The sequence below is a fragment of the Ziziphus jujuba genome, chromosome 3, assembly GCF_031755915.1.
Source record: "Ziziphus jujuba cultivar Dongzao chromosome 3, ASM3175591v1".
In the NCBI taxonomy this organism is placed as follows: Eukaryota; Viridiplantae; Streptophyta; class Magnoliopsida; order Rosales; family Rhamnaceae; genus Ziziphus; species Ziziphus jujuba.
In genome coordinates, this window is record NC_083381.1 from 16168582 (window position 1) to 16290477 (window position 121896).

Consider the following 121896-nt stretch of genomic DNA (forward strand, 5'->3'; position numbering starts at 1 on the left):
AACCGTTTTCTATTCTTGATTACTTATAAAGTCTAGGCAAGTGAAAAACAAATAAAAACAAAAGTAAATTAAAGACAGAGCCTAAATAATTGGGGTGGTTGAGTAGATTCAATTTTGTATGTGTATTTATATATATATATATATATATATATATATGGGGTTCTAAACAGATCTACTTTACTTGAATAAAGTAATATTCATTTTTAATAATTATTGAATTTTTATTTAAAAGATAAAATTTAAACCTTACTTTTGCCTCATTATATATATGGGTCTTCTTTTTTGTGAAAGCATTATAATGGGTTCATTTAGTGTGCAGGATCGTATTAACCTGTATTGTACTAGCTTGTACTATACTAGTCTGCATTATATTAGTTTGTGTTATAATAATGTTGTATAATGTTTAGGGCTGAATATACTGTACTATAATTTTCTGTAAAAAAAAATTATTTTAACCAAAAAAAATGGTAAATTGATTTTTTTTTTATTATTTTTTTAAGAAATAACTACCTTGTTTAAAATAGATTAAACTGATATTTTTTTATAATTGTTCAAATAATTATATTAATTACACTACCCATAATATAATTTTGATTATTAATTATGATAATAGTTACATTATCCAAAATTATATAATATTTAAAGAAGTTATACAAAATCAAAAAGTTTAACCTTATCTAAAGTATTAATTATCAATAATATATTAAATTGAGCTTTGATTATTTTTTACGATAACATTACATTATTAAAATAATATAATATTACAAAAATTAAGAAAAAATATTGGAAAATAAAAATTAGTCTCTACTTTCCAACTCACCATCGCAAAGAAAGAGGGGAAAAAAAAAGTATTAGTGGAAAAAAAAAAAAAAAAGGGCATTAGTAATAAAGTTTCAAATATAAGATGGCAAAGTAAAAAATAAAAAAAGAAGATGTTCTATTTATATAAATATAATATGCAATTTTCATTATTGGTAAATAAAAAAAGAAGCAGCTTTTTAGACCCAAAAAAAAAAAAAAAAATTGCATTAAGATGTTCAAATGTACAAAAAGGGCCCTTTGGGTTATACAGTGCAAGTTAAACCCAACTCTTTCTTGGGTTTATAGGCGTGGCATAAGATGTATAAATAGGTGGGGTCCACAAAGTAAACAACAATAAATGTCATTAAATTTTGTTGGTGCATTCATGCTATAAGTAGTTGTGTTCATGCAGATAGTATTTATTATTGTTTTTGCATAAAAGAGGAGGGAGACCTAGAACTAAGTAGAAAAAGAAAAGAAAAAAAAAATGGCTATAGATCATGAGATGAAGGTTGAAATTATTCACAGAGCAACAATAAAACCATCTTCTCCAACCCCCTTTCACCTCAGAGATTTTGATCTGTCCATTATTGATCAGATTGCTCCAGTTATGTACATCCCACTGATTCTTTTCTATCCCAATACTGCCAATGGTAATGTCAACATTATTACTGCTGAAAGATCAAAGCATCTGAGAAAATCTTTGTCAGAAACCCTCACTCATTTCTACCCATTGGCTGGAAGAATCATGAGAATCAATAATCCTTACATCGAGTGTAACGACGAGGGAGCACAATTGGTCGAAGCTAGAATCAACTGTTCATTATCAGAGTTCTTGGCAAAACCAGATCCTCAGATGCTGAGGAAGTTCCTTCCAACTGCTGTTGAATGCAAAGAAATATCGAAAATTAAGTGGTTGCTTCTTGTACAAGAAACCTTCTTTCAGTGTGGTGGAATGGCGATTGGGTTGTGCCTTTCCCATAAGTTTGCTGATGCATCCACCTTAGCCACATTCATCAACACCTGGGCTGGAATTTCCCGCGGCTCTGTCAACAGTTTTGTGCTTCCTGAATTTGGAGCTTCATCACTTTTACCACCTCTAGATTGCTCAGAAGCACAGCAGCTTGATCTTCCGGTCATTCAATTAGTGCCAGAAAAATCATGTGAAACAAGAAGGTAAAGTTATAATCCTAGGTTTTGATATACCAAATTTTGTTATTGTTAGCTTAAAGAATTTGTACTACACATCTTAGTTGTGATGAAAAGCATTTTCCATTCAAGTTTTCTGTTCACCTGCTATATTGATTCATCTCTATTAATTAATTTATTTATTTGTTATAACATAAGACGTCTAATTCACACTTCAATTTCTCAACAGATATGTGTTTGATGCCGCTAATATTGCAGCTCTACGGTCTAGAGCGGCCAGTCTAGCCGTGGAGAAACCTACAAGGGTTGAAGCAGTGTCTGCACTAATTTGGAAATGTACAATGGAGGCAACAAGATCAAACAATACCAGTGACTTTTCTTCTCCGCGGCGTTCTTCATGGTGCCACAACGTCAACATGCGCCACAGGGTTGAGCCGCGCTTGCCTGATAACCTTGTTGGGAATCTGGTGGGTTACTTTGTTGAAAAAGCAGAAGAAAGCGAAGTTGTTGATCTGCAAAACTTGGTTGCTAAGATGAGGAAAGCAATAGAAAAAGTTAACAAGAGTTATGGTGAAGGAATTGATCTTGAAGAGGCATTAGATGTAGTCCGAGAGTATGCAAATCTGCTCAAAAGTGACGAAATAGATAATTACAACTGCACCAGTTGGTGTAGATTCCCATATTATGATGCAGATTTTGGATGGGGAAAGCCTGTATGGGTGAGTATTTCTGGTGTGACATTCAGAAATATGGTTTTCTTAATGGATTCAAGAGATGGAGATGGAATAGAAGCATGGTTGACGTTAAAAGAAAAAGAAATGGCCTTAGTTGGATCCAACAAGGAGCTTCTTGCTTTTGCTTCTCCCAACCCAAGTATCATTTATAATTAGTTATTGGAATTTCAATTGTATAACTTATATATATATTCTACCTTCGGCAGAGTATATATATTAGTTTGTTTGTTTTATTTGAATTTCAGCTGAGTTTATTGAATACCTATAAGCATATATTTGATTTATGTAATAAATTTAGAAATAAAATACCTAGATCATATATTTAGTTTTTCTTATGTTTAGTAAATTTTTAATTTGTAATTGCTATTATATAGAAATAGATATATCTTTATCTGAAAAAATAATAATTACTTTTTAAAGCCCTAAAATTTTTATTCTTATACCATATTTAGATTTATACTTATTATCAAATATTAAAAATATATAAATAAATATAGAATAGTAACGAAACTTTGGGTGGTTTGATTATAAAACCTTAACTCCAAAACCAAAATGATTCGAATTTATGAGTAAATTAGAAGGGAAAAAAAAGGAAATCAATATGGACCAAATTTTGGATTTTCAATTTTAATGGGTTTGTGTGTTCAATGTCAATCCCATATAAATCCATGAACGTTCAATCCTGTTAGGTGGATTTTTAAGGTGAGAATATTATTATTATTATTTTTCATTATTACAATTAGGAGGAAGGGATTTTTCATCTAGATCAAGAATTGAATTTTGAACTTGAAAATGTTTTTAATAAAATTATTTTTTTGTTTTTAGAATTTAAAAATTAAATTAAAAAATTCAAAATAATAAACAAAGCATTTTAGTATTATAACATTTATTTAATTGCAAAAATATCAATTTTAAAGCGTTTAACAAATTTAGCATGGTTCACACGCTAAAATTAATTAATTTATTAGATTTTATTAAATTACTACATATTAAATATGATATATCAACCATCTCTAGATTATCATCTTCATATCATATGCAATTTTGTCAAATCTAATATTTATTAGTCATGCACGGATTGTACCATGTCTGGTCTATTTTGGTTTCTTCCCATTATTTCTTATACAGTGATGCAGGTGCATAGCCAAGTTTCTTCTTTTATTATTATTTTTGAAAAAGAAAATATAATTTATAATTAATTAATTATTTATTTATTTTTATTTTTATTAAAAAAATCAGTCTGAAAAAATATGGACGTTTATAATCTCGTGAGCAAATTTTTAAAGAAAATATATTTCTTCATACCCCTATTAATACTACTAATACAATTTATAATGGAAATACAAGAACAAAATAAATTAATGTACTTTTTGGGAAATATTTAACTTTTTTTTTATATTTAGGAAAAAATTCATTTACATCTTTTAGATTTTTCCATAACGTTACTTAAATTTTATGTTTTTGAAAAATTATTATTTATTTCTTTTTTCTTTTCTAAAAATGTCAAAAGGGACTTATCTGTCAATTTTATTAATATGTATTAGTTAATTTTAAAAATTAAAGACCAAAAGCTATTAAAAATTAATATTTTATAATTGAATAACATTACAAAAATACAATTTTTAGCATTTAACTTTGAATTTAATTGGTAACAGAACTGGAGCGATATATATACACACGCAAATAAGATCAATTATTATGCATCTTTCTATTTGTTTTTTTGGTGGTGAATTATTTAGTTTTCTATTTGATATATGTAGATAGCGTCATTCATTATTGTTCAGGCCTCCAGCAGCCAGTACAATGAAAAGAATAGAACTGGAGCGGTAGCTTTTGAGAGATATAAATGCAAATTAATAAGATCAATTATTATTTTGGCTTTGAAGTTTAAAATATGTAGAAGGCTGCATTAATTGTTGTACTGGTCTCCACCAGCTAGTACAATGAAAACAATAAAACTGGAGCGGTTGCTTCGGAGAGATATAAATGCAAATAAAATCAATTACCATTTAGCTTTGAAGTTTGGTACATGTATGATAGCCAGGGCTGTAGCCAGGCGAAGCGGCTAATAGTAAAAAAATAAAAAAATAAAAAAATAAAAATGAAATTAAATTGTATGTATTTGGAAGAAGTATGGTTGTTAAAATTAGGGTAAAAGGTTATAAAGTTACAAACTATTTAAAATAATGTTTTAAAATTACGAAATTAATTGAAATATCTATAAGGAATATTAATAAAAGTTTATTAAAATAAATAATATTATGTTAAAAAAGTTTCAAAATGGGCATAAAATAGGGACTGAAAAAAAAAAATATTTTAAGACAACCATCTGAGATTATAAAAGCTAAATAGATGAAAGACAAAACAACAAATATATAACAAATAATTATTTTTCCCAAGGCAGGGAGGCCATAGACCCAAGGCCAATGTGGATCCGCCTTGTAGATAGCTACATTAACTATTGTATTGATCGCCGGCAGCCACCGGCCTAGCAAAATGAAAACAATAGAACTGGATCGGTAGCTTTAGCGATATATATATATATATATATATACAGTCCGTCTATGATGCGGACGGTTCTCACGCGGACTACACAGTATTGGTGACGGTTTTTCATAGTATTGGTAACGATTTTCTAAGAAATCGTCATTAATACTATGAAAAACCATCACTAATACTGCGATCCTTATACAGACCGTCCTCACCATAGAATTTCCATATATATATATATATAGACAGCTTTAAAGTTTGGTATATTAGACAGCCACGTTAATCACATATATATATATATATATATATATATATATATGAATTCTTATTTCAAAACCTTACCCACAGATAACCATTAAAACCTTTTAGCTTTTTGAATATTTTAATAATTGAGATTTAAAAATTTATTTAAAATTAATTAATTTGTTATCTATTATTATTTTAATATTTTTGAACAGCAAAAAAAAAATTTTTAATATTTTACTAGATTAGTCTAATTTATTAATATATTATTAAATCTCACCCTTTAAACTACTAGAAAATGACCTAATAAGAAGATGTTGTCTAGAAAAATAATTATATAATATATATATATATATATAATTCATTCCCACCACTGTAATAATATTTACACTTAAAAAAATAATAAACTTTATAATAAATTATTTTTGAAACAGTATAATAGTAAAGTCATCATTTTTTGAAACTTATTCCAAATTTGAATTTTCCTCTATACATTTAATATCAAAAAATAATAACACCAACATTTCTTATAATATAATACAGATAGTATATAAATAACAATAATTAAAATAAATAATAAAGACATTTCTTATAATATAATCAGCAGATATGTGTTTGATGCTGCTAACATTGCAGCTCTACGGTCTAGAGTAGCCAGTCTAGCCGTGGAGAAACCTACAGGGGTTGAAGTGCACTAATTTGGAAATGTACAATAGAGGCAACGAGATCAAACAATACCAGCGCCTTTTCTTCTTCGAGGCGTCCTTCGTGGTGTCAAAACATCAACATGTGCCAAAGGGTTGAGCCGCGCTTGCCTGACGAGAAAAATATAAATCAAATGAAAGTTTATTTTTTATTAGTTTAAATTTTTAAATCAATGATAATTCAACATGATATTAGAATCAGAAATCCAAAAAATTATGAGTTCAAAATTCCGCAACTCCATTCAAAATAAATAAATTAATTAAAAACATTTGTAAGGATATAAAAAGAAACTCAAAAGAGATGGACCTATATTTGAGAGGGAATGTTAAAGAAAAATATAAATTAAATGAAAATCTATTTTTCATTAACTTAAACTTTTGGAATAAATAGTAATTTGACATCGATAACTTTGTTGAGAATCTGATGGGTTACTTTGTTGAAAAAGCAGAAGAAACCGAAGTTGTTTGAAATGCAAAACTTGGTTGCTAAGATGAGGAAAGCACCTAAAAAAGTTGACAAGAGTTATGGTGAAGGAATTGATCTTGAAGAGGCATCAATGAATGAAGTCCAACAGTATGCAAATCTGCTCAAAAATGATGAAATAGATAATTACAACTGCACCAGTTGGTGTAGATTCCCATTTTATGATGCACATTTTGGATGGGGAACGCCTGTATGGGTGAGTGTTTCTGGTGTGACATTCAGAAATATGGTTTTCTTGATGGATTCAAGAGATGAGGATGGAATAGAAGCATGGTTGATATTAAAAGAAAAAGATATGGCCTTAGTTGGATCCAACAAGGAGCTTCTTGCTTTTGCTTCTCCCAATCCAAGTATCATTTATAATTAGTTATTTTGGAATTTTAATTGTATAACTTTTATGTATATATATATAGTACATATATTAGTTTATTTGTTTTATTTGCATTTCAGCTGATTTTATTGAATAGATCCTCCAAGCACATATTTGGTTTCTGTAATAAATTTAGAAATAAAATACATATTTTGATATATTTAGTTTTTCTTATGTTTAATAATTTTTAAATTTGATAATAGATATTCTATAAAAATAAAAATAGATATACCTTTATTTAAAAAAATAATAATTCATTTTTAAAATTTCAGAATTCTTATTCTTATCATATTTAAATTTATGTTTATTATCACATACTAAAAATATATAAATAAATATAAATTTTGACTGTTAATTAATTTTTACTAAATTTAAACATTTTTTGATAAAAATATTTATAAAGACTAAATTTTGATTTTAAATCAATATTTTTACTAAATGTATTAAAAGAAATTATTTTTTGTTTTGCATTTTTAATTCCTATAAATAGCTATTCTTGGTTTAAAAAAATGGTTATTCTATATATCAAACATAAGCTTTGGTATTCTAGAGAATGGTGACAAAATTTAGGTGGTTTGATTATAAAAAGTTAACTCCAAAACCAAAATGATTCAAATTTCATGAGTAAATTAGAAGGGCAAAAATAGGAAATCAATATGGACGAAATTTTGGATTTTCAGTTTTAAGGGGTTTGCGTGTTCAATGTCAAAACCCATATAAATCCATGAACGGTCAATCCTATTAGGTGGGCTTTTAAGGTGAAGAATATTATTATTATTATTTTTCATTCCTACAATTAGGAGGGAGGGATTTTTTATCTAGATCAAGAATTGAATTTAAAATATTTTAATATTACAAAATTTTACATGTTTAATAAATTTATCGTATTTCACATGTTATAATTAATTAGCTTATTAAATTTTATTGGATGGTATTAATATATATTCAATATGATATTACTTATGTATATTATCATGCTCATATCATATGAAATTTTTTCAGATCTAATATTTATTAGTCATGCACGGATTGTACCATATCTGCTCTATTTTGGTTTCTTTCCATAAACTCTTATACAGTGATGCAGGTGCATAGCCAAGTTTCTTCTTTTAGTATTATTTTTGAAAAAGAAAATATAATTATATTTAATTAATTAATAAATTTTAATTTTATTAAAAAAATCAGTCTACATGGAACTATGTAAGTTTATAATCTGGTAAGCAAATTTTTAAAGTAAATATAATTTTTTCATACCCCTATTAATACTATTAATACAATTTATAATGGAAATACAAGAACAAAATAAATTAATGTACTTCTTGGCACATATTTAATTATTTTGTTTTTATTTAGGAAAATTTTCATTTACATCTTTTAGATTTTACCATAATATTATTTAAATCCTATGTTTTTGAAAAATCATTATTTATTTTTTTTTTCTTTTAAAAAAATATCAAAAGTGACTTATCTGTCAATTTTTTAAAATTTTTATTAGTTAATTTAAAAAATTTATTAAAAATCAATATTTTATAATTGAATAACATTACAAAAATACAATTTTAACATTTAACTTTTAATTAATTAATAAAAATCGACAAAAATTAATAGAAAAACCACCATTAATATTTTTTAAAAACAAAAAAGAAAAAAGATAATTAATTTTTTTTAAAAGAAATATGAGATTTAAGTGACATTCTAGCAAAATTGAAAAGGTATACTTTTTTATTTATTAACAATTATTTCTCATAACTATTATATATTTTTTTTCCTTATACAGAACTATAATAATAATGTGTTTTAATTTTATTACGTACTAATAATCACTTTTGAAATTATTAAATTACTTTAAAATGCCATATCGAGACGCCAACTTAATCGTTACATTTTGAATTGGATCAAATTTGTCAGTAGACAAACATTCCCACTTTAATTTAATAATATTTCCAAAAACAATATTTTATTAAATTAATAAGATAAAGATTTATGTATGAATGTGTCAAAGTGGAATGTTTTCCTTCTCCGTATTAAAATGTTGGTCTTCAGCAGCCAGTACAATGGAAAGTCGAAAACAACAGAACTGAAGCTATATATATACACACGCAAATAAGATCAATTATTATGTAGCTTTCTATTTTTTTTTTTGGTGGTGAATTATTTAGCTTTCTACTTGACATATGTAGATAGCGTCATTCATTATTGTTCAGGCCTCCAGCAGCCAGTACAATGAAAATAATAGAACTGGAGCGGTAGCTTTTGAGAGATATAAATGCAAATAAGATCAATTATTATTTTGTTCAAGCAAAAAATCAAAAAGCAAAAAGATCAATTCTTATTTTGGCTTTTGAATTTTAAAACATGTAGATGGATACATTAATTATTGTACTGGTCTCCGTACAATTAAAAACAATAAAACTGGAGCGGTAGCTGTGGAGACATATAAATGCAAATAAGAATAATTACCATTTAGCTTTAAAGTTTGGTACATGTATGATAGCCAGTGGTGGAGCCAGGTGAAGGGGACAATAGTAAAAAATAAATAAATAAAAATGAAGATTGTATGTACTTGGAAGAAGTATGGTTGTTAAAATTATGGTAAAAGGTTATAAAAGTTACAAACTATTTAAAAGAATGTTTTAAAATTAAGAAATTAACTGAAATATCTATGAGGAATATTAATAAAAATTTATTAAAATAAATAATATTGTATTAAAAAAAAGTTTCAAAATGTGCATAAAATAGGGACTTAAAAAATAAATTATTTTAAGATAACCATACAAGATTATAAAAGGTAAATAGATGAAAAACAAAATAACAAATATATAACAAATAAATTTTCTTTTTTTTTTTTTTTTTCCCCAAAGGCAGGGAGGCCATAGCCCCAAGGCCAATGTGGATCCGCCCCTGTAGATAGCCACATTAACTATTGTATTGGTCGTCGGCAGCCACTGGCCCAGCAAAATGAAAACAATAGAACTGGAACAGTAGCTTTAGCTATATATATATATATATATATTTATATATTATTTAGCTTTGAATTTTGGCATACATAGACATCTACGTTAATAATATATATATATATATATATATATATATATATGAATTCTTATTTCAAAACATTACTACTGGATAACCATTAAAACCTTCTTTATTAGTTTTTTGAATATATTAATAATTGAGATTTAAAAATATATTTAAAAATAAATAAATTTGTTATTTTTTATAATTTTAATATTTTACTAGATCCATTCAATTTATTAATATATTAATAAATCTCACCTCTTAAACTATTAGAAAACGTCCTAATAACAAGATGTCCTCTAGAAAAATAATTATCATATTTATATATATATATATATATATATATATATATATATATATATATATATATATGTGTGTGTATATAATTCATTCCCACCATGCTAATATATTTGCACTTAAAAATATAATAAACTCTATAACAAATTATTTTCGAAACAATATAATAGCAAAGTCATTATTTTTTGGAATGATTTCAAATTCAAATTTTCATCTATACATTTAATATTAAAAAATAATAATAACAACATTTCTTGTAATATAATATAGATAGCATATAAATAATAATAATTAAAACAAATAATAAAGACATTTCTGATAATATAATAATATATAGTGGTTACAAATAAATATGTAATTAGGCCTAATAAAATTTTATATAGCGGAATAACACGACACAAACGGCATAATAATTTATGAACTCTAATTAACGATTTGGGTCTAAATTAGTAACATCCAATAAACACTCCTAAAATTAGAAAAAGAAAATGTAGAAAATTTTGATTTCGATTTTAATGGGCTTGTATGTTAAATTCAGCAGCCCACATTAAGCCCATGAATGTTCAACCCATATAAGGTGGTTCTTTATTGTGAGAATATGATTTTATCCAAAATTGCTAATAAACAACTTGAAAATTATATTTTATATGTTATTTCTAAAAATTTGAAATATTAATTTTTGTCATCTTCACAAAATTTAAATTACTATATTATATATATTAACAGACAAATTGATCAAGATTTTTTTATTTTGGGTAAATAAAAAGTTGACCTAGATTGGTTAATCAATGCTTGGCTCTATATGTACGTATTTTTTCTCTTGTTTGGTTTGTTTTTGTTAAAAATTTGGAACGAATAAAAAATTATTTATGAAAAATTATGACTGTTGATGAAACTTATAATGACGGTTCTCTCTTAACAACTGTTTTGTTTCCATATATCTATGTATTTTCTCCCAATTAGCATATATTTTCAAACCATCATGTCCTTTTCAATCGTTGTATCTCTTTATCATATTTTCTCTTCTGAATTTTTATGTCTCTTAGCGTTGTCTTTTTGAGTTCTATAAATAAATTCTAGGATTGTTGTTCATGGTACTCAGAAAAACCGATTAAGAAAGTGTGTGTATAAAGAGAGAATTCAAACATTGTTTCTGGTTTGTTGTTCTTTGGATTTTCAATTCTATTATTCAAAAAATGATCGTTATATCCTAAAAGGCAATAGCTGTAAAACTATGAGCACAATGACAAAGTGAATATTATTTTTTAAAAAAAAATTAAACTCTTGCTTGGATCAAATTATAAAGATTAACCTTCTTAGAATCTTAATTCTAATACAATACTCTTCTTCTTTTATTTCATAATAATTGTTCAATTTGTTTGATATATTAATATACATATATATATTCATATTTATATTATTATTTGTATACATATATATATATATATAATTTTTTTTCTTATCAAGAATCATAGACAGATTTTCATTCAGATAACACCTATATTAAAAGGTTTGTATTGAACAAATATTTTTCAGAGATTCCGTGATAAAGAGACTCTCTATATACATATGTATATTTATCATATGAAAAAGTGACATATATTATATTAGCACCAGGAACGTGATCACATGGATCTGACACAGCCATTTGGCTTTATATGTTTGTTCTTTTGCACATCACTTTCTGAGAGTGGTTGATGACTTGGTATGAGTGGTCCGGGGCTTTTACCTTATAAAGCTACTTTGGGCTTTTATTGAGAGATTTATTTTGATTTCCCAATAATTTGTTTATTTTTGCAGAGTAGAAGATCTATACAGAGATTTCTAAGCAACAATGGCTGCAGAAACATTGAAGGTTGAAATCATTCACAAAGAAACTATCAAACCCTCTTCTTCAACTCCTCACCAACTTAGAACTCACAAGCTATGTCTTATTGATCAGTTTACTCCTGTTATGTATGTCCCACTGCTTCTCTTCTATCCCAATAATGATCTTGGCGACAATGGTGTTCCTGATGATCATTCAGAAAAAACCCAGAAACTTAAAAAAACTTTATCAGAAACTCTCACTCATTTTTATCCATTAGCTGGAAGAATCAGAAATTCCGATTCCATAGAGTGTAATGATAATGGGGTTGAATTTGTGGAGGCCAAAATCAATTTTCCATTGACAAAGATCTTGGAAAAACCAGATGCCCAATTTCTGAGACAATTTCTTGCAGTTGTGCCAGAGAGCAAAGAAGAAGCAAGCAGAGGCCCTTTGCTTGTGGTCCAAGCAACCTTCTTCCAATGTGGTGCTACTGCCATTGGTATAAGCTTTTTACACAAGGTCATGGACATAGCCTCATTGACCATATTCATCAGAAGCTGGTCTGCAATAACTCTTGGTTTGGATCAGATTGTGGTTCCTGAATTCAGTGCTGCCTCGCTTCTCCCGCCTGCAGATTTCTCGAACTGTTTGGAGCCTCCGGTGGTGGAAATGGTTCAAGGAAAGTGTAGAACAAGGAGGCTAGTGTTTGATGCATCAAAGATTTCTGCTTTACAATGTAAAGCTGCAAGTGAGAGTGTGAAAAATCCAACAAGAGTTGAAGCTGTTTCTGCATTCCTTTGGAAATCTGCAATGGAAGCTTCATCATCTCCATCATCATCATCAAAGGGTAATTATCCAAGCAGGCATTCTTTGTTTTATCAGACGGTTAACATTCGTCCGAGGACTAATCCTCCATTGCCAGAGAACCTTGTTGGGAATCTCTTGGAGATCTTTCCAGCAAAGACAGATAATAGAAGTGGATCTGATCTGAAAGACTTGGTTGCAAAGCTGAGGAAAGGAATGGAAGAAGTTAAAGAAAATTATGCCAAAGGAATTGATGTGGAAGAGATTAAGAAAGCACTTGAAGGTTTTGGAAGCCAATTGGTAGAAAACAATTATGAAACTGATGAATATAGTTTCAGCAGTTGGTGTAGGTTTCCATTTTATGAGATTGATTTTGGATGGGGAAAACCAATATGGGTGAGTAGTTGCAGTATGGGATTCAAGAATTTCATTGTTCTAATGGACAGCAGAGATGGTGATGGAATAGAAGCTTGGTTGATTCTTGAAGAAAAAGACATGGAATTTGTTGAAAGAAACCAGGAATTGCTTGCTTTTGCTGCCTTGGATCCAAGTGTTATTTAGTCACATGTATTTCAGTAATATTCGTTTTTTTTTTTTTTTTTTCTTCCTGTAATTTGTTTCTGATTATGAGGAAAAGTTGAACAACAAATATGCAAATAAAAAGAAAAATATTATGCATCTAGTTTTGTCTGTGTCTAAAATAATTTTTGGTGTCCTAGAGAATGGTAACAAAACCGTGGGGTGTATTGATGATAAAATGTAAACTCCTAGGCCAAAATGACAATTTTCTGGAGTGACTTCGAAGGGCAAAAATAGGAAATCAATATTGGATTTTCAGTTTTAATGGGTTTGTATGCTAAACGTCCAAGCCCAAATGAAGCCCATGAATGTCCAACCCTATAAGGTGGGTTTTTAAGTTGTAAACATAATCTAATGCCAAATTGCCAATAAAATTATTAGAAGTGGATATTTAATGTGTACAGTGTCCGCAAATCATTTTGGCATCGAAGCCATAGATCAGCCAGTTGCTTAAAACTTTTTGAAAACAGTGCTAATTTAACACTGAATTCTACTACTTAAAAAAAAAAAAAAAATTGAAATCTACCGTGAAAATTTGATTTTTTATTTTTTCGCTAAGAAAATAAAAAATGAAATTAAGAACAAAAGAAATTACAAGATGCATCTTTAAAACTTCTAGATGCAAATTCTCCTTCAATGGATACCAATTTAATTAAATTGATTGAAGCCTTCTAATTCCTCCAAATATTATAGAAAACAAAATAAGATGAGATTACACTCATATGGATAGAGCGATTTGGTTTTTTCGATCAGTCTTTTACATTTTTGTTTTTTCCTTATACCATACCGAACTAATGGGCGAAACATAACCAAATCAAACCGACCATCATTGATTAAGTTCGATTTGGTCGTTTTGGAAATTGACCTCATGCTATATTATTTTATTATTTTTAATAATTTTTAAAAATATATTTTTTTAATAAATTTGAAGTTATTGTCATTAATCTTAAATTAAATAATTTAAAAACATAAAAATATATTAAAAATATAATTAATAATAATAATAGTATTAAAAAATTATGTATATGGCTGGGTTTGCTTTAGGTTGAAAATTGTCAAAATCAAACTAAAAAAGTTATAGGTTAAAAACTAAACTGAACTAAACCAATTTAATTAGGTTGGTTTGGTTTTGGTTTGATTGGTCCATTTCGCTTTCTCCAACCCTTGGTAGCCTTCCACGTACCCGATCCTACGAAAATATATATAAATTTGATAAACCTGCAATACTTATTGAGTAAATGCTACGGTCACTAATTTTGTCTATAACGCCGGTGATAACTCTTACATTTGGGTTCAAAATCTAATGCTAACATCCCTCTCTAAATTACTAATACATACATATATATATATATATATATATATATATATATATATATATATATATATATCTGATAGATTTGATTAATTAAATTAGTACCAGTTTTATTGGACTGATATTTAACTTTCAAATTGTTCACAAACACTCATAAGGTTTAGGTTTTTTTGATGTATGTGTTAAAATAAAAATATAAATAAAATGAAAGTTTATAATTTAAATTTTTGGGATTAGTAGTTAAACAATTTGATATCAAGACCAGATCTTCAAAAGGTTCTAAATTTAAAACTCTACAACTCTATCTAAATAATTAAAAACATATCTAAGGATCAAGAAAAAAACCACCTAAAGCATTGAAAACATATCTAAGGATCCAGAAAAAAACTCGGATCTACATGTGAGAAGGAATGTTAAATTGAAAAAAAAAAAAAAAAACAAAAAAAGGTTAAGATTGTTCAATTGTAGAGGTCGGAGTTAGGTGACGATTTTATCATCAAATTGACAATTTTGTCCCAAAAAAAAAAAATTAATACTACAACTCTTCTCTACTGTCGAATAATAATATCATAACATCTCGTCCCAATGTACGTCGAAAATATTTGCACGTAGACTGAGGTTGATCGTTGACCGATAGGATCAAAATTTTGACTTTTTGTTCTAGATGGAATTTTGCGTTGACCGAGACATCATTTCAAAGTACGTATCGTTCCAAGTTCATAGACTAGTAGCACGTCGAAATTAAAGCTGCCGTTTGAAAGTTATGAGCAAGGCAAGTTGTGGTCCAAGATGTCCAATGGTGCCAAGTTTGACTTTTTATTTATGTAGAATTTCAATTTGACTCTTATATGGTTGTAAAGTACTCATCGATACGAGTCTATAGACTAGTGGCACGCCTAATTTGAACACCCGGTTAAAAAGTTATGGACTCGTAAAGTTGTTCTGATGTAGTATTATTATTATTTTTAATTAAATGGTGTTATTGTGAAAAATGTACGCCATGTGTCAAGCCCTCAGCCTTTTCCATGAGTGCACAATAGCTCCCAAAGGATGGGCTCTTATTAGCTCAAACCCGTGTGTGAGCCATGCGACCGGAGAGAGAGAGAGAGAGAGAAAGAGAGAGAGAGAGAGAGAGAGGAGAGACCACCACCGGCCATCACTGATTTGCCATTTTCCTGCCACCCTTTCCGTACATGTGCCACCTCACCTTGAAGTCCATTTGAAAATCGGCTGGTCAGCCAGAAATCACGGCCAACCGACTGCCGATGCGCTCGGATCTGAGGTTTTTACGACGGCGGCACCGATAGCTTCAAACCCATATTTCCCCTCGATCTGGCCTCCGTTTGCCACACCATCGGTCCCATCCGTTCGCTCATCCTCCAATCTATATCTCCTTCAAAAATCACAACCAGTGGCCACCGGACGCGCCGCCGGTGGTGACGGGTTCCGATGACCACGGCGGCTCGTCGGGAAATCGACTTTCCGACGAGTTTCCAGTTGCACCGTCCATCCTTTCCCCACTAGTTTCGACCCCCTGAATCCATATCTGAGATCGGTTTCCTCCAACTCGCGGGGGTTTGTGAGATCCAACGATCCAAAATAGGACACCTTTCCGACAAGATTTCGGCCACCTCGGGACCGATTTTTGGAAAGTGAGACCAGATTCGTAATCCTCATTTTACAAGCTTCGATTGGGTATATTACTCGTAAATTTTGGTTGTCGTTTGTATTCGCTCCCCGGGTACCCATTTGGGAGTTACCCGATTAAAATATTAAAATAATTAGTTTTGTGTATTGTAGATATTTTAGGTGCACGTGTGGATAGTGGAGTTGATCCTGCAGAGGATCTCGATTGATACACGTGCTTGAGGTGAGTGACCCACCTTTAAAACTATTTTGGGGTGATTAATTATATTTCATTTGTGTTAATTTAATATTTAGAAAATATCCTCATGTGGTGGAATTTATTTATAACTGTGATAGATTGTATTATCAATTTCAGTGATTTCTTTTATATATATATATATATATATATATATATATGCTTATTGATGCTAAATGAAAGTTTGGTTTATTAAGAAATTCTTGATTATTATTATTATTGTGATTTAATTGAATTTATTACGCATGACCAAGGTGTTTTCATTTAATTAGTTGTATTTGGATTTGAATATTATTTCTGGGCATGATTCGATTTTAAATATTTCAAGAAAAATATTGATTTAAGTTTGGTGCTTTTAAATTATATAATTATGCTCTTGAAATATTATTTGATTGATTTTATGATTTGGAAAAAGTTATTTGTATAGTATTATTGGTGGATTTATGCTGGAGATATTAAAAAAAAAAATATAGGATTGTGAATTTGAAAAACTGTATGATTCCCACGGTGAGTTTTGGAAAAATTGTTATTTTTAAAATAATATGGTTATTTGTTTTAGATGTACTCAAAGAGTACTGGTGTTCTGTACTGTGTATGTGGATGAGCGCGCAAGTTATAATGTCTCTCGTGAGTTGCCATCGGACTGAGGGCATGCAAGTTTGATATTGGCCATAAGCCACCCCCCTCCATGGCTGGGATGACGGTTTAAGCAGCAGCGCTGTCGGGACGCCGAAGCGACCGTATGCAAGTTTCTCTCTTTAACCTTCCGCCAGACGGTGCTTGAGACGCTGGGTATCGTAGGGCATCACTAGTATATAGTGTGATGCGTTAAGTATTATTTTTCTTATATAAATTTCAAATCTTAAAGTTTTAAAATCGTATTTAAATTAAATGTATTTAATTTATTTTATCACCTATTTCCAATTAGTATTTTCTAAAATATAATTATTCATATGTTATGTCATTTATTTTAAATTAATATTTTTAAAATGCATCTTGTCATAATTTTATTATATAGATTGATTGAATATTTCAAAATGAATTTTATAATATTTTTTACCACTTATTTTACGTGATTATTTATAATTATTTAAATTATATTTTTGACACTGTTTATTTTAATTTATTAAATCAAATTTTATGAATTATATATTGAATTTTACTTTTATGTTATATTTTTTTAATGCAAGTATTTTAAATTATTTTATTATATTTTATTCGTATTTGGATTATTTAAATTTTTATTAAATTAATTATTCCTTGATTTTTGGGGCATAAAATATTGGGTTTTGCGAAAATGCTTTAAAAGAGAAACCTTTCCAACGAAGTGAATGGTGAGGGTTTTGAGAGAAAATATTATTTTTAATTAATTATTAGTTATTTACTTATTTATTCTTAATTATTCAAGTGTACTATGATTATCGTTATATAGGGTCACTCATTAAAATGATTAGCATCTCATATTTTTAAATATGTTCCCCTAGGTATAAGGATTGGTAGTCGTTCGTCCGGAGCAAGCTTGACCTTCGTTGTTGTCGTATTTCGAGGAGTTCTCTTTCTTTTCATTTATTTCTATTGTAATATTTTTTTCCATCCTTTGTTGTATAACTTTCATACTTAATTGTACCCTATGATGCTCTATATACTGTATTGGATATATTTTATTAAATACTGTATTAGTTCCTTGTTTAATTTATGGAAGTGCTGATTATTGTGGAATTAAATTGTAGTAAAGCGAAGGAATAAGACGGTATATATATAGAAGTATGTTTTCAATACAGGAAATTTGTAGTAAGTCCAACCCTTAGGAAAGATTCTGCCGGATTTTTCATTGGAAAGTCCGGTAGGATTGTCCTAAAATTAGGACTTATCTAGGGTTCCGGTGGGAATCTTGGACGAATTCTAACAGATATCATCTATAAATTATTACACCTCTGTATTTTTGGCACCAAAGAATCATAACCTTCACTTACATAAAAAGAATATCCGAAATTATTTAACATTTTATTAATCCATCTGATTATATACCCCAAAATTTACTAAAAAAATTTACTTACTCCAATAAAAAAAATTAAAAAAAAAACTATGGAGTTTAGATCACAAAAGAATTTTCCATTTTAAAGGTCCACGTTAGAATTTCAAAGCGAACCCTTAAAAAAAAAATATCCAGCAACACAACAATGGTACTCTCACAAAAAGTCCCTCTCTCTCTCTCTTGCCTTAGCCCTTCTTTTATCTCCAATTTTTTTTTTTTTTTTTGGGGGGTAGTCTCGCTGAACAACTTACAATCAGAGGCTATTTCACTTTTCTCTCTTCTCTTCCCCACCTCAACTTCATCCACAACTTCTTTATTTTCCTTGACTTCATCCACATAAACTTCTTATTTTCCTTCACAATTTTTTTTTTTTTATAGTCTAAAATTACAAAGGTTAGAATTTCTTTTTTTTTTAATTATTTTTTTATTTTTATTTTTTCTGTGGATCTGAATTGCAAAGGTTAGAAGCTGTGCTTGGGGGAATGAGAAGGAGTGAAAAACAAAAACAAAAACAAAAAAAAAAAGAAAAAAAAACGAAGTGACATAACGTGTATTTGGAAAAAAGAAACGCCCGTTAATGGTCTAGATTAAATTAATACAAGTATCAATTATTGAATGGAAGGAGTCAGCTGTGAGAACTCTCAGGAAGAATTAGAAATTTTTTCTCAAATGAGACCTATATATAAATTCAACCCCGTGCATTAAAGGCAAGAGTATGTGTGGGTGGGTGGGGGATACATTTACGAAATCTGACAAATTCAACCCGTGATTCATATTCCTATTGTGTCATGCTGGTGTAAAATTATTCAAGGCCTAGTATCTATTAGCCATATACCTGGCAATTCGTGTTCGTGGGTCGTGTTCATGTCAACCCGTTTAATAATCGTGTCAAAAATGCCTAACCCGAAGATGACCCATTTATTAATCGTGTCAGGTACCTAAAACACTAACCCGACCTGTTTATAAACAAGTCAACACGACACGACCTGTTAACACGATTATTTTAACGGGTCGTGTTGACCTATTAACCCGTTAACCTGAAATTGATCTATTAACCCGAAAACTAACATATTAACCCATTAACCCGAAAATTAACATATTAACCCAAAAAAAAATTTTATTTTTTTTTATTTTTATGTTTTTGTTTTATTAAAGATGTATTTTTTGTTTTTAAAAAATTAGTAATAGAAAATTATTTTTATAAAATTTTTAATTTATAATATTTTTTAGTTATTAAATATTATATTAGTGATAAAATATTAATTTAAAATTAAATTTAAATGGGTTGTAATAGGTGTATAATCGTGTCGGGTTGAAACTGACACGTTTAATAAATGGATCGTAACGGGTCAATTTCGAGTTAAACAGGTTAACCCGAAAATGACACGATTAATAATCGTGTTAAACGGGTTGACCCGATTATGACCCGAACCCATTTATAATAAATCCAAACCCATTTATTCCGTGTCGTTTTCAAGTCGTGTCGCCGTGTCATGATCCAAATTGCCAGGTCTAATTAGCCATGCACTGATTGAACCATGTCTACTCTATTTTTGTTTCTTTCTATCAATTCTTATGCAGTGATGGCAGGTGCATTGCCAAGTTTCTTCTTTTATTACTATTTTTGAAAAAGAAATACATATAAATATATATATATATTAATTAATTAATGAATTTTATTTTTAATTTTTATTACAAATATTAGTCTATATAGAGTTATGTAAGTTTATAAACTCCAAAGCAAAATTTTTAAAGAAAATATATTTCTTCATACCCTTTTAATACTACTAATACAATTTATAATGGAAATACAAATAACAAGATATAATAATGAACGAACGAGTTATACTTCTTAGCACATAATTGAACTATTTTGTTTTTATTTATTAGGTGTTTCTAACTATAACTATTATATATATATTTTTCTTATATAGAACTCTAATCATGTATTTTAATTTTACCACATACTAAATAATCACTTTTGAATTGTTTAAATTACTTTAATAAATACCATATTGAGATACAATTGAATCCTTAGATTCTGAGTTGGAACAAATTTATCGGCAGATATCTTCCCTCAAATTAATAAAGCTGCAGATATTTATTTGTCGACTTGGAATGCTTTCCTTTTCCATATTAAATGTTAAATGTTGACCTCCAGCAGCTAGTTTGTACAATGAAAACAATAGAAACCAAATCGGTAGCTTTAGAGACATATATGCAAATACAATGGGTCGCCATTAAGGATGCCCTAAGTAACACAAGCTAAGGATTGATGGGCAGAGTTAAAGACAGCCCTTGGATTGGAGATGATATGGATGGCTCAGATTTTTTTGACCTTTTTTAATTTTCTTCTATATATCATAAATCGGTTTTGGATTTTCAAGAAAAATTTTAACCAAAAAATTAATAAATCTATTAAAACTCAGACAAAATAAAAACCCATCCACAAAACACGATCAGAAAATGGAGTTCAATCTTTTCATGAACTTTGAGGCACTAGTAGTTTCTTTCATCTATCAGCTACTGTCCAAGAATTCAGCCACCATCTGGATTACATATTGGGACTTAGGTTTTCATAATTTGTCCTAGGCCCCTCTTAGAAGCCTCAACTGGTATCATGTGGTTATCATTTTTTTTGGTACAAAAGGCAAAATTTTTGTATAAGACCATCCTATCTTAGCTCTTTTATTTATTTATTTATTTTGGTTCTCTGTATCTCTCTCTATTGCTCTAGAGTAAATGAGGTTTACAAACAGATGTAGGATGAGGAAGCAGCCAGTCTAATAAAGGAAGAGGAAGAGCAGAAGAAACTAAGAGTATCTCCGATGGTTCTTTCTATTGGAGATTATATGGTATTGATTATGAAAAGTGTTTATGTTTATATGGCATTCTCTCTATTTAATAGATGATGTTTTAGATAATTTCTCTGCAATGGGTTCTATTTAAAATGTAATGTTAATTTGTAATTTTTTATTTTAAAATTATATCTAATTAAAAAAACTAAAAGCCTATGCAGGGGTTATTTTTCTTTTAACAAAAGTCAATAAAAAAAATAAAATGCTGACTCAACCTGTCTAACAGAGCTTCCAAGAGTAGACAGTGTCCTTCACAGCTTCTATTTCTTTTGTTGCCACATCAGTTTGATAAAACGAATGCACAGAACCATTGGAGAAGATTTTTTTAAAACTTTATCTATTTATCTGATGTGGCAAAAGATTTTTAAATAGATAGAGATCCATTGGAGATACTTTAAGTACTGAACTTGGAGATTTCCCGCCGTTTTCACCGCCCATCAGGGTTAGGATGGCTCCCTACAGGGGCTGGGGTTCTGGGTTATTGGTTCTTCCAAATCATTGTTTTGGGGATGGGTTTTTGATTTGTTAGAGTTTTTAATTGATTTTTTTGTTTTTTTTTTTCTAAAAAAAACTTTTTTGAAAATCAAAAACCCATATTTGATACAAAAGAAAATTAAGAAAGGCCAAAAAAAATTTGAGCCATTTATGTCATCTTAATCTGTTTTAAGGGCCCTCGTCAACGATGTCCACTAATCCTTAACTTTTATCCTTTTTGATAAGTCACTAATCCTTAACTTGTGTAACTTAGGGGCATTCTTAATGGAGACCTACTGTATGCAAACAAGATCAATTGTCCTTTAGCTGTGAAGTTGAAGTTGGTATATATAGACAGCTACATTACATTTATATACGTGAAGTCTCACATCAGTTGGAAAGAGGAACGAAGCATGACTTATAAGCGTGTTGATACATTTCCCTTGTAAACGCATTTTAAACCCGTGAGGGCTGGGTTGTAAGAGAATTTTCCAGGTCCAAAACGAACAATATCTACATGTGGATGGTCTGGGCTATCACAGATGGTATCAGAGTCGGACTCGGATCGGTGTGCCAGCGAGGACGCTAGGCCCCAAAGGGGGAAGATTGTGAAGTCCCACATCGGTTGGAAAGGGGAACGAAGCATGGCTTATAAGCGTGTGGATACCTTTCCCTTGTAGACGCATTTTAAACCCATGAGGATTGGGTTGTAAGAGGATTCCTTAGACCCAAAACAAACAATATCTACATGTGGATGGTCTAGGCTGTCACAATATATATATATATATATATATATATATATATATATATATATATATATATATAGTTTTAATATAGCAAGAGATTTACAGAAAAAAAAGGTTAAAAAAATAATATTTATGATCGTTAAATTTGTATGATCTGAATAATATGACGATCATGAATAATTGTTCTTCACAATCCCTCTTTATAAATTTTTTACTATATCAAACTAATATATATATATATATATATATATATATAATAATAATTCTTTATTTAAGAAAAGCTATTAAAACCTCCTTTATCGATCTTTAAAATACTTTAACAAATAAAATTTAAAAATGTATTTAAGATTAAATGAGTTCGTACTTTTCTATAATTTTAATATTTTAATAGACCTATTTAATTCACTAGCATATTATTAAATATCACCTTTTAATCTAATAAAAATGTGTTAATGGCAAGATGTCCTCTAGAATAATAATTATAAAATAATATATAAACAATCAAATTCATCTAAGATTCGCCTTATATATTTATGCTCACAATGGCTATATAGATAAGCAATAATATTGCCCTTAAAAAGATAGCAATAATGCTAGGTTTATCAAAATATTCATAAAATTTATTTACTAAATGATGTGATAAGTAATGCAGCAACTTTGAATTAATTTATTTTTTAATTCACTTATCAAGTTAAGGGTTTAATTTTTTATATTTAAATTATACGAATATACCAATTAATAATATTTTAATATGTGTTGTTTAGTAAATAAATTTTGTTAATATTTTGACACCTATAACATTATTGAAAAAATAAGAAAATATTTTTGGAACAACCAATAGCAAAGGCATATTTTTTTGTAACTTATTTTGAATTCATATTTTCATATACACATTCAAATATCAAATAATAATAATAAAAACATTTCTTACAATATAAAACAGATAATAATAACATTTCTTATAATAATAAATAATAATTATTAAAAAATAATAATAGCAATATTTCTTCTAATATAATTAAATATGTATAGTTTGGTACATAAGGATACAAATCAAATCAATATACAATGCGTGTTTTGTGCACAAGGAGAAGCACAACCAAGCAAGACTAGGAGTGAGGGAAAGAAAATGGCTATTACTATCATGAAGCTGGAAATCATTAACAGAGAAACAACAAAGCCATCTTCTCCAACTCCAAACCACCTTCTTTATTTCCTCCTCTACCAATATCTTAAGTCCCAAGTAGCTAGACATGGTGTAATTTTCTTTTAAATGTCTTCTAAGGAGAAAAAATTGACTCCAGTCAGTGATACTGACACCCCTTTAGATTTATGTGATTGCAAAATTCAGAGACTCAAATTTCCCTTTCATGGATTTTTTTTTTTTCTTTTTTCATGCTCTGGTCTTTTCTTTCTCCTTAAATTATTAGATATGATCTTTAGCGGTGTATATGAGAATTCTATCCATATTAGATATAGATCAATTAAAATTGGTAATTGAAATATATCCTCCTTGAAAAGTGTGTAATTTCATTAACTAATTGATTCGTTTTTTATAACAATGTATGATTGGATTTTACAGTACCTTTTCCTGCAAGAGAAAAGCAATTTTTTTTTTTTTCCATACACTTGTCAGCATTTCAAGCTTTTTTATTTTATTTTTTATGATCAAACCTGAAACAAGGTCAAGATGGATGCGAAATCAATAATCAACCGGAAAACAATTCACAAAAGTGAAGCAGGGAAAAATAGTTCAATACCCGGACAAAACTAGAAAAACATTCGGATAGTAAAACATAGAGCTATATCAAACCAATAATAATATATCGGAAAGCAAAACAGAGAGCTATAAGGGAATAAGAAAACCCAGAAAATCAACCACCAACAGAGATTAAATCCCACAGAAATCAGGGTGTAAAAGAACAGTGCCATCAAACTTCATCAGCAAAATGATTAAACGATCAATATTTTAAAGAAGAAAACAGATAAAGTAAAAGAATCAAGAAGTATACCCGAATGAAATGTTACAAAATTATAGAACTATACATTAAGAATTAGCAAATAATCATGTTTATAAATATATATACAGATTTGTACACATGAATATACATAAACAAATAACAAATATTAAAATACAGATTAAATATATAAATAAAAAATATGTACAAAAATTATATTAGAATTTCTAGAACCTGTATGTATGAGATTGAATGATTGATCTGAGATCTGTGTGATATCAAAATCTTTTTAAGAAGAATTTCGCTCCACCAGCGTAGATGGTTATATGACATTCGTCTTCTAGTATACAATAGATTGACTTAGATTTTGGACATGGCATCATCAAAATCTTCCACTGCAAACTATATGTACTTAAGTTTTACCTCACTTACAGTATGCACATCGTGCAAACTAACAGCAAAGCTGTCAGGACCCATCCAAAATTTCTCACCGGAACCCTAGACAAGCCCTGATCCCAGGAAAACCCTATCGGATCCTCCAATGGAAAATCCGGCAGAACCTCCCCTAAGGGTTGGACTTACCACAAATTTCCTGTACTGAAAATACACTTCTATAAACACCACCTTATTCCTCCCATCTTATTATAATTTGTTTCCACAAATTTACAGCACTCCAAAATAATAACAGGGAATCAGTAAGCAATTAAACAATATCTGTCCAATCCGTATACAGAGCATCATACAAATAATTATGAAATTAATACAATGACAAATGAAGCAATACAAGATGAAAAGGAAAAAGGGAGGAAATGCTTCTTGGACTTTCGGCAATGAACTGAGACGTCGGGCTCACCCCAGACGATCAACGTCTCCCAATCTTTGTATCTAGGAGAACGGAATTTAGAAATATGATATGCTAATCATCTCAATGAGTGACCCTATTTACTATACAATTATAATAGTAATAATAATTATAGTACACTTGATTAATTAAGAATAAATAAATAAATAATAATTAATTGGATATAATATTTTTTCTCAAAACCCTCACCATTCACTCCGTTAGAAAAGTTCCCCTTTTAAAACATTTTCGCAAAACCCAATATTTTATACCCCAAAAATCAAGGAATAATTAATTTAATAAAAATTTAAATAATCCAAATTTATAATGAAATAAATTGAAATAAAATAACTTATAACAATTATTAAATAATTAATGCATGTCATAACAATTAATACCGAAATATTAATAAAACTCACATTAAAACAATTCATGAAATAATTAAATAATTAAAATAAATCAATTTATTGAATAATTAAGCAAAGAAAAAAATTAAATCAAATTAAAACCTCCATTTGAAATAATTAATAAAAAAAATAACATTAAATATATTCTTAATTTAAATACAATCTCAAAATATTTATTTTGAAATCCATATTCTGAAAACTATTTTATGCACCCACTATATACCAGTGGCGCCAACGGTACCTAGCGTCCCGAGCACCTCCAAACAGGAGGTTAAAGAGAGAAACCGGCATACGGTCGCGTGGCATCCCACTGCGCCGCTGCAAATAAGCGTCCCAGCCATGGAGGGGCGGCCTACCCTCATCTGATGGCAACCATAGGACAACCTCATAAATCACCTGCGCGCTACTCACACCCACCTGCACGCTACTCACACCCACCTGCGGGTTAATCATATCCATGTGCGCACTAATCACATCCATATACACAAAACACCGGTACATGTATGGTGCATCTAAAAACTCGTAAATCATAAATCAATATTTTTTAAAATTTCAAAATTTCATAAATATCATCGGGTTTATTCCACCCAATTAAACTCGTAATTTCTACATTCTCTTTTAAATCATCATTATAAATCCATCAAGTTCAAATCCATCAATTTGAATATACAAATTTTTCAATGGCATAAGGTCAAGCCATTAATATTTCAATGCATAAATATTTTTTGAAACATAATAATTTAAATCCATATTTTTCTCAAATTCTCAAAAATTAATTTAAATCAATAATATGAAAACCATATAAATTCCATATATAATTAATTCATATAATTGTGCACAATAATTGAATAATAACCATAGCAATAATTAAAATAAATCAAAACTACAATTTTTTTAAATTCCCAAATATATTCTTTTGGCACCAAAACATATATTAAAAATATTATAAATTGGCAATACAATTCTAGATAGAAATTCTCATAATATTGAACACATAAACATATTTTTGAAATATTCAATTATGAAATATTCCAACAAATTAATTTAATAATTAATAATTTCAATTTCAATTCCATAAAATTCTTTAGATCAAAATATTTTTTAATATATAAATATTTTGATTTACTGAATTGAGCATCAAATTTCCAAATATAAATCTACTAAATATTTATCACATAGAATATCAATTTCAAATATTCAATTAATACAAATTATTCAAAAATTTTATTCCCGAAATTAGTTTGAAGGTGGGTCACTCACCTCGAGCACGTAATTAACCCAAGATCTTCCATGGGATAAATTCCACGATGCACATGTGATCCTAGAACAACAATATTACACAACTCAAATAAATTAATATTTTATTCGGATAAATAATACCCGGTACCCGGGGGGGCTAACACAAACGACAACCAAAATTTACAAGTAATATACCGAATCGAAGCTTGTGAAACGAGGATTACGAATCTGATCTTACTTCCCGGAGATCGGACCCGAGGTGACAGGAATCTCTCCGGAAAGCTCTCGGATTTTAGGCCTTCGATTCTCACAATCCGTTAAGAATTGAGGAAAGTGGACACCGGATTTGGGTTCAAAGGGTTGGAATTAGTGGGAATGGATAGGCGGTACAACTGGAAACTCGACGGAAAGTCGATTTCCCGATTAGCCGCCGTGGTCACCGGAATCCGCCACCGCCGGCGGCGCGTCCGGTGGCCACTGGCCATGATTTTTGGTAGGAAGGTAGATTGGGGAATGGGTGACTCAATGGGATAGGCGGTGAGGCAAACGGAGGTTGGAATAGAGAGAAATCTGGGTTTGAAAAAATCGGCACCGCCGCCGAAAAAGTCTCAATCCGGGCACGTCGGCGGTCGGTTAGCCGTGATTTTTGGTTGGCCGGCGGGTTTTCAGGTGGGTGTCAAGGTGGGATGGTGCATGTACTGTTCTGGTGGCTGAAAATGGGTGAATGGCCGTTGGCCGGTTGGGTTTCTCTCTCTAGCTCTCTCTCTCTCTCTCTCCTCCCTTCTTTCTCTCTCCTTCGCCGGCTCACGTGTTTTGCCAAAATAAAAGCCATCCATGGGTGACACTGTTTACTCACGGGATTGGCTGAAAATATACTACGTGGCACATACTGTTCACTCAAGTCAAAATATATTAAAATATTACGATATTCGGAAAATTTTGCATGTCCATAACTTTTTAATTAGATGTCCAATTTAAGCGTGCCACTAGTCTATGAACTCGTATCGACGAGTACTTCACAACCGTGCATGAGTCAGTCAACTTTGCATGAACAAAAAGTCAACTCTGGCACCTGTTGGACAGTTTGGACCTCAACTTGTTTTGCTCATAACTTTCAAACCGTAGCTCCGTTTTCGATGTGATACTAGTATATGAACTCTTGCTAACGTGTACTTTTTAACGGTATCTCGATCAATGTGAAATTCCATCAGGAGCAAAAAGTCAACATTTGACCCATTCTCGGTCAACGACGGTCAAACCCGGTCAACCTTGGTCAAATTGAGAAATTCTGATATAATTCGGGACGGGGTGTTACAAGAGCACCTCAAGCACTATTCTTTATCTCAATTCTTCTTTGTATGCCAAATGAGAGCTCCAAAAAGCTATATATCCCCTCCTAATACCACCTCCTAAAAACCTAAACGAAAGGAAAATTAAAAGTCATTACAATCCAATTAAAACTTACAAAGCACTCATCAATGTCAAAACATGCCATCAATTCCCCATCAGTGCAAATGTTAAATCATTCAAAACAAAAAAAAAGTCAAAACGTCACATAAAACAATCATGATGAAAAAAAAACTCACTGGAATCAAACTTGGAGCTTCAACGATTGTTCCCAAATCTGAATGGCAGACAAATCTAGCTTCCTTAGCTAAAGGGAGCTACCAATTCAGTGTGAAGAAGAAGAAAATGAAAGATTAAACTAGATGTGTACTGGTTACACGAAAGAAATCGTGCGAAATGAAACCCATGCCGATTAAGCCGTTGGAAATGGACTTCAGATGGAATTGCCCTTCCTCAAATCCATGTGTGAGATTTTTATGAAGAGGTAATTACTGATTATTTAAAAGAACAAGCTTAGGCTATCCAAAATATATGTAGGTGATTAAATATTAAATTATTATTGATTTCAAAAACTTAAACTGATAGAATATGAATTTATTATGTATATTAAACTTAAATAAGAAATGAATATGTTTGAAGGTGCTGTATGAGTGTGGGACTAGGACAACTGGTGAAATGGGGAAAACACTTTGAATATCTTTCTATTGGGCAAAAAATGAGTTTTAGGCATGGGCATCAAGTGCAATGCAGCGTTTTGGGTATAAAGTAGTTTAGTGGCTATTTTAATTTTTGTAGCTGATCGATTTTGACTAGTCAAATTGAAAATTTGAGTGACAATTATCAAATTTCATCACAATTTCAGTGTAAAAATTGGAGGAAAATAATGGCGCCTATTTCTTTTGGATTTTATGTGATAAAAACATGTGATAAACCATTTTTTGTCACTTATTAGAATAGTCAATCAAAAAAGGTCACACCAGCTACTTTTATCACTTATGATGTAGGTTAACTAACAAATTAAAATTTGTTTGTGGAAACTTTGTAGCAATTATCCAAATTTTTTATGGTACACCTCAATGATTCTCTTCTATCACCATGTTAATAGTGTTAACAACTTTTCTAAATGTCAGCCACTAATTTTGATATTAAAAATCTAATTTAAATTGGATTGATTATATATATATATATATATATATATATATATATATATGAATTTTTTCATTAAATTTGGGAAGAAATTTTAGTAGCAGGCTTGGAACCTATAAATTGATGGTTGTTATTTATTACTACCAAATAGTAATTACCAAACTGAATCATCCCAAAGGATTTTTTAATATAATATTACCATCTAGATATGATAATAAATTGACTACTATAACATGCCATAAAAATGGGGTCCAATAATAATTAACAAATAATAGTATCTCCAAGGAGTTCTGTATTTATTCCATAATCTTTATTTTGAAAAGCTGATTTTTAGAAAATGGCTCCTGTGAACTTTTCTTATTAACTTTTTGATATGAAAAAATAGGTTTGATTTTTTACATTTGGAGAACCAAACTCATTATTTATTTCAATATTGTATAATTTTAATTTATTGCATTACAAACTTCTACACCACTATTATAATATTTAAAAAGTAATTTAGATTTAAAAAAAAAAAAAGAAGAAGAAATATAAAGATAGTAATAAATGAATAAATATTTGTTGATTAAAAAAATGAATAGTATAAATAAAAAGCTTATTAAATAATTTTTTTTTAAAATTTCACTTTTATATATATTTTAAAAGCTACTCGTTACTATATTATACTCTTATTTTAAAAAATTATTTGGGATGCAATAAAGAAAAATTATTCAGTAAACAATGTGTATGGACCATGGAATCTGAGATGGTATACATAAGCAACCCACTAATGCCATGTGTCTTACTAATAAAAATCTTTTTTAAAAAACTGCTTTACACATTATCGCCGTTCTTAATGTCAACGTCGTTTTTAATATCACTGAGGTCGAGAGTTGCCATATCATGGACTTCAATGTGGAGAAGCTCTTTACTAAATCATAAATCAAAGTCAATATAGTCTCTTAAGCCGGCTTTGGGTTTCGAGTTTCTTGGATTGAGAACCAAAAAAAAATAATAGAAAAAAAAATCTATTTTCATGAGTTCTTAATAAAAAAAAGAAGTCCATCAAAACCTTAAATTTAGGTTGAGTGACATGCAGAACTCCATTTTACTTAATATTTTTCCTAATTCAAGAAATGAAATTAAATGAAAAACCAACTACAAAACCAAAACTTGGTTGCTGTTCATCAAGATTTCTTTTCTATTTTTCCCGTTACAATTTACTTGACTTTGTGTCGTTATTCCCTTGAATATCTCTTAGAATTGGTATATATACATACATATATATATATATATATATATATATATATATATATATGTATATATCTCAGTGAAATCTAGGATTTTTTTTTTTTTTCTAAGATGGTTGAAATGACAAAACAACAATGGTCTGGACAACTACAAAACAAACTCTAGGGCGAAAAAAATTATATATATATATATATATATATGAAAAGAAGTCAGAGACCAGACGACTAAGAGGAAAAATAAAAAATAAATAAAAATATAAAGAAGGGAACAGAGATGAAGAGAAGATGGATTGTGGGCATGACAGAGAAAAAAACCAAAGTTCTTCCACTGCCGGCAACCAATCCATTCTATTTCTTTGATGGATTTGTTAAGAATCATGAAAGCAAAATAACGGGCATTTTGCATATTCATCACCCAAAAAAAAAAATTGTAACGGTTTTAAACTTGCTGATATGTACACAATCTGACGGGTTAAAAATAGGATACATGTTACCACTTGATTAGTCATGTGTACCACCTCAGATTTCATGTCAATGTGTACACATTGAATAATTTCTCTGCACTAAAAGAAGCTAGAATGTTTTTATCTTCTTTTTCTTTTTATTTTCTTTTTTTTTCTTTTTAATTTGTTGATGGGAATCGGAATCTAGAACTTTCACTCCATGATTATAAATATATGGTTTGGTCGTTATGAAAGAGCAATAGCAAAGCTAAAAGCGCGATAACAAAAGAGCTAAAGAGTGAGCTTATAAGAAAAGAGAGAAAAAGCCAAAAGAGAGAGAAAAATAAAAATAAAAAAAATGGCTACTACAACCATGAAAGTTGAAATCATTCACAAAGAAACATTAAAACCATCTTCTTCAACTCCATACAACCTTAAAAATTTCAAACTCTGTCTCATCGATCAGCTTGCTCCAACTATGTACATCCCACTGATTCTCTTCTATCCCCATGTTAATAATGGAGTCGATGAAGTAGAGAAAAAAACCCAGCTTCTCAAAACAACACTCTCAGAAACCCTAACTCTCTTCTACCCTCTAGCAGGAAGAATCAAAACCCACGACTCCATCGTCTGCAACAACGAGGGAGTCGAGTTCTTCAAGGCTCAAGCAAACTTTCCACTGTCGAAAATCCTTGAAAAACCAAATACATATTTCCTCAGAAAATTCCTCCCTGCCGAGCCAGAATCTATACAGGCAAGAACAGGTACTCTTCTCCTTGTCCAAGTGACCTTTTTCCAGTGCGGTGGGATGGCAATCGGTATAAGCTCTTCGCATAAGATCGTCGACGCGTGGACGCTGAGTGCATTCCTCAAGAGCTGGACATCAATGGCGGTTTTTGGATCCGAACACGCTTTGGTTCCGGAATTCAATGCTGCAGAACTTCTTCCACATCTGATGACATTCAACCGCTGGAAAAGATTCCAGGAAAGTGCAGGACGAGCAGGTTCGTTTTCTATCCCAAAAGGATTGCTTCTCTTAAAGAGAACTCGTCTAGTGAAGCTGTTAAAAACCCTTCTCGAATCGAAGCCGTTTCATCGATCATTTGGAAATCTGTTGCAAAAGCATCGAGATCGAACAAGGGTTTTATGAAAACCTCTGTGTTCGCTCAGACAGTCAACATAAGAGCAAGAACTTCGCCTCCATTGTCGGAAAACTTAGCCGGGAATTTCTTCGGAATCAGCCCGGAAAAGTTGGATGAGAATGAAAATGGTGATGATCTTAAAGTCTTGGTTGCTAAGCTGAGGAAAGCGTTAGAAGAAGTGAAAGAGTTTTTTGGTAAAAAAGGACTTGATGTTGAAGGGGTGAAGCAAGCAATGCTTAAGGGTGGATAGATGATAAGGAATGAAGAGATGGTGGACAATTATAATTGCAGCAGTTGGTTTAGGTTTTCTTTTTATGAGGTGGATTTTGGATGGGGAAAGCCACTATGGGTGAGTATGTGTGATATGACATTCAAGAATTTCATATTTCTCTTGCCTACGAGAGATGGAAATGGAATTGAAGCTTGGTTGAGTCTTACCGATGAAGATATGGTCTTGGTTGAAACCGATCAGGAGCTGCTCGATTTTGCTTGCTTAGAACCAAGTTTGGTTTAATTGGTAATTATTATGTGTTTATAAATGTTACGCATAAATTATATAGTATTTTTAAATTGCGTGAAAATTGAGATATAAAAATGCATTAGCCTAATAAATAAAGTCTTTAATAACAAAATGATCAAATTGATCAACTATATATATATATATGAAGCGGTTCCTTGTAGAAAAATAAATTTATGTTTCAGTTTGCTACCTTCATATCTTTTCGGAATCTTTTTTTTTTTTTTCAATATCTTTTATGAAAGCCTATTGTAAAATAGTTTTTTTATTAATTTTGTAAAGTAGCTAATTTTATATATGTATTGCTTTTTGTGTCTCCGAATACATCTCATTTTTTCTTTGCTTCTTGGTTCACTGAAATTCTAATTTCTGGAGTGAGAGTTAAAAAATAAAAAAAGCGATAAACTTTTCAATTGAAAAAAATTAACTTGCATTTATATTCAACTCATATGCAAGTCTAGTGGCATTCATAAATTTGGGTAGAAATGATTAGGAATACCCGTTCAGACATCTCGAACCCTCTCAAAAGTTAAGCTGGTACAGCGAGTCCAATTACAACAGGTAACATGTCCTGTCGTGTTCAGAAAGGACAAGTGAGAACTTGCCATCTAGATCAAATTGTATAATATAGAAATATATATTGTGTGTGTATGTGTACGAAAATAACAAAGGATTTTTCTTCAAAAAAAAAAAAAAAAAAAAAAACAACAACAACAACAAAAGTTATTTCCAACCATAAAATAGATGGACATGCTACAATAATAATAATGGGAACCGAGGCTTGCTAATAGATTAGCTGATAGGATAGTCAAGTATTCTCTAGCTTTTAATTGTAACCTCACTTTTGATATGTCCTCTATGCACTCTATTCTTTCAAAATTCTTAAAATTAGCAGACATCGATGTAACGGAGCGTATATTCACGAATAAATAAATAATAATGGAGTTTACGACCAACTCCATAATATGAGGATGGTCTCAAGCTGAACCAGAGTTTGTCAATCCTCACGGTTGATGCTAGAATTTTTTTTATTGAGGAGAATAAATTTATATTCTTATGAATAAAAATAATTTATTTTTTATTTTCAAAATTGTGAAACTGCATATTTCCATATGATCAGTTTATAGCAGCTCTAATTCATATGTTTGGAGAAAGCTTTTTTTTTTTTTTTTTTTTTGGGGGTCAATATTTTTGTGAAAGGCTGTAAAATAGTTTATATATATATATATATAATTATCTCGTATATTGGTTGACTATACATGTGTTGCTTTTTGTCCCTCTGAATGCATCTCTCTCTTTTCTTTGGTTTTTGGGTCATCGAAATTCAAATTTATGGAGAAATATAAATAAATAAATAAACTTTTTAATCGGAAAAAGATTAATATGCATATGTGTTGACGTCCACATCCAAATCCAGAGGTAAAAGCACAGTAATCATAGATTTGGTTCAATGATTGTCATTAGAATCTTCAACCCCCGATCAAAAATTCAAACTGCTACAAGGTGAGTGTAACTACACTTTTAGATAAGAGGAAAAATGTCCTGCTGTGTCCAGAACCCACGTGCCTATATCCAATTATATATGTGTAGAGAAATTTTTCTATGCACATTGTGTACCAGCTGACTTGGTACACTAGCCACTCATATAGTTCCACATGTAATAATAATAATAGGTCAGATTGAAAGACTAACACGGTTAAGTTGAAATTTTGCTTTTGTTTTTCCTTTTTACTTATATCCCTCGACTATTGTGCACACTGCACAGCATCCATCTATCCACTATCCTATCCGCTCCAGCAAATTCTTCTCAATTATGTGTTTTTTCTATATTTATGCTGGTTTAATTATGCAATAGAAAAAAAAATAATCAAGTTAATTTAGTTGAGAGAGGAAAATTTATATTTCTGTTTATATTCTAAAAGATTTGTTTATATTCTAAAGGATAAGTTAAAAAGAAAAGAGTCCAAAGGAAGAAATAGAAAATAAAATAAAATGAGTGTCATACAAGCATCCATAGTATAAGATAGCAGTGTAAATATAGATAATTTTCATCAAATTTATGTATGAATAAATAGATATAAATCCAAATGGATAGAGAAGATGAACAAATAGGTATTATCCAAATTATTCTATCTTACCTATCTAAATGGATATATTGAAATTGAGATATATGATGCAGGCCATAATAAGAAGGGAAAAAATAAATAAATAAATAAATAAAGGATCTAGACGGAAAAAAATAAATAAATAAAAAAAACAAGAAGAAGAGAAAGATGAAAGGCGTTAAAAGGGTAAAACTGTGTTTTTGATGATTTGACAGTTTTTGTTATAATATGTAATTAATAATACATATGGCATTCTATAACTAGTTATGTGCATTTGAAAATTTTCTCATATGTGTACCAAACCAACGATTTTTTTTTTTTTTTCCCTAGATAAACCCACAAAAGTTATTACCAACAATAAATACATATAATTCAAGCCAAAAAAAAAAATTAATACATATATTTACATACAAAAATAAAATAAAGCTTATCTCAACTTATTTAAATTAAAAAAAAATTATATTTTAACTTTAAAAAAAAATTTAAAAATAAAATAAAATTTTGATAAAAAAATCATCAACTTATTCTGATTAGAAAGTTCATATATATGCAATCATATATCAGGGTCCGCGCGTCGCGAAACTGGCTTACAAACTATTCCTAAACCGTACTCAAGCCTGATAGAAATGTTAATTTCATGATATATAGAAGAAGAAAGTGACAATGTGACCCGTCACGACCCTAGGGAAAAAAATAAAAAAATAGTATAATACAATCTATATTTATATAACCCGTGTATATATATATATATATATATATATGATAAGAAATATTCTTAATTCCTTCACAGGAAATTCCATAAAATAAAAAAATAAAAAAATCCTTCCTAGGAAAATTAATGGAGCGTACGACTGATTAAATAAATATGATGATGGTCCCAAGCTGCCTCTCTGGTTTGAATAATCAGTCTTTGTCATCAGAATTGGTGCTAGAAATTTTGTTATTGAGGAGAATAAATTTATAGTCATATGAATAAAAATAATAACCTTTTTTTTTTTTTTTCAAAATTGTAAAAATGCATATTTCCATATAATCAGTTAAACTTTAATCTCCAACACCTTCCAAAACCATTAAATTATAAAAGATAAAAAAAAATAATGCAAATAGAAAAAGACCATAGAGAAATATAATTATTTTAGATATATATATTTCTATAGGGACAAAGCATCTTCGTGTCTTTAATTTTCACAGTTTGCCCTTTAGGTCTTGCACTATAAAAAATTGGAATTTAAGTCCTTGATTTACAATGTGTTATGATTTGAACGAGGTGTGACTTTTGACTAATGGGGATGTTAACAGGCATGTCATGTGAATTGCACATTCTATATCAAAATGTAATTTATTTAAAAACTAGAGTACTATAATACATTTTAATATCTTCTGGTATTAAAATTTTATACTTTATTATCATTAATTTAAAATTTGATGCAATTTAATATCAATTGTATAATCTGCACATGAAACAATTGTTAAACTTTGTTAATTAAAAGTCAAATAAGATTCAAATTGTAATAAATTATAAATTTTGAAAATTGAAATTCTTAATTAGAAAACTGCAAAAGTCAAAAGTATCGAAATGCAATAAATCTTATTTCTATGTGTACACAAAAAATTTTGAATTACATGTTTTCTTATGTGAGCTATGTATATATTAAATTTGCAAGTGATGCTACACATAAAATGCAATTAGGGAAAATTAAAAGTACATAATCATGTAGGGGGCATGGGCTGGAATACCCAAAAACCCAATTCCCCCCGAGCTTAAAGAAATGGGCCCCAAGATAGAGGCCCAGATTAGGGTAGAGTTATTGGGCCAAGAGATTGAGCAGGACATAATAGAATCGAGAGTAAGAGGTTGAGAGTGCCTTCAGCACCCAGATTATGTCTCCGAGGACACAATCAGGTCCCGAACAAGCACATGAACCTCTCAGCTCAGGTGGTGCAACATAAAATATATGGAAGGGGCAATACAAGAGTTAGGGTTCCCATATGAAACCTTGACATGTTTCGAGCTCTCATCTGAGGAAAAGGATAGTATATAATCAATGCAACTGTGCAAAACAGATATATGAACAGTTTCTTAACTAAAACCTTTAAATAATGACCAACAAATTGATTTGAGCGTCCAGGTATTTTTGGCATGGCACCACATCAGTGCCCTAACATCGATCACATCTTCTTTCTTCATCTTGCAAGGACCTTGGGATTGTTCCAATACGGACGATGGAGCGATTCCCAACCCATAAAATACGTCCAAACTAAAATTCTTAAAAGAAAAATCGAACCAAAACAATACAGTAGAAAAACAAATCAATATATAAATATGTTTCTATTCCAAACATTTAAATAGAGATGACTATCAATATTTTTTTCTTGCCCTCAGACAAACCATCTAAAGTTTGAGGAATCCATTCAAAAAGGAGATATATTTATTATATTATTAAAATTACAAATGATGATTGCTATATAGACTGTCATTTTAACGACACCGTTTTCAACCACACATTTTTTTCAAAATGGAGACATAAATGTTCAAAAACCATATATATATATAAATATATATATATTTATGGAAAAAAAAAACCAAATATATATAACATTTCTATGTTCACCTGACTGAAAAACAATAAAAACAAAACAAAAACTATATACCATTAAAATTACACAGTTATGCAGGTTATATTCTGTTTCTCTGTCCTTTTTCTTTTATCTTTGTGGCCAAGAACTTGTATCTTGGTAATTTTCGCTCCAAAAAGTACAAACGCAAAATTTATAAGTTGGACGTATATTCAAGGATTTTATTATCAGCCACTAGTTAAGACACATCATCCAAGGCATAAATAGAAGAAAGAAAATGAAGAAAAAAAAGTAAAACAGGAGTAAATAAAAAGAATTTGAATATGAAACAAGCAAATTTTGATTAGAATATGATTGTGTGATTGTAATCCGTACAAAAAATAAATGAAAATTTTGAATTATTAGTATAGAATTTCAAGAATGCTTTTTAAAGAGAACATTACACTCAAATAAGGATAAAATAAACAAATAAAGTCAAGAAAATTTTGAATTTGAAAAAAAAAAATAAAAAGAAAATCAAAAGGCAGTCAAAAGAGTTTCAAAGTGTAGAAGTAGCTTAGAGTGTTTCTCCAACCTAAGAAAGTGAAGAAAATGTTTGCATTTTACATTCCTGTTTAAACCCAAACTGCCAAAACCCTTTTCACCAATTTCTACGACATTTTCGTTTTCTTTTTCTCTTTCGCTCTGTCACTCTCTCTCTCTTGTAAGGAAAAAGGTGTTAGCTTTGTTGGGTTGAAGAGAAAAGTGGGAGAAAATGACAGGGAAAACAAAAAGAGGAAAGTCATTGATGAAACACCAACTGTCAGCCTCAAAGTAAAAAGTCAGGTATTCTTGGTCGTCTATTCTATCAATCTTCTTTTCTTTTTCTTTTTTTTTTTAATATTTAGTATTCTTATTATTTTACTTTAAGCTTTGGATCTTAAAAACTTGTTTTCTTTAACTGTTTGAATACTTGTCATTTGTGTTCTTATTCTCTGTTATTTGGTTTTTGGGCTGAAAGAAAAAAAGTTAGAAACACTTGCATTTTGGTTTTTAAGAATTTGTTTCAAACTTACCTGTATCTTTAATGTAAATCACAAATTTACCACTACAACCGAGTAAACTATCTTCTGATTTGGATAACATTCTATTTTTTCAAACCAGGAACCATTTATTGAAAAAAAAAATTAAAAAATTACATCATGTTGGATATGAACAGAACACATATGGTCCAAAGGCTTAATACTTATTATTAATCTGTGGCAACTATTTATACAGAAGACATTGAAGTGGGTATGGAAATAAATCAACAGCTATGGTAAGTACAATATGAGAGTATATTACAATTTACATATGAGTACTTGTTTCCCTTATAAACTTAACGATGTATTTAAGGCAAACAGATCTATGCTGCTTATAGAATATGAAGGTATAGAATGTAGTAGTGGGAAAAATAAAAATAAAAACAAAAATCCCAATATTTTGTACTTCCAGGAGCGTAATCCCAATATTTTGTTTCACCAACATGATAAGAATCTGTTATACAACAAGCTCTTATTGAATCAAATTTATACATAGCATATTTTCACCTTTTTATCCTTTTCTTCTTAGCATGACTTGTGATAAATTCAGTAAATGATTTGAAAACGTTGATAAATTTTTGGATGTAAATTTTCTCAAAAAGTTACGTTTATAGTCTGCCAAAAACATTCATATTGCTTTGTCTTACGGTTGTCGACCTAGACTTACCATCAGAGTTTTTGGGACAGCGTAAATGGTAGTGAATGGGATATTAAGGTAGACAAAGCAGTAAACGGAGTAGAAATCAATTTTCATTTGAAGAACAATATGAGAATACAGAACATGGTGTTGTCGTTGCTGAAAACTGTAAAACAGAGAAGTATAATTTTCCGGATGTCTTTATTATCCTCAAGTTGTATGTCGTTCTTGGAAAAATACATTGTTACTTGTCAGTATTTCTTAGAAAAAAGTTGAACAAAGTGCTTAGAATTATGATTGTGGAAGTTTTTTGAGGCTTTGGAATGATTTAATTTTAGATTTGTTCAGCTACTAAACATGCAGCATTCTTGCAATATGGCATATTGTAATAGAATTAAAATATATCATCATATTCTTTACATTTTCATCCACATAATATATTTCTACTTTGGTTTTGGTCTCACTCTTTTTGATTCTTGATTTCAACATAGGATAATGATGAGCGTTACTTCAGGATCAGACGTGACTCCCCATTACTCAGGCCATGAGAGCTTACTGTGAGAAGAAACAATTTGAGTTTAGGTACATTAGATTCTTTTATGACCGCCAATATATTCGTCCAAACCAAACACCGGACTCGGTAAGAATTCCTGTTCTTGAGGTTTCATTTGAAGTTCTTTTTTTTTTCCTACTTGGTTAGGTGTTTCTAAGTCTTCCAAAAAGTAAATTCAGAATATATGGAAACATCTAAGTATACATACTTTTAGTTCTAAAGCTATGCGCCATTGTATTTCCTATAGAAGATCTCTATTGCTTTACATTTAATTCACGATCTGAAAAAGGTGTTTTACATTTGGTTCTAAATTTTGATATGAAATCAGTTTTCATTTGATTCACTGATATACAAAAACAAGATCATATAGTTGTAAATATATACAATCCAGAAAGGAGTTTGATATAAAATTTTGAACTTGTTGATCTTGTTTATAGCTTATACTCCCATTTTATACCAAACTTTAACTCTTGCCATATTTGAAGCCTTGCTTTGTATAATTATCGGATAGCACTGCATGAGTCTGAAATTTTCGGTTGAGAAATTTGTTAGTTTGAAGATGCTCTCTGCTAAATCCTAAATCAAAGCCAATATTGTCTCTTAAGGGGCTTTTGGTTTTGAGTTCTTGGAGTGAGAACAAGAAAAAAAAACCCATTCTATTTTTGTGTCCTTACTTAATAAAAAAGGAAGTCCATCAAAATCTCATATATAGGTTGAGTGACATACACAACTCCATTTTGACTTAATATTTTTTCTAATTCAAGAAATGAATTTAAATGAAAAACCAACTACAAAATCAAAACCATGGTTGCTGTTCATCAAAATTTATTTTCTATTTTTCCTATTACAATTTGCTTGACTTAGTGTTGTTATTCCCCTAAATATCTCTCGGAATCGGCATATATATCTCATTGAAATCTAGGAATTTTTTTTTTTTTTTTAAGATGGTTGAAATGGCAAAACAACAATGATGTGGACAACCACAAAACAAACTCTAGGGCAAAAAAATTATATATCTAAAACAAAAACAAAAAAAAAAAGAAAAAAAAAAAAAAGAAGAAGAAGAAGAAGACAGAGATCAGGTGATTAAGAGGCCCAAAAAAAAAAAAAAAAAAGCACAGAGATGAAGAGAAGATTAAGATGGATTGTGGGCATGACAGAGAAAAAAACCAAAGGCGTTCTTTCAGTGCCGGCAACCAATCCATTCTATTTCTTCGATGGATTTATGAAGAATGATGAAAGCAAAGTAACGGGCATTTTGCATATTCATCAAAAATAAAATAAAAGTAAAGTATACGTTTGGTTTATGCATGGGATAGAATAAGAATTCTTAAAATTTTAATATTTTTTATTTAATTGAATGTTTAAAATTTATTTTATTTATTTCTATAGAATTCTGATTTTTTAAAATAAAAAATTACTATTTTTTTAAAAAAATTCAAAATCTGTATTTCCAATACAAAATATGCCACTTTACGTGTGGTTTTTTTTTTTATATTAATTTTTTTTTATCTTTTTTCTACCAAACTAAATAATAAAAATAAATATTTTATACTAATTTTTTTATTCTTAGGAAAAACTAATTTTTAATTTTTAGAAATAATCGTTCTTCTGACCAAACTTAACTTAAGGGCGTTAAACTTGCTGTTTGGCCAGAATCTGATGTGTTAAAACTAGGATACACATGTTACCACTTCATTAGTCATATGTACTACCTCAAATTCTTTGTCAATGTCTACACATTGAATAATTTCTCTGCACTAACTAAAAGAGCTAGAATATTTTTATTTTCTTTTTCTTTTTTTTAATTTGTTGACGGGAATCGGAATCTAGAACTTTCTCTCCACGATTATAAATATATGGTTTTGTCTTTATGAAAGAGCAATAGCAAAGCTAAAAGAGCGATAACAAAAGAGCTAAAGAGTGAGCTTATAAGAAAAGAGAGAAAAAGCCAAAAGAGACAGAAAATAAAAAATGGCTACCACAACCATGAAAGTTGAAATCATTCACAAAGAAACATTAAAACCATCTTCTCCAACTCCATACAACCTTAAAAATTTTCAAACTCTGTCTCATCGATCAGCTTGCTCCAACTATGTACGTCCCACTGATTCTCTTCTATCCCCATGTTAATAATGGAGTCGAAGAAGTAGAGAAAAAAACCCAGCTCCTCAAAAAAACACTCTCAGAGACCCTAACTCTCTTCTACCCTCTAGCAGGAAGAATCAAAACCCACGACTGCATCTTTTGCAACGACGAGGGAGTCAAGTTCTTCAAGGCTCAAGCAAACTTTTCACTGTCGAAAATTCTTGAAAAACCAAACACATATTTCCTCAGAAAATTTCTCGCTGCCGAACCAGAATCTATACAGGCAAGAACAGGTGCTCTTCTCCTGGTCAAAGTGACCTTTTTCCAGTGCGGTGGGATGGCAATCGGTATAAGCTCTTCGCATAAGATCGTCGACGCGTCGACGCTGAGTGCATTCCTTAAGAGCTGGACATCAATGGCGGTTTTTGGATCCGAACACGCTTTGGTTCCGGAATTCAATGCTGCAGAGCTTCTTCCACCTTCTGATGACTTCCAACCGCTGGAAAAGATTCCAGGAAAGTGCAGAACGAGCAGGTTCGTTTTTTATCCCAAAAAGCTTGCTTCTCTTAAATACAACTCCTCTAGTGAAGCTGTGAAAAACCCTTCTAAAATCGAAGCCGTTTCATTGATCATTTGGAAATCTGTTGCACGAGCATCGCGATCGAACAAGGGTTTTATGAAAACCTCTGTGTTCGGTCAGATATTTAACATAAGAGCGAGAACTTCGCCACCATTGTCGGACAACGTAGCCGGGAATTTCATCGGAATCATCCCGGAAAAGTTGGATGAGAATGAAAATGGTGATGATCTTAAAGTCTTGGTTGCTAAGCTGAGGAAAGGGATTGAAGAAGTGAAAGAGTTTTATGGTAAAAGAGGACTTGATGTTGAAGGGGTGCAAGCAATGCTTAAGTGTGGAGAGATGATAAGGAATGAAGAGATGCAGGACAATTATTATTGCAGCAGTTGGTTTGGGTTTCCTTTTTATGAGGTGGATTTTGGATGGGGAAAGCCAATATGGGTGAGTATGTGTGGTATGACATTCAAGAATGTCATATTTCTCTTGCCTACGAGAGATGGAAATGGAATTGAAGCTTGGTTGAGTCTTACCGATGAAGATATGGACTTGGTTGAAACCGATCAGGAGCTGCTTGATTTTGCTTGCTTAGAACCAAGTGTGGCTTAATTGGTAATTATTGTGTGTTTATAAATATTACATAGAAACTATCTAGTATTTTTAAATTGCTTGAAGGATTGAAATATGAAAATGATTACTTGGCGTATAAAGTCTTTAATAATAACATTATCAAATCGACCAAATAAATATGGTTGATTATATATCTAGATGTATCTAAATACATCTATATATATATATATATATATGTATACACACAAAGCTGTTCCCTGTGGTAAAATAAATTTATTTTTCAGTTCTCTGGCTACCTTTATATCTTTTGGGAATTTCCTTTTCTTTTTCCTTTTTTTTTTTTTTCCAACGTCTTTCATGAAAGCCTATTGTAAAATAGTTTTTTTTTTTTTTTTTGGTATTAATATTGTAAATTAGTTGATTTTATATATGTATTGCTTTTTGTCTCCCTGAATACATTACTCTTTTTCTGTGTCCTTGGTTCACTGAAATTCCAATTTCTGGAGTGAGAGTAAAAAAATAAAAATAAAAAACAAAAAAAACAAAAAAGCAATAAACTTTTCAATTGAAAAAGATTAACGTGCATATACGTTCAACTCATATGCAAATCCGGTAGCATTTACAAATCCGGTAGCATTTATAAATTTCATTCAAACTAGAAATGATTAAGAATACGCGGTATACATTGGGTACAATTACAACAGGTAACATGTCCTGTCGTGTTCAGAAAGCACAAGTGAGACCTTGCCAGTCTAGATCAAATTATAATAAATAAATATATATATATATATATATATATATATATATATATATATATATATATATATATATATATATATATTTGTGTGTGTGTGTGTGTGTACGTACGAAAATAACAAAGGTTTTTTCTTTTTTCCCTTTATTTTGAAAAAACCAACCAAAGTTATTTCCAACCGTATAATACATGGATATGGATGCAATCAATATATCATGGTCCTTGCGTCGTGAAACTCGTTTACGTACTTTTCCTAACCTGTCTCGTCGATTTCATGCTGTTTTATGCAAGTAAGCAGCATTTTTTTTTTTTTTTTTATAATTTGATTCACTTTGTGGAAACATGTTGTCTAGGATTGAGTTGAGGAAGAAAGCTTTTGATTAGGGATGAACATGGATTAAATTAGTTCGGTTTTAAATCAAAATACAATCATTACGCGAAAAATAAGCTCTAGCGACACATTATTAGCGACGCTACGAGATAAATATGTCTAAAAAAATAAAACCGCAACTCTGAGATTAATACGTCAGTAAAAATTCGACCAATCGACGATGCATAAAAAAAAAGTTGTCGTCGAGAAGTCGCGAGAAACAAACACACACAACGCATAAGATTTAGAGTCGCTGAATAAACACAGTTATGCGTCGCCTATTAGTGTAACATTTTTTTTATTTTTGTTTTGCGTTTTTTTAAGTATGTAACAGTTGATTTTCTTTCAAATTTAAATAACAAATGAAAATGTTTAAATATTTAGGAAAATATTTTATTGATATAAGACGACGTATACACTATTATGGGTCGCCCATTAGGGAATAAATTTATATTTTTGGGTGTTTTTTCTAAGTATTAAACAGTTGATATTCTTTCAACTTTAAATAACAAGTGAAAATGTTTAAACAGCATGACATTTTTTTAAAAAAAAAAAAATATTTTAAAAGATTTATTAATTATATCAGGCGACAAGAAGAATTGTGCGTCGCCTATTAGTCTATTATCATATATTTTTTTTGAAATTTTTAGTAAGTATTAAACAGTTGATTTCTTTCAACTTTAAATAACAAGTGAAAATGTTATAGCTGCTTCACAGTGCTTTTTTTTTTTGTTTATTCAAATAAATTTTTAGAAAATATGTTATTAATATATGGCGACGCATAAATACCATTATGCGTCGCCTATTATTGTGAAATTGTTTTTTTTTTGTATTAAACAGTTGATTTCTTTCAACTTTAAATAACAAGTGAAAATGTTATAGCTGCTTCACAGTGCTTTTTTTTTTGTTTTTTCAAATAAATTTTTAGCAAATATGTTATTGATATATGGCGATGCATAAATACCATTATGCGTCGCCTATTATTGTGAAATTTTTTTTTTTTTGTGTTTTTCTGATTTCTTTCAACTTTAAATAACAAGTGAAAATGTTATAGCTGCTTCACAGTGCTTTTTTTTGTTTTTTCAAATAAATTTTTAGCAAATATGTTATTGATATATGGCGACGCATAAATACCATTATGCATCGCCTATTATTGTGAAATTTTTTTTTTTTTTTGTGTTTTTCTGATTTCTTTCAACTTTAAATAACAAGTGAAAATGTTATAGCTGCTTCACAGTGTTTTTTTTTTGTTTTTTAAAATAAATTTTTAGCAAATACATTATTGATATATGGCGACGCATAAATACCATTATGCGTCGCCTATTATTGTGAAAAAATTTTTTTTTGTGTTTTCTGATTTCTTTCAACTTTAAATAACAAGTGAAAATGTTATAGCTGCTTCACAGTGCTTTTTTTTTGTTTTTTCAAATAAATTTTTAGCAAATATGTTATTGATATATGGCGACGCATAAATACCATTATGCGTCGCCTATTATTGTGAAACTTTTTATTTTTTGTGTTTTTCTTATTTCTTTCAACTTTAAATAACAAGTGAAAATATTATAGCTGCTTCACAGTGCTTTTTTTTGTTTTTTCAAATAAATTTTTAGCAAATATGTTATTGATATATGGTGACGCATAAATACCATTATGCGTCGCCTATTATTGTGAAATTATTTTTTTTTGTGTTTTTCTGATTTCTTTCAACTTTAAATAACAAGTGAAAATGTTATAGCTGCTTCACAGTGCTTTTTTTTTTGTTTTTTCAAATAAATTTTTAGCAAATATGTTATTGATATATGGCGACGCATAAATACCATTATGCGTCGCCTATTATTGTGAAAATTTTTTTTTTTGTGTTTTCTGATTTCTTTCAACTTTAAATAACAAGTGAAAATGTTATAGCTGCTTCACAGTGCTTTTTTTTTTTTGTTTTTTCAAATAAATTTTTAGCAAATATGTTATTGATATATGGCGACTCATAAATACCATTATGCGTCGCCTATTATTGTGAAATTTTTTTTTTTTTTTGTGTTTTTCTGATTTCTTTCAACTTTAAATAACAAGTGAAAATGTTATAGCTGCTTCACAGTGCTTTTTTTTTTGTTTTTTCAAATAAATTTTTAGCAAATATGTTATTGATATAGGGCGATGCATAAATACCATTATGCGTTGCCTATTATTGTGAAATTTTTTTTTTTTGTGTTTTTCTAAGTATTAAACAGTTGATTTCTTTCAACTTTAAATAACAAGTGAAAATGTTATAGCTGCTTCACAGTGCTGTTTTTTTTTTGTTTTTTCAAATAAATTTTTAGAAAATATATTATTGATTTATGGCGACGCATAAATACAATTATGTGTCGCCTAGTATTGTGAAATATTTTTTTTTTTGTATTAAACAGTTGATTTCTTTAAACTTTAAATAACAAGTGAAATTGTTATAGCTGCTTCACAGTCCTTTTTTTTTTTTCAAATAAATTTTTAGAAAATATGTTATTGATATATGACGACGCATAAATACTATTATGCGTCGCCTATTATTGTGAAATTGTTTTTTTTGTTTTTTTCAAAGTATTAAACAGTTGATTTCTTTCAACTTTAAATAACAAGTGAAAATGTTTAAGCAGCATCAGAGAGCTTTTTTTTGTTTTTTTTTTTTCTTATTTCTCTCAGGCGACCCTCAAGCTTTTTGTGCATCGCCTATTGACTTTTTATTTAAATATTTTTTTCCTTTGGTTTTGTGAAAATATTTATCAATCTCTTTTACTTTTGGCATCAAATAATCTGTTAAAATATTGAAGCACATAACTGTGATGGTTTTTTTTTTTTTGCATTATTTGTATCAGGCGACTCTGAAGCATATTGTGCGTCGCCTGTTCATCGTTTATTTTAATTACTTTTAATATTGTTTGAAATTTTGTAAAATTGGTATGTTTGAAACCAAAGTTCATGCAAAACAAATACTACCTTATGAGCGATTTTCACAAATTTGTCTACGATATTTTATATGTACAAACAAAAGCTATTAACAAAATCTAGCTATTTCACTACCATGCATATATATATATATATTCATTGGTTTGAGATACTTGTGATCATCGCTGTTGCCCATTCATCTCTAAATTCGTTGACATTTTCAGCTTGTAACCAAGTGACACCTTCTTATTGAACATGAGAAACTTATGTTAATACATATAAAAATAATCATAAATATTAATTATTACATAATAGAAATATGATGAAATCATTAAATTAATAATAATTTACCATTCCTCTTAAGTCCCGGGGAGGAACTTTGCGCCTAATGATATCTCGCATTATCATCATCATATAGTAACCGCATTCCGTATTCCCGGGCTGCATCGGTGTCTAAATTTGCAAACAGTAAATTATGTGTAATATTAGATACGAATATATACAAGTATTTAAATTAACTAACAACTAATAATGCTAAGTTTTTATATATAATAATTACCTTAGTATTTTGCCACCGAAGTTTCTTTTCAAATGTCTTTCCTTGGTTCCATGCAACGAAGGAACTATATAGAAATATAAATATTGTATAAGATTATACAATAGCTTCAAAAGTACAAATCCAATATATATAAGAACAATTAAGTAAAAATATTAGAGTTATTAATTAACTTACTCGTCGATCAAAGATTTTAGATCCTTATCAATTATATTCTTATGAGTCTTCAAAGAATCAAAAAACCATGCTACTGCTTTGTATAAATCAACAACACATAGCATCCAATGATTCCTAAAAACACCAATAAATATTTTAGTTAATATGATGTTTCTCGAAATGAATATTTTCATAACATAATTCAATAAAACTAACACAATATTACCTTGCACAGTAGGGAAATAACCATAGTTGATTATTTCTTGCATCTTGCCATCTACTCAATATATTTGATATCTGTTCATGAGGGTTTTGATGACCAACCGAAGCAATAATATCCGGATGAACAAAGCAATATTTCCCTTCGAAGGAGCCCGTCAATCCCTCACATAAATGCCTACATAATCCGATTACAAATAATTATAGTGTTTAATTAATTAAATTAAAGAATTAGTTATAAAGATATCCAAATTTAGTTTACCTTATGTAGAATGAGATGCATTCGGAAGATAATTCTTGCATGTAACAAAAATCGTTTATATCGCTACTCGCTATGGCCAACTGTTGTTCTTCCCCAAATATCTCTTTTTTCATATTAAAAAACCATAAATGATCGCTATCGACGTCCTTGATCCGACGTAGCAACTCTCGGATCGTTGGGGTAACGATTAAGGGATCAACATTATCATCTTCATCATTCTCAACATTTGACCTGTTCGAGCTTCCCTACAAAATATCAACAAATAACATTTAAAATAGAACAAAAATGAAATTATTTTAAACTTCATTAATATATATAGCTGCATCGAACAATACCTCCTCAGATGGCAAGATAACAAGATCTCTTGGCCATGCAACAAATGCACCTTCAGCATCACCGACACGTATGATGTCAAATGACGGAATAGGCAAAGGTGCAAATCCATCAATAACGTCATCAACAGTTACCTTATAATTTGCTGCACCTAGCTTCACACCATGGCACATATCCGTTGGCAGCGAAGGTACCAAAGTGCCACGTGCTATGGGCAATATTGCCTTGTGCAAGATTGCATTTTACACCCTGCAAAGTTTAAAAAAAAAAAAAAAAGATTAATATATGTTCACATGACAATATTCCTTCAACTTAAAGACTCGATCCCATGACCTCATGGCGGTAGGTAAGACCCTTCAACCATGGGAGCTATATAGATAGTAATAACCCACTTAAACATACATACATACATATATATAAATAAATAAATAAATAAATAAATAAATGATCACCTCAGGATAGATCCGAGGAGCATCAATCCAAGATGTAGATTGGGTCCCATGAGCAGCAACATCATCGAATTGGGTGCCCAGAGCATCAACATCATCGGCTGGGGGGGTCCCATGAGCAGCAACATCATCGACTTGGGTCCCACGAGCATTAACATCATCGGCTGGAGGGGTCCCTAGACCAGCAACATCATCGACTTGGGTCCCAGGAGCAGCAACAGTATCGGCTAGATGAGCGAGTGACGGAATCTGAATACCACATGCCAATATGAGCGCATCAACTTGGGCAGCGCTGCTGCTGCTTGAATTTCCGACGATCGCCATCAGACCTTTGAGCAGCGTCTCATAGATTGAATTGTTTCCACTTCCCTCCGACTTGGTCTTTTTTTGTGAACTCGACTTAGGAGTATGGAAAAAGTTATTCACCGTGTATCCTTTGCCTCGACCCCGAAGCCTACCTCCATACTCCTCTTTTCCCAAAGCTTGTGTTAGGATATCCACAGGAGGTGAAGGCCGAATTTCTCCTTCTGTTGCCTTCTTCTTTAAGTCATTCTACAATATATTGTTTAAATGATTGAATATATCAGTTTATATAATAATGAACTAAATAATAATATATGCAACAAATATTCATATAAAATACAATACTCACAATTTTTTCCGCTACATGTTCAGTTTCTTCATTTGCATATTTTCCATCCTTCCCCATACGTGCCCGTATCCACAAGTCATCTCGGTCTACATAATCTTCAGTGCCTCTTTCAAGTTGCTTCAAAATTACAAATAAATTAATTTTAATAATGCATGCAACTGATCAAGTAACAATGACAAAATTATTATGGTTAAATGTAAATAAAAATAAATTGCATACAATGGCTCTTTCTAATCTCGCGTAGCCCATTGCACCCATCCTATGCGGATACTTGTTTAATTGCCGTTTTTCCGAATATTTTTGACTTAATGCCTACAAAAGTTATAAACAAACATATTAGAAAACCCAAATAACATAAGTCACCATAACAAATTTTAATTTTTATATAAATAATGCCAGCGCAATTTAATACAACAGTACCGTGAGTTAAATAAAACTATACCTGGAATTTATCCGACAACCTTTGTTGTACAAAATCATCCCACACCTCTTGGCTTATGAATTCATAAATTGAGGGTCGATGCTTCAACTTTTCGGGTGTGTCAATATATGGTCGAACAAAAGATCTATACAAGTAATTCTTGAATTTTCTCCATTTGTCACAACAATCTTTTAAAGTTGCCTTCCTAAAACTATCATCCTTACCCGTATATTGCTGCAAAATTAAAATATATATATATATATATATATATATATATATATATTTAGTAACATTGATTGACAAGTAAATGCGGTAAGTTAGAAATGCAAGTAAAATGCATATATACAAGCTGCAAATGCAAAAAAAGAATTATAAAATCTCCATCAATTAAATATTATTTATAATAAACAATATCTAACAATAATGCAATCCGTACCTTTATTGATGCCCATAGGTTATCTTTTAACCTATCGGACACATCTCTCCAATTAGGTATATTAATTGGTATTGTGCTCCTAGCCAACGAGCCCTCCAAATTGTTTAGTCGAACGGCCTCAGAGTTAATAGCAACTCCAACCTCATTATATTGAGGTTCCAAGCTTTTGTTTCCCGCCAAATGCTTCCTAAGGCCTTTCATTGTTGTGGCCCCTCGTTTTCTACGCCTTGGGGATGATGTATTCGGCATTTCCATATCACTGGATGGTGATCCAGCGCCATCCCCATCCGAGAGGACATGTTCATTAAAAGAATCCATAATTCTACATACAAAAAACATAAACACAAATTAATATTACTAACAATATAGGGTGTAGTATAATGAATAAACCATTAATAACAATAATAAATGATAAATTCATGTAATTTATTTACCAAGTGATGCAGTAATAGTATCTTCTCTTAACATCTATCCTCTTTAACAGTCATTAACATTTTCAAACTTTGCATCCGGCGACTAAATCACTATGGATTTTGAGTCGCACAAACGACGTCGTTTTAAGACCCAAAACAGAGCACCTCTGACATTTCCCACGCAAATTTAACCATATAAACACATAATACAAATAATAGCATATAATTTTGCTTTACATACAATCGAACCCCACTTAATAAATATAGCTATTTTTCCAAACAAAATTTAGCTAACCCATTGTCGACAACAAGCCATGATTTTGACAACATAAAACCCCACCAAAATTACAGTAACGAACAAATATTTAAAAAAAAAACAAAAACACCAGCAAACAGAATTTTTTTTCCAGCAAACACATACACCACCGAACCCCAAAAGGGATGAAAAACAGCACACAAAAACAGCACACATACACCACCGAACCCCAAAAGGGATGAAAAACAGCACACAAAAACAGCACACCTTTACAAATCCAGCAATCAAGAGGAACTTCAAGCCACCACAGCAGCGACGGCGCCGGCACGGCAGCAACCCAGCAACCAAATCCCGGGGACGAGACGGTAAAAACCCCAACCACCCAGTGCGACGGCGACGGCGACGGAGAGAAGGTGAAGTTCTTGCAACCCAACCACCGGCAAGAAGGAAGAAGTAGAGGAAGAAGGAACTTTGGGTATTTAGGAAAGAAACCCACAAAATCCTTCAAACCCTTGAAAGAAACAAGAATGCATAATGAGAGTGATCCTTCAAAATCTTCTCATACCCCCTAGATTGCTTCCAACTCTCTAGTTTCCGTACTAATGGTTAATGGTTGAAAAGAAAGCCCATAGATTAACGTGCCATTTTATTTATAATATTTCATGAATATTGGGGAATAAAAAAATGTTATTAAAAACATTTTAGGGGCAAATAAAATATTTAAAGACACTTACAAACGAAAAAATGGAAATACAAAAAAAAAAATAAACATAAATCAGAAAAAGCGACGTATAAAGAATAAAATACGTCGCCTATAAAAATTAAAAAGCATATAAATTTTAAGAGTTTTGAAATGTTAAATAAAAAATAAATATACTTGAAAGAAAATCAGACTGATTAAAAAATATAAAAAAAACTCATTCACGCTGTTAAAATATTTTAACTAGTTATTTGATGCTGAGATAAAATCAGATTGATTAAAAAAATAAAAAAACAAAACTCATTTATATTGTTTAAATATTTTCACTGCTTATTTGATGCTGGAAGAAAATCAAATTGTTAAAAAGCATGGTTTTTTTGAAAGAAAAAAAAATTTTGGTATTAGGCGACGCATAATACTGCTTATACGTCGCCTATTACTATAATTGAAAAAAAAAAAACTCTCTTTATATTGTTTAAATATTTTCACTGGTTATTTGATGCTCAACTAAAATCCAATTGTTAAAAATGAAGGTTTAAAAAAATATATATAGGGTATTAGGCGACGCATAAGCATGATTATGCATCGCCTATTACTAAAATTAAAAAAAAAAAAAAACTCTCTTTATCTTGTTTAAATATCTTCACTGCTTATTTGATGCTCCAACAAAATCAAATTGTTAAAAAGGAAGGTTTTAAAAAAATATATGAAAAAAAAATGGGTATTAGGCGACGCATAAGCTATCTTATGCGTCGCCTATTACTGTAATTTAAAAAAAAAAAAAAACTCTGTTTATTATCTTTAAATATTTTCACTGGTCATTTGATGCTGGAAGAAAATCAAATTGTTAAACAAGAAGATTTAAAAAAAAAAAAAAAACCTTCTCTAACTAGTTTAAATATTTTAACTGGTTATTTGATGCTGAGATAAAATCAGATTGATTAAAAAAATAAAAAAACAAAACTCATTTATGTTGTTTAAATATTTTCACTGCTTATTTGATGCTGGAAGAAAATCAAATTGTTAAAAAGCATGGTTTTTTTGAAAGAAAAAAAAAAAGAAATTGGGTATTAGGCGACGCATAGTACTGCTTATGCGTCGCCTATTACTATAATTAAAAAAAAAAAAAACTCTCTTTATCTTGTTTAAATATTTTCACTGGTTATTTGATGCTCCAAAAAAATCAAATTGTAAAAATGAAGGTTTTAAAAAAATATATGAAAAAAAAATGGGTATAAGGCGACGCATAAGATAGATTATGCGTCGCCTATTACTGTAATTTTTTTATAAAAAAAACTCTGTTTATCATCTTTAAATATTTTCACTGGTCATTTGATGCTGGAAGAAAATCAAATTGTTAAACAGGAAGATTTAAAAAAAAAAAAAAACCTTCTCTAACTAGTTTAAATATTTTAACTGGTTATTTGATGCTGAGATAAAATCAGATTGATTAAAAACATTTAAAAACAAAACTCATTTATGTTGTTTAAATATTTTCACTGCTTATTTGATGCTGGAAGAAAATCAAATTGTTAAAAAGCATGGTTTTTTTGAAATAAAAAAAAAAATTGGGTATTAGGCGACGCATAGTACTGCTTATGCGTCGCCTATTACTATAATTAAAAAAAAAAAAAAACTCTCTTGTTATTGTTTAAATATTTTCACTGGTTATTTGATGCTCAACTAAAATCCAATTGTTAAAAATGAAGGTTTAAAAAAAAATATATAGGGTATTAGGCGACGCATAAGCATGATTATGCGTCACCTAGTACTAAAATTCAAAAAAAAAAAAAAACTCTCTTTATCTTGTTTAAATATCTTCACTGGTTATTTAATGCTCCAACAAAATCAAATTGTTAAAAAGGAAGGTTTAAAAAAATGTATGAAAAATAAATCTGTATTAGGCGACGCATAAGGATGTTTATGCGTCGCCTATTACTATAATTTTTAAAAGAAAAAACCTCTGTTGATCATCTTTAAATATTTTCACTGGTTATTTGATGCTGAAATAATATCAGATTGATTAAACAGAAAGATCACAAACCCAAAAAAACAAATTATTTGTTCATAAGCGACTCATAAATATTTTAATGAGTCACTTTTTATTTGAAATGTCCTTCCCACATGTAATCTATTAGTTTATTTGGGTTCATATAAACTATCACTGATAGCCGAAAACATGAAAGTGCAACTCGTTGAACATACTTACATCGAGCAATTGGACTATGGGTCCTTGCTTTAGACCAATTTACAATTGTTATATCCTATCTCAAATTATGTCGTCAGATGTGTTTTTGTGTTTGTGTATACTCATCATATATGAGAATAATTGAAAAGAGCATTGATAGAACTATTTTATATTTTTAGATTAATTGACTTGGTGTTCATTGGAATGCTATGTGAAAATTTTTTTTGAATGTAATTTTAAAAAAAGTGACACAAATTAAAAAATAAATTTTAATTACTATTGGATAAGGCGACCCTTATATACGTAAATGCGTCACCTATTTCTATCAATGAGTCGCTAGATCATATACCTTTTTAAATGTAAAATTACCATTTTAGAATTATTACCAAAAGTTTAAGAAGGAAATAAATAGTACTTGGAGAAACTTATTTGTTTTAAACGAATTAAAAAAAGAGCGTCTATGAAACTGTTTATCCTTTAGCGACACAGTTTATCTGAATACGTCGCCTGTTTATCCAATTTCTTAAAATTTTTGGCGCGTTTTTCAAAATTTACGCGGGATTTTGAATACCATTTCTTTTCACAAAATATGTGTTAGTACACTTCATAATAGGTGTTAGAATTGGAAGCAATCTAAAAGAGACTTGAAGAGTGGGATATTTCGTGTTTAATTTTCCATTTGCTTGCATTGCTATCTGGAAGTTGGATTTCTTTCTTTGTGGATTCTTCTTTCTTCATCAACCTCGTGGTTAGCTTGGATTCTTCTTTCTTCGTCTCCCTCGTGGTTAGCTTGGATTCTTCTTTCTTCGTCTCCATGGTTTCGGTGAGTTTCTTTTCGCTTTATGATTGGCGGTGACATGTGGTGGATTGGGTTATTTTTTATTTATTTATTCATTATACCCGAAGGTTAGGTTCGCTGGGTTTTCTTAATCTTGTTTTTGTGGATAATTTGTTTTCGATGGGTTTTCTTAATTTTGCTTTTGTCAATAATTTGTTTGCGATGGGTTTTCTTAATCTCGCTTTTGTGGATAATTTGTTTGCGATGAGTTTTTTTAATCTTGCTTCGATGGGTTTCTTAATCTTGCTTTTGTCGATAATTTGTTTGAGATGGGTTTTCTTAATCTTGCTTTTGTCGATAATTTGTTTGCGATGGGTTTTCTTAATCTTGCTTTTGTCGATAATTTGTTTGCGATGGATTTTCTAAATCTTGCTTTTGTCTCAAATTTTTTTTATGATATTGTTTGATATTGTTCTGTTTAATTAGATTGGTAGGGAAATGGATAAATCGTGGATAACGAAGGATAGAACCTCAAGCGATTTTGCTAAAGGGGTGAGTGAATTTTTGAAATTTAGCATGGAGAATGCCAGTGATTGTAATGCCATACGGTGTCCTTGCATGCAATGCGGGAATATGAAAATCCATACTATTAGGGATATTAAAGGCCATATATATTGGAATGGGTTTGATGTCAACTATCGGCGATGGATTTGGCATGGTGAGTCATGTGCTGATGGTACTAGACCATCTTCTCATTTTAGGAATATTAATGTAGAATATAATCAAAATGATAGTAGTAGTAAGGAAGACGTGGCTTTCAATAGCTTAGACATGACCCGTGCTGCATTAGAAACTTTTGATAATGATCCTAATGAATTTGCTACCTTATTGGAGGATGCGGAGAAACCTTTGTACCTAGGTTGTACCAAATTTACCAAGTTATCGGCTTTGGTTAAATTATACAACTTAAAGGTAAGATATGGATATTCTGATAAGAGCTTTGATGTATTGTTGCAATTGTTATCCCAGATGTTGCCAAATGACAATGTGTTGCCAACCTCCATGTACAATGTTAAGAAGACTTTGAGTGCTTTGGGAATGGAGTACATCAAGATTCATGCATGTCCTAAAAGTTGTATTCTGTTTAGGAAGGAATATGTGGATCTTAATGAATGTCCTAAATGTGGATCTGCTAGATGGAAAATTGATAAGAATGGAGGTGCTAGCAATATTCCAAATAAAGTTTTATGGTACTTTCCTATTATTCCGCGTTTTAAACGAATGTTTCGTAGTGTTGAAACAGCTAAGAATTTGACATGGCATGCCAATGGGAGAAAGGTTAAGACAGGGGAAATGCAACACCCTGCGGATTCTCCATCTTGGAAGTTGGTTAATCGTTTATGGCCAAACTTTGCATCCGAAGATAGGAATTTGAGACTTGGGATCGCGGCCGATGGAGTTAATCCACATAATATGTTGAGTAGTAGGTATAGTTGTTGGCCTGTGATGACGGTTGTGTATAATCTTCCTCCTTGGTTGTGTATGAAATTTATGATGTTAAGTATTCTAATTTCTGGACCGAAGCAACCAGGAAATCAAATTGATGTATACATGGAGCCGTTAGTTGAAGACCTGCAGCGGTTGTGGAATGAGGGTGTTACGGTCTTCAATGCTTACCGTCAGGAGAAATTCACGTTGAAGGCAGTGCTGCTATGGACAATAAATGATTTCCCAGCTTATGGTAACTTGTCCGGTCATGCGGTGAAGGGATATTATGGTTGTCCAATTTGTAGTGAAAATACTTTTGCTACAAGGCTAAAGCATGGAAAAAAAATGAGTTTTACCGGGCATAGAAGATTTCTTCCTCCAAATCATCAATATAGAAGGCAAAAGAAGGCTTTCAATGGATTTCAAAAATTTGGAGTGCCTCCAAAACCGTTGACTGGAGAAGAAATATTAGATAAGTTTAATGCAATGAGATTTGATAACTCACACAAGAGGAAAAGGACTGTTGATTCTGAAGAATGTTGGAAGAGGAAGTCCATTTTTTTTGAATTGGAATATTGGAAATTTCTCCATGTGCGACATAATTTAGATGTCATGCATATTGAGAAAAATGTTTGTGAGAGCATATATGGTACATTGCTCAATATTCCTGGTAAGACGAAGGACGGAGTTAATGCTCGGTTAGATTTACAAGAAATGGGTTTGCGGAAAGACTTGGCCCCTAAGCCTCAAGGTAATCGAACTTTCCTACCACCAGCCTGCTATACATTATCAAAGCATGAGAAGAAATTGTTTTGTAAGTGTTTAGCGGACTTAAAGGTTCCAGATGGTTATTCTTCAAACTTTAGGAATCTTGTTTCAATGGAGGACTTAAAGATGGTAGGATTGAAATCTCATAATTGTCATACATTGATGCAACAACTCTTGCCTCTTGCAATTCGTGCAATCCTTCCTAAACATGTGAGACATGCAATTGCAAGACTTCGTTTTTTCTTCAATGCAATTTTCAAGAAGTCTATCATTGTTGCTGAATTGGAAAATATTCAAAATGATCTTGTCACAACTTTGTGCCTTTTAGAGAAATTCTTTCCACCATCATTTTTTGATGTAATGGTTCATCTAACTGTACATTTGGTTCGAGAGGTAAGATTGTGTGGACCAGTACATTTCAGGTGGATGTACCCGTTTGAGAGGTACATGAAAGTATTGAAAAGTTATGTTCGAAACAAAAATCGGCCAGAAGGTTGTATTGCCGAGGGTTACATATGTGAAGAAGTGATTGAGTTTTGTAGTGAATTTCAGAGAGGATTAGATGCAGTTGGAAACCCAATTGGTAGATATCAAAAGTTAAATGATAAGGATGATGTTGGTGCCCCATTTAAAGGTGGAAAAAATCAATCAATTGATCAACAACTTTGGGAGCAAGTTCATAGATATATACTTTTGAATACACCAGAAGTGGAACCGTATGTCAGGTGCGTATATACATGTTAATGTATAAAATAGTTGATATTTTTAATATATATATATATATATCAACATGTATAATTTAGTTGATATTTTGAATATATTAATAGGCATCGATAAGTTGACATGTTGGATATTTTTATTAATTACAACAACTTTTATTTGTTTTAGTATTCATTTTGAAGTCTTGAAGTCAAGCAAAAAAAATCGAGGAAAAAAAGCAAAATGGTTTCAAGACGAACACAAACGTACATTTACGTACTGGTTACGTGATAAGGTATGGGAAAGTTAAATATTCAATATATAATATCATTGTTTTAGCTTTAAATTTTCATATTTTTCTATTGACTAGATTGCACAAGAGCGAAGTCAACCTAACCACACAGTGTCTGAAACATTACGATGGTTAGCCCATGGTCCACAATGGGTGGTAACGAAACATGAAGGATATGTCATTAGAGGGGTTAGATTCAACACTATAAATATGGATAATAAGAGGGTCACCCAGAATAGTGGTGTCAAAGTTATTGCCAAAAGTGAGCATTTTGCTAGTGCTAAGGATAATAACCCAATTTTAGCCGAGATGACATACTATGGGATCATAAGAGAGATTTGGGACGTCGATTACACTATGTTTCGAATTCCAGTGTTCAAGTGTGATTGGGTTGACAGCAGTGGTGTGAAAGTTGATGAGATGGGGTTTACATGTGTTAACTTTAGTAAAATTGGATATAAATCTGACCCATTCATCATGGCTTCACAAGTTCAACAAATATTTTATGTTGAAGATCAACTTGACTCGAGATGGTCTGTTGTTTTAACTCCACCACGACATTGTACTTTGGTTGAAGAAGAATTGGTTGAAGAAAATTGCCATACAATTGCCAAGTGTTGATGAAAATGATAATGAGGATGAATGTGAGAGTGGCTATGTTCGTAATGACTGTGAGGGGATATGGATAAACAATATCTTCTAAATAAATTGGTACGTATATTTATTAACTTATAATTATATTTTAAGTAATATTTATTTATTCATTGTGTGTTTTTTTCTTATGTGTTTTCCACTTTAATTAGGAGAATATGTGCCACGCCAAACCTTAAGAAGGTAAATATTCATTTGCCAAATTACAATTTAATTTATTAATTATGATTAAGTTTTTATTAATTTATTTTGCGTCAGTGCTAACAAATTTTTTTATTTTTCCATATGCAGTATGAGGGCGTAATATCGTCAACTCAAGTACATCAACTTCCATCTCAATAAGTATGCATATGTAAAAATATATATGTCAATGAGATGATATTTAATTATATTGATTATTGTTTTGTTATGAAAAAGTATTTATTTTAAATTTTTATATTCTAATTATTTTGGACGAAGTTAGTTTGGGTTTTTTGCTATTATAATTAATTTTATATTTTAATAAATTTTTATGAAGATAAATCTAAAAAAATATAAAAGAAATGGCGGTTTATGAATATAACTAAAAGTCGCCTAAAATATATAACGACATATAATAAGATCAATTTGGCGACTCATATAATTTTTAGCGACATAAATATATTGTTGTGTACGTCGCTAAATAGGTAAAAGAGTCGCTAAAAATTAATAAATATGCGACTCTTATAATTTGTCGCTAAAACATGAACGGTCGCTAATATGGCGACACTAAAAACTCCTCGCTAATTGTTACGGGTCGTTAAAAAACCGATCCATAAAATTTGTCGCTAAAAATAATACATCGCTAAATAGGCGACAAAAAAGCTTCGCTAAAAATTCATGAGACGCTATTTTAGAGACACTAAAAAATAGTCGCTAAAAATATATGGTCGTTAAAAGAGAGACTCACATAATGCGTCGCAAAAAATAAAGCGTCGCTAAATAGGCGACAAAAACAATGTGTCGCTAAAAATGAATGAGTCGCTATTCAGGAAGAATTTTTAGCGACATAATTATTTGGCGACTAATCACGTAAGTGTCGCTAAAAATTTATTAGCGACTTTATTATAAAGAGTCGCTATTTTATTAGTTGCTATAAGTACATCACTGTATGAGTCGCTAAAAATTAAATGTGCGTCGCTAAAAATTATTATTAGGCGACTTTTATGATACGTCGCCTGTTATCTTATATATTTCGTGACAAGACATTTGGCAACTCCGTCAAATGCGTCGCTGTTTATTTAGTGCGACGCAGTACTTGCGTCGTGTATCAGCTCGATTCTAGTAGTGAATTCAATCCATATTTTCGGTTTATCTAATAGAAAATCTAATATAAACCATTAAAGCTTTAAAACCAATCCAAACCATTTATGATCGGTTTAGTTTGCATTGGTTAATTGATTTGGAACGGCAAGCCGATGTCGAGTACTGAAGCAAAGAATGAGTATTGCTTGTGAAGCAGCCGTGAGTCTTGAAGTTGAGAATGAACAGCAAATTGCTGCCGAGTATTGAAGCAAAGAATGAATATTGGTTGTGAAGCTGCCGTAAATCTTGAAGCAGAGAATGAAGAATGAGCAATTGATAGCTGAGTATTGAAGCAAAGAAATGAAAAATGAGCAACAACTGATCACTTGTTGTGCTATGAGTTTTGATGACTGTGATGGTCAAAACTTGATTAATGATTATAGTGGTGGTGGCGGCGGCAAGGCAACATAATGATAAGGTAGGCTATTTTCAAGATTTCATTTCATTTGGAGATTTTAGGAATATGTTAAAAAATATATATTAAAAATTAATATATAAAAATAAAAAATATATATACAAAATATATGATTTTTTAATCATATAATATATTATTTAGATTGGATTGGTTTGTATTTACAATCCAATCCATAAAATTTATGATATTTTGACCCAATCAAATCTATTCATGTAAGAAATCCAATCCAAACCGTTAAAAATTGATTGAATTCGTCAGTTAAACGGATTTGATTGGATTTTGCCCATCTCTACTTTTGACCATAAGGTAAAATGATGAGATCCAATATTATAATGGCCATAATAGTCTCATCTCTAAGTTGTTTAAGTTCGGCTAACATAATAGCCAAGCATGGCAACAATAGTTGGTGGTCTGGTGTCTGCACTTAGTAGGTCGGCAGTGTTCTTGCAGCACCAACAACATAGTACTAGTTTGTAATTATTAGGAAGAAGAAGACCAATGTAAATTTTGAATTTTGAAAACTTAAAAATGGGAAAATTCAGAATAGATATTTTGATCACTTTGAATGTTTAGGGGATTGTAGAAAGTTGTTTTTGCATTGAAAAAAAAAAAAAAAAGATGTCAAATTTAGAAAGCTTTTTTTAGATATATTTTTCTGAATCATATAATCCATAAAAGAGAAAGACAAACAATTAAGGTGAACAGGACCAATGAAATAAAGGTTAGCCATCCATTATCCCACAAAGTGTGCAAGTCTATTAGCTTTGCTAAATTCAAACAGAAGACACAAGTACAAAATTAGGCAGATAGGAGTGCACTCATCTTACTCATGAGATACCGACGTGAACAAAAGACACACGTATCAAATTAGGCAGATAGGAGTGGACTTTTCTTACCCATGAGATACTGACATGATCGAAATGTTAATTTCATGATATGTAGAAAAACAAAGTGACAATGTAATCCTTTTATCCAAAAAAAAAAAGAAAAAAAAGTGACAATGCAATCCATCATGACCTTAGAAAAATAAAAATATGATATAATCTATATATTTATATAACCCTCGTGTATATATATATATATATATATATATATGATCAGAAATATTCTTAATTCCTTCCTTGGAAATTCCATAAAATATAGAAAAAATCCTTCCTAGGAAAATTAATGAAGTATACGACTAATTAAATAAATATGATGGTGGTCCCAAACTGCCTCTCCGGTTTGAATAGTCGATCATAACAATCGGTGTTGGAAATTTTTTTTATTGAGGAGAATAAATTTATATTTATATAAATAAAAATAATATATATATATATATATATTTTTTTTTTTTCAAAATTGTAAAATTGCATATTTCCATATAATCAGTTAAACTTTAGTCTCCAACACCTCTCCGAAACCATTAAATTATAAAAGGTACAAAACCTAATTCAAATAGACAAATATAATTATTTTAGATATATATTTCTATAGGGATGATAACATTTTGGTGTCATTAATTTTCACAGTTTACTATTTAAGTTCTCAACTATTAAAAATTAAAATTTAAAATCCTTGATTTACAAGTTATTATGAATTGAACCACATGTGACTTTTGATTAATGGGGATGTTAACAGGCATCTCATATTAATTGCACATGGTATATTAAAATGTATCTATTTTCAAAAATTAGAACACTACAATGCATTTTAATATTTTTTAGTTTTAAAATTTTACATTTTAATATCACTAAATTTGAAATTTGATACCAATTTAATATCGATTAGATGACCTGCATATGGAACAGTTGTTAAATCTCATTAATTAAAACTTAAATAAGGTTAAAATTATAATAAATAGTAAATTAAGAATTTAATTTGTAACTTTTGAAAATTGAAGTTCTAAATTGTAAAATTGAAAAAGTGAATGGTACTGAAATGCAATAAATCTTATTTCTATATGTACACACAAAAATTTGAGTTACATGTTTTCTTATTTGGGCTGTGTATATATTAAATTCACAAGTGATATCATATATAAAATTTATTTAGTTTGTAAAAATCAAAAGTAGCTTCACATGCAGAGGCCATGGACTGGAATACCGAAAAACCCAAGCCTTCGGAGCTCAAAGAAATGGGCCTTAAGACAAAGGCCCATATTAGAAAGCGTTATTGGGCCACTAAATTTAGCAGAACACGCCGGACCAAGAACTATGTCTCGGAGGACACAATCAGGTCCCGAACAACAACATGAACCTCACATGGAAGGGGCAATACAAGAGTTAGGGTTCCCAGATGAAACCTTGACACGTGTCGAGCTCTCACATGAGGAAGAGGATCGTACATAATCAATGCGACGCTGCAAAAATGAGGTATGAACAATTTTTTTTTTCTTTTTTTTTTTTTGTTCATATATTTAGGTGGGGGGAACAAAAAAAGAACCAAATATATATAACATTTATATGTTCACCTGATAAAACTGTTCTTTAATACAAATAACTTTCGTTAGTGTAAAAATACAAATAAACAATAATATCACAGTTATGCAGGTTATGTTCTGTTTTTCTGTCCTTTTTCTCTTATTTTTTGTGGCGAAGAACTTGTATCTTGGTAATTTTCGCTCCAAAAAGTACAAACACAAAATATGTAAGTTTTGACGTATTTTCAATGATTTCATTATCAGCCACTTGTTAAGTTATTAGTTATTGAGCATATAGAACTTTTAAGACATCATCCTAGGCATAAATAGAAGAAAGAAAATGAAGAAAAAAAAGTCAAAAGGGAGTAAATAAAAAGAATTTCAATATGAAACAAGCAAATTTTGATTAGAATATTATTGTGTGATTGTAATCCTTACCCAAAAAAATAATAATAAAATGAAAATTTTGAATTATTAATATAGAATTTCAAGAATGCTTTTTAAATAGAACTTACACACACAAATAGGGATAAAATAAATAAATAAAGTCAAGAAAATTTTGAATTAAAAAAAAAAGTCAAAAGGGAGTCAAAAGAAAAGGACAAAAGAGTTTTAAAGTGAAGAAGTAGAGCTTGGAGTGTTTGTTCACCTTAAAAAGTGAAGAAATTTGTTCTGGGAAAACACAAAAAAACACTGAAAATTTTTAAATTCCTGTTTAAACCCAAATTGCCAAAACCCTTTTTACCAATTTCTACACCATTTTCGTTTTCTTTTTCTCTTTCTCTCTGTCACTCTCTCTCTCTCTTGCAAGGAAAAAGGTGTTAGCTTTCGTGGGTTTAAGAGAAAAATTGGAGAAAACGACAGGGAAAAAAAAAAGAGGAAAGTCATTGATGAAACTCCAACTATCAGCCTCAAGTAAAGAGTCAGGTGTTCTTGGTCTTCTATTCTATCAATCTTCTTCTTCTTCCTTTTTTTTTTTTTTTTTGTGGGGGGGGGGGGGGGGGGGGGGTGGTTTCTTATATTTATAATTATTATTTTCTTTAAGCTGATCAGACTGGTCTTTCTCTTTCTCTTTGGATCTTAAAAACTTGTTTTCTTTAATGCTCGAATACTTGTCATTTGTGTTCTTATTCTCTGTTATTTGGGTTTTTGGGATGAAAGAAAAAAAGTTAGAAGCACTTGCATTTTGGGTTTTTAAGAATTTGTTGCAAACTTAGCTGTATCTATAATGTAAATCACAAATTTACCACTACAAACGAATAAACTATTTTCTGATTTTGATAACATTCTATTTTTTCAAACCAGGAACCATTTATTAAACTGTTCATATCCAACATGATTTTTTTTTTTTGTGAAGACATTTGTTTGTGAAATTTTGAAGTTTATAGCTAGGAACTTAATGATGTATTCAAGGCAAACAGATCTATGCTGCTTATAAAATATAAAGGTATAGAATGTAGCAGTTGAAAAAAAATAAATAAATAAAAATCCCAATATTTTGTACTTCCAGGAGCATAATCCCAATATTTTGTTTCACCAACATGATAAGAATATATTATACAACAAGCTTTTAATGTTAGATAAATAAAATATTTATGTACTTAGCATAATTGATTACTCATTTATAAGGTCTAATTTATTTTTATTAATAGGACTTAGCATAATTGATTACTCATTTATAAGGTCTAATTTATTTTTATTAATAGGACTGGTTTATTTATTACTTTATGTAGTGAGTCATTGGTCACACACTCTCTGTAATATTATGGTTGGTCCATTGTATTGGAGGATCAACTCTATTTATAAGCTCATTTTGACTTATCCATTTATTATTATTATATTATTATTAAATTATTAATTTTAGTGTGCATTAAAATTAATGGGTAAGTTTGCCTTGCACAGACTATAAAAGGTCTAGGGTAAGTAAATAGATACATGCTGTATTTTGTGATTAGGGTTTTTAGATATCAAATTGAGAGTCGTTTGTAGGATTTCAGATTTAATCTATCAATGGCTGCGTTTGAAAGTTAGTATTTTATACCTCAATGAAATTTTATTATGTATGTTTTCGATTTGCAGATTTAAAATAACTTCAATAATTGGTATCAGAGCCTAATAAATTTGCATAATAAAGTTTCTTGTGATTTGTAGTTATATTGAATATGTTCGGATTGTTACTGTATGTGGCCATTGAATGATCTGTGTGATCCAAATAGATATTTCTTTGTTTTATTTTTCTTCCTGCATAGATATGTGAGATTATAAGATTACATAATATCTGTGAAACATATATATACATGTCGATTGCTATTTGAATTAAAAATATATATATATGTTTCTCTTAAATTCTGGCTTGGGTATTGTCGAATCTTGTTTTCTATGTGGAATGAAATGTTTTTTGAGAATTAATTTTGATCTAACACATACGATTTTTGTGAAAACACATTAAAATTTCTTTTTGAACCTGTGTGAAATTAATTGATAAATCTTTGTTTTTGAGATGAAATTGACTAAAATTGAGGCCGAATTACGCTTGTCCATCACCGAACGGTTGCATCGCCTTTGGAACGGCTGAAAATGGAGACCGAAAAGGCATTTTCCAATCGGGTCACACACCGAGTCGCATGACCCATTTTCTTGAAATGGGGTCAACCTGTTGACCCGACTGGGTGAGGCAGAGGCATGCAACGACATGTCATGAGACTTATTTTGCCTTCGTTATGTGTACCAATATAATGTGTGTTAGTGTTAGGATCCGTCCAAGATCCCTCACCTGAACCCTAGACAAGCTCTGATCCTAGGGAAACCCTACCGGACTCTCCAATGGAAAATCTGACAAAACCTCCCTTAAGGGTTGGACTTACCACAAATTTCCTGCACTGAAAACACACTTCTATATACACCACCTTATTCCTCCCACCTTACTACAATTTAATTCCACAAATTTGTAGAACTTCAAATGAATAACAGGGAATCAATGCATAATCAATTATATAATACATCCAATATAGTATACAGAGTGTTAATAAATTTCTAAATATGATAATTAATACAACAGAGTAGAAAGAAAATTACATAATAAGAAATGAAGAAAAGAAGACTTCTCGGAGTTCCAAGAATGATCAAACTGTCAAGCTCATCCTGATCAAACAATGTCTACCACCTGAGCCTAAGGGAAGCAAATTTAAAGATATGAAATGCTAATCATTTCAATCAGCAACCCAGTCTACTAACTACTAATAATTAAGTAATTTAATAATAAGTAAATAAATAAATAATAATTAAGTAAATAAATACATAAATGGTTTAGTAATAATAGTTGAAAATAATTTTTTTTTCTCAAAACCCTCACAGTCACTCAATTGAAAATATTTCATTTTTAAAACGTTTTCACAAAATCCGATATTTTATGCCCCAAGATTCAGAAAATAATTAATCAAATAATTTACAAATAAAATACAACAAATTAAGAATCCAAAATTAGAATGGGAATAATAATAGAAATGAAAATAAACTTTTATAACAACTACTAAAAGATTAACAATATATCATAAACAAATAAAGCAAAATTATCAATGAAACTCATATTAAAACAATTCAGGAAATAATTAAATAATTAGAATAAATCAATTGATTGAATAATTAAGTAAATGAATAATTTAATCAAAATAAAACATCCATTTAAAATAAATGGTAAGAATAAAATAAAATGAAAGAAAATATAATATATTAGAATTGATTTCGAAATACCAAAACAATTTAAATAATAATTTCATAAAAACATTTTCATAAAAATTGTGTAACTTTTAAATTTAAATAAATAAATAATAAAACACCGTTAAATATATTTTATTAAAAATAAGATTTTAAAATATTTCATATTTGAAAATCATGTCATGAAAACCATTTGATGCACACACTATACACCAGTGGCTCCAACGGTACCCAGCATCTCGAGCACCGCCAGACAGGAGGTTAAAAAAAGAAACCGGCATACGGTCGCGTGCCGTCCCACCGCGCCGCTGCAAATAGGCATCCTGGCCATGGCGGGGGGTGGCTACGGCCGATATCAACTTGCCGACCCTCGGTCCGATGGCAACCACAGGACAACCTATAAATCACCTGCGCGCTACTCACACCCACTTACGCGCTAATCATATCCATGTGCGTACTAGTCATATCCACATATACAAAACACCAGTTCGTGTGTAGTGCATCTAAAAATTTGTAAATCTTAAATCAATATTTATATAAAATACCACTAGGTTTATTGTATCCATTTAAACCTATAAAATTTTCACATTCCTTTTTAAAAATCATCATCATAAATCCATCGCTTTAAAATCCACAAATAAAAAATCCATCAACTCTCAATTTCATCAATTCAAAAATACGAATTCTCCAATGGCATAAAATCAAATCTTTAATATTCCAATGTATAAATATTTTGAAACATAATAATTTAAACCCATATTTTTCTCAAATTCTCAAAAATTAATTTAAATCAACATATCCTTAAAGCCGCATAAACTTCATATAGAATTAAATCCCATAATTCATCAATATATAATAAATTTAAATTAAATAATTTCCTCCAAATCCATACAATCAATCCATACCAAAATAATATTAAATTACATAAATTCATAATTAAATTCAACAACAATTCATATAAAATTAAATTCACAATTTCTTTAAAATTGAATTTCATAAAAATAAAACCTCCATAATTTAGCAAAATCAAAATATGCTTTAATGCACACATACATTTCAATAATTCAAATATAATTTTGCTAAATATTTAACACATAAAATATTAAATCCAAACATTTAATTATCACAAAATAAATATAATTTGACACCCGAAAATTAAATTGAAGGTGGGTCACTCACCTCAAGCACGCATATCAATCAAGATCCTGCACAGGATCAAATCTACTACCCACACATGCACCTAAAATATCAATATTACATAAAATCAAATATAATAATATTTTAATATGATAATTTACAAACGGGTATCCGGGAGAACGAATACAAACGACAACCAAAATTTACAAATGATATACCGAATCGAAGATTACGAAGCGAGGATTACGGATCTGGTCTTACTTTTCGGAGATCGGACCCTTGGTGGCCAGAATCTCAACGGAAAGCTCTCGAATTTTAGACCCTCGATTTTCACAATCCGTTAAGAATTGGGGGAAAGTGGACACCATATTTGGATTCAGCGGGTCAAAATTAGTGGGAGAAGATGGGCAGTCCAACTGGGAACTCGTCGAAAATCGGTTTCCCAACAAGCTGCCGTGGTCACCAGAAACCATCACTGCCGGTCGCGTGTCCAGTGGCCATTGATTGTGGTTTTTGGAGGAAAAGTAGATCGGAGGACGGGTGAACGGATGGCACTAGTAGTGAGGTAAACGGAGGTCAGATCGGGGAGAAATCTAGGTGGGAAGTTTTCGACGCCGCTGCTAGAAAATGCCCTAATCTGGGCGAGTGAGTGGTCGGGTGGCTGTGGGATTTGGTGGGCTGGCCAAAAATGGAAGGGGCAAGGTGGTGGTCGGGCACGTGTATGGGTGAAAGGGGTGCAAGATGGTGAACGGAGAATGGCCATGGGTGGTGGCTTCTCTCTTTCTCCTCCCCCCTCTCTCTCTCTCTCTCTCTTGTCACACGGCTCACACATGGGTTTGAGCCAATAAAAGACCATCCCGTAGGTGCCATTGTGCACTCAAGGGACAAGCTGAGGGCTTGACACCTGGCGCATATTTTTCACAATAACACCATTTAAATAAAATAGTATAAAATAATACTGTATCTGAAAAACTTTGCGACTCCATGACTTTTTAAATTGGTGTCCAAATTAGGCGTGCCAGTAGTCTATAGACTCGTATTAATGAGTACTTTACAACCATACAAGAGCCAAATCAAAATTCTACATAAATAAAAAGTCAAACTTGGCACCATAGGATAGCTTGGATCGCAACTTGCCTTGCGCGTAACTTTCAAACGGTAGCTTTGATTTCGATGTGCTACTAGTTTACGAACTCGAGATAATATATACTTTGAAATGGTGTCTTGGTCAATCAAAATTCCATCTAGAATAAAAAGTCAAAATTTTGATCCTCTCGGTCAACAGTCAACGTGCAAAAATTTCAACGTACTTTGGCAAGGGGTGTTAAAGTTAGCATAATGGATAGGATATTTTATATATCCATATTTCATGAAATTGCCAATATGTTGATTTTCTTCTCCTTATTTAATTGGGATCTATACGGATAACTGGGCTATCTTGTCGGTGGTTTTAATTGCTTTGTATGACGTCTAGAATGACAGTGGAAGTTAATTAAATACCATGAATTGCAGGTTTTGAGTTACTTTGTTGGTGATTTAGTTCAATGCATTTGATTGTAGTTATTTGGTTGATTGTCCCTGGCCTGCAAAAGGGTATATTTAATACTACAAAGACCCTAGCAATATTAATATTTTATGTTTTGTGTTAAGAGGGCTAGAAAATAGTTATTGTTTTATGTTTTGAATGTCTTGTTATATTTGCTATTTTTATAGGTAGTAGCGTCCCGAATATTCTGCCAATGACTATCATGATGAAGTTATATGGTATAAATTATCAAAAGTAGAAGAAGACTTTAATTATCAAATTATTGTGTGATTGTAATCCTTACAAAAAAAAAATAATAATAATAATAAATTGAAAATTTTGAATTAATAAAATGAAAATTTTGAATTATTAATATAGAATTTCAAGAATGCTTTTTTTCTCTCTCTTTGGATCTTAAAAACTTGTTTCTTTCACTGCTCAAATACTTGTCATTTGTGTTATAATTCTCTGTTATTTGGGTTTTGGTGCTAAAAGGAAAAATGTTAGAAACACTTGCATTTTGGGTTTTAAGAATTTGTTGCAAACTTACGTGTATCTTTATTGTAAATCACAAATTTACCACTACAACTAAGTAAACTATTTTCTAACCAGGAAAAAAAGTTAAAAAATAAAGAAATTTGTGTTCTGTTCATATCCAACGTGATGTAATTTTTTTTTTTTTTTATACCAAACTTTAACTCTTGTTATATTTGAAGCCTTGCTTTGTTTAATTATTGGAGAGCACTGCTTGAGTCAGCAATTTTCCGTCAAGCAATTTGTTAGTTTGAAGATGCTCTCTGCTAAATCCTAAATCAAAGCCAATATTGTCTCTTAAGGCTGGTCCTGTTTAGGAAGTGTCAAAACTAAAAGAGAAATTGATTCCTGTGATTTAGTTTTCTAATATTTATTTCCTAAAAATTAATTTCTTTCTTTACATGTTTGATGAGAAATAAAAAAGTTAAAACTTGTAAATAATTAAATTTAATTTTGTATAATAACTAAAGGTAAATATGTATTTTAAAAAAATAATTAAAATTATTTTTTCTAGAAATCTCAAAATGATATATTTATAAATAAAAATAATTTTCCCATATATTTTCCTATATTGGTGAAAATCTAATTACACTTTTTCTATCTCACAATAAATATTCAAACAAAAAAAAGTTATTAATTTTTCAAAAAAATTATATTCCTACTAATTTTATCATTACTCAAACATGCTGTAAAAGGTGTTTGGTTTTGAGTTCTTGGATTGAGAACAAGAAAAAAAAAAAACCTATTCTATTTTCATTAGTCCTTAATATAATAAAAAAGGAAGTCCATCAAAATCTCATATATAGGTTGAGTGACATACACAACTCCATTTTGACTTAATATTTTCCTAATTCAAGAAATGAATTTAAATGAAAAACCAACTACAAAATCAAAAACATGGTTTCTGTTCATCAAAATCTCTTTTCTATGTTTCCTATTACAATGGCTTGACTTTGTGTTGTTATTCCCTTAAATATCTCTTAGAATTGGCATATATATCTCATTGAAATCAAGGAATTTTTTTTTTTTTTTCTAAGATGGTTGAAATGGCGAAACAACAATGGTGTGGACAACCACAAAACGAACTCTAGGGCAAAAAAATTATATATATCTATATATATATATATATATTAAAAATAAAAAAACAAAAAAAGAAGAAGAAGACAGAGTTCATGTCAGGATCCGTCCAGAATTCCTTCCCGGAAACCTAGACAAGCCCTGATCCCAGGGAAATACTACCGAACCTTCCAACGGAAAATCCGACAGCACCTCCCCTAAGGGTAGGACTAACCAAAAATTACCTGCACTGAAAACACACTTAAAAAAAAAACATCCCCTTATTCCTCCCACGATACTACAAATTGATTCCACAATTTCAGCACTTCAAAGATAACAGCAACTCAGTGCAATAATAACAATTACACGTCCAATACAGTATACAGAGCATTATACAATAAATGTGGAATTAATACCATGACAGATAAAAAGCAATACAAGATAGAGAGGAAAAAGGGAAGAAATACTTCTTGAACTTTCGGCAACGAACTAAGACGTTAGGCTGGCTCCGGACAATCAACGTCTCCAACCTGGACCTAGGGGAACGGAATTTAAGAGTGTGAGATGCTAATCATCTCAGTGAGTGACCCTGACTACTGAACACCTTTAATATTAATAATATAAAAATAAAAGAATTTAATTAATCCACACCGAACAATTACATAAATAAATAAATAAACATTTGAAGGTAATACTTTCTCTCAAACCCTCACTATTCACTCCATTGGAAATGTTCTCCTTTTAAAACATTTTCACAAAACCCGATATTCGTACCTCCCGAAAACCAAGGGATCAAATAATTTAATAAATAACAAACAAATAAATAAATACCCCAAATATAAATAAAATGTAATAAATTATAATAAATAATTTTTGTACTCTTTGGGGTTTGAAATTTCTATCCGAAAAATTACACTTGACGCACCACACCATATACCAGTGATGCCCTCCGATACCCAGCGTCCCGAGCACCGACTGGCGGGGAGATTAAAGAGAGAAACTTGCAAACGACACTTCGACGTCCTGACAGTACCGCTGCTGAAACCGTCATCCCGGCCAAGGGAGGGGCGGTTGTGGCCAATATCAAACTTGCCTGCCCAGTCCAATGGCAACCACGGGAGACATAATACTTGCGTGCTAAACCACATAATACTTGCGCGCTACCACGTGTCCATACACCAGAACACCAATACTGTATGAGTGCGTCTAAAACAATTATTATTAACCAACCGTACCATTTTCCAAAATTACCGTGGGAAATATATCAAAATTTCACACTTACCATCCCACATATTTTTATTTAACAAACCGGTACGAAAACATCGATAACAAATAAACCATAATTTTTTCAAAGTACGAGATTCAACAATAAAAATACCGCTGGCATAATTTATAAAATTTAAACAAATATTTTCATAAAATATTTAACCCAATTATGCCCGAAAATAATACTTAAAACCATGTACGATTATTACCGAAATATACTTTGTTCATGCATAATAAATAAATTAAACCACAATAAAACCATATCTAAATTGTACCACATGAGCATAATTTAAATACCAATTAAACATAATTAATTGCCCAAAAATGATATAAAATCCAAACACAATTAATTACTGAAACTACTTGCTCATGTGTAACAAATACCATTTAATCACAATAAAATAATAATCGGGAATTTCTTAATGACCCCCAAATTTCCTTCTAGTACCAATGGGTAAATATATATAAAATAATATTTTTCCCGATTATATTTAAAATACGCCACATGAGTACAAATTACAGATATCAAATAAACACCAAATAAATATAATAAATTGCCCAAAATATTTTTAAAGGTGGGTCACTCACCTGGAGCACGCAATTAAACCATGATCCACCATGGGATCAATTCCTTGACTCACCCGTGCTCCTAGAACAAAATTCACACACAGTCAAATAAATTAATATTTTATTCGGGTAAATAATACCCGGTACCCGGGGGGTCAAACACAAACGTTATTCAAAATAGTCGAATAATATACCGAATCGAAACTTAAGCGACGAGGATTACAAACCCGGTCTCCATCGACCCCAATTCCGCCGGAGGTGGCCGAAATTTGGCCGGAAAGCTTCGGCCAGTTTTCAATTCCTCGTATCTCGCACACCGCTTCGAATTTTTGAGATTGGAGGCCATTTTTGAACTCAGAGGACCCAAAATAGGGGTAGAGGAGGTTTAATTTGGATTGGACTGGCCGAAAAACACAAGAAAAGAGGAGAGAGAAATTTTTCCGGCCGGCGGCTTCTCCGGCCCGATCGGCGCTCGTCCGGCGGCCGATGACCGTGAAAATTGGCGGCCGAGCTCGCCTCCTCCCTCCGCTCATCACTGGCCGGCGCGTGAGTGGTTCCGGTGGCCGGAAAATGTGCAGCAGGGAGAGAGAGAGAGAGACGGGCGGTGGGAAGGAAGAAAGAAAGAAAGAAGAAGAAGAAGAAGAAGGAGAAGGAGAAGAATCGGCCCCCGTGGCCTTTTTTCCCACGTGGGGGAAAAGAAAGGAAAAAGAAAAAGAAAAAGAAAAAAATAAAATAAAATAATAAAAAATAATTAAATAATATTAATAATAATATTATTATTTAAAATATTAATAAAATAATATGATATTACACATGGTTGACATGTGACTTCTCAACATGGTGACACATGGTCACCTTCATTAAGTCACACGTGGCACATCGTTACACGTTCAAAAATAATATTAAAATAATACGGTGTTTGAAAAACTCTACAGGTCCATAACTTTCAAACATGTCCAAATCGGACGTGTCGCTAGCCTACGGACTCGAATCGACGTGCACTTCACAACCATGCATGAGTCAAAGCTCAACCTTGCATGAATAAAAAGTCAACTCCGGCACCCCTTGGACAGTTTGGATCTCAATTTGTTTTGCTCATAACTTTCAAACCGTAGCTCCGTTTTCAACATGCTACTAGTCTACGAACTCGTGCCAACGTGTATTTCGTACCGGTACCTCAGTCAACCTAGAATTCCAATCAGGTCAAAAAGTCAACTTTTGACCCCTTCGGTCAACAGTCAAAATCAAAGTCAACGGTCAACGTGCAAAATTCCGACATAATTCGGGACGGAGTGTTACAGCTCAAGTGATTAAGAGGCCAAAAAAAAAACAAAAAATAGAGACGGATATGAAGAGAAGATGAAGAAGGACTGTGGGCATGACAGAGAAAAAAACCAAAGGCGTTTGGGTGCCGGCAACCCATTCCTTCTATTTCTTTGATGGATTTTTGAAGACTGATGAAAGCAAAGTAACGGGCATTTTGCATATTCATCAAAAAATAAAATAAAAGTAAAGTAAGGGTGTTAAACTTGCTGATTTGTCCAGAATCTGATGTGTTAAAGATAGGATACACATGTTACCACTTGATTAGTCATGTATACTACCTCAAATTCTTTGTCAATGTGTACGCATTGAATAATTTCTCTGCACTAAAAGATCTATAATATTTTTTCTTTTTCTTTTTCTTTTTTTAATTTGTTGATGGGAATAGGAATCTAGTCCTTTCACATGGAGACGATTATAAATATGTAGTTTGGTGTTTATGAAAGAGCAACAGCGAGGCCAGAAGAGCGATAACAAAAGAGCTAAAAGAGTTGAGCTAATAAGAAAAGAGAGAGGAAAAAGTGAAAAAAATGGCTACTACAGCCTTGAAAGTTGAAATCATTCACAGAGAAACATTAAAACCATCTTCTCCAACTCCATACAACCTTAAAAATTTCAAACTCTGTCTCATCGATCAGCTTGCTCCAACTATGTACGTCCCACTGATTCTCTTCTATCCCCATGTTAATAATGGAGTCGATGAAGCAGAGAAAAAAACCCAGCTTCTCAAAAAAACACTCTCAGAAACCCTAACTCTCTTCTACCCTCTAGCAGGAAGAATCAAAACCCACGACTCCATCGTCTGCAACGACGAAGGAGTCGAGTTCTTCAAGGCTCAAGCAAACTTTCCACTGTCGAAAATCCTTGAAAAACCAAACACATATTTCCTCAGAAAATTTCTCGCCGCCGAACCAGAATCTATACAGGCAAGGACAGGTGCTCTTCTCCTTGTCCAAGTGACCTTTTTCCAATGCGGTGGGATGGCAATCGGTATAAGCTCTTCGCATAAGATCGGCGACGCGTCGACGCTGAGTGCATTCCTTAAGAGCTGGACATCAATGGCGGTTTTTGGATCCGAACACGGTTTGGTTCCTGAATTCAACGCTGCAGAGCTTCTTCCACCTTCTGATGACTTTCAACCGCTGGAAAAGATTCCAGGAAAGTGCAGAACGAGCAGGTTCGTTTTCTATCCCAAAAAGATTGCTTCTCTTAAAGAGAACTCGTCTAGTGAATCTGTGAAAAACCCTTCTCGAATCGAAGCCGTTTCATCGATCCTTTGGAAATCTGTTGCACAAGCATCGAGATCGAATAACGGTTTTATGAAAACCTGTGTGTTCGCTCAGACAGTCAACATAAGAGCGAGAACTTCGCCACCATTGTCGGAAAACTTAGCCGGGAATTTCTTCGGAATCATCCCAGCAAAGTTGGATGAGAATGAAAATGGTGATGATCTTAAAGTCTTGGTTGCTAAGCTGAGGAAAGGGATTGAAGAAGTGAAAGAGTTTTTTGGTAAAAAAGGACTTGATGTTGAAAGGGTGAAGCAAGCAATGCTTAAGTGTGGAGAGATGATAAGGAATGAAGAGATGGTGGACAATTATAATTGCAGTAGTTGGTTTAGGTTTCCTTTGTATGAGGTGGACTTTGGATGGGGAAAGCCAATATGGGTGAGTATGAGTGGTATGACATTCAAGAATTTCATATTTCTCTTGCCTACGAGAGATGGAGATGGAATTGAAGCTTGGCTGAGTCTTACTGATGAAGATATGGACTTGGTTGAAACCGATCAGGAGCTGCTTGACTTTGCTTGCCTAGAACCAAGTGTGGTTTAATCGGTAATTATTATGTATTCATATATTACATAAAAATTATTTAGTATTTTTAAATTGCATAAAGGTTAAGATATAAAAATGTATTAGCTGGTGTAATAAATAAAGTTTTTAATAATAAAATTATCAAATCAACCAAATATGAATATGAATATAGTTTATCATATATGTAGATGTATAAAATAAATTTATGTTTCAGTTCACTAGCTACCTTTATATCTTTTAGGAATTTCCCTTTTTTTTTTTTTTTCTTTGGTCAAATGTCTTTCATGAAAGCATAATTGTAAAATAGTTTTTTTTTTTTTAATTAATGTTGTAAATTAGTTGATTTTATATATGTATTGCTTTTTGTCTCTCTGAATACATCTCTCTTTTTCTTTGGTTCACTGAAATTCTAATTTCTGGAGTGCGAGTGAAAAAATACAAAAAAGCAATAAACTTTTCAATTGAAAAAGATTTACATGCATTTATATTCAACTCATATGCATGTCCAGTGGCATTCATAAATTTGATTCCATGGTCGAAATGCTTAAGAATACACGTTCAGATATCTCGAACCTTCTCAAAAGTTAATGTGGTACACAGTGGGTCCAATTACAACAGGTAACATGTCCTATCGTGTTCAGAAAGCACAAGCAAGACGTTGCCAGTCTAGATCAAATAATAATATATGTATATATATGTATATATATATATATATATTGTGTGTATGTGTACGAAAATAACAAAGGGTTTTTTTAATAAATAAATAAATAACAAACAAAAGTTATTTCCAACCATATAATACATGGACATGGAGCAGCCAATAATATTTCATGGTCCCCGTGTCGTGAAACTCGTTTAGATACTCAAACAGATTCAATGAATTATTAGATTGACATTTCAAAACTCTGGTTGTTGAATTTTCTTAGTCATGAGACATGGACATGATCGAAATGTTAATTTCATGATAGAAAATGAAAATGAAAATGTAATTCTTCACTACCTTAGAAAAAGAAAAAATATAATAAAATCTTAATATTTATATAACCAGCAAATATATGTATCTATATATCTATATATATATTTGTTAAAAAACATATTGTAAAAGGCCCATCACCAATTTATTGAGGATAATAGATTGAATTTTCATATTCATTATCAATTATAGACCAATAGCGCATTTCTTATGGTAGAGGATTGGTGCAAACTGGAGCCATATGTTTATGTATGAACAGAATATTCTTAATTTCTTTCTAGGAAGAGTAATGGAGTGTACATTCACAAAAAAGAAAAAATAAATAGAAAATAATAATAATGAAGTGTACGACCAACTACATAATATGAGGATGGTCTGCCTTTCTGGTTTGAATAATCAGTTGGTGCTAGATATTTTTTATTGAGAAGAATAAATTTATATTATATTCTTATGAATAAAAATAATTTAATTTTTTTTTTATTTTCAAAATTGTAAAAATGCATGTTTCCATATGTTCATATCTTTTGCGAAAGCTTCTTGTATTTTTTTTTTTTTTTGTCAATATACTGTGAAAGCCTGTAAAATAGTTTTTTTTTTTTTTTAATAATTATCTCGTAGATTGGTTAAATATATATGTATTACTTTTTGTCTTTCTGAATGCAACTCTCTTTTTCTGTGGTTTTTGGGTCACCGGCATTCTAATATTATGGAGTGAGAGTAAAAATAAAATAAACTTTTTAATCGGAAAAGATTAATGTGCATATATATATATATATATATATTGAAGTCCACATGCAAATCCAGAGGTAAACGCCTAGTAATCGTAGATTTGGTTCAATCGATAAAAAGTAGAATACACGTTTGCATTCGGGCTTCAAATTAAACTGGTACAAAGTGAGTAATTGGAGGCCATAAAAGGAAAAATGTCCTGTTGTGTCCAGAGCCCACGTGCCTAGATCCAATTATATGTGTGTACGACATTTTTTTTTTTTTCCAGATAAACCAACAAAAGTTATTACCAACAATAAATACGTTATCGAAAATTCTATGGTAATCATGATTTGTACGTGAACTGTAATATTAATGACAATTTTTTATAATATTAATAATAATTTTTTAAAAATTTATAAATAATATAAAAAATTATCATTAATACTATAATTCATATAAAAACTATCGTACCATAAATAAATTATATATATTATTATTTAAAAAACAATAAATATATATATACACACACAATCAATTTTTAATGAGTGCGTACTCATAAATTTTTATTTTTAATTATTAAATTTTTTAAAAAAATTAAATTTAAAAATATAATACAAAATTTAAATAAATTAAATGATATATTAAAATTTTAAAAAAATAAGATATATTTTATTTAAACTCATTTAAAAAATATATATTATATTTTAACTTTTAAAATAATTTAAAAATAAAATTAAAATTTTGATAAAAAAATCATCAGTGTTTTCCTGATTGGAAAATTCATATATATGCGATCAATATATCATGGTCCGCGTGTCGTGAAACTGGCTAGCAAACTTTTCCTAAACCGTGCTCAAACGTAGTGAATTAATTATTATCAGATTAACATTTCAAAACTCTGGTTGTGGACTTTTCTAACTTTTTTTTTTTTTTTTCTAAAACTGAAATTTCATTGAAATAAAAAAGAAAGGCAAAAAAAGATATTTAGACTTAGAAAGCTTGTTCAGATATATTTATCTAAATCATACAATCTATTAAAAAAGAAAAGCAAAAAATTAAAGTCAACAGAACAAATAAAACAAAAGTTAACCAGCCATTAACGCATTAAATGTGCAAGCCTATTAGCTTTCCTAAGAATTCAAACAAAAAACATATTTACAAAATTATGAAGATAAGTGTGGACTTTTCTTACTCATGAGATATTGACACGACCGAAATATTAATTTCATGATATGTAGAAAAAACAAAGTGACAATGCAATCTGTCACCACCTTAGAAAAAGAGATAATATTATATAATCTATATATTTATATAACCCTCATATATATATATATATATATATATATCAATATATGATTAGAAATATTTTTAATTCCTTCCTAGGAAATTCCACAAAAAAAAAAAAATCCTTCCTAGGAAAATTAATGGAGTGTACGACTAATGAAATAAATATGATGATGGTCCCAAGACTCCCAACTCCCAAGTTGCCTCTCCGGTTTGAATAATAGTCATCACAATTGGTGCCAGAAATTTTTTTATTGAGGAGAATAAACCTATATTTATATAAATAAAAATAATATATATATATTTTTTATTTTCAAAATTGTAAAAATGCATATTTCCATATAATCAATCAGTTAAACTTTAGTCTCCAAAACCATTAAATTATAAAAGGTACAAAAATAACGCAAACAGAGAAATAGAATTATTTTAGATGTATATTTCTATAGGGATAATGACATTTTGGGATAATTAATTTTCACAGTTTGCGATTTAAGTCCTCAACTATCAAAATTGAAATTTAAATGCTTGATTTACAAATTGTTGATTTGAACCACATGTGACTTTTGATTAACGGGAAGTTAAGAGTCATTTCATATTAATTGCACATGGTACATCAAATTGTATCTATTTTCAAAACAAATACCATTATATGTCATTAATAATGATTGTTATTATCTTATATGACAGTAAATTCAATGTATATATAGCTTTTATACATATATTGGATCCACCATTATGTAAACTATTTTTATTTATATATATATATATATATATATATATATATATATATATATATACGTGAAATCCACTAGTGATAAAAATATCGATATCGATGAAAATATCGAAAGTATAATTTTATGAAAATATTGATAAAAACATCGATATCAATAAAATTGTTAATAAAATTGAAAAAAATATAAATATTTATTTAAAATATAAATTTTTATATATAAAATAATTAAAAATAATAAAATAGTTCATAAATATAAAAAATTATCATAAATAAAAATAAAACAATATTTATTAAAATCAAAATATAAAAATTTAATAAATAATATTCATTTTATTCAAAGAATTAGAAAAGTTAGAAAGGTATTCATCATCTAAAAAGTCATCCAAAGAGTTAGTAAGCATTGTATGCCCTCACAATGCCATCACAATTACCAAAATAAATAAATAAATAAATAAAAAAGGCACCGTATGCCATCACTTGGTTTGCACATGAGATTGCCCGATAGCATGTGAGAGTCATAAAATATCTCAACCCATCTAATATTAGCTAATATTAGCTCGAAACCCATACCTGTCATTCATCAGGCCTTGCTGTTGGCTCGTGTTGAAGGATGCTCTGGAGAATGCTGCTAAAGCTGTGATCCAAAGCCTTAATTTGTCTTAATGCCTCTGCTTTCAATTACATTTCGTTTTTTTTTTTTTTTTTGGGGGGGAATCTTAGGCAAAGTAACAATCTTGCTGGTGTGGTTTGTAAATGGCTGGTTAACTATCGTTTTCAGGTTTTATAGGTGACATTTCTTCCCCCCATTGTCGGTGTTGGTATTTTTTGAAATTCGATATTATCGTGGATATTTATCTAAAATCGGTGATTTTTTCTTTGTTGGAATCCATTAACGTTTAAGATAGTGACAATCATTATCGATGATAAATATTATTTTTCTTTCGAAAATTATAGTACTCCAATGCATTTTAATATCTTTTATTTTTAAAATTTTATACTTTAATTTACTAAATTTAAAATTTGATACAATTTAATATCAATTATATGACCTACACATGGGATAGTTGTTAAATCTCATTAATCAAAAGTTAAGGTTTAAATTATAATAAATTGTAAATTAAGAATTCAAATTGTAACATTTGAAAATTGAAGTTTTAAATTATAAAACTTTGAAAGTCATGTGTGTATATATATATATATATATATTAAATTTGCAAGTGATATCACATATAAAATGTAATTAGTTAGTAAAAATCAAAAGTACATGCACATGTAGAGGGCATGGGCTGGAATACCCAAAAAATCCAAGCCCCCATAGCTCAAAGAAATGGGCCCCGAGATAGAGGTCCAGATTAGGTCCTGAACAGTTTTTTGTCATTTTAACGACATAAATGACAGTCTATTTGTGTCATTTTAATGATACAATTCGGTCGCTAAAAATGATATTTGAACAATTTTCTGTATAAAAATTCTACAAAAAAATCTTTAGTCATTAATATCGAAGTATTTTTTTTTTGGCACGACACCACACCAGTGCCCTTAACTTCGATGTCATCTTCTTTCTTCATCTTGAAAGGATATTGGCGCTGTTCGAAGATGAATACAGACGATGGACCTGACTCTCAACCTCTACAATATGTCCAAACTAAAATTCTTAAAAGAAAAATTGAACCAAAACAATACAGTAGCAAAAATAAATCAATATAAATATATGTTTCTATTCCAAACATTGACATCAATATTTTTTTTTTTCATGCCCTCAGACAAACCATCCAAAGTTTGAGGAATCCATTCAAAAAGGAGATATTTTTATTAAATTATTAAAATTACAAATGATGATTGCTATATAGACTGTCATTATAAGGACACCGTTTTCAGCCACACTTTTTAGACATAAATGTTCAAGAACCATTTATATATATATATATATATGTAGAAATTCTATGGTGAGAACGGTACACATGAGAATCGTAGTATTAATGACGATTTTTCATAGTATTAACGACAGTTTTTTAGAAAATCGTCATCAATATTATGAAAAACCGTCACCAATACTGTGGTCCGCATGAGGACCATCCGCACCATAGACGGACTGTATCTATTTGTATTTAAAAATAAATAAAAAAGACCAAATATATATAACATTTATATGCTCACCTGATAAAACTGTTCTTTCAGACAAATAATATCACTTAATCCTATGTTGACTGAAAAAAAAAAAAAAAAAAAAAAAACAACCAGAAAGAATGTACCATTAAAATTACACAGTTATGGACGTTATATTCTTTTTTTGGGTCCTTATTCTTTTATTTTTGGGGACAAGAACTTATATCTTGGTAATTTTCTCTCCAAAAGGTACAAACACAAAATATATAAGTTGGACGTGTTTTCAATGACTTTATTATCAGCCACTTATGAAGTTATTAATTATTGAGCACATAGAACTTTTAAGACACATTATCCTAGGCATAAATAGAAGAAAGAAAATGAAGAAAAAAGTCAGAAGGGAGTAAATGAAAAGAATTTCAATATAAAACAAGCAAATTTTGTTTAGAATATTATTGTGTGATTGTAATCCTTACAAAAAAAAATAATAATAATAAAATGAAAATTTTGACTTATTAATATAGAATTTCAAGAATGCTTTTTAAAGAGAATATTATACACACATAGGGATAAAATAAATAAATAAAAGTCAAGAAAATTTGGAATTAAAAAAAAAAAAATAGTCAAAAGGGAGTCAAAAGAAAGGACAAAAGAGTTTCAAAGTGAAGAAGAAGTAAAGCTTAGAGTGTACGTTCAACCTTAAAAAGTGAAGAAATTTGTTCTGGGAAAACACAAAAAAACACTGAAAATGTTTTCATTTTACATTTCTGTTTAAACCCAAACTGCCAAAACACTTTTTACAAATTTCTACGACATTTTCGTTTTTCTTTTTCTCTTTCTCTCTGTCACCCTCTCTCTCTTGCAAGGAAAAAGGTGTTAGCTTTCGTGGGTTTAAGAGAAAAATGGGAGAAAATGACAGGGAAAACAAAAAGAGGAAAGTCATTGATGAAACTCCTACTATCAGTCTCAAAGTAAAAAGTCAGGTGTTCTTGGTCTTCTATTCTATCAATCTTCTTCTTCTTTTTTTTTTTTCTTTTTTGTTTTTTTTTTTTTTTTTTTTTGGTTTTGGGGTTTTCTTATATTTATTATTATTATTTTTTTCTATAAGCTGATCAGACTGGTCTTTCTCTTTCTCTTTGGATCTTAAAAACTTGTTTTCTTTAACTGCTCGAATACTTGTCATTTGTGTTCTTCTTCTTTGTTATTTGGGGTTTTGGGCTGAAAGAAAAAAAGTTAGAAGCCCTTGCATTTTGGGTTTTTAAGAATTTGTTTCAAACTTACCTGTATCTTTAATGTAAATCACAGATTTACCACTACAACCGAGTAAATTATTTTCTGATTTTGATAACATTCTATTTTTTCAAACCAGGAACCATTTATCAAAAAAAAGGGATAAAAAAATTTTCTGTTCATATCCAGCGTGATGTAATTTTTTTATTTTTTATTTTTTTTGTTAAGACATTTATTTGTGAAATTTTGAAGTTTGTAGCTAGGAACTTAATGTTGTATTCAAGGCAAACAGATCTATGCTGCTTATAAAATATAAAGGTATAAAATGTAGTAGTGGGAAAAAAAAAAAAAAAATTCCCAATATTTTGTACTTCCAGGAGCGTAATCCCAATATTTTGTTTGACCAACATGATAAGAATCTGTTATACAACAAGCTCTTAATTGAATCAAATTTATACATAGCTTATTATCACATTTATATCCTTTTCTTCTTTGCATAACAACAATAATTGGTAGAACTTAGCATGACTTGTAATAAATTCAGTAAATGATTTGAAAACGTTGATAAATTTTTGGATGTATATTTTCTCAAAAAGTTATGTTTATAGTCTGCCAAAAACGTTCACATTGCTTTGTCTAACGGTTGTCGACCTAGACTTACCAGTGTAAATGGTAGTGAATGGGATATTAAGGTAGACAGAGCAGTAAACGAAGTGGAAATCAATTTTCATTTGACGAACAATATGAGAATGCAGAACATGGTGTTGTCCTTGCTGAAAACTGTAAAGCAGAAAACATGGCCAAACAGGACCATAATTTTCCAGATGTCTTTATTCTCCATATTCTATGTTGTTCTTGGAAAAATACTTTGTTAATTGTCAGTATTTCCTAGAAAAAGTTGAAGAAAGTGCGTCGAATTATGATTGTGGAAGTTTTTTGAGGCTTTGTAATGATTTAATTTTAGATTTGTTCAGCTAACCAAACAAGCAGCATTTTTGTAATATGGTATACTGTTATAGAATTAAAATGTATCATCATATTCTTTACATTTTCATCGACATAGTATATCTCTACTTTGGTTTTGGTCTCACTCTTTTTGCTTCTTGATTTCAACATAGGACAATGATGAGCGTTACTTCAGGATCAGACGTGACTCCCCATTACTGAGGCTTATGAGAGCTTACTGTGAGAAGAAACAATTTGAGTTTAGGTACATTAGATTCTTTTATGATGGCCAATATATTCGTCCAAACCAAACACCGGACTCGGTAAGAATTCCTGTTCTTGAAGTTTCTATTTGAAGTTCTTTTTTTTTTTTTTTTTCCCCCCCTACTTGGTTAGGTGTTTCTAAGTCTTCCAAAAAGTAAATTCAGAATAAATGGAAACATCTAAGTAGAATACTTCTTAGTTCTAAAGCTATGCGCCATTGTATTTCCTATAGAAGATCTCTATTGTTTTACATTTAATTCATGATCTGAAAAAGGTTGTTTTTGTTTGGTTCAAAATTTTGATATGAAAACAGTTTTCATTTGATTCACTGATATACAAAAACAAGATCATATAGTAGTAAATATATATAATCCAAAAAGGAGTTTGATATAAAATTTTGAACTTGTTGATCTTGTTTACAGCTTATACTCCCATTTTATACCAAGCTTTAACTCTTGCTACATTTGAAGCCTACCTTTGTTTAACCATTGGAGAGCACTGCATGAGTCAATGAAATTTTCCGTCGAGCAATTTGTTAGTTTGAACAGATATTTGATCTTCAACTTTTGCCTTGAATTTTATAGCTTGGCTTGGAAGATGGTGCCGAAATTGATGCATTGACTCCCCAGTCTGGAGGCGGTTGGAGAAGTTTTTGACTGCTTATGAAGGCTTGGAATGTTGCTATTTTGAAGTTAAAAAGTAGAGGAAAAGGTTAACTTATATATATATATATATATATGCAGTATAGATTTAAAAGAGTTGATTTGAGGAAGGGAAAATAGGGGAGAGTGAAAATTTTATCAGCAGATGTCTCACTGTTAATGATTTGTTGATTACTTTTTCCTCCCAAGAAATATATGAGACTTATTTCATATATTTGTTCCCATGAAGCAAATTTTTAGTGACAAGTAAAAGTTTAACCTGCAAATTATATGAAGAATCTGTAGACAAATTGTTCTTCCGTCAAAAAAATAATCGAACAATTGTTTTTTGTAAAAATTACTCTGTACTAAACACAGACAAAAATATCAATAGCAAATTGAAAAATGGGTACATAAATACCTCATGCAGCCTGATATTAAGATTGCATACTAATGGTGATGAATTCTAGCTTCTTTAGAGTTCCTCTACAGGGTATAAAAGTAATTTAATGTAACATTGATATTGTAGGTTTTTTTCTTCCCAATATATTTGTAAAAATCTGCTGGACAAATTGGGTTCTAAATATTTTTCTTAATTGTAAAGAAGGTAACAAGTTTTCTTGCCCTAGTAAACAGTTTACAACCAAATTAGCTTGCATTCGCCAAACCACTTTGCTTCAATATATATTATCATATTCCATACAGTGTTTATACCTATATTGGATTACAAATTTGACATGATAACAATCTGCATAACACTTCAGAATACTTTGTGCATGCCAAATTATATTCATGAAGAATATGTGCTACAACAACTGATAGCGATATGGTGGCTGCACATCTTCTATCCTGAAATCTGGCTATAAATGGTTGGTATTTTGGGTCAATCCTCAATAAGAAAACCAATACTTCTGCCATGGCTGAATACAAGAAGCTGGTGTTACAATACGCAATGGCAAAGAAAGAAAATCGCATGAAAAAAGAAAACAAAAATGCCGAGAATGTCTAATCAAACTAATGCATGTTCTTGTACGCTACTTGAACAACGGACTAGCCAGTAACACGTTAAACACAAATTCAAGCTGGTAGCTCGAGCTTAGCGTTGTTCTTCCAGCTGCAAAATATTGAAATGAAGTCACAAATTTATGAAAGTAACACCAAGTATTTGAGAAATGAGATTAGGAGATAGTAAAGAGATACCTCTGGAAATAATAGTAGAAGAAATCAGCGTATAGCAAGGTCTGGATAAGCCCCGCTATCCAAGCTGCAAGAGAAGAACAATGACACGTCAATTAAGCCCTATATCAAAGGTTAAATTTAAAATGCAGAAGACAAGATGATGAATGTAATTTCCAAGAGCATTATAGAAGCAAGAGCAAGTGCCCATATCATCAAACTTGCAAAAGCATATGCACGCATAGAAACTGAGTAAAAATATTACTTATCCAGTGGACATAGTGTTGCTCGGTAAAATAGCGATAAATCCAGTTTAATATGTAGAGTGCTCGATATGCCCTGCAATAAGACAAGCAGATAAGATTCTCCAGAAGTATAACAGCTCGCTTAATATAGGCAAACTTTATATCAGTAGGACTCATAAAATTCCCATGTCATGCAAGAGTTGAGTTACCAGTTAGCACATCTACCTGGCTACACTAATTAAGTTTGGAAACTACTTTACTCGTATTATCTTGACCCACTCCAAAGACAAAAGTCAACACTGGTTCAGAATTCTACACCCATCGTGTATGACAAAGTATGACTTCAGAAAACGACATTGATTTAAGTGATTCCTGAATTTAAAATCACATAAGCAAAAGACAATAAGTTTTAGTTTAAACACAAAGTGCAAGTACTGGTGCTAAACCTAATGAAAAATGGCAATTTTTATGCCCATGTCAGTTCAACAATTATGAATCTACTTTCACTTTCTGGCTATTTAACTGATTGATTGCTACACAGGCCCCCTAAAAGCCTAGTGGTGGTTGAGCATTTTGGATCAACTTCAAGGTCAATTTTTCAAGGCTGACAGGGGGAAAAGAGATGATGCCCAATACAGATGTACTTTCATTTCATTAACCATCAACCTCATGTAGCTCTGTTTCTCTTCATTTCCACCATGTTATACCAATATTTTCTATCCAACCAGATTTCTATATCAATGTCTTAGGAAAGGAGCATGTGTTCCCAATTTCCTTCCACCCTGAATATAAGATAGTGATATAACATTGCTAGGCTAAAAATCAATACCATCATTATAGATGCAGCATGTTTGATTGGTAATCAAATGCAAATAAAAGCCTTATGGTTAGAATTATACATGATATAAATACAAGAAGATAAGATGTATTCAGCGTAAAAGTGTTTGCATCTCCTATATAGGATCAACAATAAGTTCATAATGTTACTTCCATTCTTCTTCCTTTTGATATTTTTCTTGTTCATTTTCTACAGTAATCATAGATAAAGCATACGAATAGGATCTTTACAGGAACATGATATAACAAAGCACATTCCAGCACTGAAGCCATGGAATAGAAGATAATGAAATAATGTATCTAATTGCAAATTCATACATTCCAAAATGATAAAAAAAAAAGATATTTTAAGTAGGAAAAGGACAATGGAATATGTCCAAAAATAACAAAAAAATACCGTACCTCAAACCAAATTCCTAATGGTAAGAAGATAAGAGTATCCAATCTCAATAGTGAAAACAACAAGGTGGTTGGAAGAAAAAAGGAATCATTATTTAAGAAACTCAGAATACAATTATTCAGGGAAAGAAGATTACCCAAGGAGGAATACGTATTGCCCTGTCAAATTGTCAATATTTCTTGTCCTTTGCAAAAGGACCAGCTGGGGAAGTATGGCAACAGCTTCCAAGAATATTGAAAATGTCCACATTATCTGCAAAATCAAATTGAGCAAACTTATATCAGAAATTGAAACAATGGAAAACATAGTGTGTTTGACAAAGATTAGCATGGTAAATATGCAAAATGGGTTATAAATGGATACCTCTTTAAAAGTGAACTTCTCATTTATAACTAGGGCCAAAAGCAGGCACGGTAGCATCAGAAAAAGATGGCGAAAGGTGTCTTCATCCTTATTATAAGATCTACGAACTATCCTGTGATGCCTTATGTACCAAACAATGGAGAAGGAGCTTCCCAAAAATATCAACTTCATTACCGTATTATAGAGTGATACGAAATTTGTAAATATATCCAGATAGCGGGCGGCAAAGACAATAGCATACAGTTCTTGAGTCTTCAGAGAAATGCCTGCGCAAAACATAGGAAAATAACCTTTATTTAAAACAAAATGAAAAAAAAAAGAAAAAGAAAAGACCAATTTTTTAGAGAAAATATGAATTTCCCAAAGGTATCATAAAACCAAAACAGTACAAGACATGCGAAAAGGTCATATAGACACAACTGATAATGGACAAGAACACAATATAACTAAAACCATAACTAGGATGCACAAAGCATTAAACAGTTAAATATTATGGGTTAAATCGTTTGAAGAAATTAAAGTCAAGTGGTAATCTCTTCAATACAGTACAAGTATAAAAATACGACATTCTCAAAGCTAACAGAGTGGGAATATAAACTTTTAACTCTTAAATAGATGTTATAGATCAACCATTAAACAAGTAATGAAATCTCCAAAGCATCCATTTCCCATAACAATTACAATATTAATCTTCACAAGTTTTCTCTTTTTCACCTACATTATCTTCTTAACATTATTCTCACCTCCTTAAGATTATAATTAAGCTTGAACCTTAAGAATCTTACAACAATCTGACATTCAAGCACATGCAAATCACACAGCTTTTCTCAAATCTATAGTGCCTTTGATTTCTTCAAGCAAAACACTTTACTTATACCATTTCATTTATTTATGCTCACATGTCTCAACAACTATTGCCCGTGCCATAACTGGATTGGATGATTGATACATTTTAAACCAGTAAGCACATCAAGCACGATCTATTATTTCCTCAAAACCCCAAACAAAAAAACAGAAAAAGAAAAATAATAAAAGAAGACGAAGAAAGAATTAGAGAGGTTTTTCTAAATCAAACAATCACATGAAACCTCATGTAAACTTCATAAAGTGCCTCCACCTTTCAACTTTTCAACTTTTAAACCTCTAGACCTTGGCCCTTTTTTCATTATTCAACCTTTCACCACTCACTCTGCTATTCCTCGTATGACCAAACTAAGATTGAATACATCTCATTCTAACTCATAGAAGCCCCATTATGAAAGTATCTATAACTTTCTATATCATCTTAACACGGTTACTTTTTCCCTCTTTGTCTTTTCTTTCAAATTACAAAATGGTGATCTGCTACCAACAATTGACCATGGGGAAGTTCTTGGATATGCCTAGTTAATTGCAAAATCAACAATAAAGATGAATGTTTGGTAACAACCATCTCGGCTCTTTTCTGACTCTGTATACTTTTATTACTTGCTTAATTGTTTCTCAAACTAGTATAACGCTATCAAGTGTCTTGATCACATAAAAGATCTGAAAAACAGCTACAATTTTTTAAACAACACATCACGCTCCTTGGGATCCTATGATAAGTTTTATTATGTAACTTTGGCAAAGTACACATAAAAAGAAGAAAAAGTGGAGGTGTTGTAATCGATTATTTATTCTGGTTTAATTGCAAAAGAAAAAGAATATACTATTACATCTATACTCAGGTGCCCCTATCTCTCCCTAAATATATCTATTCAATCTACTCGCCAAAATTAAATTGTAATCTACAAAAATATCTATTCAATCTACTTGCCAAAAGTAAATTGAAATCTACAAAAATATCTATTCAATCTACACGCCAAAAGTAAATTGAAATCTACAGAAATATCTATTCAATCTACTCGCCACTCTGTTGCATCCATTGTCAGCGATGTTTTGCCACGACTCAGTAAAACTACCAATTTGTAACCATATTCAAATGAATTCATGAGAATGCCAAGTAAATAGCTTCTAAGCAAACCCGTCACTCACCAGAAAACAGAGCCATCCAAACATTCCAAGTAAAGCCACTTCATTAAAAGCTCATAAGCACCCCAAGAACACAATTTGAACAATCCTGAGTTCACAAACAACAATTTCTACCAATGCCATAGCTTTACTATCTTAATCTGGTCAAAATGCACTAAAATTCTAACCCAATCTCGAATATTTACCTCCACCTTGACCAAGTGAACCCATCTACATAAATCAGAAAAGAAAGATTACAACATTTTCAAAACTACAAAGAAAACAACCCGACCCATTTCCTTTCTCCTCCTCATTTCAGTAACCAAACAAAAACCCAGATAAATTGCATTAAAAACGACAGGAAAATAAGCAAAAATTAACCCCAAAAAATGAAAAATGGAAAAATGAATGTGGAAGCTAACGAACCGGCACAGGATTTGATGGTGTGGATCTTGAGCAGCAAAACCAGGACACTTGCTAAATGGGTCATGTCCCCTGCTAATCTAAATATATTCATTTTGTGTTTCTCTCTTTTTTTTTTTTTTTTGGGGTTTACACAGAACCAAAAGAAAAACAAAAACAAACAGAAAAATGTAAACTATGATGACCCACTTCGGATCAATCAGAATTATATATATTCTTGGAAAGATTTTTCTCTAATTTCCCAGATCTCCCGTTTGATCCACCAGAAAAAAATGGTTTTTTTATTTTCTCAAGAGTTTGAAGGTTTTTCAGTTTTTCTCTTTACTATCTTCGAAGGTTTTGTTTTTCCCTTTATTTTTCTGTTTTGCGTTCCAGCGACATAGGAAAGAATGAAAATCCTGGTGATTTTTTTTTTTAAAAAAAAAACAAAATAAATAAAACAATGGTTTATATGCCAAAAAAAAATATATATATATATATTAAAAAAAAAAAGAAGAAGAAGAAAATAGTGGAATTCTTTTTCTCTCTTTTTTTTTTTTTGGTTTATTGTTTTTTTGTTTAGGTTTATATGTTAAATTTTCTAACTCTAGCTGTTAATTAATGTACATAATATCAAAAATTAAAAACTAAAAAGAACTGTTAATGTGCATTAAAAATATATATATTTTTTTATCTCATAAGAAATTATGATTATTTTCTTCTTTTCATCTTTTTTTGTAGAAAAAAAATTTAATATTTAAAATTTCAAAAGGAAAATTAACGACCGTTAAAAAACAAATAATAATAAGATAATGGGATTACGAGATTTTTTTCTGGATAATAATGAGTATTTTATCCCAAAAAAAAAAAAAAAAACAAGGTGGTCTAATCAAAGGTTCACTGTTATTTTTTGCAGTAACCTACCTAACTCTTTGTAACAGTGAGATCCATGTTATTTATTCATGTATAGAATTGTTCTTCATATTTTATGAGAAAATTGCACTAATTTTGTCAATGTTCCTACTTAAAATATTCAGCAAAAAGAATATTCCTACTTAAAATTTAATTTTGCAAAAATTACCCCTGAACATTTAAAATTTTATTGAAATTATTATAATGAGACTTCTCTTAGCTACGCAAATAAATAATGCAAGAGTTTTATATACAGCTTCAGCTGAAACAATCTTAGAAAGGAAATTACTACAAGTTAATTATTAGAATTTCTAAACCAAATTCAACCAACTAAATGATACCACTAATACTTCTATGAGTAGAAATTCTTGTATATATAGACGCTAAAAGTTTGATGAAATCAACTTTATTAAATTTGAACCCCTTATTTTTTTTTTTTCCTTATAGGTTCAATTAGTTATGGTTTTTTTTTTTTTCATCTTTCTCTAATAATTATCCCTAATTGTTCCAAGTGGCAAAACTTTTTGCTTTTTTTTTTTTTCTTTTTTGGTACCCATTCAAAGTTTGATAAATGATAGTGTAAAAATGCATTACTAATAAAAATAACAATAATGTGTATTTTAAAATATTAAAATTAATTAATTAATCCTCAAGCATAGATATCCAAGGAGGGTCTCTCTAGAATGAACAACTTTATATTCTTGAGCTACTAAAAATGATCAAACAAAAAAGTAACATATATATATATATATATATATATATTTATATTTCTTAGTTATTATAGGTCACTTCGTAATAAAATCAACAAGGGCTCTAGAAGGATATAATATATTGTTTTTTGTCGGTGTTGTGCATTTCTTGGCTGAGGATGATTATGTTTTTGATATATTTTGTCATTGTTTATTTCCATCCTACATGCTTAGAAGTTAACCGATAAATTTAAAGTAAAGTATCTTTATCTTGATGTTGCGTACACACTTCTCAAACAAAAGATAACAAAAAGCATAAACTTGCTTTGATCATTCTTATGATTATAAGACCCATAATATATTTATATATATATATATATATATATTGTGGAAGACAAATAAATTCTTTGTGGAATAATTATATGCTTCTTTAAAATTCTACAAAGTTTTTTTTTTTTTTCAAATAATATTATCAGAGTTTTTTGGGTGAATAAATAATATTATTAGAGTTGAGGGATTAGAATTACGACAAAGAATGGACTTTGTCACTGTTATTTAAAAGACAATTCTAGAAAGCTTTTACTTTACAGGAAAACACAAGTTTTCTTGTCTCATGATGAAGCATTTCAACGAAGATAGTGTTAAGAGAGAAGGAAGAAGAGTTAAAAGAATACTTCTAAAGCATTTCCAATACTCGTTTTGAAAACTCTATTTTAAAAATTTATATTTCATTTTTTTTTTTTAACTCTAACAAGCTTTTTAAATTTAAAAGCTAAAATAAAGAATGAAGTTTAACCAAATCCACTTTTTAAAACTCATTTGTAAATTTACAATTTTCTATACACGATTATAATTAATTTATTAATTATAATTTCATGTTTTAATTTTTTTAAAATACTATTTTAATTCAGGGAGAAGAAAAAAAAAAGAAGAGAAAAATATGAATCTGTTTATAGGAAAATGTAAAATAACTACCATTAGAATTTGATAAAAAAAATTTACTCTCTATTTTTCAAAATTTTTTAAGATACTTTCTATTTTAACTGTATTTTTTAAATTAAACAATACCAAATGCTCTAAATGGTGTAATTTTTTAAAAATAATGGTAGAGTCAATTACTTTTGCCTTTTCTACCCCAAACAAAAAAAAAAATACTTTTGCTTTAATAGAGTAGAAAGACACTAATTTGGTATGGAGTTTGGTGTGATCGACTATCAAAATCAATTTAATGAATCATTCAATTTTAAAACTATTGTCAATATTATATAATTAACAAAAATTTTGATCATTTGATTAGAAAATTAAGTTCTATTAATTTTGATTTATTAAACTTTTTAAGGTAGAACAAACAAAAATTAGGGTTACTAAATTTTTTTTTGTTTTCACATGCCCATTAATTTTAAAAAAAAAAAGAATCAACAATTAATATATATATATATATATATATATATGTATATATAGATGTACCATCATACTTTATAAAATTTATTTATTAGCCAAAAAAAAAGTACTTCATAAAATTTACCATATTTTGAACTGAAAAACAAGACAATGGCAGATTGAGAAAGAAATGCCAGCCACATCTAATGTGAAATAGACGCAAATTGTAGCGAAAACAATCTTCCATTTCATTTATTTATTTATTTGGACATCCTTCCATTTCATATTCAAGCTTATCTATGTTTTTTTATAAAATAAATAAATAAATAAACATTTTTCAAACTTTTTTTCTCCATTTGTTAAATATCATTTTCCATCTTCCACATGCAGAGATGTTTTCAAACATATATATAAATACAAATTAGAAAAAAAAAAAAATCAAGAGAAGCATGTTAAACATAAAACGTCAAACTTGGAAGCAATAAAACATGTCTGAGCATGTGACTCCATTAATGACTTTTATACAAGTTACAACATATTCAAATGTATTTATAACAGCTACACACACACACACACACACACACACACACACACACATATATATATATATATATATATATAGAGAGAGAGAGAGAGATAAATGTACAATAAATTTTATATCATATTTCATGGGCGGTTATGAAAGTGACCAAATATATCACAAATCACAATTTCACCAAAAAATCCATTTGGAATATTCACTAAACTCCACCCAAGAGAATGCAAGCTCTTAATTTTATATGTTTTATTTTCTTTAGAAGTATCGTAGTAGATATGAAACAAATATATATGTACAAAACTTTTAGCTGGATAATATCCATGCCTACCTATTTTTTTCTCAACAAAGAAACCTGTCTCACAAATCTAATCTGTTTTCATTAATTAATTTTGTTTTTTACTATTTTGGATTGCAACTGAGTTCAGTGTATATAAAAGAGTGGAACGTTTTTGCACACTATCTAACGGTATGTTCCAGTAACTGCTTGGCTCGCTGACCCAAAAAAGAGCCTGTTTTCCCACATGAAAACTAGTAAGCTTTTTCTACTTCTTTGTCCGCAATTACAATTTGAACCCTCTCTCTCTCTCTCTCTCTCTCTCTCTATATATATATATATATATATCATCTTTTTCAAACTCCATTTATCAACTTGTTCTGTATTTTCCTCTTCAAAAGTCTATATCTATCAATCTTGTCTGTGACAAAAGCAATATAAGCTTTCAATGTGGTGTGCTGGTGTTGTGCTTATGCATGAAAGGAAGTCTTTTTTTGAAATGGGTTTGGTGTCAATCTACATAATTGAACTTGTTCTGTTGCTAATTACACTGATAAGCTTCAAACTTGTTCATGGAGGAATTCCTACCACTCTTGATGGACCCTTTAAGCCTGTGACTGTCCCTCTTGATGAGAGCTTCCGAGGCAATGCCACTGACTTGCCAGATGCCGATCCTCGGGTTCAAAAACCGGTTGATGATAGCCAGCCTGAGCAAATCTCTGTCTCTCTTTCTGCAACATATGGTTCTGTATGGATATCTTGGATTACAGGTCTTTCTCTTTTATTCTAAAGTTGTTGCCTGCTCAACTTTCTTTAGCTTCTTTCTTTGGAGTTTGAATTACATGAAATGCAAGTTAAGAATAAGATAATGAATAGGAAATATGAAAGTTGAAGTTAGAGTTTGGATTGGCTTTCTTGTTTCCGTTTTTTTTTTTTCTTTTGGGAATCTAATTATTGGTGTTTTTGTCTTTTACAAAAGCAATAGTGACAAAACAATTTGAATTTGGTTGCTTAAATTTAATATACATCCAAAACACTTTGGTTATGGTTTCCAGCTAGCTTCTCTTTCTTCCACTTCTCTTTTCTTTTTTTTCCTTTTGCATGCATATGTCAGTATATGTAACCGTTACATTAGACAAAATTAAAATTTTTTTTTATGGAAAATGTAAATGTTATATGGAATGAATGTTCTTTAGCTTCCTGATTCTGCTGGTCTAGTTACTTGATATGTTCAGATTAACTTTGCAGGGCAATTTCAAATTGGTGACAATATAAATCCATTGGATCCTAGTTCTATACAGAGTGTTGTTTTTTATGGAGTTTATGGAAATCCACTCACTCTCCAAGCAACTGGACATTCTCTTGTTTACAATCAGCTTTACCCTTTTGAAGGCCTTCAAAACTACACTTCCGGAATTATACACCATGTTCGTCTCACCGGTATGATTTCTGCAAACTCTAATAGCTTCATGAATTCCATACTAAATTACAATATCTTTGCCATATCAAACATCTGAAAGCTATAAAATTATATGAAACCAAACAAATAATGTGACTTTTCCTCCCATGTGAACTTGAGATTTTCTGGTTTCTGCTGATTATAAATTGTGTTTAAAACTTGATACAACTCATTTGCATTTTTGCCCTTGTAAAGACCATTAGCATTAGCTGTACGAGTGGGCTTATATGTGGGCTTTTGGGATTGATGATAATTTAGCAGTTTCATGATTTTATAGTGACTTTTCTGTAGGATTGAAACCCAACACACTATATCAGTACCAATGTGGAGATCCATCTATACCAGCAATGAGCAAGCTATACTATTTCAAGACAATGCCGGTTTCAGGGCCAAAGAGTTATCCAAGCAGAATAGCAGTGGTTGGTGATCTGGGTCTTACATACAATACAACTTCAACCATTGATCACATGATAAGCAACCATCCTGATCTTGTCCTTCTGGTTGGTGATATCTGTTATGCAGACCTCTATCTCACAAATGGAACCGGCTCTAACTGCTATTCTTGCACGTTTTCACAAACACCTATTCACGAAACTTATCAGCCTCGCTGGGATTATTGGGGAAGGTGAGAATTTTGTGCTTGTCTGAATTTTAGTCACTAAAAATTTGGTTGAAATTCCAAATCAACGGCAAATTCATCTCATTGTATATTTGTTCTTAGGTACATGCAGCCATTAGTTTCCAAAGTTCCAATCATGGCGATAGAAGGGAACCATGAAATTGAACCACAGGCGGAAAACCAAACATTTGTTGCTTACAGTTCTCGATTTGCATTCCCCTCGAAAAAGAGTAGATCATCATCAACATTCTACTACTCTTTCAATGCAGGAGGCATTCATTTCATAATGCTTGGTGCATACATAGCCTATAGCAAAACATGTAATGTTCAGTCCTCTTCACATTCGTTTCATGTCACTCTGGGATTAAGCAGATTTTGAGATTCTCTTATTTTTTTTCCCATTGCAGCCGACCAGCACAAGTGGCTGGAGAGAGACTTGGCTAACGTCAACAGAGAAGTGACTCCATGGTTGGTAGCTACATGGCACCCTCCTTGGTACAGCACCTATAAAGCACATTACAGAGAAGCAGAGTGCATGAGAGTGGCCATGGAAGATTTACTGTACAAGTACCGCGTAGACATTGTCTTCAATGGACATGCAAGTATAATTAAACAACAAACAGTGATTCTTTCTTCTTGTTAATGTGATTTGTTCGAGAATATTGGCCAAAAACGATGTTGTTGACAGTATGTTTCCTAATGAAATGTAATCGACAGGTTCATGCCTATGAAAGGTCAAATAGAGTGTTTAACTACACTTTGGATCCTTGTGGCCCACTTCATATTGTTGTTGGAGATGGCGGAAACCGGGAAGAGATAGCAATTGAACATGCTGATGATCCTGGAAACTGTCCAGAACCATCATCAACACCAGATAGTTATATGGGTGGCTTCTGTGCCTTTAATTTTACATCAGGCCCTGCTGTAGGAAAATTCTGTTGGGACCAGCAGCCTGAGTATAGTGCATTGAGAGAAAGCAGCTTTGGCCATGGGATTCTAGAGGTACACCCTCACTCTCTCTCTCTCTCTCTCTCAACATTCTTTCATCCATTTGTTATTTGTTACAGCTCATTTTCATGTTTAATTCCCTCTGCGAGGGAAAATTTGAATTTAATTTCGCTTCAGTACCTTTGGTTAATATCATTTTGCCCCTTTGAGGTTTTGACTTACTAGATTCAGCCAAACTTTTCTGGTTGCAAAAATAACATCCATCTCCATGATGGTTTCAAAAGATTTTCATCTATCTCTCCTATTGCTATATTCACACCCATTGTCTTCAACATCATTCTCCATCATTCACAGCCCCACAAACCATAAGAGTGTAATTTCCCATAACCTGAAGGTCTCATTGAAATGAAAGTAAAGCTCAGAAAAAAAAGCTGGGAAGAAACTAACCACCCTGAATTAGAGTCTGTTAACCAAACTGTCAGCCCAAGGGCTTTTTCTTCTTTTGTTTGTGTTAATGACCCAAAATCTAAACATAAAGTGAAAAACAATTTGAGAAACTATTATATCAAAGGCACTGCTGAGACATGTGTCTAATTTGTGGTTCAAAGGAAACCTTTCAATTCTCAGTTTCAGATCCCATAATTACAAAGGCATATTAATGGTGATCATAAAATGCTTCTGGTTCTAATTATTAACAATTCCCACATTTATGGTCCAAATAGGAAGAATTACATGCTGATAGGGATTATTTTGACATTCGCAGATGAAAAATGAGACCCATGCTCTATGGACTTGGCATCGCAATAAAGACTTATACAAAGTAGCTGGAGATCAAATTTACATTGTTAGACAGCCTGAAAAGTGTCCAGTTGAGGCAGAGGTAACATTTTAGAGTACAGACCAAATGAAGACAACAAAATAAGACAGAGACAAAAGAAAAACAGAATCTTGACCACACTTTTCAAATCTCGTATAGTTATTTTCCCGATATCAGCTAAATCTGGGAATTTTACAAAATGTTTTTTTTACTCCTTTTGAGATAAGTAGTCAATTTGATAGAATAAGAATTTGGCTTGCGACTGGTACGGTACTATTTGGGCGATAATCCATCATATCCTACTTTTTTTCTAAGCCAGTATATATATATATATATATATATTCTACTTTCATTTCGACGTTCAAAAAAGTGACTCATTGGATTGTACCTTAAAAGATGAAATAAAATAGAATAAAAAAGAAGAGAGAGTGACTAAATTTGACGCTGTGTAAGTAGAATTCAGTGAAGTAAAAGTGTTTGTCGAATGAGTGAAGTAAAATTTATAAAAATTAAATTGAATTTGGACCTACTACAAAGTTTTGGAACACAACCGAGGCCAACTATAAACCCTAGCTAGCTCTAATCCTTGCCAAGCTAAATGAGCTCCTTTTCTCTTAACCAACCAATGTGAAGATTGTTACAAGCTATTTCCACATGATAATAGAAACCCAGCACAAAATATCAAATACTATTTGATAAAAGCTTGTAAGGAAGTAGTAAAACACAGGAAGATTCCCACTAACCAAAATTTCCAAGCCTCTTCTTCACACCGCTAGGGCCATCCTCCTATGCTCAACAAAAAAAGACATACATGGGTTTTAAGATAGTAATTGATATAACAAGTAAAAATGAGATTGTCATTAAGTTTCTTGGGGACATTAAATCCCCTGATGCTTTTGAATTGTCGGTGTCCGGGATATTTGGGGTCATTCCTGGTGTGAATCCACCTGCACCACCATTGCCAATGAACGGTGTTGTTGTTGGGGTTGTTGTTGTTGTTGGAATCACTGGAGAGTTAGGATTATTTGCTCCTGTGGTTGGTGTTGTCCCTCCTGCATTGCTGGTGGAATCACATAATTCAAGCTGTTTAGTCCTTATTAGACAAGACAAAATGCATATACCTATACATAACATAGACAATCTTTGAACTTAAAACCTTTCCCAAACAATCTTTGCATGTTCTCCCTAAAGCAGTTGTTTTAGCAATTCTTAGCCCTCAATGCCACTTCAAGTTGATTTAGGACTCTGAATTTAAAGCAGATGCATTAACAATGCAACTCACTCTACCAGATTCACTATGGAATATTATAAATCAAGATCATGGAAATAGATTCTCTTTTTGACAAATCACAACATAGAATTTCAAAATGCTTCTTCACATCACTTGAGTTCTCTCAATAGTAAAATGTTGTGAAATGACATAAAAGACCCTTAACTTCTTTGCCAAGCCCTAATTTCCATTTTTTTTTTTTTTTTTTTTTTTGGGGGGGGGGGGGGGGGGGGGGGTGTAAAAGAGGAATGCCAAGCTTGAATCAGTAGACTAATAGCATAAGCATGGATAAGTGCGGACAAGTAGGAAGTTGGACCACTTGCAAGGGTATCTCTACTTTTTTGACCATGCAATGCAAGCACTTAAAAGACACCTCTTAAAATTCTCTAGGAATAAAAAAAATATCCTCTTTCGCCCAAACAACCAAGAAAAACAATGTGGTGGATGGTTGTACCATCAATTCAAAAGGGGCAAGAATTTTGGTAAGCATTCATAATCATCATGGATGATATAATAATATTATATATGAAGTTTCAACCTGCACCAGAATCTGAACTTGGGCACTACCCTCACCCTAATTGTGACCGAGGCCTTGCCAAAACCATTCACAACCCCACCAATGTCCTTCATATGTGATTTATGAAAAGTTCTATTTGCCCTCCATAGCTTTAAAATGAGAAAAGCTTGCTGAGAGCAATCTATTATTTGTCAAACACTGACGGAATACCAATACCAGTAAAATTGACAAATACTGATATTTAATAAAATATTTGACAAACTACAATCTTTTCTATAAGAAAAAATAAAGTTTATAAAATAGAAATTGTACGTGCCAAGATGTGAAATTTCACATTTATGGAGAATGCTTGGATACCAACAAATAAAAGCATGTCACGTCAACTTGGGTTTAAAAGCATTTTTCTTAATCCAAGGAACCATATTTTCCGAGTGACTTTGCTTAAACTACCAACATAAAAAAACAATTATAATAAAAAATAAAAAATAAAAAAATATTAATATCATTCACAAAAAAAAGTTTGGCCAAAAGCGGTAAGTACAGTCTGACAATTACAGAAGCTCAGGTACAAGACCTGTGTCCAATAGACAATGCCTCTGATATCAGAACAGTGAACAAGATTCAGACACCAAAGCAGAGCATCATTACACCAGATGCTCCATACTTGTCGTCCAGTCACTTTTACTAATAAGTGACCCACTGCCAGGGTTCTATGATCACCGTTGGTCTAGCTTTGACTAGGGAGCACATCCAACGGTGTATATCCAATGTGAAAATCTCAGTATCAGAACAAAATAGTACTACAAAACTCTCATTCAAGAAAAAATAATAAAAATATAAAACAAACAAAACCAAAATATAAAACAAACAAAGAAAGTGAGCAACCCAAGGTGTTCAAAAGATGAGAGAGAGAGAGAGAGAGAGAGAGAGAGAGATTGTGATCGGACAGAGAGAAACAGATCATCATGAGCTTGAACGGTTAAGATTTAAGATGGAAATTCCACCTTCCATGCACAGAGACACGTGTTGTACATCCACAGGATCATCTCCCTGATCTAGGAGAGCACAGGCTCTCTCCGTAACTCTGCAAAGCTTAACAAATTTGCAAGAGGAAAAGGAAGCAATGTTTTGGGGAAATGTATTCCTTCTCGGAATTCATGTAAATCAAAATTCAAAACCCTCATTTTCTAAAAAGAAAAAAAAATAATAATAATAATAACACAAACAAAAGAGAGAAAAACCCATTTGCGTGAAGATGAAGAAAACAAATCCTTCACCAGTATCACAAAAGAGAAAGTGTATAGCTCAAGGGAAGGAAAAAAATAATAATAATAATCAATAAACAGCTCCAATGTATTTGTAAAACATGTTTTCATTGAATACCCACTAAATATTTAACCAACAAAACAACTTTCTTTCACAAGTTCCTTCCTTTTTTCCCTCTAAGATTTCATGGAAACAAATAGAAAGAGAAAACCATTAAAAAAAAAAAGCAGAAAAAAAAAATACCTTGAAGAAGATGGGTACATACAAGATCCATAACCTGCAACGAAACAACAACAAACCAAGAAGAAAAAGCAAAAGACTTACCCCACATAAACAAAAACACAAAACACATTCAAATCAAAAACTGTCATCCAAAAAACAAAAAACAAAAAAATTACTTGGATCGGTTTGAGCAACAGTGGCAGTCCCAGAAAAGTCACAGCTACCAGGAGCCATAGACTTGCGCTGGTAATAGCTATTGAAAGCATACGAAGCATGGGCTTGAATGGTGTTTGGAAGAAAACAAAGACCATCAGATTGAAGAGGTGTGCAATCGGCACCAGTGCTACATGCATAGTCCAATGCCGTTTGCAGAGCCTGTGCACTTGCATCACTCCTTGCCACACACCATGTTGCTGTTGCTCCATCAACAACAATGGCGTTGAGAATGAGCAGCATGTTTATGAAGACAGTTAGCAGCTCTGAAATAGAAGCTGCCATGGAGGACAAGAAAAGAAAAGCTACAAGCCTTATAGAGTAGTGAATATCAGCTCTAACACTGAGTTGGTAAAGGAGGAGAGAGAGAGAGAGAGAGAGAGAGAGAGAGAGAGTAAAAGAGTGAAGTTGGGACAGAGATAACATTAAAGAGAGAGAATGAATTTGAGTTTGTGTTTTTTCTTTTTTTTTTCTTTTTTTTTTTTTTTCTCTTTTATTGTTTGCTTTTTCTTCCTTTTGCCTTTTGTATATTTATATTTTGAAGAGAATGTTTTGTTGGGCTTTAGAATTAGAACTGCACGAATATATTATGTTATGCATCTTTTTCAATGTAGATTGGAGGGGTCCAGCATACATATTCCACCACTTAAGCTTATTATAACTTTATTAATGATGCCTCTGTTTTTAGATCTTTCTCATGTAATTCTTGTTTTTTGTTTTAAAATTCTTTGTTGTAAGGTTAATTGTATTTATATTTTATAACAATAAGAGTGGAATTAAAAATCTACTATTTGATATAATATTTGAAAGAAAAAGTGAAGCCATTTTATAAGGCAATCACTGTTAAGTGTGATTGGTAATAATAGTTAGATTTTTCTAGTCCCATGTAATGTTTACTTGAATTTAATAATTTAAAGTTTTTTTTTAAAATTTATTTTCAAGAGTAAAGCATCAAATGATGTAAAGTTTACCAAAAAATAAAAAAGACATAACTAATAATTGTTTAGGCAAATATCCAAATATAACAATCAAACAATATCCATTGAAAATTGACCCTGAAACTCAGTCCCACCTTAAAACCATATATATCTTCATGGAAGAGGGGGTGCAATTAGGTAGAAACTAATTATCTATAGTTATATGAAACCTTTTTTTCCAAAAAAAAAAAAAAAAAAAAAAAAGGAAAGGAAATTTGTATATGCTATATTTTTGTGGTAATATTAAAAAACTATACAAGCTCTGAAAATATTTATTTTCAATAATTTATACAGACAATACAATATAATGCATCTATAAGATCTTTGGTATATAGCTATTGCGTATGTTAAGTATGTTGCTAATTGTATATATTGTCTAAAAAAATATTAAATATATAGATCATTATTAAAGCACCATTTTTTTTAAGAGCTCAAGCTTTTAAAAATAAGGATCATGAATGGTTTATATATTTAACTGTATATGCACATAATATTCTCATTTAACTTTTCAAGGTGAAGATATTAAAATTTGCAATCTGGAACATATTTATTTTCATTTTTCGAGAAACAAATTTTGAATCATAAAATATAATATTACAGGCAAATTAGTGCTTTTCTGCAGTGACCATTTTGCCGCAATTATGTGCCCCACTGATCCAGAAACACAATTATTAATATTACAAATCAAAAAATAATATATGGGGCGGAATTAAAATATAAGCAAATCTGAATACACGTTATTTACCAAAAATCTGAATACACATTATTCACCAAGAAAAATGATCCTCTTAGTTAATATATCAGTACAGTATAGATCATATAGCACGGACTGATTATTTGAGCTTCTTATTATCAAGAAAAATCAAAACATAGAACACATTTTTTTTTTTGGGTCATTTTAATAGAATATGAAATAGGAATGTCAAACGGACGGAACGGAGTTGGTTTTTAAAATCCCGTTTCCATTCCAGTGGGAAATTTTCTATTCCATCTCCATGGTTTTTCTCGTTTCTTTATAGGCGGGACGGAAACAGAAATTCCCCGATCGGAGATGGGACGGGACGATTTTCCAGTTTTTTTTTTTTTTTTTTAATCGTTCATACGAATTTTTTTATGAATAAAATATAAATAAAATGACTAAAATATGATAAAAATATAATAAAATACATCGATGTCAGCGGCCAAAGTTAAGGGCTTAGTATTGAAGTTTGCAAGAAAAAAAAAATAATGTTTTACATAAATGAAACTAGAAAAAAATTTAAAAAAAAATAAATATATATGCCAAAGCGGATTTAGAATAGAATGTTTATTCTCCGTTTCCGGTTCAGATTTTAAACCTTTATTCCGAATTCATCCCGTAATCTCAAATTTTCAGAAAAAAAAAAAACTGCCCCGTTAAGAGCGATGAACTGCGAGGATCGGATTGTGCGGGCCAAGCCATTCCTAAATATGAAACCAGTGGCCCACAGTTTCTACTGAATCCATAATTTTTTTAAATAAGATCTTAAAATTCCTTCTTTTTTTTTTTTTTTCGAGTATTTGGGGTACAAAACTCAACGGAATTAACTTGGGCATATAGGATGGTCTATATATTTATCCCCCAAAAAAAAAAAACAAAAAAAAAAAAGAAAAAAAAACGAAGAAGAAGAAGAAGAAGAAGGAAGGTCAATAACATCTTAACTACTAATATATATATATATATATATAAAATTTGCAAGTTTTATTCTTCTTTTAGTAAATATTATTATTCACATTTCTTACTTCTAGTTTCCATTCTCATAGGTTTCAACCCATAATTTATCCATCTTTGCAAAACGTCATAAGAAAGCAAGTAGTTGAAATCCTTTACACAAAATTATATTACCATTTAAAACTTTTTCATACAGATATATTTACAATTAATTTAGTAAACCTAAAGCCATATTTGGACTATTATTATTATTATTATTATTGAGTTGTTAGTGCAATTATATCCATTTTCTCAAACATATACCTCTTATATTTACAGACCAAATTCGAAATCTGAAATGCAGACCAAAATGTGCATTAAAAAGCAAAAGATAATTGCATAAACATTCCATTTCCTAAAGTCATTAACCTCCTAACATATACACTCCATGGTGTTTTATTTTGCTATATTATGCCGTTTTAATATTTATTTATTTTTGTTCAACCATGTATAAAGTACCCATTAACTAGATTCAAATTATACATATCATACCAATAATTATCCAATCAAAATACTTTAATTTTATAAAGTTAAAATATTCTGATTTTATCTTTATTTTTTAAAATCAGGATACAGTGTAAATTACCAGCATAAAATGCAAATAATCAATTCACCCTAACTAATTTGCATTATATAAAATCAAAATATCATGACTGGATCACAACAATATATCATACAGAATTATACATATCATAAAGAATTATACATAAACTAAGTAAAATATGTAAAAGTAGTTCAAGTTCATGTAACATTGTACCTTTAAGAACAAGCATAACATGATTTTGTCAAAAATAAAAAATGGGTAACAGGAAGTATTTTATGCTATTGACTCACTGACAGAAAAAGGGTATATGATGCAACAAAATTAAAATACAAAAATGGCAATATTAGTAAAAAAAGAATTATAATATACATGAGAAGAAAAAATTATTACTAAAAGAGAGGAAAACAACTAGCAGCAGAAGAGAGGAGTTGCAGAGAAACATCTTAAACCATGTTGAGGTTAATGTTTTATGGCCTAAAAGTAGTCTTGGTTGAACGGTGACGAGAAAATCCTGAGCAACTCCATGACAGCTAAGACACCAAGGATAATAAGACTGGGAAAAATAAAACCCCAGTTGTCCATCTGTTTTTCTGATATCAAAGATTTTATGATATAAGAGGGCTCAGGGATAATGTTAACAAAGATCCCTGGGGCAATGGGACTCAAGAAAACCCCTTTTTCTAAAAATTCAATTTTTTCAAGACATGCATCTTATAACTCATCAAATGTCAAAAGAATGGGTATCAAAATATAAAAGTATTTTTGTTGTACACTCACCTGTTCACTGCTTCCCCTCCTCACAATCTCCTTCAGAAGTCAGATATGGTTCTCCTCACACACTCTCTCTCTCTCTCTCTCTCTCTCTCTCTCTCTCTCTCTCTCCCCCTCCCCTCCTCACAATCTCTCTCTGTGACTCTCTGCCTCTCTCTCTCTCTCTCTCTCTCTCTCTCTCTCTCTCTCTCTCTCTCCCTCCCTCTTCCTCTAGGGATGCTTCTTGAGTCCAACTGGATCAAAGAAACAGCATCATGTTTGCGTAAAGTGGATCCTGAATCAAATTTTTTCATAGAATAAGATGTAGGCCTCACAGCGAAGAACCTCCTCCAAGGAGGTCTGACGCACATAAGCATCACTAGCATGAAACCATGTAGAACCAACATTTTCTTTCACGGCATTCCCTCCACTCTTCTCGGCCCCTCTTATAAAAGCAACATAGTGGCCCCCTCTCATGGTCCCCAAGTGCTCCACAACCCCAACTAGGCGGTAATCATATTTCTCCTCATCTATGCACCTGCTCACAAGAATAGAGTCATCACAAAACTATCCCATGTGGTTCGATCAATAGCTCCACATAGTTAAATGTGCAAGCAAATGTTTAAATTTAACATTACACAGTTAAATTTGCAAGTGAATGGTTAAATTTAACATTAGCCTTAGAGACTTGTAAAGATTCAGCTAAGCAAATGGCTGAAATTGTTCAACAAGTGATTCCAAATAATAAGGCATTACATGCCATCCTTGACACAACTTTAATTTATGTAACAAACGACAAAAGATGCACAAAATTGACTTGAACATCATTAGTACAACATGTCTATAGTTGGATGCTCATATTTTAATATCTTTAAAGTTATGAGTTATCAAAAAGTTATATCAGGATAATGGGTTTTTTTAGGAACATGGTTTAAAAACAGAAGCAAGTTTCAAAGCAAAAACTGAATACACTGATTGTCAGAAAAGTACATATAGGCAAGGAAATAGAGAAGATTCAGCATTGAAACCTATTTTGGATAGAGAAAAGTAGAATGGAATATTGGATGAAATAAAATGGAAGTTGAAAGATCAGCTGCATAACGGCCTTAAATATACCTTAACTAAGCTACAGTATGAGGCATACAAACATGGGGTGAGCTGCAAACAGGCAGTACCCTGCTATATGACATGTTCTTCATCTAAATTTACACATTCTGTTTCAAAAAGGAAGTGGAAAAGGCACTCTGCCTACTAGTTGATGGCATCACTCAGCAGATTATGGCTGCTTTCTATTTCTGTAGTACTATGGATGTCAACATTTTGGTTTACTTAGAAGTAGATCTATAGGCTTTAAATTTCAAAATTGATGCCAAATAAAAACTCTTAACTGATCAACACAATTATTATCCAAATTGGATAGGTTGTGTCTAAAAATTTACAGTTGGACCGGGTTGTTTGTTTGAAAAATTACAAAAACTTACACCTACTTTGGAGGTGTTACTGGATTTACCTGCCCTTCACATTCAAGGTAGATCTCCAGGATTAGAAGACAAAATCCATTCAAAACCCAAAAGAAGGCCTCCATATTTTAATGGTATGTCTGATCATTTCTATTACAATGTGAAAATATGATCTTAAACTAAAAGTCCAGGTTTGTAGAAAGAAAATCCATATGCCATTTGTTCCAACAATTGCATTTAGTTTCAGACCAAATTTCAGAAACTAGCTTGGCATGCCTATAGATTTTCTAAAGGTAGAGTATATCAAAGAATAATCTGATTCTTATCCAATGTTTCAACAATGTGTAAGAGCCTGCCAATAACCGAGAATTTCTCCTGTCCCCAGGGAGAGGGCAAAAAAAAAAAAAAAAAAAATTCTGTAAACCAAAATGATAATTCAGTCCAACAACCACCCAGAAGAAGCTTTTCTGATAACTAAACCAGGTGCAAGCTAAGGGCAATATAGTGCACTGTGCACCAACTTGGTTATAAATATATATATATATATATATAGAGAGAGAGAGAGAGAGCTGAGTGAGTGGAGGAGAAATCGATGTCCTATTCAACCTTATAAACAAGATCTTCAAAAAGTAAAAACAAAAGTATAATACAAAACCAACTGCTTCCAGTAAGGACATCATGAAATCACAAAAGAAAACAAAACTCAGCAGCAAAACTCACTAAATGAAACAGCAAATACAAGGATGTATCAAAGGTCTTCCCACTAATTGAAGCCATCAAAATATCAGAGTGAAACAATTTGACCACTACAACTCGAATAACAGAACATCAAAAGTTTAAACATTAGAAAATCACTAAAAGAACTGTTAATTACCATTCAAAGCTAAGAAAGATAAACCAAGGATGGTCAGAAATCAGAATAGGAATGCCTATGACCAAAATATAGCAGTATGCTGAAGCAAGATACCAACATTCTTATAGTGAAGATTCATGGAGTAAATTGTCTAAGGCGCGTAAACATTAGATGACTGACCCTCATCTTTCTCTTTTATGTTCCTATCAACCAATGAACGTCAGTTTATGCTTTATCTTAATGACCATCTATGGTTGTGATATTGCTACAACAATCAAGCGAACACAACTTTCCTATCAGAAAAATGAAAAGAATGAAAATCATCCCACCCATGAATGATAGTTGAGTAAGGCCAGATTTCTTATCTATCACATTATTAGCTGCTCTAACTTCCCCCATTAGAAATTAAATCAAATTTCTACTAGTCATCATCTTACAACATAGGTTGCAGTTTAAATCAATATGAAAATACAGCAAGAAATCAAAGCATCTAAAAGCAGTAGGCAGGACTTCCCAATGCAGGTCCTTTGTTTCACATATACATGAAAAATAATGTTCTTTTGGGATAAGGATGTCAGACACTACAAGAAAGAGAGGACAATAACAATCACAAGTAATTATTTGTCTACAGCATTGAAAGATTAAATGTACATAAAAGTAAGAAAGAGAGGATACCTGGCATCCATATAAGGTTTAAGATCAATTACTTCTCTGAATTTGACATGGCCATTCAATTTACTTAAGCGACCACGAGCATCTTGGCTGAATCTCTTTAGGTGAATGGTCAAAATAGGTGGAGCTTTATTAATAAAAACCCTCTTAGTTGCATCCCTCTTCACCTTCACAATTTTAGGGCTAATCTCATCATTTAAAATTTCAGCAGATCCATGGTTTCCAGGACTACTAGACTCATCAACACAGGAATCTATTGCTTGATCACCAAAACTTTCCTGACTGGTGTTATAGCAATCTGAAGCATTTGATTGCTCTTGAATTCCATCTTCCCCTCGAGAAACAAGAGGATTATTCTCATCTGTTTGACCATTCTCAATAGTTTTGGAATTTTGACTTGAGCATATAATTTCAGGCTTTTTAAATTCAGCAGCATCTTTTATATTGCCATTACTAAGGTTTCTGACATCTGCAGGGGAAAGGTCCTTATCTAAAATCATGTCACTTTGGATTCTAGCCACACATCCATTAGTCAAACTTTTGGGTGCAGTCTTTAACTGCTTCTTCATTGCTTCCAACTTTTGCTGTTGAAGAGTTTTGGAACAGTTTTCACAATGCCAAGCATTGTCATTGGAGAGGAGCTCTGGCTTTGTGAAATGGGTCAAACAACTTTCTACAGATACTGGGGAATCTGAATCATCAACTTCATCTGGATCAGACTCGCTGCTATTTCCTGCCATAAAACCAGTTTCTGCAACCTCATCACCCAAAGAAGGCCCTGCAACTGGTCCAGCGGCAACCTCAGGCTCATTGAATAAGTCACCAAAGCCCTCAAAATCTTCTTGTCCACCCCCCACATTTGATGAGGAAGCCTCGACTTCTTCTGGCTCCATTGTCATAGAAGTTTCCAGGTATGGAAGCAACAAAACTTCAGAACTTTGAACCTGTAATGGTACATCATCCTCCCAAGAATTAACTGAAGAAGTCTCAGGTTTTACATCCACCTCCTCATTGAGTGAGAATACCTGCGTACTTGATTCAGATCCACACTGTATTGGGACCTCACTTTTTAATGCATCCTTGTTTTCCAAATCCTGAACATTTGAAATATCAGTGTTTTGTGAAGTCAAGTTATTGCCATCTGTCACAGTTTCTGCATCAAGATAATCCATCCATGTAGAATCATCCAACAAAGCAGGTGCTTGTTCTGCAGCATCCTGAAACACTAGTTCACTAACAGATTCTTGGACAGCTGAAAAATTCTGTAACACTGATTCTTTTTCTTCAGCAACAGTAGACGGGCCACCGGATCCAGACTGTGGCTCACAAGAAACTTCATTGCTAGTTGAAGGAGCTGAAATGGAATCTGCACTTTTGTAAAGTTTAGGTCTATTCTTGCCACTTTTCTTTGGTGGCAGCTTAGTTTTCTTTGCTCGAGAGGTTGGCTGTGCCTTTTTAGATGGGGGCTTTTTAGTTGGAACTGGCAGTGATAAATCTAAAAATGGCTCGTACACTGTTGAGGAATGGCCACATTCAGTGCAACGAACAGTACTTGATACTTGGCCCCCAAATACGGCCTCCACAAAACTAGATGCTCCCTTGGAAGAATTCTCATTTTCTTCTGAAGAATTCATTTGTTTCCTGAAACCCAACTCCTCTGTGGACAATCCATCCAGTAAGCAACGAAGCAATTCATGACTGTCATGTTGTTGATATCCCCTAAATTGGGGAGCCTTGGTACAAACACACCCAAAAAATGATCTAGGATTTACAACATTTTTCACACCTGCCTCTGGTTTTGTTTCAACAAAGAGCTTCTTCAAGGCAATAGTCAGAGGTCCAGCAGATAAATCCAACTTCAGGAAGTAATCCCGCAACCTATCCATGGCTAGAAGGTTTTGCATGATTGAATTGAAGAAACAAGTATTCCCAAGATTAACCAGGCCTCTCACCATATAACCAGCGTTTCCATCCAAATCACTTGTTACGTTGCTAACTGATTTAATTTCTGTTGTAACACTGCCACTTCCAAACCAAACATCCTCAACATTCACTGCCGACTCCTGTGTCTGTGATACATGCCCTTTTATCAATTTCACAATATCTGAAAATACATCTTTAGTTTCACCATTTTCTTCCACTTTTTCAGTTGTAACAAGTGTGTTGCATGGGAAGCACCATCGCAACTGAGGCTTTTCGAAATGGATAACTAATGGGTGACGAGTTTGCCTAACATGCCTAACTGCATGGCATTGAGAGCTAGTCGGAAGTCCAATCCCTCCACAGGAAAAATGTCCGCACTCCAAGCAAACCCAAATGGCTTTTAACTCAGATTTTGAGTCCACCGAACCGCTCCCTTTTTTCTTCCCATGTTTACCCTTTCCCTTAGCCGCTCTTCGATCAACCACACCTTCCCTACAATCTTCACACCTAACTGGTTCTGGAAGTGCAAATTTAGCAGACAGTTTACTATAATCAACACCTTTTTCAATATGTGGACAAGGTTTTTTCTCTTTTACTACTGAAACTCCATCATCAGCTGGTTCAACATTAGGGTTGCTCGGTTGGGGAACTTTTTTAGAGGTATGATTCGTAACACGTTTCTCCTTCTGAGGAGCTCGACTCTTCTTCTTAACTTTCTTCCCCATTAGATCCTAAAACCAATCAAAATACACAAACAAACAACACGAATAAAACCAGCAATCAATATAACAACAAAAACGAATCAAGAATACTCCAAATACAGAGGAAAATGAATACATAAATCCAAAGCCATTACTACGAAAACATAGAAATACTACTGTTTAACTTATATTAACAATAAAAATTTGAAAAATAACAATAAAAGATAAAAACCCATCAAAGATTTCTACTTCTCAAGCAAAACCTTCTAATATAATCATCAAGATTGAACAAAATCCTGACTAGCGATACAACAAATAAAAGCATGAGGATAAAAGCAACAAACAAAAAACTCAATAGAGATTCGGGTTTTTCGAAGACAACCCAGATGGAGATTTTGATCGAACAGTTTAAAGAGGAGAGTCTGAGCAATCGTGGAGTTGCAAAGAAGAATAGCATAAATCAAGGGCGAATCAAGAACAGCAAAAACAAATTAATAAATCAATAATAAAAATATTTATCTTTCTTTTTTTTTTTTTTTATACCTGAAATTATGGAAGAAAACGAGCAGGTGTGGAGGGATAAGTTGATTCCAGAGGGATTAGGCTTCCATGGAAAGAAAGAGAAAGATTGTTGGTTGAAGATTAGGATCTAAGGAAGAAAGCTTGATATACAAAGAGTTATCGGTATCCGCATTTGCTTATGGGGGTGGGTTTGGCTTTTGGGTTTGGCGCACCCTCTAGTCTTTTTGCTTCTACTACTCTTCCATTGAAATGAAAGAGAGTGAAGAGGTTAAAGAAAAACGTACCAAAAAACTCAGTGCGGTAAACTGGTAAGAAAGTGAGAGAGAAACAGAGGAATAATAAAAAAATAAAAAAGATTGGGGTTTTGATTTTGATTTTATTTTTTATTTTTTATTTTTTTGGTGAACTGGGTTTTGATTTCAATCAAAGCGTTTGAATCCAAAATAGTAAAAATTTTGTAGAAGATGGGTTTCCAAATGATGATTCCTGTTGGGTCAAATTATTGAATAAAACACTATCAATTTCTGCAACTAATTGTCCTTCATTTATCTATTTCCAAAACAAGGACAATTTTCAAGAATGTTCTCATGAACAGAAATTCATATAAATTCAGAAATTACCATAACAGTTTTTATAAAGTTCAGGCTAAAGACTAAAGTGTATTACCATAAAAATTTCAGATATTGCAAAAGAATTTATAAAATAAAAAAAAATATAAAAAAAAAAAACCTCTAAACCAAAACTAATGTTTTAGTGACAGTCTGATGGCAAAGATTTTTCAAATAATGATTCTCAAATCAAATTTCCTTCCCAAGAAAAAAAAAAATTCACAAATCAAATTCTCCATCCCAATATTTAAAATAATAATATTATGATAGAAATAGAATTATTATATGTTTTTCATCAATTTTGCAACATGCTTTTTGTGAGAAAGTGTGGAAAGTTTGTATGATTTAATAAATGAGACTTTAGATTAAAAAAAAAAATTAAATTGGTGTATCTGGCAGTATATTATCTAATGTCCTTTCCTATTAGCAAAATAGTCACTAGATTCTAATCATAATATATCCGTCGCACTTATAAAAATAAATAAAATATTTTAAATTATAATTTTGGTTAAATAAATATCCATATATTGTAATTTGACGTATCATTGTTGTAATACTTACAATAATTATAGATCTAAATATTTTTGTTTATGGAATGTCTCTCCTCCCAAAAAAAAAAAATTAATTCCAATAATGATAACAACAATAGCTGTAATAAAATTATATAATTAATAATATTTGACATGGTTAAATATTCATTGGAAATTTTATTTTCATTTTTTAAGTTTTAGTTGATACTCATACAAGGCACCATTAATATATGTCCAACAATATAAAATTTAACTTCAAAAATTTATGTGAGATGCGTATAATTGATAATAGAATAATGTTAGAGATACCAACTCAATTTATTAAAATTTATATCAAATATCATACATCAATAATTAATTGACTTTTTAAAAATTCATTCATTCATAACTAGTTTATTAACTAATAAAATATTGATACATTTGACATCATTTTGATTGATTTAACTAATATTTCTAACATTAATCATTAATAATAATTAGTTTATCTTTGGTCATCATTTTTAGTGATATCTTATTTTTATGTCTTGAAATTTACTTTATGCTCTTTACAATTTCCAATTATTTTTAATCACCATTTATTTCTCTAAAAAATTGTTATTTCTTAATTATTTTTCACTTGAGCCCAATCTGTTACCTGACAATTCATGAATCATGGCAATAAATAATACAAATTCAAATCTGCCGGCTTTTGTTTAAGACCACCAACATTTTGTATTCACAGAATCACACATTAGTTTTTATTTTTATTTTTTTAAGTAAAAAAAAATAGCTTGTTTTATACTTTATAACCAAGTATTTTAGCCGCCAACAATGATTCCATGTTTGAAATCCTTTACCTCCAATATTTATTTATATAAAAATAAATAAAATATTAAAAAAAATAAACCCAAACAAACAAACATTATATATACATATATAGATATATATATATATTGAACAACATTTTAGATATATTTGATAACTTGTAATTGGATACTATTAAGATTATTTTGGTAACGTAAAGTAAACCAAGCAGTATCTGAAAATGTCCAGCAGCTAAAGATGGAATTGTGGATAACTATATCAGCTGACATTTAAGGGGATATATTCAATTTAATTTGATGGATTTAAAAGGAGTTAATAGACGTTAGAAAATTTGATGGATTGTTATGGAATTCTACAAATTTCATAAATATTTTAGAAAAATTTTATGAAATCTTTGGATTTAAAGCTGAATTTCATATTGAAAATTTTCTTCACAATTTCACTGTTAAAATTATTTCAAATCTATTAAAATCATCATTTTTTAAAATCTTTTAAAATCAATGACTTTTTGAATACTACCAGATTTTAAAAAAAAATTCTACAAAATTCTAATTAAATACATCTAGATTTTAATAGACTTTTATAAAATCCATCAAAATATAAATTGAATATCATTAGATTTCTATAAACTCCTTTAAAATCTAAATTGAATATTTTTAAACTTTTAAAAAAAATTAAAAAATTTTAAATTCTAAACTGAATATACCCGCTTAAAGTTGTATGAAAACAATTAATTTCTCATATTAGCATGAAGATCAAGACGACAAGGTAAAAGAGGTAAAGTGCCGAAGCAGTGACCATTGATGAAGAATCATTATGCTCTATGCATCTTCATGTATTCATCAAAAAATAATAATAAGAAATGTGCATCTTCCACGTAACTATACAACTTATTTATTTATTAGTATTATTATTATTGAGTGGAAGTGCATAAAACCAATAATCTAATTTCATATAGATGTTTTGGTTATTTATTTCTTAATTAAATTGGTTCGACTGTTAAAATTGAAAACCGACCATTAAATTGGGGTTTGAATTTGTAACCAACCATCTTATCTAAAATAATTATAAATATATATTTAGTTACAAAAGAAGGTTATTAGCATTAAATTTGGTCAATTTTATAAACGAGATGCATAAGTTTAGCCCAATAGGCTGGTTTTATAATTGAGAAAAATATCAAAAATTCCAAAATCCAATCCGATTAATCAATTCAATTAAAATTCTTAACATATCAATCGATTCAATCCAAATTGATTTAATTTATAGTGGATTGAATTTAATATTGAGGTTGATTTTGATTGGGTTGAAAAGTTACAAACCAACTACCATTTGAACGATTTGGTTATTCCTTAAATTAGTTGGTTCTTGAATTAACGAGCATCCCTATTCTTGGGTATAAAAATTCAAACTCAAGATTATTGTCTAACAAAACAATAATTATATACTTTTTAAATTCATTGTTAAACTATCAAGTCATCTAGAAAATTATTTTCCTCATCATCTTTTAAGTACTTCTTTTATTGTGTTTAACGAACCTTTGTTTATTAAATAAAATTTCAAATTTAACGCACAAATAATAAATGAATGCAAAAAAAATAAAATCACAATTTAAATATATGTTTTTCATTTTTTATTTAATTGTTGTGTAATTTATTTATTTCAAATATTCTGTTAGTGTTACTCAATAGTAATTAAAGTTTCAGCAGTACTATAGGTATAAAAAATTTCACCGATTATCAATGTAACTATATACACAAACCAATAAAATAACCCCACATCGTTTTGTCAAGTCATTTGCTAAATTATTTGATGATCTTTTGATGCCTCTAGCATTATTATTAAAATTTGTTAAGCATCTTAATTAACTTGAAGGAAAAATGGGAAAAAAAATCATCGCAATTTAAAATTGTGTTTGATTTGGTGTATAATTTTGTTAATCTCTCTATATTGTAGTTAATTAAGATACTTAATAAGCTCTTACTAATATTGTAGTTAAATACACAAACCAATAAAATAACCTCACATCGTTTCGTCAAGTCATTTGGTAAATTATTTGATGATCTTTTGGTGCCTCCAGCATTATTATTAAAATTTATTAAGCATCCTAATTAACTTGAAGGAAAAATGGAAAAAAAAAAAAATCATCGCAATTTAAAATTGTGTTTGATTTGGTGTATAATTTTGTTAATCTCTCTATGTTGTAGTTAATTAAGATACTTAATAAGCTCTTACTAATATTAGAAATAATCAATTATACATGATTAAGTAAATAAATATATTTATATATATTACCAAACCACATTATTTATGTAACAATTAATACTAAGTAACTCTTATAAAATCCTTTACAATGAAAAAAATTTGATGTACGTTGCTTCTTTCATATAACAAGCTTTTTGCCGTATATTTGTTCTTATGATTTTTAGGTCAAGTTTTGCTGTATATTCATTTGATTGTCGATCCTTATGTAGTTGGATATTTAATTTTGTTAATTAATTTAATCACCATATAAATACCTTAATTTGTTAGGCTGAACATTATTATTGAATATAATATGTATAGGTTATACTTATAGCTAAACTTTTCTTGGACATATCTTGTTATAATCAAAAAATTTATTGAACATAGCATATATTGAGGATGGAAAGGAGATCAAAATCAAGAAAAATATTAAAAAAATAATTATGTTTGCTTCCTTTTTCCATCATCTATGAAGGTGCTCTTCGCTTTGCATTTTAAAGAGTATAATTGCTAAAAAAAGAAAACATTTTGAAAATTTTCAAAAAATTAGAGGATAAGAAAAAAAAAATTTTTTTTCACCTTCAATGGTACTAGGTATAACTCTTTATCTTGCAGCTCCCTACAAACAACTGTGATTCACATTTTTTTCTCTCTTTTTTGCTTTCTTCCTTGCACCAAAGTAGTATTTAAAAAAAGAAAAAAAAACAAAATACAATTATAGTTAATAAATTAATTAAAACTATGCATTGAAAATTGTAAAGCTATAAATGAATTCATCAAATACTTCATATAAACTATATCTCTTTTCCATAACTTTAATGAACACCCAAAGTTAAAAAACTAAAATAAAAAGCAGGTTTGGTTCTTTATGGTTTGATAATCAAACTCTACTCTTTATTTTTAGATAATCAAATCCCATTCTTTATTTTAGTTTTTCTAATTTAGAAAGTCTACCTAAGTTATGGAAAAGAGATATAACTCTTTAAAATAGAAAAAATGAGATTTTTGAAAAGCCTATTGAAGATGCTCTAAGATAGCATCAGTATAGTTTTTACCAATGTCTAAATATGATATATACAATAAAACAGTTGTTTATTAAATAAAATTTCAAATTTACCTCACAAATAAAAATATATATAGAAAAACCAACCTCAAAGGAAGTGTAGATGGGTAAATTTTTTTTCCCCCCCTTAACGAGTTCAAGAGATTCTGTGTACCAACATACATTATCATGTGTTGGATATATATTGGAATAATTTTAAGTATATCCGACATAGAATACATGTATTGTTAGTCAATATAATCTAGACTGCATTGATTAGGATAAAATTATTATGTAGATGAGTACTAATTATTTAATTGGGTCAACAATAAGGAATAACTAATAGTTATGAGAACCTTCATAAAAAGGAAATCGTTAGACATTTTTTTCTGTGATACACAACTAGCTTTGCTGTATATTTATTTGAGCACCAATACTTACATGCATTTGAATAATAATACAGAATAATAACCTAGCCTTCATCAATCAGGATAAAATTATTATGGAGGAGAGTACTAATTAGATGTTTATAGTTATGAATAACTAATAATTATAAGGAATTTATGGTCGAGGTCGCTGCTGAACTGGCAAGTACCATGTTTTTTTACATTCTCCTATCTATGTTTAAACATATGGCAAAACGACAATACCGATAATTACAAAAAATAATAATAATAATAATTATTATTATGAGAACCTTTATAAAGAAGGAAATTGGTAGACATTTTTTTCTGTGATACACAGCTAACTTTGCTGTATATTTATTTGAGTGCCAGTATTTACATGCTTGGATATTAAAATTTATTAATTAATGTAATTACCATAAATACTTTAATTTGTCAGGCTGAATCCATTAGGGAATTTCTTATGTAGCTAATTTTTATACTATATAAGATGATATTGGGCATGGTTTGTTAACATATATTAATTTTGTTAGAGTAGTACTTATTAATATAATCTCCATCCTTGGGGGAAAAAACCAAAAAAAGAAAAAGAAAAAAATGGCTAGCTGTTCACAAGTTATTGCCTTTGCTACTTTCTTTATCATCCTTACCTTGGCCTCTGCTAGTGATGTGAGTATGCTTGCATGTAGGTATTTGTTATTTTCTTAATTTACATATTTAATAATTTATTGTCGTCATTGCTCTTTCTATAATTTACAGGTTAAAGGCCAAAGTACAGCTGGTGTATCTTATCACCCTGTAAGTATTTTACTGAAATTTCAAAATAATTTTAAAGAGATATGGGATTGGACATAATTGGATCCAAATATTTCGGTCCGGCTAACATTTTTAAAATATTTCATTCGAACCAACATTTTAGGAGAATTTTATTTATATAATAACATGTAATAATCTAGTTAAGATATTATTCTTGGTATATTACTTACAATTAGTCTTTGTGATATTTTCAGACTGGTGGGGAAGGGTCACTTCGTCCTGAACGTACGTATATATATATATATATATAATGCACATTATATTAATTTAATATTGTCCAGTTTTTTTTTTAAAATATTTTTTTTAATTTCATTTTATGATATATGTTGTCCAGATACTTTTTTATTTTATAATAATTTTGTTCGACCCATGTTTAAGAATCCATTTCTTTCTATCTGTATATATGTAAATGATATACCGATAAATCAATTTCTTTTGATAAATATTGTCCAATTTGTACTTGGCATTTTGCATTCAATTACATACACTTTTTGAAATATTATATTATACAAATTTATTCATATGACAACCATAAAATAATGAATCCCTTTCTCATCTCTTCCCCTTCCTAATCTTTTTGCATTTTCTTTTTCTTTTACATTTATTTTGGTTTTAATTTATTTACCAATTATCTAAATATTTTTTATTCATTTTCCGCTTATTTATATTCAAATTTATTATAATTATAATATCTAGCTTTAATCTCTTAGCAATTTAAAATTTATTTCTTTAATATAATATTTATTTTCTGACTATAATTATTTTAATACAATTAGTTAATAAAAAAATAAATGTAATTAAAATGAAAATTATTTATTTATTTTTAATTTTGTTTTAATTAGAGAGAAGTTAAGCTGCAATATTTTTCCTAGTTTTAATTACACTTACTTATAATGATTTTAAAAAAAATCAAAAAGTCAAAATTGTATTCCTTTCCTTTTGCTTCAAGGATTATACTTAGTTTTTCAATATAAGTTATTTTGTAAAGAAAAAAAAAAAAAACAGAGACAAAATTAATTAGTAAATATTATAATTAGTTTTACTTGTAAAATAGAAAAAAGAAAAAAGAAAAAAGAGAAAATCTTTATCATTTTATATGTTTGTTTTCTTCAGACCATAAATTAAAACATAATAGAGTTTTATCATATAGTGGTACCCCCATAACAACATTTTATAGTCACTGCCTACCATAACAAAATTGTATAATATACATAGAAAAACTAGATCTCAATAGAATAGGGCTAAAAAATGAACTCTTTTTTTTTTTTTTTGGGGCTATAAAATAGAGATTAATTTCAATTAATCTTTATATTATATAAGCTGTATTTTTTTAAATAATTTATTTGTGGGTTTTATAGAGTGTGGGCAAGCATGCAGCTATCGGTGTTCGGCAACATCACATAAGAAACCATGCATGCAATACTGCACAATGTGCTGTTTGAAGTGTCTGTGTGTTCCATCAGGGACTTATGGCCACAAGGAGGAATGTCCATGCTACAACAATTGGAAAACCAAGGAAGGACGTCCTAAGTGCCCTTAATTAATTTTCCTGTTTGGTCAACGTGAAAATAAATAATAAAGTGAGAAAATTATGTTTTGGTAGACCCATTTCCTCGTTACTAATTTGGAAAAGGGTTCATATTATAATGTGATTGTTATTCGTGTTTTACATATGGAGAATTAATAATAAAGTTAGGATACTTTTCGGTAATCTTTTCCAAGATTACCTAATGTTTTGTCAAACCATTGTTTTCTTTTGAGAGAGATTTTTATATTAAATTTAATTCCTTCTACCGTTTCTATCATATTCCACTAAGAATTATTACCAAATAAAATAATTTTAATTAAAAATCCGAAGGATTCCAAAATTTTGGATTCTTAAAATTTTCCCAAATGACATGAATATGGGTACAATTATAGAAGTCCTTTATTATAAAAGTTTCTGAAAAAAAATTGTTTATATTGACTTTCATTTTTAATCATTTATTAATCTATGTAATATAAATTGATACAGTTAAAGTAAAATTTCAAAACTTTTATAATTAATGATATTTATTGCTAAAGGGAGCCATAGTGACCACATGACGATCTAATTACTAAAACTTTATGGTACACTGTGAAGACATATAAATAGACACAAAGAAATTTAAACAAATCCAATTAACGATGGAAAGCATTTAATGCATTACCAATATGTAATATATTTATGAACTTGCCTACTTAAGATGAAATTTTATTTCTAAGTTTGAATAAAAAACTTTTGGAATATTAATGAAAGCATATCTCCATTTTTAATTTTTTTTTTTTTGGAAAATATGAAGCAGATCTGCTTTCAATTGCTTTTTGTGGTGTGAACAAATTATGACTGGCTATGTTAATTATTGCTGTACAATTACTTAATTAACGAATATTTAATTAAATAAGTTGTATATTAATATGTAATTACCATACATACATAAAATTTGTTTATACACCTGATCATTTTTCATAATATTGGAGATGATCTTTGTCATTTTTTGTTGACATTCATCTTTTATATATATATATATATATATATTGAAGTAATACTTTCTTAGTGCAATCTCCAATATCCTTAAGAAAAAGGGCCAAAAAAATAAACAAAAAAAAAGAATGGCTATGTTTTCAAAAGTTCTTGCTCTTTCTGCTTTCTTTCTCATCTTTGCATTGGCGTTTTCTGTTGATGGTTTTGATGTGAGTCTCTCTCTCTCTCTCTCTCACATATATATTGCTGACTTTTTAATTAATGATCTTCTCTTTCTACATAATGCAGATTGAAGGCCAAACCTCTGACGCAAATTATTACCCTGTAAAATTTTTTCCCCTATTTATTCATTTATTTTTTTCAATATTGGTTTTGATGAAATTGAACTTGCAATTGTTGTGGCAATTTTAATTTTCTTGCCTCTTTATATTTATATATATAATATAAATATTAACAGTCAATATTTTTTAATACTTTCAGGCTGGTGGGGAAGGATCACTTCGTCCTCAAGGTATAAATAGTATTATATAAATTCAAAGTTTTCAAACATATAATTATCATAAAAAAAAATTATTTATTATTTATTTTGTAGATTGTGGAAAAGCATGCGAAATTAGGTGTTCAGCAACATCACATAAGAAGCCATGTTTATTTTTCTGCAACAAATGCTGTGCAAAATGTCTGTGTGTTCCTTCAGGCACTTATGGTCACAAAGAGGAATGTCCATGCTACAACAATTGGAAAACTAAGGAAGGAGGTCCAAAATGCCCTTGAGTATATTATCTCCACCATATGTGCACAAACCCAATCAGAATTTTAATCAGCGTTTGGTGAGCTGGAAAGTTATGAATAAAAAAGAATTTTATATTTCCTCTGTACAACCAATCGATATTTTCCTTATTATTATAATTATACCTTGGAAAGGGATTGTGATGTGATTTGACAATATTATGTTTTAGGGATTCCAAAATGATGATCTTTTTCTTTAGATTTATCTTTTAAGATCACCAAAAGCCTTATAAGAGGTTTAAATTTGAGCGTTGAGAGAGGCTCTAGCTACTTTTCTGTTCATTTTTGTCAATAAATCAAAGAAATAAAATTTTTACTTAAAGGGTCGTGAATTATTATCCAAATTAATTAATTTGGTTTGACTTTATTAGCTAGGCCAATATGCTCATTATAAAGAAAAGAATAATAAAAACATTTGAAATGACAAAAATAAATTTGTTATGGCATAGATATCCTTTTGATGTGTCCATGATCTCGTTATGTCATTCACTTGTAAAGTGGAAATTGATTAGCAATCTAAATTCTCTCTCGTCAAGAAAGGCTCAT

General features: G+C 30.6%; 11 protein-coding genes across 13 annotated transcripts; 8 read left to right on the plus strand and 3 right to left on the minus strand.

Moving 5' to 3' along the window:
• The first annotated feature begins 1141 nt into the window (after positions 1–1141).
• LOC107409234 (vinorine synthase) lies at positions 1142–3015 on the plus strand. The gene is made up of 2 exons (XM_016016668.4): positions 1142–1977; positions 2180–3015. Exons 1-2 carry the CDS (start codon positions 1289–1291, stop codon positions 2838–2840), a joined length of 1350 nt encoding a protein of 449 aa, XP_015872154.1. The 5' UTR covers positions 1142–1288; the 3' UTR covers positions 2841–3015.
• Positions 3016–11936: 8921 nt separating this feature from the next.
• LOC107409780 (vinorine synthase) lies at positions 11937–13582 on the plus strand. Its single transcript, XM_016017205.4, has one exon. The coding sequence runs from the start codon at positions 12125–12127 to the stop codon at positions 13463–13465; it is 1341 nt and encodes a 446-aa protein (XP_015872691.1). The 5' UTR covers positions 11937–12124; the 3' UTR covers positions 13466–13582.
• Positions 13583–31758: 18176 nt separating this feature from the next.
• On the plus strand, positions 31759–32792 carry LOC107422485 (stemmadenine O-acetyltransferase). The gene is made up of 2 exons (XM_016031940.1): positions 31759–32404; positions 32488–32792. The coding sequence occupies exons 1-2, from the start codon at positions 31759–31761 to the stop codon at positions 32790–32792; spliced, it is 951 nt and encodes a 316-aa protein (XP_015887426.1).
• Positions 32793–42087: 9295 nt separating this feature from the next.
• On the plus strand, positions 42088–43263 carry LOC107422484 (BAHD acyltransferase BIA1). Its single transcript, XM_060815364.1, has one exon. The coding sequence runs from the start codon at positions 42088–42090 to the stop codon at positions 43261–43263; it is 1176 nt and encodes a 391-aa protein (XP_060671347.1).
• A 31509-nt stretch (positions 43264–74772) lies between these two features.
• On the plus strand, positions 74773–76071 carry LOC125423203 (stemmadenine O-acetyltransferase). The gene has a single exon (XM_048476847.2). It carries the CDS (start codon positions 74773–74775, stop codon positions 76069–76071), a length of 1299 nt encoding a protein of 432 aa, XP_048332804.1.
• Positions 76072–82570: 6499 nt separating this feature from the next.
• LOC107422483 (small ubiquitin-related modifier 2) lies at positions 82571–85173 on the plus strand. Its single transcript, XM_048478125.2, has 3 exons — positions 82571–82843; positions 84209–84358; positions 84884–85173. The coding sequence occupies exons 1-3, from the start codon at positions 82763–82765 to the stop codon at positions 84953–84955; spliced, it is 303 nt and encodes a 100-aa protein (XP_048334082.1). The 5' UTR covers positions 82571–82762; the 3' UTR covers positions 84956–85173.
• A 415-nt stretch (positions 85174–85588) lies between these two features.
• LOC107422493 (ER lumen protein-retaining receptor) lies at positions 85589–90790 on the minus strand. Of its 2 annotated transcripts, XM_025076069.3 has the most exons (7): positions 90380–90790; positions 89978–90184; positions 87962–88227; positions 87735–87850; positions 86382–86455; positions 86141–86204; positions 85589–86054 (listed from the first exon to the last, which is right to left on the minus strand). In XM_025076069.3, exons 2-7 carry the CDS (start codon positions 89991–89993, stop codon positions 86018–86020), a joined length of 573 nt encoding a protein of 190 aa, XP_024931837.1. In that variant the 5' UTR covers positions 89994–90184; positions 90380–90790; the 3' UTR covers positions 85589–86017. The 2 variants fall into 2 exon arrangements, with proteins under 2 accessions (XP_024931837.1, XP_015887432.1); XM_016031946.4 differs by lacking the exon at positions 89978–90184 and having other exon boundaries at positions 90380–90788.
• A 3570-nt stretch (positions 90791–94360) lies between these two features.
• On the plus strand, positions 94361–98400 carry LOC107422503 (purple acid phosphatase 15). 2 transcript variants are annotated; one of them, XM_016031959.4, is made up of 7 exons: positions 94366–94918; positions 95397–95588; positions 95899–96232; positions 96329–96546; positions 96634–96824; positions 96944–97228; positions 97938–98400. In XM_016031959.4, the coding sequence occupies exons 1-7, from the start codon at positions 94597–94599 to the stop codon at positions 98064–98066; spliced, it is 1671 nt and encodes a 556-aa protein (XP_015887445.4). In that variant the 5' UTR covers positions 94366–94596; the 3' UTR covers positions 98067–98400. The 2 variants fall into 2 exon arrangements, with proteins under 2 accessions (XP_024931381.3, XP_015887445.4); XM_025075613.3 differs by lacking the exon at positions 97938–98400 and having other exon boundaries at positions 94361–94918; positions 96634–96828; positions 96944–97094.
• Positions 98401–98467: 67 nt separating this feature from the next.
• LOC107422499 (PLASMODESMATA CALLOSE-BINDING PROTEIN 3) lies at positions 98468–101977 on the minus strand. The gene is made up of 3 exons (XM_016031956.4): positions 101443–101977; positions 101288–101321; positions 98468–99051 (listed from the first exon to the last, which is right to left on the minus strand). Exons 1-3 carry the CDS (start codon positions 101903–101905, stop codon positions 98784–98786), a joined length of 765 nt encoding a protein of 254 aa, XP_015887442.4. The 5' UTR covers positions 101906–101977; the 3' UTR covers positions 98468–98783.
• Positions 101978–105506: 3529 nt separating this feature from the next.
• On the minus strand, positions 105507–112099 carry LOC107422506 (ubiquitin carboxyl-terminal hydrolase 2). Its single transcript, XM_016031966.4, has 3 exons — positions 111632–112099; positions 108468–111118; positions 105507–106017 (listed from the first exon to the last, which is right to left on the minus strand). Exons 2-3 carry the CDS (start codon positions 111110–111112, stop codon positions 105780–105782), a joined length of 2883 nt encoding a protein of 960 aa, XP_015887452.3. The 5' UTR covers positions 111113–111118; positions 111632–112099; the 3' UTR covers positions 105507–105779.
• Positions 112100–120646: 8547 nt separating this feature from the next.
• LOC107422482 (gibberellin-regulated protein 12-like) lies at positions 120647–121665 on the plus strand. Its single transcript, XM_016031936.4, has 4 exons — positions 120647–120770; positions 120850–120885; positions 121042–121072; positions 121154–121665. Exons 1-4 carry the CDS (start codon positions 120690–120692, stop codon positions 121333–121335), a joined length of 330 nt encoding a protein of 109 aa, XP_015887422.1. The 5' UTR covers positions 120647–120689; the 3' UTR covers positions 121336–121665.
• The last annotated feature ends 231 nt before the right edge of the window (positions 121666–121896 follow it).

Bases quoted from the DNA above. Each gene is read 5' to 3' on its own strand.
- LOC107409234 (XM_016016668.4), top strand. From the start codon at position 1,289: ATGGCTATAGATCATGAGATGAAGGTTGAAATTATTCACAGAGCAACA. The intron at 1,978-2,179 runs GTAAAGTTATAA...ATTTCTCAACAG, and splicing joins AAATCATGTGAAACAAGAAG to ATATGTGTTTGATGCCGCTA.
- LOC107409780 (XM_016017205.4), top strand. From the start codon at position 12,125: ATGGCTGCAGAAACATTGAAGGTTGAAATCATTCACAAAGAAACTATC.
- LOC107422485 (XM_016031940.1), top strand. From the start codon at position 31,759: ATGGCTACTACAACCATGAAAGTTGAAATCATTCACAAAGAAACATTA. The intron at 32,405-32,487 runs GTTCGTTTTCTA...CTCGAATCGAAG, and splicing joins GGAAAGTGCAGGACGAGCAG to CCGTTTCATCGATCATTTGG.
- LOC107422484 (XM_060815364.1), top strand. From the start codon at position 42,088: ATGTACGTCCCACTGATTCTCTTCTATCCCCATGTTAATAATGGAGTC.
- LOC125423203 (XM_048476847.2), top strand. From the start codon at position 74,773: ATGGCTACTACAGCCTTGAAAGTTGAAATCATTCACAGAGAAACATTA.
- LOC107422483 (XM_048478125.2), top strand. From the start codon at position 82,763: ATGGGAGAAAATGACAGGGAAAACAAAAAGAGGAAAGTCATTGATGAA. The intron at 82,844-84,208 runs GTGTTCTTGGTC...ATTTCAACATAG, and splicing joins GTCTCAAAGTAAAAAGTCAG to GACAATGATGAGCGTTACTT. The intron at 84,359-84,883 runs GTAAGAATTCCT...TGAATTTTATAG, and splicing joins CAAACCAAACACCGGACTCG to CTTGGCTTGGAAGATGGTGC.
- LOC107422493 (XM_016031946.4), bottom strand. From the start codon at position 90,470: ATGAATATATTTAGATTAGCAGGGGACATGACCCATTTAGCAAGTGTC. The intron at 88,228-90,379 runs GTTCGTTAGCTT...TGTTTTGCGCAG, and splicing joins CACCATCAAATCCTGTGCCG to GCATTTCTCTGAAGACTCAA. The intron at 86,456-87,734 runs GTAATCTTCTTT...GTCTTATTGCAG, and splicing joins CAATACGTATTCCTCCTTGG to GGCATATCGAGCACTCTACA.
- LOC107422503 (XM_016031959.4), top strand. From the start codon at position 94,597: ATGTGGTGTGCTGGTGTTGTGCTTATGCATGAAAGGAAGTCTTTTTTT. The intron at 94,919-95,396 runs GTCTTTCTCTTT...TTAACTTTGCAG, and splicing joins ATGGATATCTTGGATTACAG to GGCAATTTCAAATTGGTGAC. The intron at 96,825-96,943 runs GCAAGTATAATT...TGTAATCGACAG, and splicing joins ACATTGTCTTCAATGGACAT to GTTCATGCCTATGAAAGGTC.
- LOC107422499 (XM_016031956.4), bottom strand. From the start codon at position 101,905: ATGTTATCTCTGTCCCAACTTCACTCTTTTACTCTCTCTCTCTCTCTC. The intron at 101,322-101,442 runs GTAATTTTTTTG...GTTTCGTTGCAG, and splicing joins TGTTGCTCAAACCGATCCAA to GTTATGGATCTTGTATGTAC. The intron at 99,052-101,287 runs GTATTTTTTTTT...TGATTCCACCAG, and splicing joins ATGTACCCATCTTCTTCAAG to CAATGCAGGAGGGACAACAC.
- LOC107422506 (XM_016031966.4), bottom strand. From the start codon at position 111,112: ATGGGGAAGAAAGTTAAGAAGAAGAGTCGAGCTCCTCAGAAGGAGAAA. The intron at 106,018-108,467 runs GTATCCTCTCTT...TCTTGTGAGCAG, and splicing joins AAACCTTATATGGATGCCAG to GTGCATAGATGAGGAGAAAT.
- LOC107422482 (XM_016031936.4), top strand. From the start codon at position 120,690: ATGGCTATGTTTTCAAAAGTTCTTGCTCTTTCTGCTTTCTTTCTCATC. The intron at 120,771-120,849 runs GTGAGTCTCTCT...TACATAATGCAG, and splicing joins TTTCTGTTGATGGTTTTGAT to ATTGAAGGCCAAACCTCTGA. The intron at 120,886-121,041 runs GTAAAATTTTTT...TAATACTTTCAG, and splicing joins CTGACGCAAATTATTACCCT to GCTGGTGGGGAAGGATCACT.